Below are 144,179 nucleotides of genomic sequence, written 5' to 3'. Positions count from 1 at the left end.
ACTGCAATGCAGAGCAGCCAGAGTCATTCCCTGCTCTGCATTGCTGGCTGCTGTAGGGGGCAGTGTGGTGTGTGATTCAGTGCATCACACCCCCTTTTTTTGTTTTGAATAAACTTTATGCTAAATGTACAAAATGTACAAGTCATTCACTGTAATGAAAGGCAGTGCGATGGGCTTCACTGTCTTACATTGCAGTACGATTCGGTGTGCTACAATAAAGTGCAGCATGTCCTATCAGCTTGTATCTATCTCATACACATGGGGTCTGAGCACCCATGAAGGTGCACTGACCCTAATTTGAGATAAGGATAAGTTCACCTTTAAAAAGGAAAATAAATACACAATTTTTTGCAGGTAAAAATGTGCATTTATTATTTTTTCCTAAGGAGCCTGCAAAGCATTGCAATGCAGTGTCATGCTCCAGCAGACTGTCAGTGTAGCTGTCTCTCCGGACCTCCGATACTGGCAGGCAGTTACTTCAGTCCAGGAAGAATCAATGGACTACGAGGATGCTCACCAGCCCCCTCATAGCTCATTGAGAACTATAAAGCATAGGCTGTTGGTATTTGTAGTCTATTCATTCACAGAACTCTGTGAATGGATGACACAGATGTGTGGGCGGAGCCCCGCAGAGCCACGCTCTTTTTTGTCACAGTAGGTACGGGGAGAGCTGCAGGAGCAGGCACATGTTACATGTTCCACCCTAAAAACAAGTGGAACATGTAACATGTCCTTGAAGCAGAACTTATCCTTTAATTCATTAGGCTTGGTCTTTATAGGACCATTCATAAAAGAATTCACACCATCTATTAAAATTTACATATACTCAGATGGTAACAGTGTTATGTTAAAGCTGAACTCCAGGCACAAAAACTTTAAGCATACTGTATTAAAGGTATAAATCTTCTTTGTGTGCTCCAAATGCTCTTACAAATCCAGATATTACCTTGTAAAAGTGAAAAGTGACATCATCACTGTTTCTGAGCTTGAGGTTAAAAGAGAAGTGTGGGAATTAAAAAAAAAATCACTTATACAAACAAACTGCTGATCGCTCAGTTCTCAGTCAAGCAGTAAGCAGAGAGCTGTTGACTGTCACTAGGGGGTGGGAACGATTGGTTCATGCTCTCAGCCGTGTACTGACAGGAAGAGCCAGTTGTCGGTCAAGCATCTGTGGGATCCCTCCAGAGTCTGGACTGGCTGAGTGACGTCAGCCAATAGTGGACTTTAGCCCGCTGTCAGCTGAATATGGGTCAAAATACTGCAGAACTAAGTGCCCTCCTGTGACCAACAAGAGAAGTATAGCCAAAAGAGCTTTGGGCCTACTTCTCCTTTAATAAATCAGTGAGCACGATGGAGGTTCTTCTCTTTTGTTGAGCTTGAGGTTAAAAGCCTATGTGAACCAGTGATCATGAAGAGGTGCTTTTGGCAGTGTGGCCAGGTGCCAAGTCCTGCTGGAAAATGAAGTCAGCATCCCCATAAAGCTTGTCTGAGGAAGGAAGCATGAAGTGCTCCAAAATCTCCTGGTAGACTGTCAGGAATGGACTCACCATTAGTAGTGGGACTCATCTGCCGTGTGGGCTGCAGTACCAGGGCTGGCCAGCAGATGCTCTCAGCAACCAGAAGCTCACTCCTGCAGTCAGCCATCACCTGAGGCTGATTGCAGGAGGTGTATTTAAGGAATGGCCAGACCTGCAGTCAGTGCCTTGGTGTATGTTTCCCATGAGCCCCTGTACCTGCATCCTGTCTGCTTCCTGCCTGATCCTGACTCTGCTTTGATCCTGACTCTGAACAAACTCCGCCTGTTTCTGACCACTCTTCCGCTTGCTCCTGGTACCCTGTTTGCCCGTTTGCTACCGACCCGGCCTGCCCGACTACGTTTGATTTGTATATATGGTTATCTGTTGGAGTTTGGGTTGTTTGCACTGTGTTATGTTTACCGTGCACTGCGTTTGTGTTGTTTAGTCTTTTAATAAATTGTATTGTTTATACTATACCTGAAGCCTGCGTTTCCCTGTGTCAGTCCACACACCTCTGGTCCTACCCGGAGCCCTGACATAGACGGCTGCGTTGAACCTGGACTTAATGAAGCACAGTGGACCAACACCAAGCAGATGACGTGGCTCCCCAAATCAACACAGACTGTGGAAACTTCACACTGGACTTCAAGCATCTTGCAATGTGTGCCTCTCCATTCTTCCTCCATACTCTGGGTCTTTGGTTTCCAAATGAGATGCAAAAGTTGCTCTCATTAGAAAAGAGGACTTTGGACCACTGAGCAACATACCAGGTTTGTTTTTCTTTAGCCCAGGTAAGACCCTTCTGACGTTGTTTGTTGTTCAGGAGCAGCTTGACAAGAGGAATATGACATTTTAAGCCCTTTTCCAGGATCCGCCTGTATGTGGTGGCTCTTGATGCACTCACTCCAGTCTCAGTCCACTCCTTGTGAAAGTCCCTAACACTTTTGAATGGCCTTTTCCTGACAATCCTCTCCAGGCTACGGCCATCCCTGCTGCTTGTGCACATTTTTCTTCCACACTTTTCCCTTCCACATAACTTTCTATTAATGCGCTTTGATACAGCACTTTGGGAACATCCAACTTCTTTTGCAATTACCTTTTTGAGGCATTCCCTCCTTATGGAGGGTGTCAATGATGGTTTTCTGCACAACTGTCAGGTCAGCAGTCTTTCCCATGATTGTGATTCCTACTGGACCAGACTGAGAGACCATTTAAAGGCTCAGGAACCAATTGCAGGTGTTATAGCTTAATTAGCTGATTAGAGTGGGACACTTTGAGCCTAGAATATTGTACCTTTTCACAATATTCTAATTTTCTGAGATTGTGGATTTGGGGTTTTCATGAGCTGTAAGCCATAATCATCACAATTATGACAAATCACGGCTTGAACTATCTTGCTTTGCATGTAATGAGTCTATCTCATATATTAGTTTCACCTTTTAAGTTGCATTACTGAAATAAATTAACTTTTGCACGATATTCTAATTTTTTGAGTTTCACCTGTATATATATATATACTTTAATTTAATTACACTTTTTTCCATTTGCATTTTATCCTTGTACATTTGGGTTGTTGTGTATGGGTATACCTTTTTTGGTAGCTGCTAAGGGGTTTATAATTTAATATTCACCCAGGAAATATAGGTGCAGGCATTTTCTCTTATCATATTTTTTTTTAAAGTGGAAGCCTTAGAAAATTAAATGATGGGTGTTGCAATTTTTAATGGCACATGGTATTTGGACCGCAGTTTTTATTTTTTTGGGAAAAAATACACTTCAATTAATTTTAATGCATAAAAATACAATATAATACCTAACTGGTAAAATATAAAAGATGTTACAATGAGTAAATAGATACTAAACATGCTATCACAAGAGATGGACAATATCCCCTGTGGTAGGACAGGCAGTGACAGATACTCTTTGCTGAGAGATCTGGGGTCTATTAGATCCCAGATTTCTGCTCTACCCTTAAAAGCATTGGATCAAACTAAGATCAGTTTGATCCGATGCTTTTCCCAAACCAGTAATTGTTTGCAAACAAGAAAACCGGAAATGACTAAATACTTGTCGCTTCTGGTTTCTTACACCGCAGAGATGATCATATATCCACTGAAGCTGTGGCGGGGGCATAGATAAGGGGGGAGGGTCAGGGGGGTTCAACCCCCCCCCCCAGAGCAATTTCCCAAAGTGAGGAAGCTAAGCTAGTGTAGCCTTTCAGCAGCAGGAGTAGCATGGCAGCCTGTCTCCTACACGCACTGATATACAGTACAGAGAAATAGCATACTTGGCAGCTGTCCCTCTGCACCCGACTTATATCCCATGATCCGAGCTGTGGGGACAGCAGTAATGTCCCCTGTGCTCCGAAGAACAGCAGAGTGTGCAGCAACATGCCGGGCACTGGAGCACTCTCTGCCTTCCAGCATCTGGCAATGAAAGGAACACTGTAATGTGGAGTTATATCCTGGAAGGAGAGAGAGCAGCACATGAACCTCTGATCAGGAAAGTGAACAACAACGGGGATATGGAGGAGGCTGGAATTGAGCGGTATTAAAATTTTATCCATCCCCTATGACCACCAATGCAGGGGGGAGGTGAGTTAACTCACTGGATGACCACAAATGAAAAAGAGAGGGGGGTGGAAAAATGTCACTGCCATGACTACCAATGCAGGATGGGGGTTTACTTTCACTGCCATTGCCACCCCCCCCCCCCCGATTGGTGGTCAATGGGAGTAAAATTTAACCCCTCATCACCCACTAAGCATTGGTGGTCATATCAGTGAAATTTTTACCCACCATCCCCCCATTTCTGCAATTTTGGTCATAAAGCGAGTTAACCCACCTCCCTCCTGCATTGTTGGTCATAGAGGGGGGTTGGCAGGTAAATTGCAACTTCACTGGAGGCTAATAGTACTGATACCTATGTTAAGGGTTATGACTGCATCCACTAACACCAGTACTGAGGGTTATTATTGTGTTCACTGACACCAGAGCCGGGGGTTATTTTTGCATCCAGTGACATCAATTACTAAGTGCTACATGAAAGTCTGTATTCTGTGTTACCCAGATTTGGCAGAAAAATTTAAAGTCCCAGCATGCATGTAGTTCCATAAAGCTGGTTTCTTCCAGCCATTCTGTCTCTACAGTATATATAATCATGATCAAGTTTTTGTGTTGCGAGAATGAGAAAATGGAATGGAGATCCACGTGGACTTTAAACCAGGACTCCTGGTTTCCTTTCACCTTAAATAGATGGAGCCAGTTTGGCTCAGTCATATTATTTTCATGGCAGAAGAAACTGGGGATGCTGTAAAAGACTGTAACTGCAGTAACTGCTGATTTCTTCCTTCATGATTACAAGTAACTTCCCCTCTGCTGCCAAAAAGAGTGCTCCTACTACATCTCCATTATTCAGATGCAGCCTTGTAATTTTTAAATGAATACAAGTGTAGCGCTATTCCAATAGGAGCCGCAGGAATACTGTCCAGGTCTTCCCCAAAAGCTTTGCCCCACAGCCAGGTACATACAGTAAGCTCACTCACACATTTCTTCAAGCAGTCTAGGGGTGTTTGTTGGTTTTATTTTTGGAGAACTTGGACAGGGTTGAGGGAATTAGTTGGGATACTCCAAAAACAGAAACTACTGTGTGTACTGTGTTGAGGACTTTAGGTATTCTTTCGGATAAGCTATGACAAAGTCCGTGCTTGAAGCAAACAGTAGACTTCAGCTTTAAGGCAGCAGTAGTAATAGTAGTAGCAAGTTTGAGCAGAGTCCCTTGTAGTAGGAGGTTAAATGGACACAGCTCTTTGGAACACCAGCCAAGGTCCCCTTTAGCTAGACCCACAGCTGACTCCCTAGCTCCAGAGGGGGGGTTAAGGAGCACACAGTCTCTAAGATCCTTTAACGGTGTGCAGCTGGACGCCTTTCTCCATGATACCAGACCGGGTCTTCAGTAGACGGCCCCTCTGTCAGCTTTAGTAGAATCCGGGTCTCAGCATTCAGGTTCTCAGGTCACCCACCTAAGGCCACATGGCAGTAGTTGGCTGGGAAAGTAACGTGCCCTCTCCCAGGCTGGAACAATTCTATGCAGGAAAGACCCAGAACCCAGTGTGCTCACTGAATATATAAAGTTACCCAGCATGCCATCAGAGCCAGTCTCTCTGGGATAGGCCGGGTTTTTATCAATATTCATGCTGCCATGTGCATAGATCCAAACCTATCATCCAGAAACTTATCAAGCTTTCTGGATGCATAGGGAGCTATCAGGCTGGCAGCAGTTGAGCACACTGAGCAGACCTAACTAGCAGAACACCAGCAACACTGATTACAGTGTTCAAGTTATAATTTTACCTAGCAACAATTACATCCACACTGTCTACAGTGTGACAACTAAATTTACCTCTCAAAATACAAACTACATCTATCTAAACCTAGCACCTATCTAGGAGAGTGCTACAGAAGTGTTTTTATGATTGGCCAAGATGGAGAGTCAGTGATTGGGCAGATTACAAGACCTGTCCCAATCACAGTTATTGCCTGGAAGATAACAGAATGTATCCTTTATGTATCTTTGTTCCCCCTCCCTTTCCCTTTATTGAATTACATACAGTGCGTTGAAAAAGTATTCATACCCCTTGAAATTTTCCACATTTTCTCAGGTTACAACCAAAAACGTAAATGTATTTTATTGGGATTTTATGTGATAGACAAACACAAAGTGGCACATAATTGTGAAGTGGAAGGGAAATGATAAATGTTTTTCAAAATGTTTAACAAATAAATATCTGAAAAGTGTCCACCTGTGTGTAATTTACTCTCAGTATAAATACAGCTGTTCAGTAAATCCCTCAGAGGTTTGTTAGAGAACATTAGTGAACAAACAGCATCTTGAAGGCCAATGAACACACCGGACAGGTCAGAGATAAATTTGTGGAGAAGTTTAAAGCAGGGTCCATTATAAAAATATATCCCGAGCTTTGAACATCTCACGGAGCACTGTTCAATCCATCATCAGAAAATGGAAAGGAGGGCATGGAGAGCATTAATCAGAGAAGCAGCCAAGAGGTCCATGGTAACTCTGAAGGAGCTGCAGAGATCCACAGCTCAGGCTGGAGAATCTGTCCACAGGACAACTATTAGTCGCACACTCCACAAATATGCCCTTTATGGAAGAGTGGCAAGAAGAAAGCCATTGTTGAAAGAAAGGCATAAGAAGTCCCTTTTGCAGTTTGTGAGAAGCCATGTGGGGGACACAGCAAACATGTGGAAGAAGGTGCTCTGGTCAGATGAGACCAAAATTGAACTTTTTGGCCTAAAAGCAACACTACATGTGGCGGAAAACTAACACTGCACATCACCCTGAACACACCATCCCCACCGTGAAACATGGTGGTGGCAGCATCATGTTGTAGGAATGCTTTTCTTCAGCAGGGACAGGGAAGCTGGTCAGAGTTGATGGAAAGTTGGATGGAGCCAAATACAGGGCAATCTTAGAAGAAAACCTGTTAGAGACTGCAAATTACTTGAGACTGGGGTTCACCTTCCAGCAGGACAATCACCCTAAACATACAGACAGAGCTACAATGGAATGGTTAGATCAAAGCATATTCATGTGTAAAAATGGCCCAGGTAAAGTCCAGACCCAAATCCAATTGAGAATCTGTGGCAAGACTTGAAAATTGCTGTTCACAGACGCTCTCCATTTAATCTGACAGAGCTTGAGTTATTTTGCAAGAAGAATGGGCAAAAAGTTTACTCTGTAGATGTGCAAAGCTGGTAGAGACATCCCCAAGAAGACTTGCAGCTGTAATTGCAGCTAAAGGTGGATCTACACAGTATTGATGCAGGGGGGCTGAATACAAATACACACCACACTTTTCAGATATTTATTTGTGAAATAATTTTGAAAACCATTTTCCTTCCACTTCACAATTATGTGTCACTTTGTGTTGGTCTATCACGTAAAATGCCAATAAAATACATTTACGTTTTTGGTTGTAACATGACAAAATGTGGAACATTTCAAGGTATATGAATACTTTTTCAAGGCACCTTTAGGCACAGTCAGTAAAAGGTCCTGTTTGTGCCCCCACTGGTAGATTGGATTTCCAGTAGCCCCAGGTATCAATAGAGATAGTATTATTCTACTAAATATACCGGTTTATACTGTATGTTATAATTGATTCATGAAATTAGACCATCACAAAGCTAAAGCAAGATTTTTTAGCTACCAAGTATTGCATCAGTTGTAAAAATATCAAAGGAACATTGTACACACTTATGACTGGTTGGTATTTAATGCCTGTTCGAATACCCACCCACTAGATCTTAGTGCTAAATATCTGCAGTGCAGTACAGTAAAAAGCTGTCTATATGTTTCCCTTTTGTCTGCAGATATTGGCTTAACAATCATTTAGGTATTAGTGTCATACTCTGAAAAAGAAACACCCTGCCATAAAACTGAACTTCTGTAGCAACAGGAAACCACAACATTTCATAACAGATTAAACCATCTCACACTTAAACCGTGATTATCCAATGTAAAACTAGGTGGGGCTGAGGAGAATGTTTTCCAAGTTTCTTCTGAAGGTACCCATGGGATGAAGAGCATCCATAAACAATTCATCAATCGTGTCCTAATCATGACACCATACCTGGAAAAAATTGCCTTTCAAGTCATTCAGCATAACCATATACATTCAACATTGACCCACTTTCTCTACATGATGTATTAAAAATAAAGCGAGGAACACAACACAGCTGCAAACTAAGGACAATATCTTTTTTTGACATATTGTTGACTTATAATGCTGGAGAAAATAAAATAAAAACAAAGTTGGAGTTGCTGCTGATAGCTACCAACCAGAATTCAGCGCAAAGTGACAGTGCCTTTGCAAAGGCCCCATCCCACGTAACAGTTATACTCACCTTACCAGCACTTTATCACCACTCCTGTCTGGTGTATGGCAACTAGTGTTGGGCATTATGTTTGAGTCGAATATAAGTTCAACATGAACATTGGTGTCAGGGATCCTGTCGCTGTGCAGCGGTGCGACGGCGGCGGGTCCCCTCGAGTTGCGGCGGTGCGAGTGCGCAGGCGTGGGAGCGTGCGGCCGCACATGCGCAGTAAGCGCACACGTCACGTTAGGTGGGCTATTTAAACCTGCTTAGTAGTAAAATCATTGCTTTCTGGTCTACTACGTTCCTGCACATATTCCTGATCCTGATACCTGTATTCTGCCTTACCTGACAAAGAAAGAACTCCGCCTGCACTGACCCCGGCTATCCCTGACCATTCGCTTGCCTGCTCCTTTTGTACTTTATCTGCCCGCTTGATACTGACCCGGCTTGTCTGATCCTGTTACATTATCTTGCCTGCACCTGTACCTGACCTGCATATTGTCGGCTACCATACTAACCTGCCGCTGCACCCATGGTTCTGCATCTGGCCTGCATCCGGATCACCGCCATACCTGTCTGCTACTGCATCCACGCACCGGTGCCCGGTCCCAAATCCGCATCCTGACTGCCGCCACACCTGCTTGCTGCTGCACCTACGTTCCTGCACCCACACCTGGCTTGTGTCCGGATCTCCTGGGTCCCCAGCTACCTGCCGTCAGCTTCAGATCTACACGGCACTCCTGCCACTCCTGGCTCTGCGCCCTCTGTTCCCACTATCAGGGGCTCCAAGCAGGAGTTGTAAGAGGACGCCCTCTCTCCACGTCAGGCTCCCCAACCAGGTACGTGACAATCGGCCACTAGTGTTTTAGACGGACACACGAATGGTGAGGGCGTTCGGCGGGATATTCGCCCTCCGTGTCCCACAATGCACTGCGCCCTGACAGTGCATTGTGATTGGCCAAAGCAATGCTCCTGACCACAGGTCAGGTGCAATGCTTTAGCCAATCACAGCACATGATGACGTGACAAGGGGCGGGGTGACCCCACCCGCTTTTGACATCATCGCAGTATTTAAGAACTGTCATCCCGGTGCAGCTGTCAGACGGCGGGAGCCAGCGTTGAGAGTGGAGTGTTTTATTTTTTTCTTTTTTCGGGACAGCGATGGCATTGTGATTGACGTTGGATCTACTTTGGCGAACATTTTTATCATTTTTGTTTTTAATAAAAGACTTGTCAAAGACTAACATAAAATAAGTGCAGCGCTAAAAGTAGTGATAATACAGATATAAGTCCACTGAAAGTCTTGGTCATATGTACGTGTCCAGTGACAAATGAGGATTCAGAATTGGTGATCCGTGTGGAAACGGCTGAAAAACGCACTCACCAGAAGTAAGACACATAAACGCAGTGTGCATCTAGAGCTCATGGATCCTCAATCCAGAAGGGGATAAAGCTGGTCCGGTTACAGGAATGGTGGATCCCTCCTCTGTGGATGCAGCAACAGATCCTATATTTTTTTCAGTATGTGCTTGCTCCTACTCAGCATGTTGTAGATGAGCAATTCTTAGATGTGGTGGTTGCATTAGTTTCATTTTTAGGCTTTTTTCCATTATTTTCACTTGGTGATCCAGGCAGTAAGTATTTTATTTTTTTATTTTTTAAAGCCTTTAACCAGTGGACACTGATAGAAGTCATCAGACTGCTCTAACTGCTTATGAGAAAAGACAGCTTGGTCTGTTAAAGGAAGTTGAAAAATAAAATACTTACTGCCTGGATCACCAAGTGAAAATAATGGAAAAAAGCACAGACCCGAAGGGCTTGGTATAAATTGGGGGGGGGGGAACCTCACGCATTTATTTTTTTTTTTAATTGCTGGGTAACGTTGGCAATTCTTTTTGCATTCAGAATGTTTTTAGTAACTGTGCGGTATCTTGCCGTATACTCAGATGCGGTAAGATACAACTTGGTGAATTGTCCCCTCTGTTCAAAGTTCGTGGTTGAACTTTTGTGAGGTTTAAATGTTCCACCATGAACTGAACAGGGGGTTGTTCGACCCAACACTAAATGGTATCACTAACCGATGCACTATGGTAGTGAACAGAGCCGCTGATAAATCAGTACAGTCAGCCCTCCTGTACTGGGTACGGAACCCATCAGTTCAAAAGGCTGGCCCGGACATCTACCAAGCTGGAGGGCCCTTCCTCTGGCTGAATTGCAGGGGGATCAGTTCTAGCATACACACACCTATTCCCCTGCTGTCCAAGCCCCCCTGTGTGCCCCCCCTCCCTTATAGCACTACCAGCTTCTGCCCTCTCCTCTCCCTGCTCTTTTCTCCCCCTGCATACAGGGGGATGTTTCAGGATGGAGAGTGAGGGGGCAGTAAATTTGTCATATTTACTAGCCCCTTCCTTTCCTGAACAATTACAGTAAATGATCAGCACCAATCTTTCCTGTGTCCATTCATCGTTAAAGCATAGTAAACTATGTTTACTATGCTTCAGTTTGTGAATGAAAAGGAAGCCTCAGAGTGATTCCTATTAATTCACCTGTGCAGCCGAGGCTGCAGAGAAAGGGACTGAGGAATCTCTGTCCTCAACACCTTTCTCAGTCTCCAATGTGAGACATCAGAATGTGAGACATTCTCCTGAAGAGTTTATATTCTAAAAACACTCACTCCTCTGAGGCTGCTCATTCCACTAGTGAACTTCAAGCCATTGATCACTTGATCTCACTCTTGGAGGAAAGTGAATCAACTGATCTTATTGACACATTGGACATTGAGGCGTTATTGGATAACGTGTTATATCTCTCTCCTTCCAACACCTCCAAAATTACAGTTACAAACCTCAAAAGAAAATCTGATAAATATCCTTCTCCCAGCTCCAACCACAATGTGGTAGCTTTTCTCAAACTAGTATGTAGAGAGGTCTGTGCTCTTAGACCACGTGCCAACTCTTGTAGCAATCTCAGCGTGGGTGAAATAGCAGCCCTGAATTCCCTTATGGCCAACAATACCATAACCATCAAGCCCTCAGACAAAGGAGGCAACGTTGCCCTTATGAACAACGATAATTATGTTCAGATGTGCAATACCATTCTGACCAACAATAATTGATACTGTCCCATCTGCACATCGCTAATTGATAAATTTAACCAAGAATTCTATCTTTTGGTGGACCAGGCCTATTATAATAATATTATTCCCAAACACATATGGGAATTTATTTGAATGGATTTTCCCATAGTTGCCATTTTTTATGCTCTCCCAAAGTCCACAAATGTGTCTCTAATCTTCCTGGTAGACCGATTATCTCGGGTAGCAGAGCACCAATGGAGAATCTTAGCTGGTTTGTTGACTCCCACCTGAGACCATTTGTCACCAGTTTACCTTCGTACATATGGGACACAATCAACTTATTGACTATTTTAGACGGTATACAGATCTCCTCTTCTTCACAATTGATGTAGAGGCCCTATACAGTTCTATACCTGACGACAGGGGACTTTCTGTGATACAACATTTTCTATCACAGAAGAGTCAGTCTTCACATCCTCTTAATGATTTCATTCTAACATCTCTTGATTTCATATTAAAACACAATGTTTTTTCCTTCAATGGCTCCATTTCCTCCAGTTGCAAGGTGTGGCTATAGGGATGTGCTGTGCACCCTCATATGCTAACTTGTGCCTGGGGGAGTGGGAGTGATTATTACTTATGGATGGTGGCTTCTCAAGTTTTACTTACTACATTCTTATGTGGTAACGCTATATCGACAACATTTTTTTCCTGTGGAAGGGCTCCGCTGATCTGCTGAAGGAATGTGTCATGGCCATGAACACTAATGAATTTAGCTTTGTTGCCAAAGGGGGTAGTGGTTGGTGGACGGTAAAAGAACAGTTCAGCCATGGGGTTTTTACCACCCCCAACCTTGTTGAATGAATGGATGAATTAATCAGTCAATTAGAGTAACTTATTTTAAAACTTTGTCTAAATCTTTCTACACATGCTCTTTTTCCAAAAGGATTACTTTCGTGTTAAACTAACATACCCATGCAACGCTGCTAAACAATCGTACAAAGATTCAATTTGATTTCTTCTTATAATGGTGTTTAGTCAAGGTCTTTTATCATTGTTTGAATACCATATAGATGTTTAATGACTATCTATTTATTTTCTTTTTTGAGTACCTTAAAGCAGAACTGGGCCCCAGGGACACTTGCAATATGTGCAAGTATGCACAGCATACCTGCACATTATGACAAACTCACCTCAAAGTTTGTGCTCTTCCAAATATGAGAAGCCCACACTTTCTGTAGCTGAATTTTCTTAGATTCTTCTTCTGAATCTGCATCTTTGGTGTTGGAATTATATTATTCAGGGACTTTGCTGAGCTCTGCATAGAAACCAATCAGATTACAGGTTCTATTGTCGACGCTTAATTGAACAAGCTGAAGTTAGAATATATACTCATTCATAATCACTGGAGTCACAGAATTCACTTAATTATTTATTCATCTATTTATGGACTTTGGAAATATTATATATTGGTTTGCAGCCATTTATGTCACTTTGCACTTTAAAAAGTCATCTTTAAGATGTTTTCCGCACATTTATATAATTGAGCGCTCGACAGCGCATTTTTTTGTTTTTTTATGTTGCATATTATTTCCTTTTATAGAATTTCAGTGCTGCCTTAATTAATTAGTTGTGTACTGAAGGTCCAGAGGTTTTGCCTTTTATGCCAGCTCCTTATAATTATATTGATCTAGCTCTCGTATACCCATTTTTATCTTCTGAAGTTAGAAGCTGATTGGCTAGCATGCACAGCTGTGCCAGGTTATGAATGCTCCAGGTTTAGTAAATCTCCATCAGTGAGTGCTGCAGGTGCTGTAAATTTTAAAAAAATGCTAGCAAACAGGTGAAGCTGATTTTTAACAGAACAGGCATGCAAAGTTTTCTATTTTTAAGTTCAGTTCTGCTTTAATGGCACCCACAGACAAAGCTTACCTAATCTATTTGGTCAAGATGAAAGTTCATTACAAACCTGTAGGGGGCAGTACTGGAGGCTACTCTCAGCACTCTCTCTCCCCTTGGTGTAATTTCCATTAGGCGTTCACCAATGTGATACACCACTCCATGTTGATAACTAACAGACAGGACATGACAGAGCTTTTGAATTTCAGATGAGATACACAGTATCAACTTTATAAGAAGAAGAAACAGCCTGACCTCCTTCAAGAAATGTCTGAAAAGCACTATGTACTGCTATACAATTGTACTGCTATACATTTATTGCCCAATATCACTGGAGCCATGAGGGAATCACCTGTGTCAGGGCAGACAAGATCCACAAACTCCACAGGAAGAACATCCTTGTTTTCTAAATCTGGAACAGTCACAATTGCTTGCAAACTTCCATCAACAGGATATGACTCAGTGTTCAGGCTCCACAATTTCATTTTCCCAGTAGACTGAATAGGCATGCTGCTCAAATACTTCTGGTAGAATCAACAGTAAACATGGGTAACTTGGGAGCTTGTGTCAAATCTAGCTAGGGTTATATGCCCATTGAGAGTGACATTAACTATAGACTTAGAGCCTATGAGGGGTCCTCTTCCCTTTGGCCTGAAGCCTCCACATCTACATCTTCACATCTGTATGGGGAATGCTACATTTAGCACTGTTCCCCCAGAGTCTTCATGACACTGTTTTGCAAAACGGACAGTGTGACCCGCTCTTAACCACCTTTTATAATCTCTCCCCCTCTGTGAAAGCCTCCGGCGGCAGAATACAATAGCGCTGTGGGAGGAATTCCTTCATCGACACTGACTGTGTTAATTAGGGAATCAAGCAGTTTGGTGGAAGGAAAGAAAATTGCACAATATATGGTCTGCTTAAGAATGGGGATTCTCTTTTGGAACAATTTTTACCTTCTTATAGGTACAAAGAGGTACAAAGAAGGTGAAAAGTGCTCCACAAAATACATGGACCCAATTTAAAGGAAGATATGGTATTAGCCTGTAACGTGTTCTTGAACATTGGGCTCTACTAAATGTGTATTCCTAGACACTTGTGGTGTTAGCCACAGGGGGCTTTACAGGTCCAGGGCCATGGTGCACCTGCTGGTGGAAGTCTGTCCCTAAAGATCCCCTACAGAGTATTTTTGCCGCAGGAAGAAAGTGTGTCTAGTATGCGCTTGATGCCCTGTAGACTACCACTGGTGAGTAGCAGAGCTTGTCCCTGCTTTTTTAGAGGCTGGCACCCTTCTGAGTGTGTTCTCTCCCCCTTCATGGGTTACGTTGTGTGCTGCGTCACATTATTATTATTATTATTATTATTATTATTATTATTAATAACAGGATTTATATAGCGCCAACAATTTGCTCAGCGCTATACAATATAACGGGAGATAATACAGCAACAATACAGTTCAATACTTGGAGCTTACAATCTATAATTTGTACCGCAGACACTCCACTGGTGTGGACTTACTTTTTTTGGCTTCTACAACATAGCTTCAACAACAAACTGAATAGGTTTATCTTCAGGTCCAAGGATTCTCTAGCCTTTGCAGTGATAGCCCTGGTAACTCTGTATTATCAGTTCAACCTAATTTATGCCTTTCCTCCTCTGAAACTCCTGCCTTGCCATCTCCACAGGATCAAGATTGAGGATATTGTGATTCGTATCGCATTGAACTAACCCAGGGTGACATTGTACTTGGACCTCACTCAGCTCCTGGAAGACTCTGTGGGCCCTTACAGATCATCCAGATCTTCTGCTTCAAGGACCAGTTTACCACCATGCTTTTTGGTCACTGGCTTTAATGGTCTGGCTGTTAAAGTCCAGGGTCTATAGGATATGGGCCTGCCTGATTCAGTTATCCCTTTCTGCAAGGTGAGTTTCTCAATTGGTGACCTTATTCTGTACAGAATCCTTTCTTGTGTTACACAGTGACAAAGGTTTTCTTGAGACCTCAATCCTCTTTTGTTCCAAAGGTGGTCTCTTCCTTTCACCTTAAACAGAACATTGTTTTCAAACCTCTATGTCCTGCTCCATATGATCATAAGGAGATTTCTCTCCACTCCATGGATGTTGTATGTGTTATATGAGTGTACCTCTCTGTTACAACTTCTTTTAGATTGACTGACTCTCTTTTTGTCACTTCTGGGGTTCCCCACGGGGAAACCTGTCTCTTGTTGCAGGTAAATTTGAAAGCTCCTCATTCTAGCTTATGGAATTAGGGACAAAGTCCTACCTTTCCCTGTCAAAGTGCACTTCACTGAATAAGTTAGTGCTTTCTGGGCATTTCATCATCATACATTTGTTTTTTTAGATTTGCAAGGCCACTACCCGGTCTTCTGTTCATGGATTCATCATGTTTTGCTAAGTGGATTTTTGAGTCTCATCTGATGCCAGCTTCACACGTAAGGTTCTTCAGGTGGCTCTATGAGCTCTTTTGTTAACCTGTTGTTAATGTGAGGCTGTTAGCATTTGTTCTCTGTGTTGTTTCCTGCTCACTCAGTTGGACTGCTTTTAGACATCCCAATGTACCTGCACCTATGCCTGTGTCAAATAATGTGTGATTAGGAAAAGTAGGATATCTTTTTTTGGATTACATTAAGGAACATAGGTCCCTTCCCCCTGTTTTTATAACCCACTGCTACATTTGCTTGCTACAAAATTTAGGCATCCTGGAAGCGGAAGGGGTTATTCTGAGTTGTCTTACAGCTCTGTTTACCAGTGTCCAATCTGCTGGAGGCAGCTGCATAACAAAATACACCTGAATGCTCCTGTGTCCCTAAATGTACTCCAACAAAAGGATTTTAAAGGTTAGACAAAATCCTCTATTCTACCTGTGGATGTGCAGGTATAAACATCATCTGGGGATAAAACAATATTAAAAATATAATTGTACATACAATATGCCTATTTTGCACAAATATGAATGCGTGGGCACAAATTTCTGGCACAGAAACATGGTAAGGGTGGTCCAATTACATACGTGGAATGTAGTCTTGCTTTAGAAGAAAGACAGCAGGGATGAGATAGGATTTGTCTTTTTTCTCCAGTTTTTCTGATGATTGCTGTTATTTGCACTCCTTGACATCTCTCCAACTCCCCTTTTCCTCTTTCAGATCAAAATTCTATCCCTCCAACCAGAAAACAGATACCCACAGCAAGGGGCAACATAAGGTGGAGTCAGACTAGGTGAAGCAGGAAAAACATCTGGGTATATCAAAAGCCAATTGGCAACCCACATTAGAGATTAAACAAGCAGGCATATAAACATATCTGTGGTGGTTGTAGAAGACTGTCTCAAGGGTCTCTGGAGGGTCCCAAGATGTTTGATGCTCTTGTGCTCAGTGTGTCTTTGGATGGACAGTGGAATGCCAGCTGGGGATGGATGTAACCATCGTGGTACGCGGAGACCGCCAAAAGTGATGTCACTGGGAGGCCAGGAGAACCAGACCTCCCAGCTTTTAATAAACCCTGTTATTTTATCTGTTACTAGGGGCACACTGACCATTTGGAAACTCGGGCACTGCTCGAGGGCCCGGGGTCAGTAGGGGGCCCCATGAGATGCCCCTGGTACCTTTTTCATAGGCTTTTTTGAGTTTGGGCAAGGACACAGGGGCCCCATGATCCCCTATTGCCCAGGGGCCCCATGAGTTGTCAGTCTGCCCCTGTATGCTATAGTTATTCTGGGGCCACAGTGTGTCCCCCTTTTGCTTTCTACAGAGCTTGCTTCACATTTTGGGGAGCTGCCGCAGATGTTGCACAAATAATATTCCCAGATGAATTTATGGTCTTACAATTTATGGACCTTTATTAACCACTAGCCTACAGGGCACTTATACCCGCTTCCTGCCCAGGCCAATTTCCAGCTTTCAGCGCTGTCACATTTGGAATGACAATTGCGCGGTCATGCAACACTGTACCCATATGAAATTTTTATCTTTTTTTTTTAGACAGATAGAGCTTTCTTTTGGTGGTATTTAATCACCTTTGGGATTTTTATTTTTCTTAAACAAATCAAAAACCACTGAAAATTTAAAAAAAAATGTTTTTTCTTAGTTTTTGTTATACAATTTTGTAAATAAGTGATTTTTCTCCTTCACTGATGTGCGCTAATGAGGCTGCAGTGATGGGCACTGATAGGCTGCACTGATGGACACTGATAGGTGGCACTGATGGGCACTGATGAGGAGGCACTGGTAGGTTGCACTGATGGGCATTGACAGGCATCACTGATGGGCACTGAAAGGCAGCACTGATACATGACACTGATACATGACACTGATATATGGCACTGATAGGCGGCACTGACTGGCACTGATAGGCGGCACTGACTGGCACTGATAGGCGGCACTGATGCGCACTGATAGGCGACACTGACTGGCACTGATAGGTGGCACTGATTGGCAGCACTGATAGGTGGCACTGCTTGGCATTGATAGGTGGCACAGACTAGCACTGATGGGTGACATTGAAAGGCAGCTCAGATGGGTACTGATATGTGGCATTGATGTGCACTGGTATGCACTGATATGTGGCATTGATGTGGCACTGATGGGCACTGGCACATGGCACTGATGAGCACTGACAGGTTGCACTTCTGGGGCCACACTGATCATCAGTGCCCTGATGATCAGTGTACATGTCTCCTCTCGAGCTGTCAGCATGACAGCTCAAGAGGAGAGAAATGCCGATAACCGGCATTTCCATGTTTACATGTGATCAGCTGTGATTGGACACAGCTGATCACATGACCGAGCCAACATCTTCCGAGGGACACAGCACACCAGCGATCGCCGCACTGCACGCTCCCTGAGCCGCGCATGCGCAGTGAGAATGGTAGGACGTTATATGATGTCCTATCAAAATGAGAGAACCACCTTGCGCCTGTCATTGTACTATAGGGCGGGCGGAAGGTGGTTAAAGACAGTTTAACATTAAGACATATCTGTCTCTTCAGCAGGCCCGTATCTAGCCTATCTGATCTGGGGGTGCAGTATAAAAAGTCGGGGAGTATAACGTCAAAAGTGTGAAACAGATGCATGAAACCAGTATTCCTTGTTCACTTCCAGGCAACAACCTGGAAATAACGTTTGACAGGTAGTGCAGAGGCGTTGCAGGAATGAACAAGGAACGCTAATATCTATTAGGCTGTCATTAGATTAGGATGATTAAACAAAACCTGTGCTTCCATATATCAAGTGTCTCTATCAGATTCCCCCCTTAAACTCATCAGAGTACCTCTTTACATCAGCTGTCTACATCAGAGTTCCTCTTATATCAAATGTCCCCATCAGAGCAACCCCTTACATCTCTTGTCAACATCAGAGTCCCCCTTGCATCAGTTCTCCTCATCAGAGTGCCTCCTTACCTCAATTGTCCCCATCAGAGTCCCCCTTACATCAACTTTCCCCATCAGTGTGCTCCCTTACATCAAAGTCCCCCTTTACATCAATTGTCCCCATCAGAGTGTTCCCTTATATCAATTGTCCCCATCAAGGTCCCCCTTACATCAACTGTCCCCATCAGAGTGCCCGTCACATCAATTGTCCCCATCGGAGTGCCTCCTTACTTCAACTGTCTCCATCAAAGTCCCCCTTACATCAATTGTCCCCATCAGAGTGACTGTTACATCAATTGTCCCCTTCACAGCGCCCCCTTGCATCAACTGTCCCCATCACAGTGCCCCCGTGCATCAACTGTCCCCATTAGCATGCCCCCTTACATCAACAGTCCCCATCTGCATGCCCCCTTATATCAACTATCCCCATTAAAGTTCCCCCTAATCAATGTTCCCTATCAGCATGCCCCCTTACATCAACTGTCCCCATCAGCAGGGCCATAGATAAGGGGGAACCACCAGTCCTCCTGTAGGGGGCCCAGGCCAGCAGGGGGCCCAGGCAGCTGGATGAATCAGATGTATGCAGGAAGGTTGATCGGAACAGCGGAGGGGTGATTACTGGAACCAATCCCCTGTATGGCTCTTTCTGCAGCAGCTGACTTCTTCTCTCCCTTCCATCGGCTTTCAGAGAGAGAGAGAGAGACAAACAGGGTGTCGGTTTCAGTAATTACCCCACATCGCACTCCTTGTGCACCATATGTTTCCCCCTGCTGCCCAGGCCCCCCTGTGCGCCCCCACCCCCACAGTGCTGCCAGCTTCCCTCCTTTCCACTGGCAGCTGCAGGCACTAGGACAATAGGATCCTTCAGGATGGAGAGTGGGGGAAGTTTCCAGTAAATATGTCCCATTTACCAGCCCTTTCCTGTCACGGATCTAACCCACATGCACACGCCCACAGTGACTAGCTAACCGAGGTGCGCATGTCTGGCCGTGACTTTGGGTAAGAAGGAATATAGGGGACTTAACCTGAATATATATATAAGACCGGCCGTGATATACTTTCACAGCCTGCACTACCTCTGGCCACCACTAGAGGGAGACTCCAATCCAGCTGGCTGACCACACACACAGGCAGATACGAATCTTATATACAATCTAGTGCACACTAAGGGTTGAAGAGCAGCCTAGCAATCGGCACACCCTTCTAGGATTCTTCCAGCTATCCTACAAGCTAGAACCCCGGTGTTAATCACTCTTCCACTGTCCACACACCCTCACACCAGACACACCACAAATGGTAGCTTGCCACCACCCAACAGTTTTATCCTCAAACTGGTCTGATGGGCCCCTACACAAACACAGATCTCCGTCTGGCAGATCTGTTACCTTTACAATCTGCATGCAATCTGCCAACACGCAGTGCAATTGCATACAGATAGGCAATGAACTTGACCGAGCATATAAAGACACTGCAATACAATACAATCTCTCTGGAGATATGAGCCCGAGCTTAAGTACCCAGAAGTCACTTATTAATTTTATGATTTAATATCCCGAAAGTGGGCAGTGCATAAAATATGTACAAAGTATAAAAAGTTACAGAAAATACAAAAAATACAAGAAGACACACAATTGGCTATTGACTATAAAATAAAAGGGAATAAAAACAGAAATAAAACTTTTACCAAGAGTTATCCTGCGACTGGAGCAAGTCAGAGAAAGTCCGTGATCCACCAGTCAATAGATCCGGCTCCAAAGGAATCACACCGTCCATATCCCAGGTCCTCAATTTATAGGAATATGGACGTAGGCTGGACATTAGCCCTTGGCCAATCGACTCTGGGCGGTGTTCCTGTACCAGCCCACAGGACGTTCTGGGTACTGAAATGCCCAAAGTCAATTGGACCAGGGACGGGTTGAATCACCAAGTCAGGGATTGAATTTCCGACACCAGCGCATCAGTCCGATCACAACAGTACCAATCACTGTACAGCTGTCGCAATCAGGCGCCATATAACCATTTTCTGCATTTCTCTGGGATTCTACATAGGCTACCAATACAGTTTTACATGCAGATGTAGCCTACAGTGTGTCCAATCAGAAGGAAGTATTTTCATCTCTCTGCAACTAATATTTTAGCTTTTATGAGAGATGAAATATATTCCTTTGATCTGTGTATATACGTCAAAGCTCCTAGACACATCGGAACCACCTCTGGTCTCCCGCTGTGTCATGAAGTCAAACTGTCTAGAGCCTTTTCCTTCCAGATTTCCAGAAGGTGACAAATCTTATTGGCATCCAGGTGTCACCTCCAGTCTAGAGGATGCTCTGTCTCTTCAGATGCTAATTGGTGACCATATGTCTCTGACTTAATTCTGAACACATCTTATATTATTATAACATGGAATGAAGCTAAACCTACATTGTCATATTTCTACAGATCACATCTCAGATACTCAAATCTTACATGTACGTTACACTTCCTTTCCTGAATGAACACAGTGAGCAATCAGTACTGATCACTCGCTGCATTCATTCATAACTGCAGTATAGTAAGCTTTGTTTTTTTTTGGGGGGGGGGGCATGTCAGGTTGGCTGTATGGGGCCATCGTGGTTTCTTATAGCAGCCCTGCCCATCAACGTGCCCCTTTACATCAACTAAAAAAAAAACAAAAAAAACAAAGAAGCTATACCTGTGCTCAAATTCCAATAACTAGTACATGCATTTATCCATCGGGTGCTAAAGGGGTGTAACCACATATTAACACTAGAAATTCTGAAGGACCCTTTGCAATAAATAGGGATATTTGGTTCACACATATTGCAATACATGTTTAAGCTGCCCAACTGCATCAAAGTAATCCCTCTATGGCCAGTCCTACTCTGCTCTGCCTACGCAAATGCTACTATGGACACAATGCCAATATAGGGGAAAAGACAAAGTGAGGGATAGCTACCAGATCTAGGTCTGGCTACTGACCCAGAATACAACAAACAAGATACACCTGTGCTCAAATACCAATAGCTAGTACATGCATTTATCCATCAGGTGCTAAATGCTACTGTCCACAGTAGCATTTGCGTAAAAAAGGAAAAAACTTCCTTATGTATGTGATTGTAAATCTAGGTATGTTTTCACACATTGCGCTTGCAGTGTAAAAACGTCTGCTTGCAGCATCTTTGAGGCATGTGTGGTGAGTTAAAAAAAAAAACGCCCTAAAAACACCTCTTCCCATTGAAGTCAATGGAAAACGCCTGAAAAGCACCTCTGAGAAGCGTTTTTGGTGCAGTTTTTAAATCACGTGTCTTTTTAAAAACGCTCATGTGTTTTTGCAGTGTTTTTGCAGCAGATCAGTGTGAAAGTAGCCTTAGAATCCTCCCTAAATCAATTTTCCCTAATAGAGTGCTCCTTAAATCAAGTATCCCCATCAAAGTCCCCCTTACATCAATTGTCCCCATAAGATTGACTGTTACATCAATTGTCCCCATCAGTGTGCCCCCTTACATCAACTGTCCCGATCAAATTTCCCCTTACATCAAATGTTCCCATCAAAGTCCCCCTTACATTCACTGTCCCCATTGGACATATGTAAAATGAAAAAATGTGTTTTGTTTCATTTCATTTCGACAAAATTTTCACAGTGCCTTTGTTGATAACTACTCAAAAGGTGAAAAAAAGCACAGTGTATCGAAACATTTCATAGATCACCATAATAGAGATTTTAGTGAACTGAAATTTTGGGCTATAGAGCAGGTTCCCAAACACTGGAAGGGTGGTCACTATATTAGGCAGATGAGTTGTCGTGAATTGTACTGGATTTATAAACAAAGTTTTACACCCAGGAGGTTTAAATATTGATTTTGAGCTCAACTGTTTATCAGTGATGCATGACAATTTATGTTCTTTGATCCTATAAAGGATCGGTGGGGTTCTGTTACTTTATGACCTTTTAATGTATGTTCATTTTATATGAAAAGTGTGATATTTTTGCTTTTATTACATTGTAACCTATTATGTGTTTAATAATATGCAGCTTTATCAACCAAGTGGCAGGATTGTTTTGGATGATTATTAGAGTTTAAAAGTGATTGTTTACAGCTCATGTGCAATATATTGTGCTTGTACTGGTTTATGTGAAGTCACTGGAGACTGGAGTTTTTTCAGGGGTTTTTGTGTGATTTTTATCACTTTTTGTTGTCTGTAGGAGCAGGAAGTGGCTGTATTTCTGTTGCTGTGGTTAGATTTAGTTAGATCTACCTTTGCAGTGTAATGTCTGGTTACATGAGGCCCATGCAGTGGGATTTCCTGTTACATGAATCTCCTGTGGTTTCACTTTTGTTTCAGTAGCTGGCCACGATGTCACTTCCGGTTCACTGGTGGTTGCTGTGGGAGCAGCTTGGAGGCTATATAAGAATGTCCTTCTGGCCTGCTCCAGTCCTACTGAGGAAGCCTGTTGATTGGGCATAACACGTATGTGAGTGGAGCGTGGTCAGTCGGCAGCCATCTTGATGTCGGCCATTGAGGTGGTGAAACAGAGAGCTGCCTGTGTTTAATATGCGCACTGTGTGTGCAGATTTGTGAGCGTCATTTTAAATATTGAATAATTTTTATTTTTGGTACAGAGAGCACTATCAGTCCCTATTCTTCTTTCATGAATTAATTAACACTTCTTATGTGAGTGGAGGATCCGTGAAACAGTGGGATCTTTGATAGAGTGAATTTGGGGCCATCCTGTTTGCAGCCCATGAAGGGGGCAAAAGCGCATGTGACTCTTGACTAGCCATCGGAGTCTAGTCTGGAGGTGAACATATATTGTTCACAGGAGGTGTATGCATGAGTAGCACTGGTGATCAGCTACAGAAGATATTGGTGCATTAGTGATATTGGGATGTGTGGATAATTTGATGGTACACGTGGATAATTTGGTCGATGATATTACTACTTTGGACTTGATTATTATTTTATAGTGAAGATGTCACGTACCTGATTGGAGACTGAAATGACGAGGTCGGTTTCACTTGTGTCACTAGCCCTGACCCCACTGGAAGTGGAACAAAGGGTGTCTAGGGACCAGGGGGGACAAGAGAGCCAGCAGATGTTGTTTGCAGCTCTTGCAGCTGGAGACTTTGGAAGACTGATGAACCTCCGATTCAGGAACAGTAGTGATATGCAGAGCTGGTATGGTAGGTTGCCAGGTGTGCACCAGAGCAAGGCAGGAAGCAGGGATGGGAGATGGGAGCAATGTCATAGGAATAGCCGGGGTCATCAACGGGCGGACAGCGAGGTACCAAATCATAAGCAAGCCAAAGTCAGGAGCAGAGCCGAAGTCAGGAACAAGTATCAAGCAGGAGAGTAATCAGAGTCAGGTCAGGAACAAGCAAGGTCAGCAACAAGGAAATCACACAGGAACGAGCAGGAAACGGGGAACAGCTGAAGACCAGTCAGCACTCAGCACAGGCAGAGGCACCTTTTAAATAGTCCGTCTGACACCAATCTTCACCGTGCGTGTGCACGTGCGCGATCGCGCATTTCTGTGCGCATGCGCACTTCCATTCGCCAATTGTGTCACCGGGATTCCCTTACATTAGGCTTGTGGATTGTGAAGCATCTTTTGCTGCATTACCTCCTCATACCTATCTCAACTCACCTTCATTGTCACCTACAACTCTGCCTCCTCCTCTCTTCTTCTTCTTTCATAAGCAGTCCCCCAAGGCTCTGTTCTCACACCCCATCTATTCTTTATCTATAGCTCCTTCTTTAGTTAGCTGATAGCCTCTCATGGAATTTAATACCTTTCTATAGTCTCTCTACCCCTCAGTTCACCACTTCATTCTCCTCATGCATCACTAAGTTATTAACTGACATATCAGTATGGATGTAGCATTACTTCCTCAAATTCATTCTTTCCAAAACTGAACTCATCATGTTTTCTTAAACCTCAGACCTCAACCCAGACTTTTCCATTAAGATCAATAGCAAAATTATCAGTCCCTCCTACTCACGTAAGGGTGCTAGTTGTAATCCTAGATTCTGGCTTCTCCTTTAGGCCCCAGATCCAATCACAGTCCAAATCTTGCCAACTTTTCTGCCATCCCCTTTACTGGCTTCGGCCAAACAAATATTCAAAATACTAACAACAACATACTAACCCAGGGGTCCTCAAACTATGGCCCGCAAGCCGGATACAGCCCGCCAAAGACGTTTATCCAGCCCGTCGGGCCAGCCGGAAAAAGAAAAAAAAATTAAAAATTGAATAAACGCCCCCCCCGTGCTGGCCGGCAAATAGCTAGGCTGCTCGCTGGGTCCTCAGCCATGAGGACCCAGCGAGCCGCAGCATGGAAGCTCAGGATTTCACCTGCTGCAGCCAGAGGAGCAACAGGAGAGGAGGAGCGCGCACCAGGTACAGTGCATTGCGGTGTCAGTGTACAGTGTGTTAGAGTACAGTGCATTGCGATGTCCAGTGTGTCAGTGTACAGTGCGTTACAGAGTACAGTACATATTGGTGTCCAGTGAGTTACAGAGTACAGTGCATTGCAGTGTCCAGTGCGGTACAGTGCATTGCGGTGTCCAGTGCGTTACAGTGTACAGTGCATTTTGGTGTCCAGTACGTTACAGTGTAGAGTGCATTGTTGTGTCCAGTGCATTATACTGTCTAGTGCCTTACAGAGTACAGTGCATTGTGGTGTCCAGTGCATTGCAATGTCCAGTGCGTTACAGAGTACAGTGCATTGCAGTGTCCAGTGCATTACAGTGTACAGTGCATTTTAAATATTGTATTGTTTTTTCCTGTTTTTTGAAATACAAATAAGATATGTGCGGGGTGCATAGGAATTTGTTCATATTTTTTTCAAACTATAGTCCGGCCCCCTAACAGTATGAAGGTCCGTGAATTGGCCCCGTTTAAAAAGTTTGAGGACTCCTCTACTAACCCATCCACATCTCTGCCCCAAACTATATCACAAACCTTGTCTCAAAATGCCACCCAAACCATTATCTCTGCTCATATCCAAGACCTCCTGCTCTCTAGCTCCCTTGTCACCTCCCATGCAGGCCTTCAGGTTTTCTCCAAAGCCTCTCACATTATTATTATTTTACAGGATTTATATATCACCAACAGTTTGCTCAGCCCTGTACTTCCTCTGGAACTCCCTACCACAATCGTTTTGGCTATCTCCTGCTCAATCTGCCTTTAGGCAATTCCTATAAATGCTAACTTCTTAATGAAAAATCTATCCCACCGCCAAATAAAAATGGTACTTTTTCTTCCTTGATCAGCTCATCCAGAATGGTTATTAGTAGAACTTGCCCATCCCTTTCTGATTGTAAGTTCTTACAAGCAGGGCTTTCCTAACTCTCTTGTTCTGATCTGTATTGTAACTGTACTGTCTCCATTTACCCAGTGTTACACAAATTGTTGGTGATATATAAATCCCGTATAATAACATAATGATAATGATAGTAGACTGTACAGCTGTCCCTCTGGCAACTGTTTCTCATCCTTACCACATTTGTGTACAAGGATGTAAGTGAACCTTGTACAATACTTTATTTCATAAGCTCCTGGTATTTGGAAAATTAAACTCATGGGCTTTTTCAGTAAAGCTAGCAACAAATGTGCAGATGTCTACTCCATGAACTATGAGTGCACAGATATCTTCTGATTATCTGTGACAACATAACCCAATATTTCTTGTGTAACTGGTCCGACAAGAATACGTGATGAATTTGCAGTTGAATACGTCCTTTCTTCACTGAGAGGAGGATAGGCCTAGTTGCACAGAAATGTTCCAACAAGTTGAAGAACCTCTGTGAGCAATAACAGGGACTTCCCAACAGTCAGAAGAACTTTTATTGTCTTCTAGAACACTCCATTAGACGTGTGTTTCGTTACGAAAATTAGATTTTTGGAGATTCAGACATATATGAATCTCCGAATGGACATATTAAGGAATGTCAAGGAAGCTGAAGAAAATTATAACGAAATTAACAAATGCATTTGTTTTATTTGTTTTGTTCAGATGACGTCACATAATTCGACAGTAGTTCGGGACCATGGGGAAATTAATTAAATGTTCAAATTTGTTTGATAATTTGTAATTTAAATTGAATTTGTAATTCTCACAGTCAGTTCAGTTACACAGTCTAATGCAATTCTTAGGTTTGAAAAATTAGGGTTGCCAAATTTTGCATTATATTTATTCAGTTGCATCGAAAAATATTTAATAGTTTCGATATATGAATAATGAATCCACCCGAATTATCAAAACTGTAAACAAATATATAATATAGCAATCTAAAAAAAAAAACTGCTAAGTTTTTTTAATCCCCCTGGACCAATGAATACATGAACTGGATGCCGAATATACTAAATTAATTCCTAAAACGAATCAGTTCAACATAACGAATATGACAACATTAAATTCTTCAATGAATGGATGCATCCGAAACAAAACAGAAATTTCAGGCTTCCATATGTCTACTCTCCATGATTGTTTATTTCAATCATTGCACAAGCTTTAAATCATAAGTGCTATTAAATGCATACGGAATGCATGAAGGTAAAAAAAACTTCTGCTTTTACAATCACTTTAACAGGGAAAGGCATTTTCACAAATTTTTCAGGTGCTCCCATTGAAGTCTACTGTTGCCAAAAATGCTTGAAGCTTAAAGAAGCTTATGTACTTTTCCAATTAACAAACTTCAAGAGACACTATGCTCAGATGTGAACAGACAGAATGAAAACCATGGGATTTTGGATGTTGAGCATTTTGGAGCGTCAAGCTACAAAATGATTAGGTGTGAATGGGACCAAAGGGAAAGGTGAAAATGGAAAACCAGCGATGTGTTAGAAGAGAACTCAGCGGTACCGGTCTTTTTTTTACAATGGTGCTGCCAACATTACCCTTGTCATCTGCAGCATCTGTTTCCAGTGGATAAAGTGCAGCAAGAGTGGCATGCCCTTTGATACTTCCTGCATATGAAACCACATAAAGTTCCTCCACAGAGACCAGTGGGAGCAGAAAATGTTTGGGAGAGCTCAACAGCAGCAGAAATTCCATCCTTCCACACTTGCCACATCTTCCACCCACCAGACAGTCCCCTGGCACACCAGTAAATAACCCATCCAGTGAGAGGGAGGCAAGTTTGGTAGGGGCTGAGAGCTGTTTCTTTTTCTACAACAGCAAAAAGGGTAAGGAAGCCAAACAGAGAACCGTAAAGTGTAGGATAGAACCCCAGGCTTTCCAACACCCACCCCACCATCTGTGGTAAAAACCCTAACCCTCAAGCCTTTCCTTCCCCAGGTACTATTTTAGAAAATAATAAAAATCCCTTAACTACCCCCACCTCAAGCATCTGAACATGAACTTGGTCATGTATATCACCATATATCATTAAAACAGCCCCCTCCCATCATTTCCTGACCTGTACAGCCCTGCAGTGAAAGATACCCAGTCACCATTCATTTTCTTAGATGGTTGTTCCTGCCCTTCACAATCACATGGAGTAAACATGTCCTTGTTGTACCATATAAGATGTATTAATACATTTAATAAACTTTGGAACAATTGGTTGGAGAATTCCTGGTTGGCTCCAACTCAGCTAATCCTTGATAGACTTTTAAGCCCAGTACACCCAATGAGAATATCGCATAAGCGTGTTCAACATGGTCAATGCCCATTATTGTGACCCAAAATAAGAAAACAACTGCTGCAAAAGTGACTGCAGAGCTCAATTTCAGTCCTGTGAAGAGTGAGATTGAGCTCTGCAGTCACTTTTGCAGCAGTTGTTTCCTTATTCCAAGTCACAATCCTGCACAATGTCCTTTTGTCTCTTTCGGATAGTTGGCTATGTAAACTGCACTTATGCTTACCAGATGTCTTTTTCCTGGAAACTGTATATGCCGTCATAACCTTTGATACCGTACCTCCTGACACAACAAATAAATTGCCAACTTCAGTCACAGAGGTACCAGTTAAGTAGGCACCAGTAATTTGCCCTCTTTTAAACTCAGTGAGCTCTGACATGACTCCTTATTGCTAGCAGTACATGCAGTGAATGAGGAAAGTGAGGTTTCCCACCTGTTAGCTAAGTGTCTCATCATACAGTGGAAGCAAAAGAATGTTACATCACTTCCACATTCAATGTGAAACATTAGTCCGTAGGGTTCAATATTGAGTTGGCCCACCTTTTGCAGCTATAGCAGCTTCAACTGTTTGGGAAGGCTATCCACAAGGTTTAGGAGTGTGTCTATGGGAATGATTGATCATTCACCTAGAAGCACATTTGTGAGGTCAGGCACTGATGTCGGATGAGAAGGCCTGGCTTGCAGTCTCTGCTCTAATTCATCCCCAAGGTGTTCTATCAGGTTGAGGTCAAGACTCTGTGCAGGCCAGTCAAGTTCCTCCACCCCAAACTTGCTCATCCATGTCTTTATGGACCATGCTTTGTACACTGGTGCGTAGTCATGTAGGAAAAGGAAGGGGCCATCCCCAAAGTTGGGAGCATAAAATTGTCCAAAATGTCTTGGTATGCTGATGCCTTTAAGAGTTCCCTTCACTGGAACTAAGGGGCCAAGCCCAACCTCTGAAAAACAGCCCTACACCATAATTCCCAATCCACCAAATTTTACACTTGGCACAATGCAGTCAGGCAAATACCGTTCTCCTGGCAACTGCCAAACCCAGACACATCCATCAGATATCCAGTGGCAGCATGTTTTACATCACTGCATCCGATGCTTTACATTGCACTTGGTGATGTAAGGCTTGGGTGAAGATGCTCAGCCATGGAAACCCATTCCATGAAGCTCTTTAAGCATTGTTGGTTGCTAATCTGAAGGCCACACAAAGTTTGGAGGTCTTTAGCTATTGACTCTGCAGACAGCTGGCGACTTCTGTGCACTGTGCGCTTCAGCATGCGCTGACCTTGCACTGTCATTTTACTTGGCCTACCATTTTGTTGCTGAGTTGCTGTTGCTCCCAGTTGTTTCCAGTTTGTTAGAATACCACAAACAGTTGACCGTGGAATATTTAGTAGCAAGGAAATTTCACAGATGGACTTATTGCACAGATGGCAACCGATCATGGTACCACATTTGAATCCACTGAGCTCATGAGAGCGACCTATTTTTTAAAAAATGTTTGTAGAAGCAGTCTGCATGGCTAGGTGCTTGATTTTATACACCTGTAGCCATGGAGGTGATTGGAACACCTGAATCCAATGATTTGGAGGGGTGTCCCAATACTTTTGGCAATATAGTATGTATATATATATATATATATATATATACACACACACATACACAGTGGGGCAAAAAGGTATTTAGTCAGCCACCAATTGTTCAAGTTCTCCCACTTAAAAAGATGAGAGAGGCCTGTAATTGGCATCATAGGTAGACCTCAACTGTGAGAGACAAAATGATTTGGAAATAATTTATTTGCAAATTATGGTGGAAAATAAGTATTTGGTCACCTACAAACAAGCAAGATTTCTGGCTCTCACAGATCTGTACCTTCTTCTTTAAGAGGCTCCTCTGTCCTGCACTCATTACCTGTATCAATGGCACCTGTTTGAACTTGTTATCAGTATAAAAGACACCTGTCCACAACCTCAAACAGTCACACTCCAAACTCCACTATGGTGAAGACCAAAGAGCTGTCGAAGGACACCAGAAACAAAATGGTAGACCTGCACCAGGCTGGGAAGACTGAATCTGCAATAGGCAAGCAGCTTGGTGTGAACAAATAAACTGTGGGAGCAATAATTAGAAAATGGAAAACATACAAGACCACTGATAATCTCCCTCGATCTGGGGCTCCACGCAAGATCTCACCCCGTGGGGTCAAAATGATCACAAGAACAGTGAGCAAAAATTCCAGGACCACACGGGGGGACCTAGTGAATGACCTGCAGAGAGCTGGGACCAACATAACAAAGGCTACCATCAGGAACACACTACGCCGCCAGGGACTCAGATCCTGCAGTGCCAGACGTGTCCCTCTGCTTAAGCCAGTACATGTCCGGGCCGGTCTGAAGCTTGCTAGAGAGCATTTGGATGATCCAGAAGAGGATTGGGAGAATGTCATATGGTCAGATGAAACCAAAATAGAACTGTTTGGTAGAAACACAACTCGTTGTGTTTGGAGGAGAGAGAATGCAGAGTTGCATCCAAAGAACACCATACCTACTGTGAAGCATGGGGGTGGTAACATCATGCTTTGGTGCTGTTTCTCCGCAAAGGGACCAGGACGACTGATCCATGTACAGGACAGAATGAATGGGGCCATGTATTGTGAGATTTTGAGTGCAAACCTCCTTCCATCAGCAAGGGCATTGAAGATGATCATTGTCATGTTGGCTGGGTCTTCCAACATGACAATGATCCCAAACATACCGCCCGGGCAACGAAGGAGAAACAGCCCCAAAGCATGATGTTGCCACCCCCATGGCCCTGGAGTGGCCTAGCCAGTCTCCAGATCTCAACCCCATAGAAAACCTTTGGAGGGAGTTGAAAGTCCGTGTTGCCCAGCGACAGCACCAAAACATCACTGCTCTAGAGGAGATCTGCATGGAGGAATGGGCCAACATACCAGCAACAGTGTGTGCCAACCTTGCAAAGACTTACAGGAAACGTTTGACCTCTGTCATTGCCAGCAAAGGATATATAACAAAGTATTGAGATGAACTTTTGATATTGACCAAATACTTATTTTCCAGCATAATTTGCAAATAAATTTTTTCCAAATCAGCCAATGTGATTGTCTTGATTTTTTTTTCTCATTTTGTCTCTCATAGTTGAGGTCTACCTATGATGCCAATTACAGGCCTCTCTCATCTTTTTAAGTGGGAGAACTTGCACAATTGGTGGCTGACTAAATACTTTTTTGCCCCACTGTATATATATATATATATATATATATATATATACACAGTGGGGATCGAAAGTTTGGGCACCCCAGCTAAACATTTGTATTAATGTGCATAAAGAAGCCAAGGAAAGATGGAAAAATCTCCAAAAGGCATCAAATTACAGATTAGACATTCTTATATGTCAACAAAAGTTAGATTTTATTTCCATCATTTACACTTTCAAAATAACAGAAAACAAGAAAATGGCATCTGCAAAAGTTTTGGCACCCTGCAGAATTTATAGCATGCACTGCCCCCTTTGCAAAGCTGGGACCTGCCAGTGTCATGGATTGTTCTCAATCATCGTCTGGGAAGACCAGATGATGTCAATCTCAAAGGTTTTAAATGCCCAGACTCATCTGACCTTGCCCCAACAATCAGCACCATGGGTTCTTCTAAGCAGTTGTCTAGAAAACTGAAACTGAAAATAGTTGACGCTCACAAAGCTGGAGAAGGCTATAAGAAGATAGCAAAGCGTTTTCAGATGTCAGTATCCTCTGTTCGGAATGTAATTAAGAAATGGCAGTCATCAGGAACAGTGGAAGTTAAAGCAAGATCTGGAAGACCAAGAAAAATATCAGACAGAACAGCTCGCAGGATTGTGAGAAAAACAATTCAAAACCCACGTTTGACTGCACGATCCCTCCAGAAAGATCTGGCAGACACGGGAGTTGTGGTACACTATTCCACTATAAAGAGATACTTGTACAAATATGGTCTTCATGGAAGAGTCATCAGAAGAAAACTCTTCTACGTCCTCACCACAAAAATCATCGTTTGAACTTTGCAAATGAACATATAGACAAGCCTGATGCATTTTGGAAACAAGTTCTGTGGACCGATGAGGTTAAAATTGAACTTTTTGGCCGGAATGAGCAAAGGTACGTTTGGAGAACAAGGGGCACAGAATTGAATGAAAAGAACCTCTGTCCAACTGTTAAGCATGGGGTTGGATCAATCATGCTTTGGGGTTGTGTTGCAGCCAGTGGCACAGGGAACATCTCACGAGTAGAAGGAAAAATTGATTCAATAAGATGTCAGCAAATTTTGGATGGTAACTTGATGCCATCTGTGAAAAAGCTGAAGATCAAGAGAGGATGACTTCTACAAATGGATAATGATCCTAAACACACCTCGAAATCCACGGGGGATTACATCAAGAGGCGTAAACTGAAGGTTTTGCCATGGCCTTCACAATCTCCTGACCTCAACATAATTGAAAATCTATGGATAGACCTTAAAAGAGCAGTGCGTGACAGACAGCCCAGAAATCTCAAAGAACTGGAAGACTTTTGTAAGGAAGAATGGGCAAAGATACCTCAAACAAGAATTGAAAGACTCTTGGCTGGCTACAAAAAGCGTTTACAAGCTGTGATACTTGCCAAAGGGGGCAGTGCATGCTATAAATTCTGCAGGGTGCCCAAACTTTTGCAGACGCCATTTTTTTGTTTTCTGTTATTTTGAAAGTGTAAATGATGGAAATAAAATATAACTTTTGTTGACATATTATAAGAATGTCTAATCTGTAATTTGATGCCTTTTGGAGATTTTTCCATCTTTCCTTGGCTTCTTTATGCACATTAATACACATTTTTAGCTGGGGTGCCCAAACTTTCGATCCCCACTGTATATATATATATATATATATATATATACACACATACATACACACAAATGTTTTGCATTTCATTTCTATTTTACAGTTACATGGTAAAGGTTTACATACTGTATACTTTAAAAAGAAACTCATCATAACTTACAGAGGGAAACAGCCTGTACAATAGTCTACTAAAGGTCCGACCTTTGCTGAATAACAATTCCACTTGGCAATGCTTCACACAACCACAGTTTGTAGACCATACCATAGTTTTGGAGATCTCTTATCAAATGGCTCCTGCACTTACAGCCCACAAAGTAGTCAAAGTTGTTCTATGATATGCAGAAAAGATCACTTCCATAATCCTTCTGCTTTTGGAACCTTGGAGGCTCTAAGCCCCTAATTCAGGTCACCCAATAGAACTAGAAGATTACTAGAACTTCTGAAATCCTTAGTGAGTTCTAATCTCTCACAAGGACTGGTTTAATAATTACTCCATCTTTTACAATGAACAACAATGGATCTATACATGACAGGGTTTGCAAGTCTCCTATCCCCCTAACACATGTAATGGCTTATAGTAACACCATCTTTAACATCAAGAATTTTGTAGAACACCCCCAGATAGGCTCAAAATGAATAATGAGTCAGAGCATACAAAAGTAGACTTATATCACAGGGTGCAATAGTCTTTTTTTTTTTTTTTTTTTAAAGAAGATTTATTGGGTTTTGTTGTTTACATATTAGCGACCAACAGACAACATGCGAAAACATATCATGGCAACATAACAGTGCAATTAATCACAATTCACATGATGTGAGAAGCATGAGATATGACACCAAAGTGAATGATGGCGAAATGACCCCGAGAATGGGGTAGATAGAGACTAATACCTTATACTCGAGCCACAAAAAAGCAGTGATGAATGCTAGGTGTTTCATTAGTTGAAAGCAAGTATGGTGGGAATGATATGATTATAAAGTATGCAATAGTATAAATAATGTTTCTGGATGTTGAAAGTGTAACGATATGTTGACCAATATCCACTATAGAAGTTGTAGGTAGCAATCATGTATGTATGATGAAGGAGAGAAAGGAAAAACAATAAAAACAGATAAACTGTGAAAAAAAAGAAAAAGGAAAGCTAGTCAAGAAAGGAGAAGGGGAATTGAAAAGGGAAAATGCGCATGAGTAAAGAATAGAAGAGTAAGGAAAGGGAGGAGGAGGGATAAACAGTACCTCCCCGAGGAACCATTTAGCTGATGTAGACTCAAAGATGCCAAAACCAGTATCAAAATTTGAGTTATTTTTGTGTTGGTATTTGTGAGAAACAATATGGTGGTGAAGTGTAACGTTATGTGTCGGTATTTATGTTAGATAACATAGAGCCATTGCCAACTAGTTGTTAGGCACTCTGTATAGTATCATGTTAAGGACATGTTACTGCCAAAAATTCTAAAATAATGCATGCAACCATGATTTGCTGGCGAAAAGAGGAGAGGAGACAAGATGAAGAAAGAGGAAGTCAAAAACTTGGTAGAGGTGTATCAGCTGTCAGACACAACATGAATAGTATATCTCAAATATGCATACAATAAGCAAAATGTCAATACATCAATAGAAAGATTTAAGGACATGGCTCGAGTCTTGAAGGAAAAAGTGTTGTTCCGATATGGAAAATGATCCAGAGATGTAAAGCTTCCACTTACGGTTATAGTAATCTGCTCTGTGATTATTGGGTGAGGATAATAGATTGAGTCTATCTAGTCGGAGAAGAAATTTAAGATCCTGCTTGACATCTGCTATGCTCGGTGGATAGCTCGAGACCCATTTTTTTAATATAGCTCTTCTCGTTACCAATAGGCAAGTGGAAAGCCATGGTTTGTTATTCCTGAGGGTTGCGAGCTGTGTAGAGGAAGTTCCTTAAGCAGGTTGTTCCAAGTTGCCGAAGAGGAGGAGTAATGGGTCCTTGGACAATTGAAGATTGGTGATAAATGTTATAAAGCTAAGCACTTGGTTCCAGAAGATAGATATTGGTGGGGGGCAAAGCCAAAATCTGTGCTGTAATGAAGGTTTGTAACATAAACAAAGCAGGCAGGTAGATATGGAAGGATTGAGCTTCAAGTAGAGACAAGGCATATATGCACGATGCATGATCTTAAATTGGTGCTCACGCCAAAACTCATTTGAGTTAAATACACATGTGGTGTTAAAATCTGTTAGTAATTGATCTACAGTGAAGGCATTGTCAGAGTCTTTAACCCATGAGTTCACAGATGTGGAAGTTTCTAGAGGTTTCATATAATGCAGATTTAATGGACCATATATGTTGGATATTTAGTATTTTTGATTTTTGACTAGTACGTCTATTAACGATGTGCAGAATCTGGTAGATTTGATGGAGCCATTGAGTTTACAAAGTTCCGCACTTGTAAAATGTACAGAAAGTGATGAGAAGGTGGATTGAAGGATTTCAGGATGTGGTGAAAAGGCAAGGGAGAGCCAGAGGAGATGTTAAACTGTTGTCATACAAATATAAGATCATGTGTATTCCACATTTCATAAGCTGCATGTTGTTGTGGGAGAGAGAAAGAAGGGTTATGATGAATAGGAAGAAAGCGAGACAGCCAAGGAGAAACCCCTAGTTTACGTCTGACCTCTTTCCATGTTATAGGAGTATCACATATGAGTGAGTAATGTTTTAGATGGGGTGGGAGCGAGTTGGTTTGAATATAGAAGGGCCGTGAGATTAAATGGATGGACCATAGCGGATTGAAGTTGATAGAGTATTTGGATGACTGGGTCAGCCAGTCCAGGCAAACACGTAATAAACAAGAAAGATTACAAATTTGTATATTAGGAAGTCCAGACCCCCCCCCCCCCCTCACTCCTTGGAAGAAATAACTTGTGTAGTGCAATGCGTGGGTGTCGCCCCTTCCACAGAAAGCTGGATATCGCCTTGTTTAGTTTAGTTATATCGCTATGCCTAAGCAGGAGGGGTATAGTTTGAAGAGGATACAAGAGTTTCGGGAAGCTCACCAACTTGAAGAGGTGAGACCTCCCCAGAAGCAATAAAGACAGGTCTTTCCACATCTCCAACTCTCCTATAATTTTTTTGATTGTTGGCGAATAATTAAGCATGTATAAAGACGAGGCAAGTTTCCCTATTTTGATGCAAAGATTTGTGATATGACTTGTAGCAATTCTGAAAAGAGGATTTTGGGCCCACGTAGGTAAACGAGCGTGATATAGAGGTAGAATTTTGCTTTTTGTGAAATTTATGCAAATACCTGAGAAATCTGAGAACGTATTGTGAATATAAGGCAGATCTAGGGTCGGGTTGGATGCAAAGATTATTATATCATCTGCAAATAACGCTAAACGCAAATCTTGCTGGGCAATTTGGATTCGTGAAGATGAGAGTTAAACAATAAAAAGTGAGCTAATGGTTCCAATGCTAGGTTGAAAAGTAAGGGGGATAAAGGACATCCCTACCTTGTTCCTTTATGAAGCTGTATGGGATTGGATATGCGGCCTGCAGCTATTACTTGTGCCGTTGGCGCCGAGTACATTGCTTGGATCAAATGCGTTAAAGGACCCGAAAAACCGAATTTCTGCAACACTAGGTAAAAAGCCATGTGAAACTGACATTGTCAAAAGCTTTTTTGGCATCGACAGAGATAATCGCTAGATCCTGGAGTGCGTTATTTTTGGCTTGATTTAGGGCTGTTAAGACTTTACGTATATTTGAGGTGGCCAAGTGTCCCTGTATAAAGCCAGCTTGTGAAGGGTGAATAAGGGAAGGTAAGATAACGGCTAATCGGTTTGCTATGATTTTAGAGAATATTTTTGCATCTAGGTTCAAAAGGGATATCGGCAGATACAAACCTGGTTCAGTGGAGTCTTTGTCTTTTTTTGCTATTAATGTAATATGGGCTTGGAAAGCTAACGGGAGGTATACCCCTCCTTCCTTAATTGATTGGAAAACTGACTGTAAAGTTGGGGTGACCGTTTTGGCTATGAGCTTATAAAACTCTGTTGTGTAATCCATCAGGTCCAGGTGCTTTGCCATTTGCTATGGATTGTATAGCCAAGAGAATGTCTGATTGTGATATCGGGGCATTCAGAGGTTGAATCGCTATAGGATCTATTTGAGGAAGTTTAATGAGTTCCAAAAATGAGTTGGCTTGGGATATATTTATAGGGTCCGGGACGTATAGTTTTGCAATTTGTTTAGATAGGTGAGCCACATTTGTGACTTTGAAATCTAGCCATGTTTTGTGAAGTTGCTGAAATAACTCTTGATTGTCTGCTAGAAATGAAGGGAATCGCCATATTCTCAGGTGTTGAATAGGGTTTAGGTAATTTAGAGTGATGGAGATTGGAGAGTGATCTGAAAAAGCAATGTCGTGTATGGTGGAATTTGTAATGTGTTGCAATAAAGTGGAATTGCAGAAAAGATAGTCAATTCTAGATAAAGTGTGGTGAACAGGGGAATAAAAGGTGTGTTCCCTGCCATCTGGGTGAGCCAGGCGCCATACATCCGTAAGTTGCAGAGCTTCCACAAAATTACAGAGCATCGTGGGTGCCAAGTATGAAGCATTGGGGAGCTGTCAAAAGTGGTTGATTTTTTTTTTTGTCCTCCTGTTCATTCATGTAGCAATTAAAATCGCCTCCTATAACAAGAGGAAGATGGATATATTTCGATAACATCGAGGACATCTTTTGAAAAATTTATTTAGATGGCGAATTTGGGGCATATATGGTAATGAGGACTAGAGAGCAAGAGCCCAACTTAATATGAGCAGCCATGAAGCGTCCAGCATTGTCTGAATCTATGGAGATGATTTCAGGGGTAATTCGTTTATGTATGAGTATGAGCACTCCTGCTTTGTTTTTGAGTGAAGGGGAGTCTATGACTTGACCCACCCATAGTTTTTTCATATTGGCGAAATCGGATTGAGTCAGGTGGGTTTCTTGAAGTAACGCTACATCCGCATTCAGCCGTCTAAGATGGCGGAGTATGGTCATGCATTTATGGGGTGATCTCAGACCCTTAACATTCCATGAGAATATGCGTGTCATAATGTCGGGATTTTTGCGACGTGCATAAAGGTGAAATATTCATAGTTATGTAGTATAGGCCTGTCTGACTCTACGTTACCATCCAACCTCATGTGTAGTGGACCTGGCGTCTGAGGAAGTTGGAGTTCTCCGGGGAAGTATAGAAAAGTGAAAGGAAAGAAGAATAGAGAAAAGAGAACTGCAAAAGCCCAACGGGGTCTGTCAGATTACCAAAATAAACAGTAAACTGTACCATCAAACTGGACTTCACATTAATCTGCATACTACTCCTATACTACGACCAGTGTAACCGGAGATGACAGGAAGTGAACCTGCATCGGGGGGGTGTGTTAGAATTGATGAGAAGGATCCCTCCTGTTAGCAAAAGAGGCCAAGTGGGGAAGAACTCAGCAATCCCAACACCAGCAGCGTTATGATGATCGGAGTATGGCGCTCATAGCAACAACAAAGACAATTGCATAAATGTAATAACAGGCATAACAATATGATATAATGTATGACAACAAATAACGGTAATGTGGCGTCTAAGACGCCTTGCATAACATCTCTGGACAAGCCAGAGTAAGAAGGTTTGTAAACTGAAGGCCTAGTGGTGGGACAGTCAGATCTGACTGAAGGTGAGGTTAGCTTGACTACTAGGTGCAAGCCCTATCAGGGCGATCGTAGCTTAGTAGAAGAGAGGTTGACACATTGCCACTTAGGAGGGTCTTTGCGGGGACTCCGTTGATCTCTGGGGCCTGAGACTCGGATGGAATGCTGAGAAGACGACGTGCCATTAGCATCAATCAGGTTAGCCTGTATATATTGTAAGGCTTCCTCTGGATGAACGAATGACTTTGAATCTCCTGAAAGCGTGGTGAACCTTAGTACAGTCGGGTACGCTAAGGTAAATTTAACCCCTCTTTGGTATAAAGTGGCACATATTTGCTGGAATGCTTTTTGCTTACACGATACTTCTTGTGAGTAGTCAGCAAATAATAGCAATTTATGACCCTCTATTTGCAACGAGCGGGAATTGCGAAAAGAGTTAAGGATAGCCACTCGGTCAGCATAATTAAGGTATTTAACAATTATGGAGTGCGGCGTGCGTCAATCATTGGAAGGTGTCCCTAGGCGGTGTGCTCTTTCCACCTGACACGGTGTGGTTAAGCCCACAGCTGTGGGAATACGCATAGAGCAAAGTTCTGGAAGAGCACCTGAGTTGTAGGATTCTGGGAGGCCTACGATGCACAAATTATTTCTGTGCGCACGATTCTCCAGATCGTCAAAAAACCCAGCAAAGCATTATTCAATTTGCTCTTGCAGGGAAAAAATTCCTTCCTAATCCCCCGAGAGGCAATCGGATATTCCCTGGATCAATTTTACCTATAAATGTTAATATCCAATTATATTATGTGTATCCAAGAAAGAATCCAAGCCTTTTTTAAATCAATCCACCAAGCTGGCCAAAACCAACTCTTGAGATTCCTATTCCTCATTTTCACAGCTCTTATTGTGAAGAAAGCTTTCTCTGTTTGGAGGTTACATTTATTTTTCTCCAGACATAAAGAGTGCACCCTTGTCCTCTGTGATGACCTCAGGGTGAATAACTCTACACCGAGTTCACTATATAAATCACTGATGTATTTATACACAATGATAATATCCCCCACTAATCTCTTCTTCTCAAGAGAGAATAAATTCAGTTCCTTTAATCTTTCCTCATAGCTGCGCTCCTCCATGCCTTTTTATCAGTTTGGTTGCCCTTCTCTGTACTTTCTCCAGTTCCCCAATGTTCATTTTGTGAACTGGTGCCCAAAACTGAACTGCATATTCCAGATGAGGTCTTACTAATGATTTGTACAGGGTTAACAGGGGCGGACTGACCATTTGGAAACTCAGGCACTGCCCGGGGTCAGTAGCGGGCCTTATGAGATGCCCCTGGTACCTTTTTCATAGGCTTTTTTTGCGTTTGGGCAAGGACCCAGGGGCCCCATGATCCCCTATTGCCCGGGGGCCCCATGAGTTGTCAGTCCGCCCCTGAGGGTTAAAATATCTCTCTCTCTGGAGTCTAGACCTCTTTTAATACAAGAGAGGATTTTGCTCGCTTTAGAAACCGCAGCTTGGCATTGCATGCCATTATTAAGCTTGTGATCTACCAGAACTCCCAGATCCTTCTCCACTATTGATTCCCCCAGTTGTACTCCCCCTAGTATGTATGATGTATGCATATTCTTAGCCCCCAAGTGCATAACCTTACATTTATCAACATTAAACCTCATTTGCCACTCAATTGCCCAATTGCACAGTGCATTGAGGTCAGCTTGTAAATTGGAGACATTCTGTAAGGACGTTATTCCACTGCACAGTTTGGTGTCATCTGCAAAGACTGAAATGGTATTTTTAATCCCAGACCCTAAATCGTTTATATTAAAAAGTAAGGGTCCCAACACTGAACCTTGGGGTACACCACTGACAACCCTAGACCATTCAGAGTATGAAGCAATAACCACTACTCTCTGAATATGATCTTTTAGCCAGTTTTCTATCCATTTACATATGGATTTTTCCAAGCCTGTAGACTTTACCTTACACATTAGCCATGTGTGGGGAACTGTGTCAAATGCTTTTGCAAAATCCAAGTATACCACGTCCACCGCCACCCCTCTGTCCAAGGTTTTGCTCACCTCCTCATAAAAAGAAATCAGATTTGTTTGACAACTTCTGTCTTTCATGAATCCATGCTGTCTGTTGCTTAAAATATTTTTTTCCAGCAAGAACTCATCTATGTGGTCTTTTATTAAACTCTCCAGTATCTTCCCAACTATAGAAGTTAAACTAACCGGTCTATAATTACTTGGTAAAGATTTTGATCCCTTTTTAAATATAGCAACCATATTGGCCTTACGCCAATCCAGTGGTACTATGTCAGTCATTAAAGAGTCCCTAAAAATTAGAAACAATGGCATTGAAATGACAGAGCTCAATGCTTTAAGGACCCATGAGTGTATGCCATCCGGTCCAGGTTCTTTATTCACCTTTATTCTGTCTAAATATTTTTGGATCATATCAATTCTGAGCCAATTTGGATCATCTGGAGTCAATACTATGCCCATTATGGACAAGAGCTCCCCCATGCTCCTTTGTATACACAGAGCTGAAGAAGGTATTTAATAAATTTGCAGTCTCTTTGTCCCCAATCACCCACTCTAGATTATTTTGTAAAGAGCCTACATGCTCGGACCGGACCTTTTTACTATTAACATATCTGAAGAATTTTTTTGGGTTTGTCCTGCTATCTTTTGCAATCTGTCATTCCTTTTAAATTTTTGCAGCCTTGATCTCCTTTTTTTACGTATTCTGTTTTATTCTTTGTAATTTTTATACGATGATAGCGTTCCTTCATTTTTATATTTTGTAAAATCTCTTTTCTTATTATTTATAATTTTTTTAACTTTGGCCGTAAGCCACATAGGTTTGATTTTTAGCCTTTTAAACTTGTTGCCCATGGGAATATATTTTGCAGTGAGATCAAATAAAGTCTTTTAGGTTGGAGAGGTGGGAAGGGGGGTTATTGTTGAGGGTGGAGAGGGGGTTATCGTTGAGGGTGGATAGGTGGATTATTGTTGAGGGTGCAGAGGTGGATTATTGTTGAGGGTGGAGAGGTGAATAATTTATTTTTGTGAATTATATCTACCATTGAATTTTCTAAATATATAAAAAAATTACATTACAAAACCATCATAAACCCTTATTACATCATACACATTCCCTTAAAACCCATCCCTCCCCCAAAACCACCCTCACCCACACAAAATTACCCTGTCCAATTTCATACTTATCCTCTTTTTCCCCTCCTATTGATCTATTATCTAGATCATTTTAGCACTTTAAGTTCTCCTATTCTACTACCGGGGAACCCGTTAATTTTTAATTATTTTTCTGATGTTTTAAACTCGTTCCATCTACCCCAAATCTTTCTAAATGTTTCCATTTCATCTTTCTCCATGAAACAAAGTTCCTCCATCCTGTTAACATGTTCTATTCTATCCAGTCCTTCATTGTTGGTGGATCCTGGGCTTACCAAAACTTGGGGATTAAACCTTTAGCTGCACTAATCAGATGGTATACTAAGCTGTTTTTATATTGTTTTACTGACATCTCTGTTTTAAAGAAGAGACACACCCACGGGTCCTTTTGTATAGGCGTTCCCCCAATTTCCTGTATATAATGTATTATCTCCTGCCAAAATAACTGAATTTTTGGGCATTCCCACCATATATGAGCCATTGTCCCTATTGTCCCACACCCTCTCCAAAATAAAGGTGATACCTCTTCTTGCCGATTATGTGCCACACTCGGTGTACAATACCATCTAGATAAACATTTATAGTTCATCTCAACTATATTTGTGTTCATCAGCCCATGCATTAACTTAAACATTTTCCTCTTCTGGTGATCATTCATTTTCTTTCTCAATTCTCTTCCCCAACCCTCCAAGAACGACGGGGATCCAGCTCCTTCCAATTCAACCAAGATCTTATAAACCTTAGAGACTATGGGGTTTATTTACTAAAGCTGGAGAGTCCAAAATCAGACTCCCTTCTGCATAGAAACCAATCAGCTTCCAGGTTTCATTGCCAAAGCTTCATTGAACAAGCTGAGGTTAGAAGCCGATTGGTTTCTATGCAGAAAGGAGTCTGATTCTGGACTCTCCAGCTTTAGTAAATAAACCCCTATGTGTCCACCTCCCTTCTTTTTTCGAATGGGAGCATGTCCCGTCCCGTCCTCAGAGGCTGAGGGAGCGTTGAGAAAAAGTGTCTCAATTGGCAATATCTCAATTCATCTAAAACAAAAAACTATTCTCTTTTATTCTTTAATTCTTGAAAAGTACATAACTTCACTTTTTCTACTATATCTCCCAATCGTGAATTTCTATCTTTAAACCATTTTCCCAACATGTTTCTCTTCCCCAGGGGAAAAAATTCTGTGTCTACCAACGGCATCTGTAGTGAATTATATTTCCATCCTGTAGACTTGTGTAGACCATCACAAACTCTCAATACAACCCGTGTCAATGTGCTACTATTTTTGTCTAATGCCCGAAACTCTCATGGGATCTATATGATCCTTTCTGTGTTTTACCTAGTATGCCTTCAATTTTAACCCAACTTTTTTCTTGTGAATTATGTGTCCAATCCACCACTCGTGATAATAACACCGACAAATAACACTTCCTCATATTTGGCAAGTTTAGTCCTCCATTCTCTTTATGATAACATAAGGTTTAATACCTAATTCTTGGTTTCTTGTTAACCCAAATAAACCTTGATATCAATTTTTTTATTATCCTAAAAAAGGATTCAGGTAAATTTATAGGGAGCATCTGAAAATTATATAGGATTTTTGGGACGATTACCAGGTTTATCCGCACAATCCATGAAACCCACCTCCTGCGAGTATCTTCAATTTCTATATAGTTTCATTTACTAGTGGGATATAATTAGCCTGGTATAGGTCCTTTGTTGCAGGGGTTAATTTTATTCCCAAATACTTTAAATCTATTTCCCTCCATGCAAATGGGAACTGTTCTTGTAAGATCTTCCTTTCCACCTTCGACACATTAATATTCAGAATCTTGGATTTTGTAGGGTTTATTTTTAAAATTAAATAGTTCTCCATACTGTTTCAACAGTTCCATTAAGTTAGGCAATGCCATTCTAGCATTCACTATATAAAACAACATGTCATCTGCGTATGCGGCTACCTTATATTCTTCCTCTCCTAATTCTTGTGATAGCTATATTTTTTCTTACTGCTGCCAAAAGAGGTTCCAAAGATAACACAAACAATAACGGGGATAGAGGGCACCCCTGTCTAGTTCCATTATACATTCCAAAAGTCCCCAACAGGGTCCCATTAACTTTCACTGCTGCTGTAGGGCCATTATAAAGCTCTTTTATCCATTTCAACATTTTTTTCCCCTACTCCCAGAGCCTCCAGCGTATTAAACATAAACCCCCAATCTACCCTGTCAAAGGCCTTTTCTGCATCTATCGACAACATTATTGTCGACTGATTTCCTCTCTTTGCTTTCTGTAGGAGAAATAATGTCCTCAAACCGTTATCTCGTCCTTCCCTTCCTGGAACAAACCCTACCTGATCTAAGTGTACCCATTCCTGCATCACCTCCTTCAACCCATTGGCTAGTACGTTTGCAAACAATTTGGTATCCATGTTTAGTAAAGAAATAGGTCTTTAACTATTACATTGTGAGCTATCTTTGCCTTCCTTAAGAATAATTGTTATATGTGCGTGCAATAATTCTCCTCTCATTCCTGTTCCTTCTCCAAATGTATTCATATATCTACATAATTTAGGAATCAATATCTCTTTAAACTTTTTAAAGTATCCCACTGTATACCCATCCGGACATGGGCTCTTTCCCCCCACCGTGTTCATCATAGTTATCCTGATTTCATCCTGGGATATAACTCGTTCTAAACATATTAAATTCTCTTTTGCAATTTTTGGTAAGTCTGCTTCACTCAAAAATTATTGCCTTCTCTTTCTCCTCTCTTCTTCTGTAGTTTTTAAATTTATGAGGTTCACCTAATACAACTTACTATAGAACTTTTGAAACACATTTGTGATACCCGTGGTGGTATATACCAGCTTTAAATTTTCATCTTTAATTTTTTTCTATATAATTTTTTTATTTCTTTTCCTTCAATCTCCTCATCATAAATTTTCCTGGCCTATTCCCCCACTATTATCTTTCTTTTGAGATTCTATTGAAAACTTTCCTCATTTCCTGTTCCATTAAATCCTTCAGTTCTTCTCTTTTAAGTAAGATCTTCCCATATAAATCCGAGTCATGCTTTCTTTTATGTGCCATTTCTAATTTATGTAATTCTTCAATTACCCCCTTCAACTTCCTCTCACGCTCTCTCTCTTTTTTTTTGTTCCTGCTGCTATCAATATTCCTCTCATATAGACCTTATGAGCCTCCCGTATAGTTGCCTCTGATAATTCCTTTGTTTCATTCATAAGAAAAAATTGTTCCAACTCTTCCCTAAGCCTCTTTTCTATATCAGGATCCTGTAAAAGTGTCTCAATTAATTTCCACAAGGCCCTCTCGTTTCCCTCTCCTCCCATTTGTAGTCCAACCGTGACAGGAGCATGGTCAGATATAGACATAACCCCAATGTTACATTTCACCAAACATTCCAAATGTCTGTGCTCTATTATACATAATCCATTCTTGAATATGATCTGTGTGCAGAAAAAAAAAAAAAGGTATAGTCATTTTCTCTAGGGTGTTTTACTCTCCAAAAATCTATTAATTGGTTTTGAGATAATTCTTTTTTCAATGTTCTTAGTTTTTTCCCTCCTTCCTTCTGCACACCCGACGACGCATCCATCCGTGGGTCTAAACAACAGTTAAAATCTCCTGCCACGATTAGACTACCTCTCTTAAAATCCATGATTTTCCCCGAGAGATTTATAAGTCCTCAGGCTTCTTATTTGGGCAATAAATATTTACCAATGTATATCTTTGCCCCTGAAGTTTCCCTCTTAATCCTATGTACTGACCCTCTGGATCCACCAATTTTTCCTCAACCTCAAAATTTAAATTTTTTGCAAATCCTATTGCCACTCCTTTGGCCCCCTTTATAGGTGAGTCTGCATAAAACCAGGTTGGGTAGTACCTTGAGTATAACGTAATGTTTGCGTCATATGAAAAATGTATCTCCTGTAGGAAGGCCACATCTATAGAGTGTTGATGCACTTTCCTCAGTATCTTGTGTCTTTTAACCGGAGAATTGAGGCTTTTCACATTGTATGTCAAAATATTGATCTTACTCATATCTAATATCTAGTTCTCGCTTAGATCTTCTTTTCCACTTATAGGTGGGGAAACCATATATACTTAACTCATGGACAGTTTCCCCCCCCAACCTCCCCAATCTCATATCCCCTCCATCCCTTTCCCATCCCTCCCCTCTTGGCCTATGTATTGCCCTAGAATCTGGCTTGGGACCCTCCATTAACAATTCTCTTTTTGTTGGGGTATGACTCTGAGCATGTACACCATTTTTGGTCCCATATTCCCACAATAGGGAATTTCCTTTCTTTTCGGCTATATCGAGGCCCACAGGCGCTCCAGATGCCCTCTACTGATACAATTCTCTTACTTCTTCTCTAAGTTCTGATGGAAGATCCCAGGAATGACCAGCAAGCGGGGTTAAGAGAGCGGAGGAAGAGAGAGAGAGAGGGAAAAAAAAAACAAAACCCCAAAAACTCTCCCCATTCCACCTTCCTCCACTCCCCAAACCCCACTACTTTTTCCTTCTATTAACGTGCTGCCAATTCTCACTTCTAACAGACCTCTCATTCGTCCCTTCTGACCACCCTACTATATCCACATGCTGCTGTTCTAATTTTTCACAGAAGACTCTTAAGTCCTCCGGAAATCACAATCTTGCCGTTTTCCCATTTCTCCCCCAAACAGGCCGGGAACCCCCAATTATACCGAACTCCCTTCTCTTTCATCTGATCCAGCAATGGCCTCAACACTCTTATTCTAGATAGAGTCTCAGGGGCTATATCCGCAAAAATTTGCAAATTCGTTTCTCCAATCTTTATTTAATCAGTTTCACGTAACTTTTTCCATATTCTCACTCTTTCTTCAAAATTATGAAAACACACAATAGCATCTCTTGGGGTTTCTAACAATTTTCCCGGCGGGCGTCTAATTCTATGTACTCTCTCCATTTTTAGGGGGTCAGTGCCTGTTCTTCCCAAAAGGGGGTTTAGTACACTTTTTATTTGTCCCAGCAAGTCCTCTTCTCCTATTTCCTCTGGTAATCGCTGGATCCTCACATTGTTTCTCCTTTATTCTCTTGATCTTCCAATTTATATAACTTCTTCTGTTCTTTTTCCCATCTCTTCTACTCTCTTTTCCAAATTTTTAATTTCCTGCCCCTGGGTCTCTGTTTTCCCCTCTATTTCTTCAACTCTAGATAACATTTGACCCAAGTCCTTATGAATCACAGCCATTTCCTTTTTTATAAAGCATTCTAATTTTGCGAACATTTCTTCCATCTCTTTTTTTCGTAGGCATTTGAGATATAACTCCCTTTTGTTCCATCGTACTTTGTTCTATTATACTCTCATTTATTATAGATTCATCTTGTTGTTCTCCAACTCGCACTCCGAATGACATTCTAGGAGTTTTCTCCCTCCGACTTTCTCTTTGTCTCCTTTTGAATCTCAGGACCTTGTCTCTCAGGGCTCTTTTCTTGTATTGGCATATATCTCTTAATGGTACTCGAATAATTATTTGATTGTGGGGTCTTTACCCCTCCTCCTTTAGTAGCTCTATTCCTCATAATAAATGGAATTATTTGCACCAATTATAGAGAGAGTTTAGTCCGAATCATATATGCAGATTTAAATGTATTCACGTGGAAATAGGGTATAATCACATTCTCCTGCTTCTATGGCTTGCACTTGACCTGCTGAGACACCCGACACCTTCTTTTACCCGCCCAGTCCACCTCACCAATGTCCAAGTTCCCACAATTACAATCAGGCACAATATATATATTAAACCATTGTCCATGGCAACTCACCCAGTCCTTGTAGGCTATTTTTCTGCCTCCTTATAGATGTATTGATGTTCTGGGCGGGAAGTCGGTCAATTCCAAGTCCCTTTATCAGGTGTCTCAGGTCTTTCCTCTTTATGCCCAGATCTCCTAGATTGTAAGCTCGAAAGAGCAGGGCCCTCTATCCCCTCATGTTTTGCATTGTATTGGTATTGTATTGTCACATGTTCTGTCCCCCTTTGTAATGTACAGCAAACCACTGGCGCTTTATAAATACTGTATAATAATAATAATCTTTACACTGCAATTTGTCACAAGTTTTTCACATTAGTTTCCTCCTGTGTCTACAGGGATCAACCCTCTGCTCCTGGACAGCAAGGCCGAGAGCTACAGCCACTCCCACTGTCACTCTGCAGTGACTCATCGGTGACTTCCCCTGTCACTCCTCAGCCTGTCCTACACACAGGCAGCCTCGGCATTCCATCCCCAGTACTACAAGAGGACCTCCCCGGGATTCCCCCATGCCTGTCACGTGGGTTCCTTCCAGCTCCCTCCACCCCTGCTCCACCTCGGGAGAAGACCGACTCCTCTCTCCCCTTTCACAGCTCTCCGATCCGGATCCAGGACCGATACCCAGCCAACAGGTAAGGTCTGAGTGATATCCTTCTTAGAGGCAGCAGCTGATCCTCTCCTTGGCGTCCGGAGCTCCTCAGCCTCGTGGGCTCACGGCAACATACTCAGGCCCCTCCCCCCTCTGGACCATGGTTAGCCTGAGTCAGTACCCAGTACCGTGAGGTGAGTTGCTGTTTAGCGTGGAAAGATGGGGAGGGGGTTATTGTTGAGGGTGGAGAGGTAGGTTATTGTTGAGGGTGGAGAGGTGGGGAGGAGGAGTTATCATCGAGGGTGGATAGGTGGGTTAATGTTTAGGGTGGATGGGTGGATTATTGTTAAGAGTGGAGGAGTGGGGAGATGGGCTATTGTTGAGGGTGGAAAGGTGGGTTATTGTTTAGAGTGGAAAGGTGGGGAGGGGGGTTATTGTTGAGGGTGGAGAGGTGGGAGGGGGGTTATCATTTAAGGTGGAGAAGTGGGTTATCATTTAGGGTGGAGAGGTGGGGATTATTCTTGAGGGTGGAGAGATGGGGAAGGGGGTTATCATTTAGGGTGGGGAGGTGGGGTATTGTGGAGGGTGGGGAGGGGGTAATCGTTTAGGGTGGAGAGGTGGGGTTATCATTTAGGGTGGAGACATGGGTTATCACGTACCTGGTGTTAGAGGCCAATGGAGAGAGGGCTTCCCTTGCAGCTAAGTTCCAGACTCCCCTGAGAGTGGGACAGCAGGAGTCAGGCCCAAAGTGGCACAGGTTGCCTGTAGGAGTGCTCGTTGGTGGTCCACCCAGGAGCACAGCTGATGCACTGAGATGAGGTCTGCAGACAGATGGTGCCTGTGCGAGGTATGCAAGCCTTCTGGGAAACAGAGGATTACAGGATAGCCAGTTCAAAGCCGAGGTCCGGTACCAGGTGGGAATCAGAGCAGACATAGTCAGATGGGATAGCCGAGGTCATACACAGAGCAGCAAAGAGGGAATATTCGTTAGTCAAGCCGAGGTCAGATCAGGGGTTAAGCAGAGAAGACAGGTCCAAGAGCAAGCCGAGTTGGCATCAGGAAATCACAGATCACAATAGCACAGGAAACAGGAACAAGGTACTGGGAAGCCAGAGATCAACCAGCACCTGAGAGTAGGGCACGGCTTCCTTATAAAGGCCGTTTGGAGCCAAATTTAAGCCGATGTGAACTTCTGCGGCCATGCAAGGTACTGGCGGGGATGCCAGGTCTCCTAACACCTCTACCAAGGACAGAGCCCTGACAGTTGTTGAGGGTGGAGAAGTGGCGGACGGTCAATCCTGGTTGTCAGGAGACTTCACAAGCTCTGCTCCTTCATATTCTGCTATGAAATAATGGCTGGAAAATGCAGGAAGGGATGAGGGGGTATTTGGGGTTTGGCAACCCCAAAGCTGCCAATTACTGTCCCACACTACTACACACAGCAGCCCCGCCCTCCCCCCTCTGTAGCAAAGTTCTTAGAGATGGAGGGTAGGGGGAGCCAGGCTCAGGAAAGGACACATAAGCATCGAGGGACACACACACCACTCACCTGGCACAGGAGAGTCACCCATCAGCCGCACACAGAAGAGCCCAGGGAGGGGAAGGAGTGCAGCACATCTCCGGAGAAAAGACTCTGGCAAGGGTCAAAAATGATAGCCAAATGTACTTGCTCTTAAATGCGTGGGCTCAACGGGCAGCTGCTTTGGGCCCCACAACAATGACTGGGTCCAGGGTAGCCGCCCCTTTTGCTCCACGTTAAAGACGGCCCTGCCACCAACATAAAACTCTACCAAGCTGCTGGTGATGAAGTCACTGCCATACCACTCCTAACAGAGAATACTTGTCCAACACTCACTCTGAAAAACTGTCACTTGCTTGTCCATACTATAGGACTGAATGGATTTCCAATCAGGTCCACCTGAAAAACTGACAACAGCCTGAGTCTTTAGATGTTTTCAGAATGTGATCCTCAATGGCAGTATTTGTATTGCTCACAGTGCTTGTTCACAGCAGTCTGCAGCGCTTTACTGTGTGGGCTGATATCCGTTGTGTAGCAGCAGTGGGGGGGGGGTGCACTTTTTCAGCGCACTACACTGTTTTTACATTTTTCTTTTAAGGGCCCTTTCACACTGATGTGTTTTTCCTGTGCTTTTACTTTGCAAGAAAGACGTTTCTCTTTAAATCTTATGGGACCCTTCATACTACTGCACTGCTGTTGTGGTGCGTTTTGAAAAGTCCTGCATGTTGCATCTTTGGTGTGGTTTTGAAAACCGCACAAAAAACGCAGCTCCTCATTGAAATAAATGGAAAACATGGCAATAATGCATCAAAATCATGCTGCATTTTGCATTTTTGAGTCAGATGTCCATTTTTCACAGATGCAGACAGCCAGAAAATGCATATAAAAACACAGCAAAATCAGAGCAAAAAGGTATATGAGTTTTTACTGCGATTTTGCTACAGAGCAGTGTGAAAGTATCCTTTCATGAAAATTACACTCATGAAAGCTTATACAACTCAGCTGAACTGTGATGTGCAATTCTCCGCACCCCACATCACCACTGTGTTGTGGTGTGAAAGTGCATCTGTCAGTATCCAATTATCTCTGAGTCTGTCTAGGTCCAAGAAAAACTTAAAAGTATGAGTCCTTTTCTGACATAAACATGATTGGAGGTAGTCAGATGGATCTGCCTGCGCATAGATTGAGCATGGGTCCATTAACCACTTGCCTAATGGGCACTTTCACCCCCTTCCTGTCCAGGCCAATTTTCAGCTTTCAGCGCTGTGACACTGACAATTGCACGGTCATGCACCACTGTACTCATATGAAATTTTTATAATTGTTTTGAGACAGCGCTTTCTTTTGGTGGTATTAAATCACCTCTGGGTTTTTTATTTTTTGTTAAACAAAAACAACTGGAAATTTTGAAGAAAAAAACGTTTTTTCTTAGTTTCTGTCATAAAACTTTCTAAATAAGTAATTTTTCTCCTTCACTGATGTGCGCTGAGGCTGCACTGATGAGCACTGATACGCTGCACAGATGGGCAGCACTGATAGGTGGCATTGATGGGCATTGACAGGCATCACTCATATATGGCACTGATAGGCGGCACTGACTAGCACTGATAGGTGGCACTAAAAGGCAGCTCAGATGAGCACTGATATGTGGCATTGATGTGCACTGGTAGGCACTATGTGGTATTGATGGGCACTGGCAGGTGGCATTGATGGGCACTGGCAGGTGGCACTAATGGGGCTACTCTGATCATCAGTACCTTGATCAGTGTACATGTCCCCTCTGAGCAATGCAGCTTATCAGTTCTCCTCTCCTCATGTGCGGTCAGCGTTTGCATGTGATCAGCTGTGATTGGACACAGCTGATCACATGGTAGAGCCTACATCATTGCATCATCGGGTGTGTACTGCGATCGGTGATTCTAGTGTCCTAGGGACACAGTGCTCTACCCCCTGGGGGCGCACATACGCAGCTAGAGTGGGAGGATGTCGTATGACATCCTCCCAGAACAAGACAGCTCCCGCCCATCCGTCATTTCCCCAGACAGCGGGCGGGAGGCGGTTAAATAAATGCTGATCCCCCCAAACCTGGTGCCCAAAGGGAACTTGCCCATGGTGTAGAACATCCCTCTCCTCTCGTCACGAGCTGTCAGCGTGACAGCTCATGTGGAGAGGAATGCCGATAACTGGCATTTTCTTATTTACATGTGATCATCTGTGATTGGACAGAGCTGATCACATGACAGAGCCGACGTCCTCAGCTCTTTCTGCTGATCCGCTGTGTACCAGGGACGCAGTGCACCACCGATCGCCGCACTCCATGCCCCCCGGGGCGCGCACGCGTGGTTAAAGTGGGAAGACGTCTTATGACGTCCTCCCAGAATGAGAGAACCGCAACCCGCCTGTCATTTCCTTATATGGCAGGCAGGAGGAAGTTATTATTATAATACAGGATTTATATAGCACCAAACAGTTTGCTCAGCGCTTTGGAAGTTAAAGAAGAATTTCAAGTATGGCATTTTTTTTACATAATTACATAGTTACATAGTTAGTCTGGCTGAAAAAGACAAAAGTCCATCCAGTTCAACCATAAAAGAAAAAAGTTATAATCCTACAACCACAGTTGATCCAGAGAAAGGAAAAAAACTCAGCAAAGCATGATCCAATGTGCTCCTGCAGGGGAAAAAATTCCTTCCTGTCCCCCCGAGAGGCAATCGGATATTCTCTGGACCAACTGTACCTATAAATGTTAACCATTTGAATACCAGGCAATTTTACACCTTCCTGCCCAGGCCATTTTTCAGATTTCAGCGCTCTCACACTTTGAATGACAATTGCGCGGTCATACAACATTGTACCCAAACTAAAATTTTATCATTTTCTTCACACAACTAGAGCTTTCTTTTGGTGGTATTTAATCACCGCCGGGGTTTTTATTTTTTGCTAAATCAAAAAAAGACTGAAAATTTTGAAAAAAAAAAAACACGTTTTTCTTTGTTTCTGTTATAAAAGTTTGCAAATAAATAATTGTTCTTCATAAATTTAGGCCAAGATGTATTTTGCTACATGTCTTTGGTGAAAATAACCCAAATTAGGATGTATTTTTTAGTTTGTAGGAAAGTTATAGAGTTCACAAACTATGGTATAGATCTGAATATTGATCAATCCTGAAGCACTGACAGCCAATCTCATTTCTTGAGGTCCAAGAATGTCAGAACAGTACAGATATCCCCCAAATGACCCCTTTTTGCAGAGTAGACAGTCCGACGTACTTCATAAGAGGCATGGCGAGTTTTTTGAAGTTGTATTTTTTTTGTCAAAATTTAAAAAAATGCAAAAAATTATTTTCACTATTTTTTTTTTTTTTACATACTGTCACCAGAGCAGTACAGCGTCTTCATATAACTGGCATGGCGGTGATCAGGGACACTGACTGGTGACAGTATGAAAAAAATATATATATATTTTTAATTTTTTATTACTTTTTTTTTTTTTAAGATTTTTTTTTCATATTTTACTATGTTCAAAGTAGTACAATGTTACCATAGTAACATTGTACTACTTTGGGGAAGTGATCAGTATATATATATTTTTTTTTTTTACACAATTTGCTTATAGCAAAGAATTACTTTGCTATAAGCAAGCATTTACCTGAATGACATCGATTCATTCAGGGTTTTTTTTTTCTTTTGTGCTTAGCTGTGATTTGGCCACAGCTAATCACATGACATGTGCATGTGATTAGCTGTGACCATTCACAGCTAGACAGTAGTATACAATGGATGGCATGAATGAAGCCATCCATTGTATACAACTGTCAAGTGACCTGCTGTGATTGGTCACAGCAGGTCACATGGTACCGGCAACCGGGCCGATACTCAGATCTGTCATCGGCCGTGTCCGAGGCACCAGGCCGGTGATAGATCACGCTGCTGTGCGGCTCTGTAGGAGCGCAAACTGCACATGTGCGGGAGGACGCCATTCAGCGTACAACCCGGAAATGCAGTACATTTTGCCGGCCGCCTTTTGGCTATTGGCCGGGTGTGTACTAGTTAATATCCAGTTATATTCTGTGTATCCAAGAAAGAATCCAGGCCTTTTTTAAAGCAATCCACTGAGCTGGCCAGAACCAACTCTTGAGGGAGTCTATTCACATTTTCACAGCTCTTACTGTGAAGAAACCTTTCTGTGTTTGGAGATTAAATTTCTTTTCCTCCAGACGTAAAGAGTGCCCCCTTGTCCTCTGTGATGACCTCTGGGTGAATAACTCTACACCGAGTTCACTATATGAACCACTGATGTATTTATACATGTTGATCATATCCTCCCTCAATCTCCTCTTCTCAAGAGAGAATAAATTCAGTTCCTCTAATCTTTCCTCATAGCTGAGCTCCTCCATGCCTCTTATCAGTTTGGTTGCCCTTCTGTCCAGCTTGGACCAATATAACTATGTATTTTCCATACTCATGGGATCCCTCTAGAAGCAGGACCTCACTGAACTAGACACTGCTACTCCAGTAATCTCCATTTGCTTCTGGGTCTCATGTCAAGCGGCTGCCCCACCCTTCCACAGGAGTTTTCCACTTACCATGGGCTCCATTCAGAGAATGCTTTGCATGTTTTCAGTGAATGCAAAGCATTCTCTGATTGGACAAGACAGAGTGTGATGTCACTGCCTCATCTCTCCACACTGTGCAATCAGAGAATGCTTTGTATTCATTGAGAAAACGCAAAGCATTCTCTTAATGGTGCCCCTGCTGAGTGGCTGACCAGCTATGTTCACAATGCAAAGGACCTGGAAACTAGTAGAGACCATTGTAGAAGTGATGCTTACTACAGTGATTTCCAGATTCTAGAAGGATCCCATGTGTATGGTATACATAGTTACATTGATCCACGCTGAACCAATGTAACTATGTAAAAAACGCCATACCTAAAATTCAGCTTTAAAGTGGTAGCAAATTAGTTTAAATAAAAAAGTTTCCTGTTGCAAGGTAATATCATAATGTGCTAGTAAGCATGAAATTATGAAAGACTTACCTTAGAATAAAGCCCTCCAGTGCACATTATCACCGCTGCAGAGGTTTCCACCTTCACCTGGTCTTCCTTCCAGGTTCGCTGGCTACGGCTGCTTGAATGGCTGAGCCGCAGATGGTCACTCCTGCGCATGTGCCCGAGAGTCTTGGTCACGACACACAGCCCTGAAGGAACGACACAGGCATGCCATTCCTTCAGAGCGCATGTGCTGGTGATGTCACTGACTGAGGCTCTGTAAAATATCTCCTAAGTGGTGAATGTTTCGGAGATATTCATTTTACCTACAAGTAAGCTTTATATATTTATGTATTATAACCTTATCTGTAGGTGAAAATTAAAAGTGACTTTACTTCCACTTTAACCTCTTGGCGCCGGCCACACGCAAATGTGCAATGTCCCGGTGTCTGGGCCTGGACGCCGAACAGCCGCACATTTGCATGCAATTAAGAAAAACATATATGCTTAGAGCAGGCGCCCTGCACGCTCCCAGCACACATGTCCGGTACTCCCGGAAAGGTCCCGATCTCCTTTTGCGATTGGGACCTTTCCCGATCATGTGACTGCGAATCGCAGCGGTCACATGACCCTAAAGCCCCGCCTCTTGAAACCCTTAAAGGGCCAGGAGGCGCCGGTGCCAAGGGGTTAAGCTCCAGGAGGGCAAAATTCATAAGGATAAGGATGTCACAAACGACCACAGTATGTACACACTCCCATCTGGCTGAATGGGAGCAATAAAAACGTGGCTCCAACCCCTGTTTTTATCCCCCCAACAACTGCAAGTTTAAATGAACCTTAAAGTGTAAATTCACCTTTTCAGATAAAATGAAAACAGGTCCTTGTTGCACTTACCTCCATGTGATGAGCTGTCAGTGCCCACACAACTGGTGTAGTGGTCTGGGGATTTGATGTTCTTGCTCTTCTTCTTCCTGCAGGGCTTCTGGGGTTGGATCAGAGTGATTTTGATTGGTCAGCACCAGCGCTAGGGAAACACGATCTTGGAAGCCCTGCAGAAAGAAGAGCAGGAATATCAAATCCCTGGACAGCCAGCTGAATGGGCTCTTGACAGTTCATCACCCATGGAGGTAAGTCCCGGGGGAGTGGATGTTATTAGGTCACCTTTATGATTTTTGGTAAAGGTGAACTCACACTTTCTATGAATGCTTGTTAGTCTGTAGACATTGCTACAACCTGCCGCATCCATTGAAGTAAACTGCAATGCAATGGGCGTGTTTAACCCATTCAGCGAGCGTTTACATTCATCCATAACACACATGCGTTTTTGCTGCATTTGTATTGTTTGCATTGTGTTGTTTTGTAATATGTGACTTGTGCACATTTTTGATACACTTTCCATTCATTTCAATAGGGAGGGGAGTTTTTGCTGCATTTTTCTTTACCACACAAAAAAATACAGCAAGCTGGATTATAAAAACGCAGCAGACCCGCAACAGATCACAGTTCCATAGGATTACATGGTGACATGTTTTCCTTGCGCTTTTTTAATGCAAAAGCAGAGAGGAAAAAAAAAAAGGAGAAAGCAGCCTTATTGGCACGACTTACACCGACAGAGGCATGATGGGACTTGTAGTTCTGCCACTGCAGTTGCCCACCCTTACCTCTAAGGCCATGAGAGAGGCCTTCCCCCAATAGCTCAGGCATAGAACAATAGTCCACTGATACCATCACATTACTACAGCAGGTGTGCAGAAAACACTCCTCATGAGGAACCCTGACATAAACATGGGATCTTATAAAGAAAACGTCCAGAAATTTCTATCATCTCTTCCTAGAGCTGCCAGCGCTGATGCTCTCCACCATGTGACAATTCAGCTGACCCCTCCCGTCGCCGCGCCTCAACAACCAATCAAATGCCGAGGCCCGTGTCGGGCACGCTGGTGTGAGGTGAACTCCGCGCGGCGACCTGAATTCGAGCGTCTCCCCGCCAATCAGACTTGAGGAAAGCATCCTGGGCGTGGACATGCAAATCCAGTTTGAAAAAGACGGCGGGAAATCTGAGTTTCGCGGGAGGACCTTCGCGCGTAAACCGCATCCCTTCATTCATTGTCAGCTTCCTGGAGCCATTTTTCAGCCGCGGCGGTGGCAGGGAGGTCGAAGCGGGGCCCTATCACTTCCAGCCGTACAATCCGCCTGCATCTGCCCCCTCCGGTGCCTGATCGCCCTCCGATAAGCTCACATTAGGCACCGAGGGGGTCCCTGCTAACGGCATCGGTGACTATTTCCAGCCTACGGGGCCCGGACCAGACGGATTCCAGGGGTCGGAAGGAGGAAGCCGAGTGAGCCCGGGATCGGAGAGCGGGAGGAGGCTGCCCGAGCCAGCATGAGGAAAGCAATCCACTCCGGGCACGACAAGCTGCTGGTGACCGGCCTGCAGGGCTCGGAGAAAGGCTCCGGGGGGTTTGTGGCCGGGGGAGGCGCCGCCGCTCTGGTGGGGACAGGAGTGGGAGGGGGCTACCTGCAGATCCTGTCCTCACCCGGCCCGGTCCACCACCACCCCCAGCACGGACTGTGTGTGCCCGCCGATCAGCAGCACCAGGCGGCCGCCAGCTTCATCTACTCCACCCCGCATGGACCCGCCGCCAGAGCCGGCCTACTGCAACCCACACTGGGGCGCCCTCCGGTAATCAGGGGGACACCCCCACCACCACCCATCCCCCCACACTGCACCACACTATGGGATCGCTGCGTCTGTGTATAGGGGGGGCGCCTGCCATGCACTGGGGGGGGGCGCACTAGGCTTTCTATGCAGGTTCCCGCCCCGGATGGAGGGGGTAGGGGAAAGGTCACCTGTGTATTAGCTGTTTATACATCTGTCACTGGGGGGCTGTCATGTCATAGCCGATCCACACCGATTTGTACCTTTATCTGCTCAATGATCCCTTCTTTGGGGCGATCAGTCATTAGGTGTTCTTTAATAAAGGGGGGGGGGGGGGCAGAGTTATGGTGGCCATATGCTATCACATATCATCAATTTTCTTTTATCATCAACACTATCAGACAGTCAATCCATAGTCAACTGATGCGATTGACATGATTAAACATGGGAAAGTGGAGTATGATCGATAGTTCAAAGTATGACTAAGTGATCGATCGCATCGGCTTTCACCATGCAATCTTATCTGATCGCTCAAAATACAAAGGTTCTCAGGCTACTTTCACACTGATCTGTGGCCAATACATGCGTTTTTGCTGCTTGTTTACCGCCATTGCAGTTTTTTTGTACTGAAAAATGCAATGCGAGTGCGTATTCATTTCAATGGGGGTGTGCGTTTTTTTTTTTTTTTTTTTTTACTGCAGCAAGCAGGATTTTAAACATTGGACCGGACCCACAATGGATCAGTGGGAAGAGTTCTATAGGAATACATGATCACGCAGTTTTTTTTCTAAGGTAAAAGAAAAGTGGATCAGTGTGAGAGTAGTCTTACCCCTCAGTTTGCATCTGTGTGGTTGGTTCCCCTGTAGGAACCGCACAAATACCTGCAGCTGCACCACCCACACAGAGGAACGTGGGGGCCATAAATTCTGACACGCTGCCACTAGAAATTGCAACTGTGCTGGGAACCTCAGTTCCCGTGTGGGCTGCGATTTCCGAAGTAGTGTAGGGACTTCTTCCCTGCGAGTCCCGGGGTACGGAAGTCCATTCAAATGAATGGGCTCTCGTGCCTGCGCAAATCGTGGTCCAGAGGACCACACAGATGCGAACCAGGACTTAAACAGGCCATACTTATTTCTGTTTACCACAGGTCGAAGGAAAGGCTTGATTCCCCCCATCAATGCACAGTATTGATATCGGAATCCCTCCCACTGTGCTGTTGTGTTTTGACAGCGGGAGGTTTCTCAGCTGTTACAATGTAATGATCACTGCTGGTGGCTACACCGCCAGCAAATGATTAAATGGAAGAAATAAACCAAGGGTGGTTGGTTTGAAGTCAGTCACCTTCAGTACAACCAGCCTATTGGGTTTTCTTTTTTTGTTCAGTCCCTGCCAATGGTATAGCCACCAGCAGTGATCATGGATGGATTGAAATCCGTTCAGTTCCTTCTGAATTTCATTTGTCTGTCTATGGCCAGCTTAAGGGAAGATTTTAGACTCCCTGGTTGTCTGAAGAGTGATCTACGTTTGATTTGCTTTTCAGAGATGGGTAAAGTAACTGCTGATTTACAGTATTTTTTGCTGACTAGTGCACCTCGGCTGTTGCTTGCAAAGCTTCCCCTTTAACCCGAATGGGTTGCATTGGTGGGCTTGTCACCTGGCGATTGCTGCATGTTGGGTATTTTTGGATGTGAAGCATGGCGACTTATCATGTAACTGCCCATCTGCGACTTGTTACAGCTTAAGGGGGACAGTAAAAATACATTTTTACCACCCCCTCAAAAGCTTGTCTAAATGAGGCCTCAATATTAATTGATCGATGCAACACAATTGCTTAATTCTGCGTCCAGGCTGATCCGCTTAGGTGGATTCGATCTGCTCTAAATCGATTAGAAGGGTTAGTTGTGTGTTCAAAGATTTACAGATTTGTGTTGAAATATTTGCTACTTGTTTTGATCGAGTTACACTTTAATCACACAGTAAAATCGAAGCGTGTGTGCTCACCATTATGGGAGTGCATCTTCACATGCCTGTGTGGGGTGTGTGTGGGTGGGTGTTTTTTTTTTCTCTTCCAATATCTGACTAGGAATTTTAGACATCAAGCCAGCTTTCCTTGATTTACCAGCAGTTTAGCATTTGGCCTTGTTATTACTCCCAACAATTGTATCTAGCCATGTCTGTTTTTCTTTTCTGGTAAGCTGGATCTCTCACCTCCCATCCTCCATGGCTTTGGTATGGAAATGAAATGAGGTGGCTTGTTGTATAATTAGGCCTGTAGTGTGGCTCTTAGGAGCTTCTCTAAGGCCTGCTGGAAATTGGCTGTACAATTGTCGGAGACCAGCAGTTCCCACTTCAGAATTGTCCAGTTAGAATTGAGGGTTGATGGCAGGCAAAGTGGACCTTTCACCCTTCATTGTCCTTTCACTCATTCCATCTTCTCTATTATGAAATGTTTTGGGGCCTGTACACTTTTTTTTTTTTTTTTTTGCTACATGCCTCCCCATGCATTATAGCAACCTCGGTACACTGTCATATCTTCAAATTTTGGAAAAGAATGTTTACCTTTTCAGTTGTGCTGTCTGTTGCTCTCCCCTCTCCATCCTTTAGATCAGGGTCTCCAAACTTTCTAGACAAAGGGTCAGTTTACTGTCCTTCAGACTTTAGGGGGGCCGGACTGTGACCTTTGAGAGTAGAAAAGGTCCCAATGTCAGTGGCGCAAAAACCATGCTTCATCTTTGGTGTCAGTGGGAAGAATTGTGCCACATCGTTGGTGTCCATGAGAGGAATTGGGCCCCATTGTTGGTGTCGTTGGGAGAAATTGTGACCCATTGTTGGCATTACTGGGAGGAATTGTGCCCCATAATTGGTGTCAGACGAATAGCGTCCCATCATTTGTCAGTAGGGGGAATTATGCCCCTTCATTTGTGTCAGTGGGCCCTATCATTGGTGTGTCTGGGAGAAATGGTGCCCCATCGTTGGTGTCAATGGGATAAATACTGCCCCAAGGGCCAGATAAAAAGCAAGCAAAGGGCTGCAGTTTGGAGACCACTGCTTTGAATATAATGTTCTGAGCATTGGATGCACAGCCCTGGAAACTCACAAATGAGCACTTGGATTTGTTCCTACCCATGCATGTGCAGTCAGCGCTCTCTGGCAGTCCATTGTTCTGTGAATGTGGACTGCATGTGGGTGGGGAATGAAGCCACATTCTTGTTTGTGAGTTCCTGGGGCTGCACATTCAATGCTCAGGGACGGGTGATGGAATGAGCTACTGAAAAGGTAAGTATTCTGTTACCAAATTGAGTACTGCGTGTTGTATTAGGGATGCTGCAATGATGAGGGAGGGTTGTGGCAAAAGTCAGTAAGGCTGAGATCACAAATCTAGCCCCTCCATCTTTCCACTTCATTTCTCCTGGTGAAATGCCTTCTGCCTCCTAGGATATTCACATCAAACATCCTAAAATGCTTCAGGGTGGTAAGGCCCTGTTCACACAGGCTGGATCTGTTTTTCTTGGCAGGGGGATCTGTTTGGTCCCCTGCTGAGCTGGGCAGATGACAGGTCCATGTCCAATCCACTTATGTAGATTAGGCACAGCGCACTTTGCTGTATGGGCAGTCGGATGTAACCATACCGGCTGTCCACTTACAGCTGGCTGCCCACCGATGCGGCCAGATGGAGGGGGACAGATCCCCTTCTTTTTGTGTTTAGATTGGAGGTAGGTGGTTGTAAACTGACACAAGTCCAGTTATATCTGCCGCTCCATAGAGGAGAATGGAGTGTCCAATTGAACTGCTCATGTGAAAGAGGCCTAAGTGCCAAACTATCCTGAGATTCTCCTCTTCATGGCTGACTATGCAGGCGGGAGATTTTGTGATACTTTGGCACCTACCGACCTGCAACTTTTTGAGATTCACTGACCTGAATATCCCAATAGACTGAGTGGCATGTTGCTCTCGCCTAGGCGAGAAGTGGGGAATGGTCAGGGTGCTGGGTCAAAATGAAATCCTATAAAATCACAGAACATAAATATATTTGCCAATGTGCAATGGAGAGGAAGGATATAACCAAAACTGCAGAGAAATGTATGTTTTAACTACTTATGACCTTTAAAGCAATCTATACTGTAACGTGATTGTTGCAGAGTAGATTGCCTGGTCCTGCTGGGAAGTAGGGGGGAGATCTACAATATAAGGCGTGATATTGCAGCACATAACCATAGGCCAGTGGGGGGATGGGCAGGCTTACAACTCCCCTTGTTGGTATGTATCTGTTACTAAGATGTTGTCATGCTTAAACATATGGCATATTCTGAGCATGTTGGGTTTGAGATGGCGTATTCTGAGCATGTTGGGTTTGAGATGGCGTATTCTGAGCATGTTGGGTTTGAGATGGCGTATTCTGAGCATGTTGGGTTTGAGATGGCGTATTCTGAGCATGTTGGGTTTGAGATGGCGTATTCTGAGCATGTTGGGTTTGAGATGGCGTATTCTGAGCATGTTGGGTTTGAGATGGCGTATTCTGAGCATGTTGGGTTTGAGATGGCGTATTCTGTGCATGTTGGGTTTGAGATGTTCTTAAAGTGCTTGTTGATAAATTATATCTACATTGTTGTCATTTTAGGAATAGCTCATGCCTGATGGATTTAAGTGATTTACTACCTCTTTCTTATTCCAAAATATTTGGCAGGAATCTGAAGAAGGGTTTTTTTTTTTTTTATATAGCTCCAGTAGCAACAGAGATTGGGCATGTTTTTCAATCCTATTGAGTTGGATGGTCCCCCAAAAGCAAATGGCAAAGGTACACTTTGCTGTTGGCAGACCAAAGCTTTTCCCTATCTAGCTAATATAAAATGGATTGGTTAGCCATAAGGTGTTGGCTCAAAGGGAAGATTGAGGTTAGAAAAGAACCATTATTGGTTTTGTTTAAATGTGTTGTGGCCTACTGAGAGTACAGTAGTAGCCTTGATGGCTCAGTGGATTAAGATCGCTTATATATGTTGATTTATCTAGGTATTAGTATTTTAGTGCTTAGATGGCGGTGGTTTGATTCTAGTGTTTTTGGAAGGGAAAATGGTCTCATAAGTCTTTCCAAACTTTTCTAAGTTCCTTTTGTTCCCCAGATTGCAAAGTACCATATTTTTTCGCTCCATAAGACGCACCTAGGTTTTAGAGGCGGAAAACGAGAAAAAAAATTGGTCTGAACCAATGGACTGCGGGCACAGTCCAGGAGATGACCCAGAGACTGCGGGCACAGTCCAGGAGATGACCCAGAGACTGCGGACCTTTGGGGAGGGGGTACCTGAATTTGACAGGTACCCGCTCCCACTTCCGCAGAGTTGTCCTCCCTTTAGTGTGGGCACTTGGCTGTGACAGCTGGATGCCCACAGCATATGCGTGAGAAGTGCTGCGCTTTGTGAATGGTCCAGCGTTTTGTGGGACCTGTTGTGTCCGAGAAGACTCCAGACCATTCACAAAGCACAGCGCTTCTTGCGCATGGGCAGTGGGCACCCAGCTGTCACAGCCGGTTGCCCACACTAAAGATGCCTGCGCCGGAAGACTATACAGCGGTGGACCGAGAAACAGGTAAGGTTCTGCTGCAGGGAAGAGCAGAGAGGCCGGCCCGGTGTAATGACACGTTAGCGGGAATACCAGACCGGCTGCTCCATAAGACTCACAATTCCCTCCCCTTTTTTGGTGGGGGGGGGGGGGGGGAAGTGCTTCTTATGGAGTGAAAAATACGGTATGTTTTGACCCCCAGATTATAAAGTGCATTGTTTTCTTCTATGTTAATTGATGGACTTAGCTGCTTCCTCTTGACCGTAGTATTTATTGCACCACCAATAGTAGGACACTAGGCAGAAAAACCCTGTCATAAACCCCCCAACCCTCCCCCCCCCCCCCCCCCCCCCCCGCTGTAAGCAAACTAGGTATTTATGCCTAGTGTCTTTAAGAGTGAGGATCTAGTTCCCTGCCAAGCCTTGTGGTTCCCTATCCATCCTGTGCTTTTTTTTTTTCTTCAGTGAAACTCAATCAGTGCTTGGGCGACAGGCTGGAAAATCTAGATACAGCAGTCACCCCAGTCTGGCCAGCGGGTGGATGCAGACCTTTAGCTATGCACTGGGTTGGTTGCAAAAGCCCCCTTTTGGGCTGGGGCAGCCAGCAATTTGAATATTTTGAAGGGGCGCATATGACTGGGCTCATGATGTCCATCATGTCATAGCAGTACAGTGGCAACCTCCCCCCCCCCCCCCCCCCCCCCCCATACCTTTTTAGTGCGGCAAATCGGTCTGTAGAGTGTCACCTGCATGGGACTGGCTGGTAAGTAGTGGGTCAACAAACACCATTTTGACTGGCTACAAAATAAAAATGAATTCCTTTCCACCAGAGGTGTTCAATCTTTGCCTCTCCTGCAGGTCCTCTACAGAGCGGTGCAGGATCTGCTGCTCCAGAGGGTGATTTTCCCTGGATCTGGAGAAATTTGGTGATTTTACTCCAACCTGTTTATTTACCAAAGAAGGAAAGGTTTGTCTGATGCTGAACCTCACGGCCTTGAATTGCTTCATGCGCGTACAGAAGTTCAAGATGGAATCTTTCTGTTCAGTGGTGCCCTTCTGCAGGGTGGTTTCCTGGCCTCCGTTGATATCAAGGATGCGTATCTGCAAGTTCCCATCTGTGCTAGACATCCTGTTTTGGAGATGCACATTACCAGTTTTTTTTGCCTGTTAGCCTGACCTTTGAGTTTTTATGAAGGTACTGGCTCTGGTTGTGGCCTTGCTTAGACTAAATTGCTGTGATTGGCTATCTGGATGACCACCTCCTGCAGTGGAGATTCACTCTGCATTGTCAAGTCAATGTGGCAATCACAATTATCACTCTACAGGAGATTGGTGGGAACCTGAATGTCCAGGATCCTGGTTTAATTCTTCGCTTTGCACAGGCCAAGTGTTTCTTCTGTTAAAGAAGCTTCAGTCTGCGATTTGGCCACTGCTATCCTGCAAGCAGTCTTCCCTGCAATCTTGCATGCAGGTTCTGGGGCTCATGGTGTCCACCTTCAAAGTAGTCCTATATGTCCAGTTCCACATGAGGGTCCTGCAGAAGGAAATCTTGTCTAATTGGGGCAAATCCCCTGCCTCCCTTGATGTCCTTATTTGCCTAGGTCCAGAAGGCCAGAGTCGCTCTGATTTGGTGGCTCTGTGTCTTTTCCCTTTTGGCTGGGAAGTAGTTTCTTCTACGCTATGTTCCTGGAACTATGGGCAATTAGGCTATGTCTAGAACAGTGGACAAAGCTTCTTAAGAGGTGCCTGGTCAGGATCCAGTTGGACAATATCATGGTGGTGGACTATGTTGACCACCAAGGCGGTACAAGGAGTGGGGCTGGAGGTGTCAAGCATTCTTCAATGGGCAGAACTTCACATGTTGGCTCTCTACCCTGCACATTCCTGGTGGCCTCTGGATCAGGCTGACGATGGTTCTGGCTTATTACCATTAACCTCCCTGGCGGTATGATTATTTCAGATTTTTGGTGCTGAAAGCGGTACCATTTTTTTGCATGGAAATATGTATTTTTTTTATTGTAGGCTGTAATTTTTAGGAAAAACTCACTGAAATCTGTCCGAACAAGAGTCTAGTAAACATCCCGGGTATGATAAAATTTGAAACACAAAATCATAAATTATAATTTAATAAATAATCATAAAAATAATATAAAAATAATAAAAAATTTAATTCAATAATATAATCAAACCAAAAACACTGAAATGTGAAATAGAGCGCCAAGTTCGCACATTGCTGAGCTCAGTCGCAAAATCGTTTTCAGTTTCTGATGACGAATTTCCCCCACGAATCATTATCACTCAATTCTGTAAGTGGTTCTGATTTACTATCGCTGTTCTCTAGCTGATCTAAACCCGCTTTTGACCTAAAGGGACACTTTTTGGACGCCATGGACATTTCTCAGTTTCCAGGCAGAAAGAATAGACAAAATGCAGGCAGGGCGCAGGACAAAGCACTAGGGACAATATGTATGTGAAATAGGTTGAAACAGCAATGTTTTACTGTGTAAAATGTAAAAAAAAAAAAATGACATTTTTTAAAATTTTTAAATTTCCCGCCGGCGGCGGCGCCCGTACGTCCCGACGTCACAGGGACAGGACACAGAAGCCGGATGCCGGCATCGGCCGGAGGAGATGGCCGGGGACGCTGCAGGGGACACATCGTGGGAGCGCAGGGTAAGGTAAGTGAAGACAACTTGCCGGAGCAGTGCCGCAGGGTAAGCCCGAGTGTAGCTCGGGGTTACCGCTTTTGGTACTGAAATGTTACCCCGAGCTACACTCGGGAATACCGTCAGGGAGGTTAAGGGTCAGTTTCCTTCTTTCCCCGTTACAGCACATTATACCAGGGTGAATAGTGTCTCCTTGGCATTCTGACATTGGGTTGTCTGTTTCCAAGTCTGTAAAGTGGCTACTTGGTTGTCTGTGCACACCTTTACAAATTATTTTTTTTTTGTGAAGGGTGATGGTTTTGCATTATTTTGGCCGCAAACTTGCGGGTGGCTGTTTGTTGATCTCCATACAGAATATACAGTGACCTGTAGACCCTTTCTGAGTATGGTAAATTCTGTTAATCCAATGGAATGGTGTTCAGGAGTCAAAACCTGCATCTGTTTTTCAAGGCCACCTTGTGGAACTTGAAGGTTTTTGTGCGTGTTTTTTTTTTTTTTTTTTTTTTTTTTTTTTTTTTTGTTCCAGTTTTTTGGCTGTAAAAAGATGGCAGTGTATGAATTGTCTTGGTGCTGCTCTGAAGCTGGGTTATCAATAGTCGCCTCACCTGCATGTGTAGGGCGGCGGTGTACACATCAAAGTCCAGTAACTTGCGTTTAGGAGGGGAAGAAAGGACAACTCTGACCACCTTTGTAATCTTGTGTATAGAGGATGGCCTCAGCCATCACGCCACCCACACCTTTTGACACGTTTCGCCCGTCTACCGGGGCTTGATCACAGTCCCTGATGGGCTGGGTCCATGTGGCTGAGACCATCCTCTATACGCAGGGTTACATGGACGGTCAGAGCGGTGTCCTTTCTTCTCTTCCTAATAACAAGATGGCAAGATGTTGCATGTCTAAAGCCCCCATTTAGAATCTATAAACGCAGACTGCATACAGTGCCCACCTAACCGATGTGTCCTTTCTGGAACTAGTTTTGCTTTAGTGGAAGTTTTATTTCAGGGCAATCCCTTCTAGCTAACATTCTCCTGTTAAGTGTGCTTTAAAGTGGTTGTAAACCCTTATGTATACTCAGTGAAGTGACTAGCCTCAGGTGTTAGAGATTAATCCTCCTATATAGGTTGTACCCATTTATCTGCAGTCTCTACATCCATTCAAAGTGCAGATTTTATATAGTCTGATATTTTTAGAAAAAAAGGGGACCGAGTTGAAGTTATACTGCAGAGCTCTGAGAGCTGATTGGAGGGAAGAGACTTGTGCCCTGGATTGAGACAAGTACACACTATAGAGGAGTATGCTTTGTTCTTATTTCATGTCTGATGTTTACAACCACTTTAAGAGACTGAGTGAACATAATTTTATAGGCATAGAGAAGAGTTTTGTGGCACCCAAAGGTAATGGTGGACATTTTACTTTTCACTGTATTTAGGGGTTGTGGCTGACGGGTCTCGAAGTCTTACATTTCAGTAGTTGGACCATGACCTTCATTTTTCAGTTCTGTCAAGTTGCTGTGGCTATTAAAAGGGGTTCTGCACCTTTTGAATTTTTACCTATTTTTATAGTCTAGAGCAGGAGTCTGCAAACTTTTTTTTTTTTTTTTTTTTTTTTTTTTTTTTTTTTTGAAGCAAAGGGCCATTTTACTACTTTTCAAACTTTAGGGTGGCTGGACTGAGGCTAGCGCCATAGGATTGGTGGTCAGTGGGAGGAATAGTGTCCCATCATGGTGTCACTTGGAAGAATGGTGCCCCATCACTGTCGAGGAGGAATAGTGTCCCATCACTGGTATCGGTGGGAGGAATAGTGTCCCATCACTGGTATCGGTGGGAGGAATAGTGTCCCATCACTGGTATCGGTGGGAGGAATAGTGTCCCATCACTGGTATCGGTGGGAGGAATAGATCCCCATTGTTTGTCAAAGGGAGGAATAGTACCCTATCCTCCATGTTCAGTTGGAGGAATAGTGCCTCATCTGTGTCAGTGAGGAGAATAGTGCAGCAAGAGCTGGATTAAGGCTAGGAAAGGGCCACATCCAGCCTGCGGGCCGCAGTTTTGAAACGCCTGGTATAGAGAATGCGGCACTGTGGACAGCAACAGATCAGGAAACTGCAGGGAAATATTTCTGCTGGTGCCTCCAAGCTGTGAGAAGCCAGCAGGTAACTCTGCCTGCCACACTAGCTCTAATAAAATGAAGCTCCTTAAAGACAAAAACTTCACTATTTTTACTAGTAAAGCTACATGGTTAGATTACATTTCTGTGGATTACACAATTCTGATAGTTTTGTTCAGATGTTAAATTCTGCCACCTAGTGGAATCTGCCATTTATGGAATGTCTATCCATACCACCTATATATCTTCTTCTTTTTAGTAGGTACAATGGCTAAGATTTTGTCTCTGATCAGCCAGTAAAGGATGTCTTGGGTCCTTCTGTGAAAAAAGTTCAAAAACAACCTATTTTTATGTTGTAAAATAGCAAGTATATATGAATTTATTGGGCAGGGGCACTAAAGATGATTTGCTTGCCTGAAGGTGCTCATTGGGTTTTGGTGGCCTGTATGTAGCTAGGCTGCCAAAGTCTCTTGCATGTGGTATCCCCATACTCTGGAGAAGTAGCAGAATGTGTTTCTGTAATTGACTAGATTTCTAGTTTTCTATGGGCAATACCCAGCTTTGTTAGAAACCATAGAGAGAAGATAGCCTTTCGTACAAAAAATAGCCACTGCCCCAGTCTATAACTGGCCTTTGCTGCAAGGAGCATATGGAAGGGTGATGCATGTCAAACAACAAAAAAGAAAAATTCCAACTAGCCAGCCTGCATACAAACTGAATTAACCTTTCTAACAGTATGCATTTAAAAGTGGGTTTAGTTAGCACACATTTGCAAATACATGCGTAAGCTTCAGAGCCTCGTCACGGCACCCCTGTATTCTGTAGTTCTGAACTCTCCAATTTTAAGAGCCCCCATAGTAGAGGCACATGTATTGAATGGATAGACCTCAGGGACCTGTAGCTTATGCATTTATTTGAAAATGTGTGCTAACTAAACCCCTGTTTTTAACGCATTCTGTTAGACAGGTTAATTTGGATTGTTTGCAGGCTGGCTGGCAAGTTAGAGCTGGGAATTTTTCTTTTGTTTTCACGAGCAGATATTCTTTCCCCTGCAATGTCCAAATGTGGTGTGATGTAACTTGCACATGTAGTGAATTGGCAGGCTTAGAGGCCTTATCGGTGTTAAGGGTTAAGTTTTGTAGCAGGCTCTGTCAGCCAACTGTTTCTACTTGTCAAAGGTAAAATGCAGAGCAAGGATATCTGCAGAAGAAACGTGAGGAATTGTGCTTTCTCAGTCATACCTTTGACTGGGCATTTTGTTTTAATAGTGGTGTTCTAAGATGACACTTTATCCCTCGTTCACACTTGGCATCCATGTAACCAGGCAATCTAAAGGCATTTTTGCACGTTTTGTGTGTGTCTTGATTTATAAGAACAGTTGTGTGTTTTTGACCCAATAAACTTTTAAGTGGGATTACAAGAAGAGTTTTTGGGGTTTTTTTGTTTTGTTTTTTTTCCCCCTCTGCCATTTAAGGCCAGTAGGGTCAATAATGTGCAATTCCCAAAACTTGCACTTCACAAAACAGATGATGCAACACTAAGGTGTAAGCAGGCCTTTTAATAATTGCACGATTCTCCATCCTGAGCATTGTCACACTTCAAGAATATTGAGCCTAACATTGGAAGGAGGCTTAAACCAGGACTTGGGAAAAATTTGCTTTTAATCTAGGAGCCAGCTAAAAGTTAAAAACCAGATATTTGAAAGGGTGAATGAAAAGAGAGGAGACACCAAGACTGGTTCGAGGATTTCAGGGAAATCTCCACCCCCTCTAGACGCATGTGATCAGAGCAAGAGAAACCGTGTGGCAAATCTCCACCCCCTCTAGACGCATGTGATCAGAGCAAGAGAAACCGTGTGGCACCCCCCCCCCCCCATAGGTATAATACAGGGGGCCCATATAAGATCAGTGAGGCCCCCTGTCAGACGTGCTCAGACAGTGGTCTCCCCTCCCACAGCAGAGTCCCAATCACCTTGGCTGGTGCCTTATTCTTCCGCTCACTGCTGTCTACTATGGAGTCTAGGACCACAGGGTGCCATCAGCCAAACCCATCCCCAAAGCTGCCAGCACTTTCTGCCAGACAGAGGGCAGTGCCAGGGAGAGGGTGGCACTGCAGTGCTTCACACACGGCACTGGCCAGAGAGGACAAGGCTGGAGCACTTCACACAAAGTGCCAGACAGGGATAGGACAGAGGGGAGGAGAAGGCTGCGCCTGCTGCCCTGTGTTATCCATGAGCTGTGATTGGCTGGAGGAGGAGCTAGGAGATTAAGCTGTGGGGATTTCCTTAAGAGCGGCATCCCAGTGCCTGCCAGCAGATGGCTGACAAACATCAGGCACCAGTATGCAATTTCTAGTCACCATGGTGCCTGGGATTTGTTGAGCCCTGGTCTAAACTATCGGTCTGTATTTGCGTAGCACTATGCCTTTTGTGATTATCCTAGTAGGACAAACATTTTTGCGGCCATTCTCTAATGGCTAACTTAATGCATCTTTTATTAGAACATCATAAGAACTTGGGGTTATAACTTTGCTAGTGTAGGACCATGTAATTGTTGAATGTCTTTTGTTAGTTTCTAAAATCCATTCCCTTGAACTACACTGAATCGTAGGGCCTATGCTGCTCTGCGCTTTGATTGGTCTGGCAGTCTTCTGGGACCTGTGAAGGTTCCCAGGAGACTGCAGGAGAAATGAAGGGGCTGAACTGAGCCGGAAGTGGGAGCAGGTACCTGTCAAAACCAGGTACCTGCTCCCATCTCCCCCCCCCCCCCCCCCCAAAGGTGCCCAATATGGAAGTGGAGGGGGGAAGGCAAACAAGTGGAGCTTCCACTTTTGAGTGGAACTTCACTTTAAAGTTCTGCATGAGACAAGGTGTTGGTCACTTTGCTAGCGGGAAAACACTGCATCCCTAACTTCCTTTGCTAACTCCCTCAAGGGACATAATTAAACAGCAAGGGATGCTCTTTAGATCATTAAGCAGTATGTTGATCTACAGTTTGAAATGTACTTATCACTGTTCTGAATCTATTCTTTATCTGGTTTTTGCAGGCCAAGCGGCGGCTGGAACTTGGAGATGGAAGTCAACAGTATCTTTCTGAAGGGCTAAAAACACCAAAAGGCAAGGGAAGGGCAGCTGTGCTTTGTCCAGATAGCCCAAAAAGTAAGCTGTTCTTAAATCTTCAGCTCATTGTAGGTATATTGGTGGTCTATATAGTACTTTAAGCCTAAGCATTGATTTTACGTTTCTGTATTACTCTGATAATCAGTGAATGCCCAGTCACGTACAGTGTTTTGAAAGTATTCATACCCCTTGAAATTTTTCTAATTTTGTCATGTTACAACCAAAAATGTAATTGTATTTTATTGGGATTTTATGTGATAGACCAACACAAAGTGGCACATAATTGTGAAGTGGAAGGAAAATGATAAATGGTTTTCAAAATTTTTTTACAAATATCTGAAAAGTGTGGCGTGCATTTGTATTCAACCCCAAGTCAATACTTTGTAGAACCACGTTGCAATTACAGCTGCAAATCTTTTTGGGGATGTCTCTACTAGCTTTGCACATTCTTCTTGCAAAATAGCTCAAGCTCTGTCAGATTGGATGGAGAGCGTCTGTGAACAGCAATTTTCAAGTCTTGTCACAGATTCTCAATTGGATTTGGGTCTGGACTTTGGGCCATTTTTACACATGAATATGGTTTGATCTAAACCATTCCATTGTAGCTCTGGCTGTATGTTTAGGGTCGTTGTCCTGCTGGAAGGTGACCCTCCACCCCAGTCTCAAGTCTTTTGCAGACTCTAACAGGTTTTCTTCTAAGATTGCCCTGTATTTGGCTCCATCCATCAACTCTGACCAGCTTTCCTGTCCCTGCTGAAGAAAAGCATCCAATGTGATGCTGCCACCACCATGTTTCATGGTGGGGATGGTGTGTTCAGGGTGATGTGCAGTGTTAGTTTTCTGCCACACAGTGTTTTTTGCTTTTAGGCCAAAAAGTTAAATTTTTGTCTCATCTGACTAGAGCACCTACTTCCATATGTTTGCTGTGTCCCTCACACGTGGCTTCTCGCAAACTGCAAACGGGACTTCTTATGGCTTTCTTCTTACCATTCTTCAATAAAGGTCAGATTTGTGGAGTGAATGACATAGTCATGTGGACAGATTCTCCCACTTGAGCTGTGGATCTGTGCAGCTCCTCCAGAGTTACCATGGGCCTCTTGGCTGTGTCTGATTAATGCTCTCCTTGCTCGACCTCTCAGTTTAGGTGGACGGCCATGTCTTGGTAGGTTTGAGGTTGTGCCATACTCTTTCCATTTTTGGATGATGGATTGAAAAGTGCTCTGTGAGATATTCAAAGCTTGAGATGTTTTTTTTTATTTTTTTTTTATAACTTTACCTTGCTTTAAATTTCTCCACAACTTTAACCCTGACCTGTTTGGTGTTCCTTGGCCTTCATGATACTGTTTGTTCACTAATGTTCTCTAACAAACTTGAGAGCTTCATAGAACATCTGTGGTTATACTGAGTTTCAATTACACAGATGTGGACTCTATTTACACATTATTTGACTTCTGAAGGCAGTTGATTCCACTAGATTTTAGTTAGGGGTATCAGAGTAAAGTGGTCTGAATACAAATGCATGCCACACTTTTCAGATATTTATTTGTAAAATCATTTTCCTTCCACTTCGCAATTATGTGCTGCTTTGTGTTGATTTATCGCATAAAAAATACATTTCTGTTTTTGGTTAGAACATGACCTAATGTGGATAATTTCAAGTGGTATGAATACTTTTTCACGGCACTGTAGCTGAAGTGAATAGTACCTTGTCTTTTTTTTCTCAGGGTGTTCATTTGACACCTAAAATCAGGGCTTGACAAATCCCTGGCGCCAGGTCACCATGGTGGCTAGGAACTGGGTCCTAGCGCCTGGGCTTCCAACTGTCCTGGGATTTGATGTAAGTCTTGGAGTAGAGCCGAGTGGCAGAACAGGTTCCAGTAACTTAATTGGCAGGGGTGCGCTAGCATGGGCACTGGTTGCCTTTGCCCTGCTGTTTGTGCAGGGTGTGTGTGTGTTGGTAATCCAGCCTCTGTGTTGCAGTCAACATTTTACTGCCTGTCACAGTAAGTTACTGTGACAAGCAGCCAGTGGGGAGCTATTTGCTGCAAAAGAGACTGTGTGTATTATTACACCCTGCACAAGCAGCAGGGCAGAGGCAACCAGTGACCATGAAACCCATTGCCCATAATAGGACTGAAGCCACTTCCTCCTCAGCTCTGATGTTTTCCTGTACACAGGTGGAGCTGGGGAGGAGAAACCATATTCTACTTGTCCTGTGGGGTGGGAGCAGAACATAACTTGGGAGGGTAGTGGACTTTTGCTCGGGAGTCGGATATGTACTGGGGGGGGGGGGTGCTTTGGGAAGGGAGAGGAACTCCCCAGCACTTACCTGATCCCCACATTCTATCACCTCCTTTACTTCCCATAGCAACCTCCTAGCTGTACTTGAAGCATGGCTTCTTGTTTACCCATGCCCCTAAAGACCCTCCCAGTGTAAAGTTTGGCAACACACATGAAAAACTAACTTTTTTTTTTTTTTTTTTTTTTTTTTTTTTTTTTCGTAGCTGGCTCCTAGATTTACAGCAAATTTTTCAAGCCCTGCCTAAAATATTTACTCTTCTATGTTTGGTCTAGCTCCAAAGTCTCCTTTGGAAAAGACTCGTTATGACACTTCACTTGGGCTGTTGACAAAGAAGTTCATTCAGCTGCTCAGCCAGTCCTCGGATGGAGTTGTGGACCTTAACAGAGCTGCGGAAGTCCTTAAAGTGCAGAAAAGAAGAATTTATGACATTACAAATGTATTAGAAGGCATTCATCTCATAAAGAAGAAATCAAAGAACAATATTCAGTGGATGTAAGTATTCGTGGTAATGCAGTCTGAAAATAAGACAAGTTTGCGTTCCATTCTCCTATAACAGCTTAAGGGCTGCTTCACACAAACAGCTGTGCTGATTGCATGACAGCCAGAGTCTTTGAAGCCCCTATTTGGGGCCTTCATCCTACATTTACAGGCCTGTTCCTAACACCCCTATCTGGGCAGAATGTGTCCTGGAGAGGTAGTAGAGAACCTGAAGACCCTGTGGGGTGTGCCCGCTGTGATAGGTGACATTTGGGCCTTCTAGGTCCTGTAGCGTTGACTGGTATGCATCTGTTGGGAGCCATCCCTCCCACCCTCTGTAATTCCTTTTGTGGTGGCTGAGAGAACAGGATGGCATCAGGACATGTATTTTCCCCTTATGACTGTATCAGTGTTTAAAAGGGGCTGGTCAGTCAGCCATTTTGTGTCCCACTTACTTTAAAAGGGACTTCTGCCCACCCTGCTCGACAGCTTTCACAACCACTAACCGAGCTGACTTCTGTCAGGGCAGGTGTATTTTTGGGGGGGGGTTGCCACTTTAGTGTTTTGGCATAGGCCAACACTCCTCTTAGCTGTGTGGCCGCTTCCCGCATGGTTACAGGCCTATAATCCCATAGCAAGCCATGGTCTCTTGTGAGGTGTTGGGGTAACATTGTGGGCTCTGAGATTGCTGCATCAGGTAGGGAGGTTCCCCTGCAAAGTTTGCCTTGTAGTGGAGCCCCCCTGGGAACTATAAGGAGAGCACCTTGAGAGACTGCCCTTTTGAGGATGGACACTTATTTGGAACAACCTTGGATGTCTACATTCAGAAGAGGAAGAGAGCTGTTGCCTCATGGAAGCAAAAAGTTAAAGATCTGAATCCAGTAATGCCTTCAGATTCTGAGGAGTTCTTTCTGTGAAGCAACCCAATATCACAACTGGAAACCCAAACCCTCCAGTCCTCAAGGAAAGTCCTTTCTTCATTGCTTAAGGGCCTTTGTGACCACCTGGTGTCTTGCGTGTACAAGCTGGAATTTCTCCTTTTATGCTATGCATTGTATTGGTCAGATATTCTTCCTTTATGGTCACTTTAACAGTTGGGCTATTGAAGCCCAGGTCCTGAGAGACTGGGAGTTTACACGTTGATTCCTACCCTTAGAGCTAGAAAGTACCTTACAGAAAGTGTACCATTGTACTTGGAAGGCTTATTTCATTTGCACTTTCAGCTGTAGTTTGTGTGGCAAATTCAATCTTTTTTTTCTTGTCTGGTCTGAAGATGTCCTTGGCTTTGAGTACCATTTTTAAGGGACAAATCTCAGACTTGTCTATGGTTTTTGTTTTTTTCCCTCTTCAGAGACCTATTACATCTCATTCTGTGGTCAAAGCTTTTGTTTAGGTATCGCTTAGATTGTTGTTCCTGTGTGACTCCCCCCTCAATCTCCATGGTACCTTAACTTGGTTGTCTGTTTTGCGTGGTTCTACCTGTTAGATAACCGTGCCATTTTTTTTTACTCACAGGATTGCCTTTTTGATGGCCATTATCTTGCAGGGTATAGGAGTTGGCTATGCTTTTCTGCAAGGTGCTTTTGCTGGCTCTCTACATTTTTGACTAATGCCTTCATTTCACCTGGATTGGGACATTGTGTTGCCATTTCCCCCCCCCCCCCCCCCCCCCCCCCCCCCCCCCCCCACACTTGTAAATGTCCAAAAGAGGTGGTACTTCACACTTTGGATGTGTGGGTTGTTCATTTATCTGAGGTCTACAGCTTTGTTTCGACAAAAAGGTCCTACCTGATCCTTAGGTCCCTAAAGGACCTTGTAAGGATCAGGAAGCTTTGTTTGTCTTGGGGTTTGTGTCTTTTCTCAGGGCTATGGGAAGAAGCTGCTCTCCTTTCTTGGGGAAAGGCTCATTCCACTAGGAGTGTCAGTGCTTCCTAGACCATTAAGCTTTGCTCAAGTTTGTGAGGCTGCTACTTGGTCTTCCCTTCACATGTTTATGAAGTTTTACGAGGTTGGTGATTTTTGCATCTGCAGATGCTGGTTTTGGACAAATGGTCATGCATGCGGCTTTATAAGCAGTTTCCTCTCTTCCATTGGGAATTTGGGCTGCTTGTGTTGTCTCCCCTCAGGCTGATTTTTCCTTTAGGATCTTCATGTAGCAGTGCATATTAACTCCTCTGTCTTATGTACTTCTAAGAAATTAGGATTTTTGGTTTACCTGTAAAATTCTTGAGATGCTTGGGGTACATCATGCTAAGAAAGTGAGGCTTAGCTTTCTCCCAAACCTTTTTTTTTTTTTTTTTTTTTTTTTTTTGACTTCTTATAGTCTGTGCCAGTAGTCAAGCAGATGGCGTTAAAGAATGAAGATGCTGGGTATTGGTTTGGTAGAGGTAAAAATGTAACTGTTCTTATGGAATTGTACTTTTTAGGGCTGCACTCTGCCTGACGATGGATGCAACATGGCACGGTGTCAAGGACTATCCAAGGAACTGTCGGAACTGAGTCAGGAAGAGGCTAAACTAGATGAGTTAATAAAGAGCTGTACCCTAGACTTGAAACTTCTAACTGAGGATTCAGAGAACCAAAGATATCCTTTTGTGTGTGTGGTTTTTTTTTCCTGGGGTGTGTTGTGTGGTTTTTTTGTTTGTTTTTTTGTTTTTTTCCCCCCACCCCGACTTGTGCGGTAATTGCAAATGTTCTAAACTAGCGCTGAAGTAACATGTAAATCTTATGTAGTGTGACTTTACCTGTTGAAATGTTGCCCAGAGTTGACTAGTCTTGCATCTGTTCTTTGGGATAAACCATGTCTGTCAATATTGGCAATAAAGCTGTATTAAACCCAAAAGCAAACCTTACATCATGACTGAATAATTTTTTTTGGCAGTAGAAATGCTTAATGCTAGGTGCGTCAGCCACTTGAGCGTTTATTCGTTTCAGTGGCCAGAGTTCTTGCCAATGCAGTGAGTTAATGCCCAAGTGCTTGACTCCTCTAAATGTGTTTTCCATGTGTCCAGTGTTGGCAAAATCATGGCTGACATGAGGAAAGATATTTTTAGGTGAGGTTAACGAACGCTTTGTGTGCATGGGGCCTTGGGCTTTCTCTTTTGATTGGGTTATTCTGATTCTACCAGTAAGTCTGTTTTTCAGCAGAACAAGTTGTCCCGCAGATGTAGCAGAGGGGTGAGACAAATCATTTAGCACTCGGGAGCTTTCAATGGTCAGCTTTTATGTAAAACCATTATCCCAGGTGTGTTTTAAATTTTTTCAAAAACTACTTGTCCAAGGGACTAAATCTGTGTCCCAGTCTACTTGTCCCTCATGACAATCTACTTGTCCAGATTAAAAAAAAAATTATATAAAATTTAACCAAAACCGTATTTTAATTTGGAGGTGAAGATTCCACAAAACCCCCCAAGCATATTTTCTGAAATCAGAGACCCTAGAGAATAAAAGTGGTAGTTCCAATTTTTTATGTCTCGTGATATTAACGCAAAATTTCAGATAAAAATAAGTTCATTTTAGGCCACAAAAAAAGCAACAAATTGCCCTATTTATTGGGAAAATATAAAAGACGAGGTTGTACCTAGTAAATAGTTATCCAACATGTCAAATCTTAAATTTACGTGTGCTCATGAAATGGCGACGAACTTCAGCACCCTATATTTTTCTATAGGTGATGCTTTAAAAGCCCTTTCTAGGTAATCAGTATAGTGTTACAGTGGAGGTCTGATGGTAGAATTATTGCTCTCATTCTGGCGTGCGTGGCGATATGTAACGTGTATTGCAATCGACCTTTTCATGCGTAGGTGCCCTACCATGTGCTTTTATGTTGGCACAAGCGTATATTGGGGGGGGGGGGTAGAGATGTGCTTTGGTGTGACTTTCATTTTATTGTAATTAAAAAAAAAAAAAAAAATCACATAGGGAACAATGTCCCCATGTGTGATTTTTTTTTTTTTTTTTTTTTTTTTTTTTTTTTTTTTTTTTTTTTTTTTTTGACAGGTTCTCGGAGATCTCCAAGGTCTAAAAGACCCTGGATGTCTCCCCTCTGCTCTCCTTAATGTAATGCAGTGCACATCACACTGCATTACGTTTCTTTCCCGGTCTCAATGTCCGGGAATCTCTCAGCGGGGACCGGAAGTGACATCAAGTCACTTCCGGATCCGGACAAAAATGGGAGCGGAGCGGACATGTCCATTCCCCTCCCTCTCCTCTAGTCAACGGTGGTGAGCTGGTCCTGGGCCCGCAGATGGGCAAGCAGAGCCCAGGAAACACTGGGTGGGTACTGTGACGCATTCAGGCAGTAGCACTGCTGCCTGAATACTACCACCTGACAGGTGAGCACTGCTGCTTGCCCCCAGCAGGGCTGAAGATTAAAAAAAAAAATAAAAACGACCTGCCTGGCACCCGGATCTGCATGTCCTGGACGTTGGCCGATAGAAATTCAAAATCCCTGTATCCCAGAAGGAGAAAAAACTTGTAACTGTAAAATGTTTGTATTTAATTTGTTAGTGTATTTTACGTTATCTGCTAGCACATCCAACACTCCCCTCTCAGAGAATAATGTCGCTGTCCAAAGGTGTCTTTGGGCTCCTTCAACCGGAGCAGGGGTCTCACATTTCTAAACAAAGGGCCAGTTTACAGTCCAGACTTTAAAGGTGCCGGACTGTGGCCAGTAGGAATAAATCCTTCTGGCATCAGTGGGAGTAAACCGTGCCTCATATTTAGTATCTTGAGGAGGTATAGTGCCCCATTGCTGATGTCAGTGGCAAGAATTATGTCCTATTGTCGGTGGGCGGAATAGTGTCTCGTTTCAGTGGGATGAATAGTGCCCCAAGGGCTGGATAAAGGAAAGTAAAACTCACATCTTGGCCCCTGGGCTGCAATTTGGAGACCACTGATCCAGAGTGCAGGCATTCATAAGTGGGCAACACAGTGGCTAAATGGTTAGCACTTCCTCCTGGCAGCACTAGGGTCATCTGTTCCAAGCCCAACAATGGCACTACTTGCACAGTTTGTATGTTCTCCCTGTTCCTGTGTAGGTTTCCTCTGGTTACTGAGTTTCCTCCCATACTCCAAACCGTTTAATTGGCTCCTGTCTTAACTGGCCATAGTATGTGTATATATGAAAGGGAGTTGGATCTTAAATTGTAAGCCCCTTGAGGGCAAGGACTGATGTGAATGTACAATGCATATATAAAGTGCTGTGTAAATTGATGGCACTTTACAAGTATCTGGAAAAAAAAAAAAAACAGGTGGTTACTGAGGATTGGCCCTGGGATTGGCACTAGAGCACTGGTTTACTGCACTAACAGAAGGTGGGATCTCAAAGCTGAGACTGCTGGCCACAAGGTTGGACAGACAGAACTGGAATTCCTTTTTGCAGATAAACTTTTTTTCTAATGTATGTATTGCAGATGTATATTTAACTGTGGTTCAGATTTGATGTAATCCATATTTAGTGCAGTTTATTTAATTTTTTTTTTTTTTACACATTTGCATGAAGGAAATCCATGGCCATAAAGTACACTTTCATTTTATAACATCAGCATTGTAAGAGTAATACAAACCAGTTACAAGTTAATGACAATCCAATACAAGATATGCAAAATCTTCTTTTGTGTTAAGTGCTGCCTGTCTGCTGGCCATCTGTTTCCACTACTTCCTGGATTCTCTGCATTTTTTGCTGCTTCTTTAGTTTACTTTCACTTATGGACTACATATCCCATGGTACCTTGCTGCCTGTAAGAAAATGTCCTGTATGGACTCCACCTCCTGAAATTCCTCTTAAGCCCCTCTGTAGTTCAAAAGGCAGGCTCTGTGTATTCTGTGACACAAGTGTCTACTTGCAGTGAATAGTTTAAAAGGAGCAAGCTAGAAATGAAGTACTATGTGGAAACAAGTGTGGTTTGTGATTTTGAGCATTTACTGTTTTCCTTAACCTATTTTTACGTTGGCCTATGTAACCTATCAAGATATAAGGAAAATTAGTGGCCTTAAGGATCAAACCGTTATTGTTGTCAGAGCTCCCCTGAAACTAGACTTGAAGTGCCTGATCCTGTTGAGGTAAGTGTCACCTAGATGCATCAGTGATTAATGGAATGGTTATCTGAAAATGTATCCCTGTGTATAGGAGAAACTTATTGTGATTTTTATTTTTTAAGGCTCATTTTATTTATAAAAAAAAAAAAGCGAACATGTCGTCATGCTTACCTGCTCCGTGGAATGGTTTTGCACAGAACAGTCCTGATCCTCCTGTTGTGGGATCCCCCACTGGCACTCCAGCCCCTACTCCAGGGACAAGTTTTCTTGCTGCCAAATATATCCCACTGACTTTCATATGCCATTATAACAAGATATTTTATCTCAGTATTGAACATACTGATATTTTTTTTTCTAAAATATACTGAAATGAGTAATTGTTTCCCAAAAGTCATCCAAGAGTTTCAGATACAGCAGTAAAGTGGAAACTGTTATGGTGGAAATAAGGGGCTGTTATTGCTGACCTCACTTTAAATGCTATTTGACTAGAGCTACAAATGGTGACATGACAGGTCCCAGAAGACGCCGGGCCATTCACAAAGCACAGCACTTCTCGTGCATGCGCAGTGGGCACACGACTGTCAGCCGGGTGCCCACACTAAAGTGAGGACAACTCCGCAGAAGTGGGAGCAGGTACCTGCTTTCCCTCCCTCCCAAAAGGTCCGCAGTCTGGTCATCTCCTGTACTGGGTCTGCAGGCTCTTGGTCATCTCCTGTACTGGGTCTGCAGGCTCTTGGTCATCTCCTGTACTGGGTCTGCAGGCTCTTGGTCATCTCCTGTACTGGGTCTGCAGGCTCTTGGTCATCTCCTGTACTGGGTCTGCAGGCTCTTGGTCATCTCCTGTACTGGGTCTGCAGGCTCTTGGTCATCTCCTGTACTGGGTCTGCAGGCTCTTGGTCATCTCCTGTACTGGGTCTGCAGGCTCTTGGTCATCTCCTGTACTGGGTCTGCAGGCTCTTGGTCATCTCCTGTACTGGGTCTGCAGGCTCTTGGTCATCTCCTGTACTGGGTCTGCAGGCTCTTGGTCATCTCCTGTACTGGGTCTGCAGGCTCTTGGTCATCTCCTGTACTGGGTCTGCAGGCTCTTGGTCATCTCCTGTACTGGGTCTGCAGGCTCTTGGTCATCTCCTGTACTGGGTCTGCAGGCTCTTGGTCATCTCCTGTACTGGGTCTGCAGGCTCTTCACTGGCTGTGTCCTGGAAAAAACAAGTACTGGAAGTCAAGTTAACGGGAACACAGGAAACTTGAAAAAAAATATTTTATTTTTTTATTTTATTGTCTTGGTCCCAAAGTTTCACTCAATTGGTACATTCCATTAGAGCAGTGGTTCTCAACCTTTCTAATGCCGCGACCCCTTAATACAGTTCCTCATGTTGTGGTGACCCCCAACCATAAAATTATTTTCATTGCTACTTCATAACTGTAATTTTGCAGTGGGAGGAGTAGTGCCATGTCATTGGTGTCAGTGGAAGGAGTAGTGCCCCATCACTGATGTCAGTGGGAGGAATAGTGCCCCATCGTTGGTATCAGTGGGATGAATAGTGCCCCATCGTTGGTATCAGTGGGAGGAATAGTGCCCCATCGTTGGTATCAGTGGGAGGAATAGTGCCCCATTACTGATGTCAGTGGGATGCATAGTGCCCCATCGTTGGTATCAGTGGGAGGAATAGTGCCCCATCACTGGTGTCAGTGGGAGGAATAGTGCCCCATCACTGGTGTCAGTGGGAGGAATAGTGCCCCATCGTTGGTATCAGTGGGAGGAGTAGTGCCCCATCGTTGGTGTCAGTGGGAGGAGTAGTGCCCCATCGTTGGTGTCAGTGGGAGGAGTAGTGCCCCATCACTGGTGTCAGTGGGGGGGAGTAGTGCCCCATCACTGGTGTCAGTGGGGGGGAGTAGTGCCCCATCACTGGTGTCAGTGGGGGGGAGTAGTGCCCCATCACTGGTGTCAGTGGGGGGGAGTAGTGCCCCATCACTGGTGTCAGTGGGGGGAGTAGTGCCCCATCACTGGTGTCGGTGGGGGGGAGTAGTGCCCCATCACTGGTGTCGGTGGGGGGGAGTAGTGCCCCATCACTGGTGTCGGTGGGGGGGAGTAGTGCCCCATCACTGGTGTCGGTGGGGGGGAGTAGTGCCCCATCACTGGTGTCGGTGGGGGGGAGTAGTGCCCCATCACTGGTGTCGGTGGGGGGGAGTAGTGCCCCATCACTGGTGTCGGTGGGGGGAGTAGTGCCCCATCACTGGTGTCGGTGGGGGGAGTAGTGCCCCATCGCTGGTGTCGGTGGGGGGAGTAGTGCCCCATCGCTGGTGTCGGTGGGGGGAGTAGTGCCCCATCGCTGGTGTCGGTGGGGGGAGGAATAGTGCCCCATCGTTGGTGTCGGTGGGGGGAGGAATAGTGCCCCATCGTTGGTGTCGGTGGGGGGAGGAATAGTGCCCCATCGTTGGTGTCGGTGGGGGGAGGAATAGTGCCCCATCGTTGGTGTCGGTGGGGGAGGAATAGTGCCCCATCGTTGGTGTCGGTGGGGGGAGGAATAGTGCCCCATCGTTGGTGTCGGTGGGGGGAGGAATAGTGCCCCATCGTTGGTGTCGGTGGGGGGAGGAATAGTGCCCCATCGTTGGTGTCGGTGGGGGGAGGAATAGTGCCCCATCGTTGGTGTCGGTGGGGGGAGGAATAGTGCCCCATCGTTGGTGTCGGTGGGGGGAGGAATAGTGCCCCATCGTTGGTGTCGGTGGGGGGAGGAATAGTGCCCCATCGTTGGTGTCGGTGGGGGGAGGAATAGTGCCCCATCGTTGGTGTCGGTGGGGGGAGGAATAGTGCCCCATCGTTGGTGTCGGTGGGGGGAGGAATAGTGCCCCATCGTTGGTGTCGGTGGGGGGAGGAATAGTGCCCCATCGTTGGTGTCGGTGGGGGGAGGAATAGTGCCCCATCGTTGGTGTCGGTGGGGGGAGGAATAGTGCCCCATCGTTGGTGTCGGTGGGGGGAGGAATAGTGCCCCATCGTTGGTGTCGGTGGGGGGAGGAATAGTGCCCCATCGTTGGTGTCGGTGGGGGGAGGAATAGTGCCCCATCGTTGGTGTCGGTGGGGGGAGGAATAGTGCCCCATCGTTGGTGTCGGTGGGGGGAGGAATGGTGCCCCATCGTTGGTGTCGGTGGGGGGAGGAATGGTGCCCCATCGTTGGTGTCGGTGGGGGGAGGAATGGTGCCCCATCGTTGGTGTCGGTGGGGGGAGGAATGGTGCCCCATCGTTGGTGTCGGTGGGGGGAGGAATGGTGCCCCATCGTTGGTGTCGGTGGGGGGAGGAATGGTGCCCCATCGTTGGTGTCGGTGGGGGGAGGAATGGTGCCCCATCGTTGGTGTCGGTGGGGGGAGGAATGGTGCCCCATCGTTGGTGTCGGTGGGGGGAGGAATGGTGCCCCATCGTTGGTGTCGGTGGGGGGAGGAATGGTGCCCCATCGTTGGTGTCGGTGGGGGGAGGAATGGTGCCCCATCGTTGGTGTCGGTGGGGGAGGAATGGTGCCCCATCGTTGGTGTCGGTGGGGGGAGGAATGGTGCCCCATCGTTGGTGTCGGTGGGGGGAGGAATGGTGCCCCATCGTTGGTGTCGGTGGGGGGAGGAATGGTGCCCCATCGTTGGTGTCGGTGGGGGGAGGAATGGTGCCCCATCGTTGGTGTCGGTGGGGGGAGGAATGGTGCCCCATCGTTGGTGTCGGTGGGGGAGGAATGGTGCCCCATCGTTGGTGTCGGTGGGGGGAGGAATGGTGCCCCATCGTTGGTGTCGGTGGGGGGAGGAATGGTGCCCCATCGTTGGTGTCGGTGGGGGGAGGAATGGTGCCCCATCGTTGGTGTCGGTGGGGGGAGGAATGGTGCCCCATCGTTGGTGTCGGTGGGGGGAGGAATGGTGCCCCATCGTTGGTGTCGGTGGGGGGAGGAATGGTGCCCCATCGTTGGTGTCGGTGGGGGGAGGAATAGTGCCCCATCGTTGGTGTCAGTGACACAAATGATGGGGCACTATTTCTCCCACTGACACCAATGATACTTACTTTGCTGACCCCTGCTCCAGCCTGGGCTCGCTCTCTCACTTACCTGTCAGCTGTCTTCCTTCTCTGGCCGCTCTCCTCTTCACTCGCTCCGGCAGCTCCCTCGGTCTTCTTTGATGTACGCGCGCTGCCGCTCGGCTCCTCCTCTCCAAGCTCCACCTCCTCGCCGGTGATTGGCCGCCTGTGTGCCTCTCCTGAGCTACAGTTCCGGTGGCCAATCAGCGGCGAGGAGGCGGAGCTGCTGAGCGATCCCGGAGGTGTGGCCAGGTGACAGCAGCGTATCATCCCGCCCACACATCGCCGGAGACTGCAGCGGTGTCTCGGTTCCTAAGACCATCGGAAATATGTGTTTTCCGATGGTCTTAGGTGACCCCTGGGAAATGGTCGTTCGACCCCCAAAGGGGTCGCGACCCCCAGGTTGAGAACCGCTGCATTAGAGGAACACTTAGTAAAGACATCAGATCTCAATGGGGAAAAATATGCTGGATATTTATACTGATTTGAACTGGGTAATGTGTTGGGAACAGAAGGATGCTTCATTGTTTGATGGAAATGAGAATTCTCAACCTACAAGGACTGAATTCAGACACCCCGAAAATCAAAGCAAAAAAATTATGCAGCAGGCTAGTCCATTTTGCTGAAATTTCATTGCAGCAACTCAAAATGGTACTCAGTAGTTTGTATGGCCCCCACGTGCTTGTATGCATGCCGGACAATGGGGCATGCTCCTAATGGGATGGTATCCTGGGGTATTTCCTCCCAGATCTGGACCAGGGCATCACTGAGTGCTTGGACAGTCTGAGGTGCAACCTGGCTGCGTCAGATGGACCGAAACATTATATCCCAGAGGTGTTTTATTGGATTTAGGTCAGGTGTGTGTGGGGACCATTCAATGGTATAAATTCCTTCATCCTCCAGGAACTGCCTGCTTATTCTTGTCACATGAGGCTGGGCATTGTCGTGTACCAGGAGGAACCCAGGACACACTGCACCAGTGTAGGGTCTGACAATGGGTCCAGGGATTTCATCCACTATACCTAATGGCAGTCAGGGTACCGTTGTCTAGCCCATAGAGGTCTGTGTCCCTCCATGGATATGCCTCCCCAGACCATCACTGACCCACCACCAAAAGCGGTCATGCTGAACGATTGTACAGGCAGTATAACATTCTCCATACCCTTTCATATCCGTCACATATGTTCAGGGTGAACCTCCATCTGTGATAAGCACGGGGTGCCAGTGGCGGACCTTCCAAGTCTGGTGTTCAATGGCAAATGACAATTGAGCTCTGTTGCTAGGCAGTGAGCACAGATCCCACTAAAGGATGTCGGGCATTAAGGCCACCCTCATGAAGTCTGTTTCTTATTTGGTCAGAGACATTCACACCATTGGCCTGCTGGAGGTCATTTCGTAGGGCTCTGGCAGTGCTCATCTTGTTCCTCCCTGCACAAAAGAGCAGATACTGTTCCTTTTGAAGGGTTAAGGACCACCTACTGCCCTGTCCAGCTCTCCTAGAGTAACTGCCTGTCTCTTGGAATATCCTTTATGCTCTTGACTGTGTTGGGAGCAAACCTGGCAATGGCAAGTATTGATGTGTCATCCTGGAGGAGTTGGACTACCTGTGCAACCTCTGTAGGGTCCACCTCTGCAGAGCAGTGTGCAGGAGAGATCTGTTTTTATACACCGGTCTTTCCCCCATCCGAGATACTTGGCTATCACCGGGTGCTGATGAGAGAAATCACCGGCCAGGATGTGGTGATTGACAGCCGAGTCCACAAATGGCGGCACTGGTAGGGTGCATGTGCCCCCTACCTGGAAATGTCAAACTACTGTACTAGTGCTAGAATTTACTGCTCTTCTTAAGTCTCGCATGTAGTTTGAACACCGTTTACATGTGGCCATGGCCTGCGTATGCATTCACCACTACGTGTCAGTACAGGGGCACTTTACTGGAGGCTGTCTTTCCTTTACCAATCTCTATGCCCAGCGCCAGGATCGTTCGATGGTCTCTCAGGTAAGGCTGAGAACTACTGAGGGGTGGCAAGGGGGCAGGGTTTTCGGCACCTGTTTCGGTGCTTTCCCCCCCATATCAGCCGATAGGGGTGTTTTCGCCCACCGAGTTCCCGGTACACCCCTAACTGAATGATCCTGGTGCTGGGCATAGACATAAGTGAAGGAAAGATGGCCTCCACTCGTCTCTATGCCCTGGACTGGAGCGATGTCACTTCCGGTTTCGGCGCCTTGTAAACGAGCTGGTTTTTTTTTTTTTTTTTTTTTTTTTTTTTAATCTGATGCTTTACATTGTAGAGGAGAGATGTGGGGTCTTATTGACCCCATAATCTTTCCGTAAAGAGGACCTGTCATTATTTAATTATTTCTATCACAAGGGTTGCATGCATTCCTTGTGATGGGAATAAAAGTGATTTTTTTTTTTTTTTTTCTAGCGCTAGACCTCTAACTTTACACTGGTAACCTGTAGAAGTTTTTAAAGAGTCACTCATGGAGACTAAGTACAGTAGTTTGACGCCATTCAATGAGCGTGTGCAATTTTAAAGCATGACATGTTTGGTATCTATTTACGTCTTTCATATTTTACTAAGGTGTTTTGGTTTTTTTTGGTTTTTTTAAAGTATATTACAAAAAATATATTCATTTCTAAAAACTGACCATTTCAGTTTTCGGCCAAGTGCATCCTGAATTTTTGGTTTAGGTGCACCACTAGTTGCATCACTTTAACACCTGCGTAACATGTTGTCCCTTTCATACCTGCATATCATGTAGTGTTTCCATATTTTTTTCCAACCCCTGGATGTTTGTTTTTTTGTTTGTTTTTGTCAGATGACTATTATGACTAACGATACCTAATTTTTGAAAAAATTGTCATTTTGTGTTTTTTACCTTAGAGTTTACAAATACACTTGTCCAGCACCCAAGGAGCAATTGAAGTGTATTTATGCCCTGAAGAAAGTGAATCAAATAGTCCAGTGAAGCAAAGCCATCCGGATCTAAATGGGAATATCTCAAAACCAAACTCCAAAGGTATGTGTATTATCTTCTGTTGGGATGTTTGAGGCTGCCATGTAGCTGTAACTGTCTGGTACTAATTTTTTTTTTTTTTTTTTTTTTCTTCTCCCCTTTCCCTCCAGAATTACTATCACCGAACATAGAAAACTGCACAATGGAAGTGATTTCTCCTTTGACCTCTCCATCAAACCTTCTGCAGCAAACAGAAGATCAAATACCTTTAAGCCTTGACAACCCTTTTGTGAACTTGCTCCCTCCCCTTATGCACGAGGATTATTTACTAAGTCTTGGAGAAGAGGAGGGCATCAGTGATCTTTTTGATGCATATGAGCTAGAAAAACTTCCATCTCTTGAAGACTTCATGTGCAGTTGATTCGTATGATCCCAAGGCCATGGTTTTGTTCTGTATGAAGTTCAAATGGAATCCTATCAACTTGCTGGCGTTGTCTACTTGACACCTTATAAGCCTGTGTCTTTAAAGAAGGCATGAATTTAATGCAGCAATTGCTGCAAAAAGTGCAGTTATTTCATTCCATACTACTTGAGGCTATGCAAATTCACTGCATTAGAATGGTCTGCTGGGATTGCTAAAGGCACAAATGAGCAACTTGAATGGGTTTAGCTTTCTCAGTTCTTTTCCATTAATCGTACAGGGCCTTGGTGAAATCAGTCTGTGCCTTCCTGTACGATACCTTCTCCCCAATTCTTGTGGAGAAACTCCACAATAAATATGAACTGTAATTTTGCATATATATTGTGTGCATTTTTATTTGTGGTTGTATGTGAGCATTCTAAAACTGCCCAAAGTTGAATTACATGTTGCATGTTACACAAATGTGCATTTTATCTTGTACACTTCTTTCTTCCGTTCTCAAGCCACACGAGTTGTCATCTTGCCTTATAACCTACTTTGCTTGCTCAGAACCTGGAGAATTGAAGTGCCTGTGAAACCTTCTGCGCATGCAGGATTTCTCAACATACACACTTAAGTCTTTTTAAACATCCTTTGTTTTAGGATGGGTGTTCTAACTTGAGTAACTGTTTCTGTACATTTTTATGCTGAGACTCTCATGCATTTTGTTTTAACATAAGCCTTTCACTGCTAAATAATATGAGTGACCCTGCAAAAGAGAAATGCTTCTATAGCAGGTGCTGATTCCTAAATTCACTCTCTCGCTTGGCCATCAGAGCCTTTTTAGCATCAAACACCTTCAGGTGTGATGACTGGTTTGACAGAGTTCTTATCTTGGTGGGGATAGATTAGGCATCTTTACACCTGGAAGTGTGTGCAAAAATGCTGAGGTCTGCAAGTGTTTAGATGGGTGTTCCTGACTGTAGGAATAATATGTATCAGATTTTGTAGAGTGCATTTTTAAAGATTGTGTTGCTCATAACCTTACCTGTTGATTTCTTTTAGTTAAGAGTCTCAGGACCTTGCAAACAAGGAATTTATAACCCTTGTTCTGGGTCTTTTGCCAGCTATCCTTAAAGTGGAGCTCCACCCAAAGGGGGTCATTCTGCTTTTAGTACTGGTCCTCTGCTCCTGGTGAGGAATTGGCACCTTTTGGGGAGCGGGTACCACGTTTTGACAGGTACCCACTTCCATTGCGATAGCCTAGGCAATTGGGAGCAGAACTTGTCCTCCCCAAATCCCATCCCTCCCCCTAGTCTTCTGAGACACGTGACAGGTCCCAGAAGACCAGGGGCCATTCACAAGGTGCAGCGCACTTGCACATGTGCAGTGGGCACCCAGCTATTTAGCTGCACGCAGGGTGGTCACACTTAGGATGCTGGGGAGCAAGGATTGCTGGTGAAGGGGACTTCGGTGAGTACACTGCCTGATCGTGGGACAGGTCAGTGGCTTTTTTTTTTTTTTTTTGTAGTTTCTGACTTACATTTTGTAGGTTTGACTGGAGCTCTGCTTTAGTAATTTGCACCATCTAAGTCCCTGTGTATATGGGTGTCAATACTGGGAGCCTGGCTTCTTATCTTGCTGCCTGCCAAGTATCTCCTGGGTCGAGAGGCTAAATACACATTAGTGCTATGGTGGAGCATCTGCTTTAAGTAATATGTGGGCTGTAGTGTTTTTTTACTAAGGCGCTGTCTGCCATGTTTCATGCCAAAGCCTGAGTTGACATGGAAAATATAAACATAACTCTGAACCAGGTGCCCTGTCATGCTATAGCTATGTATTGCACTTTTGTTGAATGCTTCCTCCAAGCTCAGTAAAAGCAGAGATGACATTTCTCCTATCAGGGCTCATGTTAGATTTGGGCTCTCCCTTCCAGTGTGGTCTTGTGTAAGTCAAGAGTTGATAGGACAAGTAAAATGCCTTTCCGTATTTAGACTGTTCAATTAACATCTGCAGGCTCTAGTGAATGCCCTACTGTTTAAATCCAGCAAAGTGAATTTAACAGAATAAAGATTTTTCATAAAGCGGTTTTAAAACTGTAAAACTTGAACAAAACTTTTCTTGCCACGCTTGTTTAGGAGCACTGCAGCATATCTGTGCATGAAGTTAATTGCAAGTACCATCAAGGCTAGTGTCTCCTTCAAACTACCCAACCTAACCATACTTGCCTACAGTGCCTGGTAAAGTGTGTTGGTATGAGAATAAAGGTGCCAAAGGTTTACATTTCACAAGGAGGTAGTTTTTAGAGAGGGTGATTCTTGTATTTGATATATCAGTGCCCTCTACCATTTTTTTTTTTTTTTTTTTTTGTTTCAGATCCATCTATTTGGTTGCTTTGAATTGGTTGCTAATTTTGTATTTGTTTATACAAGTCTTGGATGTTAAATTAACTCAATGCTTATCTGCTAATGGAGTTTGGCTCTAAATGTTTCCCCTTTAAGAATATGTAAAGCTTTTATGTATGTGGGGAAATCCACCATGGTACAGGCTATCTTCTTGAAGTATTTATTATAAGTCTGATACCATTCAAGCTGCTACCTGGTCTTTTTATGGGAAAAAACTTGCATTAATTGGCAGTTATTTTTTTCAAAATATAGTGGAGTGTTAACAGTGTTAAGTGTGTGCGTTTAAATGTGTGGGCGTTTTAATTATTATAACCTTGTACTTTCAAGTCTGTTTTGGACTGGAAATCTACATAAGACTAGAAAAAGCTTTTGGTTTTGTTCATTTTTTTTTAAATTAAGTTTAATGTTATTTAACATGGTTTGTGTGAGCTTGTGACTTTTTGTTTTTATTATTATTATTCCCTTTTTGGTGAGGGTATTTGTGTCCATTCTTATGCCTTTTTAGACCTTTTGTGAGACTTTCCCCTAAAAGTATGAATCATTGGAATATAAAATGATTGTGCTTTTGTGGTTTGTAGACTGTAAAGTAATGTAAAAAAAACTATTAAATGCTATTTGTAAATAGAAAATACAGGATAACCTGTAATTTAGCATTTTTGCCCTTAAAGTACATTTTGTAAAGTAATCAATAAATGATTTTTCTAATATTTGTAAGCTGTGTAACTGGTGGTAATGTGGTGGGTGTTTATAATGTGTGTAGTCTTCAGTACAGGTGAGTTTATTTTTTTTTTTTTTGTACATAGTTATTCCTTTTATTTCAGTACATTATCATTTTGCTTACCAAGCCAAAGTGCTTGCTGACATTTTGTACAGCAAACCATGGCACACTGGCATGTTGAAGCCCCTGCTTAAACAGTTTCGTTCGTGTGTCCATATTGAGATTTTTCCCACTTCTCTTATGATCTATTTAAAGGTTCACAAACCTAAGGGGAGTGATCCTGCGGGCCTTTCCAGTTCACAATCCACAAACCACTTCGTGTCCCTCCTAAAGATTTTTATGCTGATAGGCCTGTCCTTGTTAGAATCCTTCCCCCCCCCCCCCCCCCCACCAAAGCTGGCCATTCGTGGATCGAAATTTGATCTATTGAACAACTTCTGGACTATTCTGCTGGAATGTTTTCACTCGGTCAGTGTTCCTACATCCTCTTTTTCTCTGATTTGACTTCACCACTCAACTGACTGCAATCTGTCTATTATTTTTTTTTTTTTTGAGGAATTTAATATTTTGTTGACCTGTTTTTCCCATGTTTAACTACTTACAGACCGGACACTTTTACCCCCTTCCTGTCCAGGCCAGTTTTCATCTTTCAGTGCTATCACATTTTGAATGATAATTGCGCGGTCATGCAACACTGTACCCATATGAATTTTTTAGCGTTTTTGTGAGACAGATAAAGCTTTATTTTGGGGGTATTTATTCACCATTGGGACTTAAATTTTTTTTGCTATGTAAATTAAGTCCAAAAATTTTGAAAAGTGTTTTTCTTATAAAATTTTGCAAATAGTATTTCATCATAAATCTTGGCCAAAATTTATTCCGTTATATTTTTAGTAAAAAAAAAACCAAATTCGTTTAACCAAAAATTATAATTTGTAAACACTTTTTTTTTTTTTTTTTTTTTTTTTTACACTGATTGCTTTTACACCCATAAAGGATGTAAAAGCAATCATTTCTCCTTCTCTCTGACTGCATTCTTGCAGCCATTGAGAAATACTGAGTGAACTGTGATTGGTCACAGCTTGTCACATGGTACAAGGCTGTTGTGAATAGCCTTGTATCATGTGACCTCTGTGATCATTCACGGATTTCACACGTAGTAAGCAATGATGTCTGACGTGACATCTTGCTTACTGCTCTGCATGTGATCACTGATTGGCCAATCAGTAATCACATGATTGGGACCTTGTACAGAGGTCCCATCTGACGATCGGTGTTCCACTGTGTCCGGAGGACTCCGGATCGTGGTGCTGTGCGCTCCCAGGGGGCACGCACAAGCAGGGTGCCGGGAGGCAGTTTATAAATGGCCACCCGACCCTGCACTGCCACCGTCTGGCCGTTTATATACAACGGCCGGACGGGAGGTGGTTAAGAATACCATTTTGGTCCTTATTGACATTGTGCGCACATGTCTTTGAGCAGGCTATGTCAGTGTTTTCCAAGGTTAACAGCTTGGGTTCCATTATGGTTCTTCAACCTGTAAAGAGCCCATTTTTGTGCAGGGACTCTTAATTCTGGCAAGCAATTACTTTTCCCAAGGGTTTTGTTCAGCAATACCCCATCAGAGTTTGAGGCGAGCCATTACATTTTGCGGAACCAGCTATTTCTTGCCTTAAGTGATACTATTGGTTCCTGTCGAGGACATCTGTGTTTAAAGAGGAACTTCACCCATAAAAACTCAAGGTGCTACATTTCTCTACATTGGATGACTTAATTTTCATTTTTACTTTCTGAAACACTGCGTAGAATACTCATTCTCTTTTTAAACATTTTTGTAAACTTCCCAGAATGCATCTGGGTGGCCCTGGTTACATTATCAATGTCTCAGCCATGAAGTGGGAAAACTAATTGTAATAGAAGCAAAAAATGCATAATGTAAGATTTCATATTGCATTCAGAGCTGTATGCTGATTTGATTTTTGGAAACAGATGGGGGTAAGGTCTACATAAAGGACCCTGTGGATAAAAGCCTGCAGTTACTTTCACTACACCTGCTTTTTAAAGGTCTTCCTGCATGAGGATTGGACACTCTGGCACTCCTACAAATCCTTGCTAGATCTGTTTGGGAAGAATTTGGTCAAAGGCATGTCAAACGGGTCAAACCCCTGCTGTGGGTTCTTTAGTAGCCCAGCTTAACCACTTCAGGTCCGGACACTTTCACCCCCTTCCTGCCCAGGCCAATTTTCAGCCTTCAGTGCGATCACACTTTGACACTTGCGCTGTCATGCAACACTGTACCCATATGAATTTTTTAGCATTTTTTTGACAACTTTTTTTGGTGGTATTCTCCACTGGGATTTTTATATATTTTTTTTTTTTTTTTTTTTTTTTTGTTTTGCTATATAAATGAAGTCTGAACATTTTGAAAAGTGTTTTTCTTATAACAGTTTGCAAATAGTCTTCATAAATCTCAGCCAAAATTTCAGTTATCTTTTTAGTAAAAAAAAATACCCCAAATTAGTTTAGCCAAAAATGTAAAAATTAAAAAAAGGTAAAAAAATTTTTTTTTTTATTTAACATGCTGTCACCCTAGCAGTACAGTGTCACCATAGTGACACTACTACTTGTGGGGGGGTGATGAAGACTTTTTTTTTTTTTTTTTTTTTTTAACACTGATTGCTTTTACACCCATAAAGGCTGTAAAAGCAATTTCTCCTCTGGCTGCATTCTGTCAGCCATTGAGAAATACTGAGAGCTGTGATTGGTCACAGCTTGTCTCATGGTAAAAGGCTGTTGTGAATAGCCTTGTACCATGTAACCTCTGTGATCATTTTACAGATTTCACTAGTAAGCAATGTCAGAAGTGACATCTTACTAGTCATGTGATCATTGATTGACCAATCTGTGATCACATGATCAGGACCTCACAGAGGGTCCCATACAGCAATCTGTGTTCCGCTGTGTCCTCCGGATCACGGTGCCACGCGCTCCTAGGGAGTGCACACAGGCAGGGAAGCGGGAGGACGTTTATAAGCTGCCACCCACTCCTGCACTGCTCCCGTCCGGCCATTTATGTACATGGGCCGGACGGGAAGTGGCTGAAGTGAATGTGAACCTTTTGAGAGATATAGAGAGATATAGATATATATAAAAAATTTTAACACGACAAAACATGTTATACTTGCATTCTTTGTGCAATGGTTTTGCACAGAGCAGTCTTGATCCCCCTCTTAGGTACCCTGCCCATGCTCCTGGCTCCTCTTTTTGGTGTGCCACCTTAGGAAACTGTGTGCCTCTCCCAAGCTGGCCCTGTCTATAACTAAAAGACAGTGTGGCTCAGCACTGTTCCCTTCTCACTGCTGAGATTGACGGCAGCAGGAGCCAGTGGCTGCTTTCTTGTGCACATTGCTGGATTGAGATCGGGTTCAGGTAAGTATAAGGGCGGCTGGGGATTTTTTATTTTTTTTTTAAAACCTTCATGAATAGAATCCATGAAAATTTTAAATTAAAAAAAAAATGCCTTTTTATATACAGGGACACGCTCACTAGAATATGGTCTCGTTTAAGACCCTACCATTGAGCAGTTTGAATCTGTTTTAGAACTCACTGGTGTGCTCTGACCTTTGCCCCATACTTGCTATGACTTGGTAATTGCCTAGCAAAATGGTCATATTCCCTTTTAAAAAGCCTCTCCACTGGGGCAGTTCTGTGGGTCCTAAATCAAAGAGGTACGTGACTGCATGGTCAGGGGGGGAATCTCTGGTGGGCTCTTGAAGTCACTGAAGGAAAAGGCACCCATCTGCCTCAGTGCAAGGTCTGCCAAATTTTCTTTTCTTGATTCCTGGAGTATACAGATCCAGGCCCCTCCAACTTTATTCTCTGCCCACCTGTAATGTCGGGTAAAAATCAATCAACCTTTTTAAGGTGTGCGTTTTTGACTTTTGTGGGCATCCAGCTCGTTTGCTGCTTAGATGCAGGGAGTGATCTTTCAGGGGTACAAACTGGACTTTTTTGTATTGTGCTGCTTCTTTCCAGCCTTCTTGTTCCACCATACAAATTAGCTGATCTCCATCTAATGCCTTAAGGTGTTCTATACCAGGGTGTCATTACTCCTGCCACGTTCACATAGGAAAAACAAGAGATTTCTTGAAATGAATACAGGGCCCTCAAATGCATCTTGTATCGAACTGTATTGTTACTGTATTGTCTCCCACTATAATGTAAAGCGCTGAGCAAACCGTTGGTGCTATATAAATACTGTATAATAGTTTAGTCCTTAGTCTTAACTTACCGTTTCTACTCCATGTTTACCTCCCTTGTGGACAGGTTCCCTTAGCTAGTTGTAGCTGAACCCTGGGGTGACCATTCCATATACCAGAGTTGTTTCCAGGGCCTGTATTGCAGGCAAAGGATGTAGAATGTTGACCTCTTGATTATCGTTCAGCTACATGCTGAAAATGTTTGTTTCCAGGAATCTTCTAAAAGTAGCAGTGGATGCTCTGGTGTCTCTAGAATCTATACTGTACATCCAGATCAAGACCCTTTCTCTAACACTTCCTCGCCTGCTTTTCAGTCTTGAGATGGAGGGACCAATTGATCCTCTTCACTTGGAATTGAATCAAGAAAACTGACTTGTGATTAATCGCCCCCTTGGTGATCTTTATTGCATTACAACCTGGAATTTAAAAATGTTTTAATTTTTTTGTAGGCTTTATAGCGTGTGATGTAAACAACATCCCGAAGACTTTTGAAGGGGCAAAATATATTTGACAAAAACTTGAATATGCATAAGTGTAGACTTTTTTCAAATTACTGCGAGATAGGATTAGCAGGTTATGTTGGGAGATATCAGTCTGTTAGACCCCCAAAGTCTCCCCTGCAGCTATTTGCACAGACTGATTAGCTGCTTACCTGGCTACAGTAGCTGGGTAAAGACTGCTCTGAGCCTGGAAGTAATGTAATACATGTCACTTCCTACTTCATGCATTGCAGAGGAGGTTAGGGACTGGATGGTTCTTGATCACCTCCTGTACAATGTGTTGGTTGGGTACAGTATTTATCATATTCCCAGAGGAATGGAAGGACCTAGGAAACACTGGACTGCACTGGGGGGGGGGGGTTGTACTGTGCAGCTGTCTATCATTTTTGCAAGAAGGCAATTGCCTGGTTTAAAGAGAAAATATAATTTTTTTTTTGGAGTCCATTGAGAGGCACAGATCCCAACACTATGCATCTGCTCACACTCAGAACTGCTTTGCTACAGAATTGAGGTATTGATAGTAAGGATTACCCTTGGCTGGCCAGTCTTCCTGTAGGTGGCAGCAGAGCTGTGGACAAGGGGGTTCCACCAGTCATCCTATTCAGGGCCCAGGCAGCTGTGTGAATCGAATGTGGGCAGGGAGAGGTGATCACGGGGGGGGGGTGCAATTACTGGAACAGATCCCCTGTATGGCTCTCCATACAGCAGTTGAAAGCTGGCTTCTCACAACTGGCTTTGAGCTGCTGCAGAGGATCCGTTTCAGTAATTGCCCGCCTCACCCATCACCCTCCCTGTGCACCATAAGTTTCCCCCTGCTGCCCAGGTTCCCCTGTGTGCCCACCCTCTCATTACATAGCTGCTGCCCAGCTCATCCTGTGTGGGGGGGATGCCCCTTCAGGTTGGCTAGATGGGGCCCTGTGGTTTCTAACAGCAGCCCTGGGTTGCAGTGTACATTGAAGGATGAAGACTTTGTCCCTCACTGGATTCCAAGTAAAGGACTTTACAGCAAGTACAAAAGTATGGAGCCCTCTTATGCTGGTGACCATCTGTATAATTGTGTGAACTGATGTAGGGTCCTGTTCTTGCGAGTAAATGGTGGCAAGCGTTTTAGGAAATCCTTCACTGCCAATGGCTTCCTTGTAAACCTTAAAAACTTCCATCATAATTACAAAATGTCCTGTATATCAATCCTTATTAGGACATACACCTACTACATTCCCCCCCCCCCCCCCCCCACCACCACCTAAAACTCAAGTTCAATGGTTGTTGTAGACAAGGCACAGCTTCCGTGCAGTACCCCTATATTCCCTATGCTTCCTGGATTGCCAGTGCAACAGAGGTCTAGTTCCTTGGAATTTTCTGGCCTCTGCACTGTATGCAAAGTAGAAATTCAGTCGATTTTTCATTGGTTGGAATAATTCCCGGTGAGTGGCTTTAATACAGTGGCTGGATCTGTCAAGCTGGGAAAGGGCTTTTTCACTAGAGAAGTTGGCAATGACCGCTGTCAATATTACTATGTTTTCTTTTAAAGCTCCTTCACACTGTTAGAAAACAAAAGGTTTTCTTTTGTGCCCAATTCATAGAAAACTTAGATGTGCAGTGTGGATAAATACAGACTTGCTGTGTTCCTCTGCAGCACATTGGATGACCGCATGTTCCTGGTAACATACATGACGTGTCACTCTGCACTTTTTTTTTTTTGTGTTTTTTTTTTTTTTTTTTTTTTAACTACAGGAAAATATAGCCAGCTGAGCTGATGCTGAAATAGTGTGTATGGGGAGTGTGAACAAGTTCTTAATTCTGCTGAGGTAGCTTCTCTAAGACTGCATAGAAAAAAGCTGCAGTTGCTGCTACTTTTTTTTTATAATTTTTTTTATAATTTTTTTATTTTTTTTTTATAATTTTTTTTTTTTGTGCAACTCATCTACTGACCATGTAGACAGCCCCAGCTTTTTTTTTAATTTTTCTTACAAATTTGAAGGCGAACCTTTCCAAAAATTATTGCAGTACGGGTCAATGGGTTTCTTTTCCCCCAGCCAGGAGTTTCACTTTTAATAACCTTAAATAGCTATACATATGTTCTTGAGGTGTCATACGTTTGGTGCTCCCTTGGATCATAAACATAGTATGGCAGATCTATTGAGTTCAGATTTAAGTGTAATCTTACTGTAGATGTGGTAACATTTTAGTGTTTTTTTTTTTTTTTTTTTCCCCCAGGCTAGAAACATTTTCAGCAAGAAATGCTAATTTCTGGTCACTTCCTGTGAGCTTTTAGTATTTCTACTTGCAGTCAGATTTGAGATTTCCTAAATATTATACAGTATTTATATAGTGCCAACAGTTCGCTCAGCGCTGTACATTACAATGGGAGACAATACATGAGACAGTACAATAACAATACAGTGCGATACACAAGGGGTACGAGGGCACTGTTCCTTGGAGCTTACAATCTAGGAGCGAGGGGTTAGTGGTACGGGAGGAAAAGCTGTGGGGGATGGAGTGGTAGGAAGAGTAGAAGAGGTCGGTAATTAGCAGGGGGTGGGGTAGGCTTCCTTGAAGAGGTGGGTTTTTAGGGTGCGCTGAAAGGGGAGGAGAGTGGGCGATAGTCTGATGGATTGGGGTAGGGAGTTCCAGAGGATGGGTGATGTCCTGGAGGCGGGCATAGGAGGAGATCAGAGAACTAGAGAGAAGGAGGTCTTGTGAAGAGCGGAGAGTGCGTTTTGGGTGGTATTTGGATATTAGGTTGGTGATGTAGTCTGGGGCAGAATTATGGACCGCTTTGTACGTCAGTGTTGGCAGTTTGAATTTAATCCGTTGGGCAATCGGAAGCCAGTGGAGGGATTGGCAAAGGGGGGGTGGTGGAAACGGAGCGGTTGGTAAGGTGGGTGAGTCTGGCTGCCGTATTTAGGATCGACTGAAGTGGGGATAGCCTGCGGTGAGGCAGGCCAGTGAGGAGGGAGTTGCAGTAATCGAGTTGTGATATGAGGGAGTGGATGAGCTGCTTAGTAGTTTCTGGGGTTGGGAATGGGCGTATTTTGGCGATGTTGCAGAGGTGGAGTCTGCACGAGTTTGTTAGTGATTGGATTTGGGGCTGGAAGGATAGATTGGAGTCTAGTATGACACCAAGTACTCTGGCTTGCGGGGTGGGCTTGATGGTGGCATGGTTGGACGTGATGGAGAAGTCGCTAGGGGGGAAGGCTAGGAGCTCTGTTTTGGAGAGGTTTAGTTTAAGGAAGTGGAGTGACATCCAATCTGATATGTCGTTCAGTAGGCTGGTGATTCGGGCGGAGACTGAAGGGGTGAATATTTTTTGTAATAACATTCACACAGCACAAAAAAACAAAACACCTGTTGGGTGATTTTAAGGTGAAGGTGTCATGGCTGGTTCTGGAAATTTCTGGACAGCATTTGTTTCTATACGCCCTCTGTACCTCATAATGCAGGAGGGTGGTTTCTCATTTGATCCTGTTAGCAGCTGTACGTTAGATTTGAAGATGGTCTGTCCTAAGGAAGAAATGCTAAAATGATCCAGATAGGGTTAAGTGTTATAGTAGTTAGGTTGAAAAAAAGCACAAGTCTATCTAGTTCAACCAATATAAAAAAAAAAACCCCAGTAAACTACACAAATTTTTCTAAGCACAGCTGATCCAGGGGAAGGCAAAAAAAAAAACACCTTTCAAAATCTTTCTCTGCCATTTGAAGGCAGATATTTCCTGGCTCAATCCTTGGTGTAAGTACTGATAGTTATTTCCATTTATGCATGTTCATTTTAGAATGCATCTAGTGCTGGTTTTTTTATTTTAATTTTGTCCCGATTCACACAAGTGTGTTCCAGGTGTCAAGGTTTGGTTTCAGGGCCGATTGTAGTCTACTTGTGCGTCAGTTCAGGACTGGTTTTTGTAAACAGGCACAATAGGAAGCAATGTTATAATCGCATGTCGTGGATTACATGTGGTTCAAGCCTTATCCAGTCTGCATATTTGTGCACTGGCAGTTAGTCTGATTTTATTTAATGTTTTATGAGATGTACATTTAAAAAAAGAAATTGTCATGCTGGGCAGTTAGGAAAACAAGTGACTATTGGTACAGCGTATTACAGACCTAATGTATATCAGTCTTGGATGATTATATCATTATTGAAACCTAAAATTTATTGCTGTAACAGGTTCTACAAAAACAGGTTTAACTAGATATATTGGGCACATTGTCTGGCTGGAGAATCCTAATGAATGCAAATTTCCGTGTGCCATTTTACAAGTATATCTCTCCATACCTATGCATCAAACTTTAACTGCCTGCCATATAAGGTAATGATAGGTTCAAGGTGGTTCTCTCCTTCTGGGAGGACGTTGTATGACATTCTCCTACTCTAACTGTGCATGCATGCCTGGGGGAGCACAGCCTGGTGGTGTGCTGTCCCTGGGACATAGCGGATCACCAATCAATGGATAGAGCTCATGATGTTGGCTCTGTCATGTGATCAGCTGTGTCCAATACAGCTGCTGCATGTAAATACGGAAATGCTGGTTATTGGCCTTCCTCTCCTCACAAGCTGTCATGCTGACAGCTAGTGAGGAGAGCTGTTAATTGGCAATACTCAGAGGGGATATGTACACTGATCATTGGGGCACTGATGATCAGTGTGCCATATCAATGCCACGTATCAGTGCCCAGCACTACAGCCTCACTGGCGCATATCAGTGAAGGATAAAAATCACTTATTTACAAACTTTTATAACAAACTAAGAAAACTTTTTTTTTTGCTAAATTTTCAGTTTTTGGTTTGTTTAGCAAAAAATAAACCCAGAGGTGATTAAATACCACCAAAAGCAAGCTCTATCTCAAAAAAAATTATAAACCTTTCATATGGGTACAGTGTTGCATGACCGTGGCATTGTCATTCAAAGTGCGACAGCACTGAGAGCTGAAAATTGGCCTGGGCAGGAAGGGGGTATAAGTGCCCTGGAGGCAAGTGGTAAAAAAAAAAAAAAAATACTGAGCTGGCCTGATCCAGCTCTTGAGGAAGCCTATTCCACAGCTCTTACTTTAAATAACCCTTTCGGAAGGTGGTTAACTCTTCAAATAGCCCGAGCTCTCTTGTTTGTGAGGACATTAAAATGAATAATACATGGTGAGCATATTCTCTATTATTTGCCTCCTAGAGTGAAATTTAGTTCTGTTAGTATTGGCTGATAGTTTAGGTCCTCCATGCCTCTTGTCAGTTTGGTTGCCCTTCTCTACACTTTTTCCAGTTCTCTAATATGCTTCTTGTGAACTGGTGCCCACAACTGAACTGCATAGCCTAGATGAAGTCTTAGGGCGGGGTCACAAACATGCAAATTTGTGTTTCAACGGTTGGCTTTCAGTTTCAACCGTTTTCTCCCCTCTCTTCCTCATTGGAGCACCTAGCAAAGAATCCTGTCCTGCCGTCTGTCTGAAATGCAGCCAAACCATTCCTGAACTGTTAAAACCACTCAGCAAACACTATGTAGTGTGCACTCATACTGGATCTTCCACTATGCGCTGCCCCTGTGTGAATCCAACCTTATTAATGCTTTGGGCAAAATGTCTTTCCCTCTGGAGTCTATACCTCCTTTTAATACAAAGTATTTTGTTTGCTTTTAAAAACTTCCGCTTGATATTACATGCCATTTTTAAGTCTGATCTATCAGAACCCCCAGATCTTACTTCGCCATTGATTCCCCCAGCTGTTCTAAAATGTATGATGCAGATTTTTAGCCTCCAAGAGCCTAACTTACATTTATTAATATTAAAACACCAATGCCAGTCTGCCAATTAACCACTTCCCTTCCAGCCCATGTACATAAACGGCTGGACGGGAGCAGTGCCTGAAGTGGGTGGCCAGTTTATAAACTGGCCCTGCATTCACTGCCTATACATGCTCCCTGGGAGCGCACAGCACCACGATCAGGTGCCCGCTGTGTTCTCCGCACACAGCGGAAAACTGACCTCTGTGAGGTCCCGATTCATGTGATCACTGACTGGCCAATCAGTGATCACATGACTAATAGTAAACAAGATGTCACTTCCTGACATAATTGCTTACTACTTGTGAAATCTGCGAATGATCACAGAGGTCACATGGTACAGGGCCATTCACAACAGCCTTGTACCATGTGACAAGCTGTGACCAATCACAGCTCTCAGTGTTTCTCAATGGCTTCAGGAATGCAGCCAGAGATGAAAAATTATTGCTTTTACAGCCGTTATGGGTGTAAAAGCAATCAGTGTTAAAAAAAAGAAGAAAATTCTCCATCACCCCCCACAAGTAGTACAGTGTTTTTATGGTGACACTGTACTGCTAGGGTGATGGTATGTAAAAAAAAAAAAACATAATATTAAATAAGCTTTATTTATTTGCAAAATGTTATAAGAATAACACTTTTTCCCTAGTCGTCTTCCCAGACACCTTCACATGAGAGGTTCCTCCCAGGAAACACCCTATCTATCTTCTTTTCCATAAATAGCCTCTCTCCCTAGGGGCCCTTCAGTATTTGTGTTTCCTCCGGACCAGGAACTGCTCCCGTGGGGGTTTTGTTTGTCTTTTGTTTTTGGCATGGCTGTCTGGCGGGGTACACAAGCCTCCTGGATGGGGCTACCCCTTCCTTCTCTCAGGGGTAGCCCCATCTTGTGAAGTGGCCTCACCAGTGTTCCCTAAACAGCCCCCCTTTTTGTGGGGTTGGGGGTGACAGCACCCTCTTTACGGTCCTGAGGGGCTCTCCAGGGGTGATAGAGCCCTCTACGCTGACCTGTTAGAAAGGGACCGCTACCCTATGGGGTAAAACAGCCTACCTTCCTCTGCTGCACACCGACATCTCCGGCGAAGAGGCACGGGTGAATAACGTCATGGCCGGGATTGTCATTTTCAGTGCTCGAGGAACAGGAAGAGGCCTGCAGCCATCTTGGACATGGGCGGAGGGCTGCAAGTTTGCTCCATGCCACGGTCACTTCATCCACTACGGCCGTGAGGGGATGTCTGCGCACCCGGACTCAAGGTGGGGGCAGAGCCCCGCTATCCTTCAAATATAGCAGCGCCAAGGGGGGGAAAGCGGCAAGAATGGAGGCAGATCTGTCCAAGCTGGGGGAGGCGAGCAGCAAGGTAGGAGTCTTGTGCTCTGATCTGAATCTTGAGGAGGAGGTACAAGGCCCTTCTCCCCCCCCCTGCCCCTCTTCTCTCCAGCACCTTGGGGTTTTTGTTTTTTTTAACGGGCTGCCAGTGGGTGCATGTTAGTGGGTGTCTCTTAGGGCCCTCGCCTTACAGGAGGCCTATACCTTGTATCTCATTGTCTTTTAGATGGGCCCACAGGAGGAGGAGAGAAGGGACAAGGAGGTCCTCTGTAAAACTAAGAGGGAAAGCGCTACCTTCAAGAAGAGACTCACTAGCCCCTGGAAAAAGCAACTCTGCCAGGAGTGCATTGAGAAGCTGATTAAGAGAGTTGGGGTCCTTCTTCAAAGATTTTCTACAAAATATAACACAGGAGATGTCCAAAACCTTTCAAAATTTTAGGGAACAAATGCAGGAACCAGGCCTGGACAAGCCCCAACCAGGCACCTCAGGCATTTCCCTACCAGCTAAGAAGAGACAGGACCTGGGCGCTGTCACAGTTCAAGAAGAGGAACCTTCTGGCACTTCTGACTCAGGAAGGCGAGACAGAAGACCAGAACCACAGGTCGCAGAGATTTCTTTTTCCATTAGAGGATACAGAAGGTCTCCTGAAGGTTATCTACGATACCCTGGACATAGAGGAACAACGGGATCTCTCTCTGCACAACCAGCTTTATGCGGGGCTACAAAAGAAAAGCGGCTGCACATTCCCCGTCCATTCCACCTTATAGTCTACAATAAAGAGGGAATGGGAAGAGCTGGAAAGGAAAGCTTTTTTTTTTCCAAAAAACCTGAACTGGCGATGTCCGTTTTTAAAGACGAAGATGTGTCTATGTGGAAGTCCTGCCCGAAACCTGATGTCCCCCTTTCGAAGATCTCGAAATACACTAATCCGTCTATTGAAGACGGAGGTTCCTTTAAAGGACCCAATGAACCACAAGGTCGACACATTTCTTAGAGCATGGGAAGCGTCCGCGGTAAACTTTAAACCAGCAATAGCAACAACCTGCATTTCCAGAACCCTAGACGTATGGCTGGGCCAGCTCCGCTCTCACCTTGAACAAGGTACTCCGGCTGAGAAAATCCTCAAATCATTACCAGTCTTGGAAAAAGCAGTGGCCGTCATTGCAGACACATTGGCTGAAACCATCAAATATGCAACGAGATCAACTGCGCTCATAAACTCAGCCCCGAAGAGCCATTTCGTTAAAATCCTCACTTTTTTTTTTTCTAAGGAAGACGTCTGGAAAATGCAGAATGATACTCAACCTAAAGAAGGTGAACAAATTTGTTAAACCTAAAAAATTCTGCATGGAGACTATCTTCGTGATAAAAGAACTCCTTCCGCCTGGGGCATTTATGGAATCAATAGACCTAAAGGACTCATACCTTCACATTCTGATAAGAATCAAGGAAGTTCCTAAGGCTCGTGCTAAAGGGCAAGAACAGAACGATCTTGTTCCAATTCAATGCACTCCCTTTCGATCTATCTTCAGCACCAAGGATATTTACAAAGATCCTAGCGGAATGTGGCTAGAAGGGATAAACCTCATCCCCAACTTGGACGACTTACTCTTGTTCAGACATGGAAAGAGCTCTGAAATGCCACGTGGAGCATACAATATCCTTCCTGGAAAACCTAGGGTGGTTAATAAATACGGAGAAATCAGTTAGTCCCTTCCAACAGAAGCACATATTGGCTACATTGTGGATTCCACATATACCTCACTCCAGAAAAAGCACTCAAACTACAACAAGACACAAGGACCCTCTGGGGGCTAGGGACTTGCGCAATCAGGAACGCTATGAAGTGGTGGTACACCCACACCCGGAAAAGCTGTTTCTGACAGCATGGCTTCTGAGTGGAGCAGGTTAGCTAAAAAAGGTTTATCAGAGAGAGTAGTCGCCACCATCTTGGACGGGTGGAAAAAGTCTACAACTGCCATATATGACAAAATCTGGATCAAGTTTTCCTTCTGGAGACGCAGGAACGAGTCATTAGGAGTCCCTATCCTAAATACAGTACTCTAATTCCTTCAAGCCGGAGCAGACAAGAACTTGGCTGCCAATACACTCAAAGTGCAAGTAGCTGCTTTGTCTAATTTTTTGGAGCTGAAACTAGCAGAGGATCTCCTGGTGGTCAGATTCCTGAGAACTATCTCCAGACACAGAGTCCTGCGCATGCCAAAATATCCTCTATGGGAGCTGGGCACAGTTCTAAAAGGTTTCAGCAGGAGCCTTTCGAACGCCTGGGGAAATGTTCTCTCAGGCACTTGACCCTCAAAACCACCCTCCTGATAACCCTGGTCTCCGCTCGCAGAGTTAGCAAACTGCAAGCTCTGTCCGTAATGGAGCCTTACTGCACAATCCTGGTGGACAGAATTATTCTCCATATGGACCTGGCATTCCTACCAAAGGTCGCATCACATTTCCATATATCACAAGAAATAGTAATACCATCCTTTCTGTGGGAGCCCGAGCAATGCCAAAGAAGGAGACTACAACAAAATTGATGTAAGAAGATGCCTATTTGCGTACATCGAGCGCACTAAAGCATGGAGATGCTCATCCAGTCTCCATTTTTTTTCCAATGCCCAAGGAAGGGATACAATACCTCTAAAAGCACCATTGCAAAAAGGATAAGAGAAGCCATATGAGAGGGTACAAAACTGTGTCACTGGCACCTCCACCTGGCTTGAAAGCGCACTTGACCAGGGCCACCGCAGCTACATGGGCAGAGAGAGATGGCGCCTCCCCTGGACAGATATGCAGGGCCGCAACATGGTCCAGCTTCAGCACCTTCACCAGGCACTAGCAGTTGGACCTGATCAGCAACAAAGATCAGGCGTTTGGCAGGAAGGTTTTGCAAGCGACAGCCCCAACCTAATTCAATCCTCTCATGTGAAGCTGGCCTGGAAGATGACTAGGGAAAATGCAGTTATTTACCAATTAACTATTTCCAGGAATCTTCCAGGCCAGCGTAGCTCCCTCCTGATTACTGTATAGTTATATGCTGGTGTTCCGTCATTCAATGGACTGGTCATATATTGTTCCTACTGTTATCTTTATGCTTTATCATAGGCCTTCGGTCATATTTCTGTACTGAGGGTCCCCTAGGGAGAGAGGCTATTTATGGAAAAGGTGGATCGGGTGTTACCTGGGCGGAGCCTATCTCTCATGTGAAGCTGTCCTGGAAATACAGTTAACAGGTACATAACTGTTTTTTTTTTGTTTTTTTTTCCAAAATGTTTTGACTTTTTCATTTTTATATAGCAAAAAATAAAAATCCCAGTGGTGAATAAATACCACCTCAATAACGTTTTCTGTCTAAAAAAAAAATAAAAAAAAATGCTAAATTCATATGGGTACAGTGTTGCATGACCGTGTAATTGTCATTTAAAGTGTGATAGCACTGAAAGCTGAAAATTGGCCTGGACAGGAAGGGGGTGAAAGTGTTCGGACTTGAAATGGTTAAACAATGCCTTAAGGTCTCCTTGTAAGGTGGAGACATCCTGTAAGGCTGTTATTCCACTACACAGCTAGGTGTCATCTGCAAACACTGAAAATGGTACTTTTAACTCAAACTCCCAATCTTTTTATAAATGGATTAAAAAGTAAGGGTCCTAACACTGAATCTTGGGGTACATCACTAATAGCTAGAGTCTCTTCAGAATCTGAATCCCTAATCACTACTACCAGTTTTCTATCCATTTACAGACTGAATTTTCTAAGCGTATAGACTTTAGTTTACACATTAGCCATATTTGGAACTGTGTCAAATGCTTTAGCATAGTCCAAATATATTATATCCTCAGCTACTCCTTTTTTCAGTGTCCTTGGTGTTTTCTGTGCTTCAGAGTAATGGCATTAGCCAACAATTGGGAGAGGGGACATCGTGGCTACTGGATACAGCCAGGCCAGGTGAGAGATTTGTGGCGCTGTACTATGGTCATTTGGGAAGAAGTTATCTGATGAAGTTCTTGAGCTTCACAAGCATGACCTACCCACTTTTTGACTTTATTATGGACAAGCTGCATCCACAGCTGCAACAAATAAATACTAATATGAGAAGATGTACACGTACAGAAGTGTGACTTTTACTGACTCTGAGGCAAGTAAACCTATTAAGGTAGGCATGCTTTGTGGGGAAAAAATGGATTCTATTTTCCACACATGCGAGGTGGATGGAGGAATTTACCTGCTGTGACATTTTTATTTGGATAGTGTATTCTTTGAGAATACAATGATCAGCAGCTGCAGCTGTCAAATCCATAAACATTTTCCATACCCATTTCTTTACTTTAGCACTGGGATTTTTTTCTTTTAATATGTCAAATTATGTCTGCATAGCAAGGGTAACTTTTTTTTTTTTTTTTTTCTTTGTCACGTAAGGGAGTAGTTTTAGTTTTGGGTTGCTAAACTGTGACCCAAAGGGCTCCACTAATATTAATAACTCTCGCCCTCATCTAAGCCTAACTTTGGTTTTTCCCTTTTTGATCTGTAAAATATAGCATAAACTGTTTTTGTTTTTTTTTTGTTTTTTTCCCTCTAAGCTGTCAAATTAGATCTTGCCAGGAATCTTTTAAGAGTATAAATTCCTGTATACTACACCTCAGCAGAGTTTACGACTTTATATCTCTTTCTATTACATAATATTACCCCCCCCCCCCCGATGTTACGGAGGAAAGTAGGAGGTTTCTTATAGTCCTAAACCCTTCCTATGCTAAAGGTGATAGGGTTTTATCCATATTGGAGCAGCACTATGACTGTTATTAGCAGGATCACTAGGTGAAAATAAAGGAAAAAAAATCTAAATGCCAAACTTAACCCTAACTCAAATAATAATTTTAAATACCGCTGTGAAAATTCAATTCTTCCTGCAGACAAAGGTACGGTATGCAATAAAATAAGCTTGTAAAAATCAGTTCAATACAGAGAGATAATTTAACGCGTGCTTTATTGAGAGCACTTTTCTCGTGAATTGCTTGGTAAAAATAATGCATATTTTGAACATAATGCGGTCTTTATGGATTGTGTCCATTGCCATAGTTATGGAACCGCTATGTTGTAAAGCAGTCCATACATAAATCATTTTTGTTTTTTTCAATCAACAAGCAGCTTGAAGAAAAAAAAAAACTGACTCCATTCCCTCATCAACACTTTTGAGATGGATTGGGGAATCTTCTGAACTGAGCTATTGTAGTCTGACCGTGTGGAGACTTCCTTGCTGTAAAAAATACACTGAGTGCCGCCAGCTATAGCAGACCAAGCGGCAAAAATTCAACAGGGCGGTTGTACAGAGGTCGACTGGTGGATCAACATCTGTATAAACAACCCACTCATACATAAATTCCTGCTGAACTGGACAATTTTTGATTCATGTATGGCCAGCTTAAATGAGTTTCCAAAACTTCTCTTACTTTCTTTTTATAGGTTTCTGGCAACTGGGAGGACATACACATCTCTGAACCATTATTTAATGCTTGAAATTTCAACCATTTTGGAGATTATTCACTACATATGTAAAGCTAAATAGGAGGAGCTTTGTCCATAGGCGATGCCAGTTCCTGATGAGCATATGTAGCATGTAGTACCAGAAGGATTTTGGAGATGGTCCAACTTTCTTAACTGCATTGGAGTCCTTGATGGAAACCATCTTTGCATCCAGAGTTCTCCTGCCTTTGTATCTAGTCATTTTAATAATTTTTTTCTTTTTGCTGATTCTAATGGCCATCTGCAATAGGAATTATAAATTCATTGCCGTGCACATTGGGGCCTATGGAAGCACAGCAGACTCAAGAATTTTCCAGCAGTTTGCAATGGGGACAAGACTGTTGGGATAGCTGCAACATACCATTGACAAACCACTGCCTGGAACAAAAAGACCTGATTTGCCTCACGTACTGGTTGCTGATGACACATGTACTTTTAAGGCACCTACTAAGGCCCTATGCCAAACATAAACTGAATCCAGAAGAAAAAAATTTTCAACTGCTGCCTGACTTGTGCAAGATGCCTATTAGAATATGTATTTGGAATCTTGGCAAGCAAACTGCACATATTCCAAAGAATATTACAACTTGGCCTGGAGAATGCAGTTAGCCATCCTGGCTTGCTGTGTTCTCCAGAACATTGTTTGTGACAAGGAGGGCATAAATGTGGAAGAAGAGTTCATCCTGGCCTCTGTACTTTAATGCAGTGTGTGATCAAACCGCTCATATATTGCCATGTGTGATAGATTTGCTTACTATATCCTATCACCAGAAGAAGAGGTTCCCTGGCAGTATGACAATCCTGTAAAAAAAACAAAAAAAAAGTCCTAATTTCGGTTTGCCTATTGATTTTCTAATCAAAGAAAGCAATGCCTGTACTTTTTATATGTGAAAATTTAGTTTTTATTCCACTATATTTCTATAAAGCGGTTTTGATAGAATAAACAGAAAAAAAATACAAGCGCTTATCAACTTCAAATCTGTTTTTGTTTTCCTTTATTTTGAAATATGGCATTCAAATGCATATAGTTGAATGGAAATTAAACTTGTTTTTTTAACATAAAATACAGTTTTCTGGCTTTTTACAGATCTTAATAGAAAGGGGTAGGAGATGGGTAAATCTGTGAAGGAGAAGGCTGTGCCCATAGCTGGACTGGGGGAGTTGGAGTAACTGCTCTGCTAAAAAAAAAAAAAATTAAAAGAACACTTTGAAAACACCAGATCTCAATGGGGAAAAATATCATGCTGGATTTCTATACTGATGTGGACTGGGTAATGTGTTAGGAACATAAGGATGCCGCATCGCTTGATGGAAATTAAATTTATCATCCTACAGAGGACTGATTTCAAGAATAGCTTGAAAATCTAAGTGAAAAAATGATGTCCATTTTGCTGAAATTTCATTGCAGCAACTCAAAAAGTAGTTTGTATGGCCCTCACATGCTTGTATGCATGCCTGACAATGTCGGGGCATGCTCCTAATGAGATGACGGATAGTGTCCTGGGGTATTTCCTCCCAGACCTGGATCAGGGCGTCACTGAGCTTGTCAGGGATCACTGCGACGCACGAGTCTGCACATGCGTAGGTGTCCGACAGGACATGCAGGCAGGCGGGCACTAGGAACCAGGCGCGCCTGTCACCTATGACGGCGCTGGCAGGCACTAGGACCCAGGCGCACCTGTCAGCGCCAGGCGGGCTATTTAAACTAGCCCTGCATAGACACAAGTTGCCGTTTGGTCTTATTATCCTGTTCCTGTATTCTGATCCTGTGAAGCTTCCTGTTGCCTGAAGGGAAATGTATGTCTTTTAGGTCTGTCATTTTGTTTTTCCCACTCCATTTTATATTCCATGTTGATTAATTGTTTTCTATTATAACCAGAATGAGTTAATGAAAATATGCTATGTCAGTTATGTATTACAGAACTATACTCACAAAATTCTTCTATCTTTTATCTTAGCTTAGCCTTGGTAGAGACGGTGAAAGTATCCAACTATTTCTTTGTATTAACAAGCACCTGTTTCTGTTATGATACAATTAAATGTCAAATATTTCTGTCCCATGAGAAAATAATTGTTTGTTACTTATAACTAATTACAATGCCTGAGAAAGATCATGTTCACAGCCTTGAAAAGTATCTAGCCAGATTCTATTGTATGTAGCAGATAAGTTTTTATGTAATATTATAGACATTCCTTATTCCTGGGAAAGTTAAATTTTGTTTCTCATCATTATTCAGGATTGACATAAATGCTTGTATTTGTATTCAGCCAATCAATTACTGAGAATTAAGTTTTTCCCAGATACTCTGTGCCCCCCACCTTTCTTTTTTGTTATATTAATCCTCTTCCCGCTAATAAAAAATGTAGATTAATTCCACCTACACTGTGTGCACTTGTCTATTACTTAGGTGAAGTTAGTCTTCTGGACGTCCATACCTTCAAACAGACTGATCAAGACAGATAGCCAGGGGCTAGCGACAACCTTTCAATTGGAGGTCCCACCGAGATCGGGAGGTCAACCCGTTTGCGGTCACCCGGTAAGATAAACAAAATCTGTCTGTCTGTCCGGCTGTCCGTGGGCTCTGACTAAACTCTCGATCTCTGAACTGACAGGAGTATTCTGGGAATACTCCATTGAGTCTCAGGGAGACTCAGATAAGGAAAGGTGATTTCTGTAGACGGGGTCTACATTTAAAATACCTAGACAGGGTCTAGGTATAATTACAGAGTCTTAACGAGTCTGTTGAGGGTAACCAACTTTCTTTTCTTTGCTTCTATTATCAAATGCATAGCGTATAAGATAATTTGTTTATGCAAATAAGTGAACCCGGTTGGTAAGTGAACGGGTCGAAGTTATTGAAATAGAGTCAATATTTAAGTTCTTACTGTCTATCCTTTGTTGAGAGTGATAAGTGGTCACGTGTCACTCGACCCGCTCCATACTGTCAGCACGGCTGAAGTACCACTGTGACTAGCTCACGTTTATGGAAGGCGCACCAAAGTGAAAACTGCGGTGGCAGCTGAGCACTGTGAGCATTCCACTAGATCTCGCATATGTGTGGTGTATTGATCCAACATACCGGGGTAGATGTAGGAGAACACATAATCAGACACATTTCCGTTGACCCTTACAACATACACCAAGCGTCTCCTACCATAGATAATCCAAAACAGTACTGTAAAAGACAGTACCTTTTATAAACATAATTTTTCCTTTTTAATACATAACGATTTTATTGGGCGAACTTTAGGAGATTTACGATTTTTTATCAAGTCATTTAACAATTTTGTAGGACCAATATGGGAGGTGGTAAATCTAAATCAATTTCCCACCCCCCTCCTCAAGCTGAAGAGACATGCAAGGACTACATAGCTCGTGTCTGTGGCACGGACTATTTCCTCATTAACCCTTTTGTATTTAATCTTTCTGGGTGGACTGAGTCCATGGGAAGTTGTAGTCCTTTCCCTAGGAACGGGGCAAATGATTCCTTCCATATGGATATGGTAAAGGGGCTGTGTTTAGGAGATGAGGAGGCATGGCCATATTTTGGTCCCGACCCTCAATGGGACCATAACTATATGGAAGAAGGAGGACTAAATTGGTTAACATATGCTCCACACTGGTATGAGACAACTGATAAGGGACAGAAAGTGAAAAACAAAAATAGTCAGGTTAAGTTTCACGAACTACAAAATAAATTGACAGCAAATATTAAGCCCAACAAACCTCCTCCATATAAACACATCTATCCCTCTTTATCACAAAAGGACATAGATGAACTTATGATGACTAGTGCCACCCTATTACCCCCACCACCCACTGTTCCCACGGTGCCTGACCAAAGACAAGACGTTCCCGGAGCAGACGGTTCACCCGTCATAGCAGACACAACAACTCATGACCACCCAGAACAGGAATCTGATGAGGAGGAAGGTCCTCCTCCCTCGAGACATGAGACACAACCTGACTCCACGCAGTCCAAAGCCACCCCAAGACGGTCCGTTTTAAAGATAGAATTACCACGATGGACTGGTAGGAATACTAGCAAGAGTAATGAAGCAACACACCTGCCGTTTATGACGGTTGGGGAGCAACTCTTAAAGAAACCAATCGAAATCGAGGACATTAATAAAATAGTGAAACACTGTCCCAAACCAAACACGGCACCACAGGGCACCATTACTTATTTAAAGAAAGCATGTAGGGGGAGAAATTACACTCAGGAGGACATGCGTTTAATCATAGACGGAGTTGTAGGGACACACTCTGGATGGGATTGGACAAAGGTACCCTCCATTAACAACATTCAAACGGGTGACCCCAATGCTAATCCCATTGTTCCCTATCCCACAGCCTCTACCTATGCCCTTAACACCCCAGAGGGACAAGAAACCATGTGGAGGAGATTATTGACCATATGACGGAGATCTTTAAAACCAGATCCTCCCTTTCCACTGCTATAGCCTGTAAACAGAAGGGCTCTGAGACCCTTACTGAATTCTGGAGGAGATTTGATGCCTGTTGGACTCAGGAAGCGGGACTGGAGAAGACTAATAATGCCAGCCTCCTGATTTCAACATGGATCAGTAATACCCTGCCACATTTGACGGTCCCAATCAGGCAAATGATTCCCTCATGGACATCCGATACACTAGATGATTTTCAGAAACAACTTTATGATAGAGAAGCTGCAGGATGCTTTGACATCAAGAAAACAACGCCCTCTACACATAACTACGACAATATCCTCGCACCACAGAGAGGAAACCATCCCCGTGGAAGAGGTAGAAGGGGAGGACAGACAGGTAGAAGCGCCCCTAATAAATACCAACAACCCCAAACTCACCGCAACTTAGATTTCTCACCGGTCCAAGACCCACAGGTTTGCTATAACTGTGGCAGGCCAGGACATTGGGCCAGAAACTGTCCACAACCCAATAAGAAACAACAACCTAGGAATGAAAGCGCAACAATCACACAAAAGCGAGCACCACCCCAGTTCCCCATAGATTGGAATAACCACCAAACCTCACGTTTCTGAAGGGGCCCGGAGGCTGGTATCCCGACTTTTCCTCAGATCACTGACAGTTGGAGGGAGGCTCCCTTGATTGTTCTCAACATCAATGGATCCTCCATTCCATTTCTCGTTGATTCTGGGGCAACCACTAGTGTGATATCTGAAGAACACTATGATGGTCCTAGAGGAAAGTCGGAGCCTTCTGTGGGTATAAATGGGATACCAACAAAAACTTACTGCACAAGACCACTCATCATTACAACAGATGCAGGAGATGTGGTAACCAAACATGTGTTCAGGATCATACCAGGGTGTCCTGTAAATCTACTAGGGAGAGACCTCTTTGACAAATTAAGTCTTTCCATTTCAGTCTCCCCACATGGTGGGGGATTACAGGCAGAATCTCCACTGTTACCCATCTCAATCCCCAGAGGCAAACATCAGCAAGCCCCACCCGAGATCTTGGCTTTCCAGGATCTCCCAGAAGAATTTTGGGCTACAGAAGAGTTTGACACGGGTCTAATCTCCTGTACCCCATACAGGGTCACCTTAAAACCAAATGTGACCCCAGTGTTTCAAAAACAATATTCCCTGTCACAAGAGAAAATTGAAGGTATCACCCCAATGGTTGAGAGGTTCTTACAGGAAGGTATTCTAGAAGAGATTATCTCTCCCTATAATACCCCTGTGAACCCGGTAAAGAAACCCAATGGTACATACCGATTTGTACAAGATCTGAGAGCGGTTAATGACCTGGTGCAGCCTATAGCCCCCATAGTACCAGATCTAAATGCCCTTCTCACTCGCATACCACATGACGCAGCAGTATTTACTGTAATTGATCTTAAAAACGCCTTTTTCAGTGTCCCAGTTGACAAGGAGACAAGACCCATTTTTGCTTTTTCCCTTGATGGGCGGCGCCAACTGACCTGGTGCAGAATTCCACAAGGCTTTGTGGACAGTCCCGTGGTATATAGCATTGTTTTACAGTCCACTCTAAGGCCCTGGCAACCCCCCCAAGGTTCGGTAGTACTACAGTACGTCGATGACTTGATGGTCTGTAGTAAGTCATGGGAGTCCTGCCAATCAGATGGTGAATCACTGATGTTATGGTTATGGAAGTGTGGTCACAAAGTGTCTAAGCAAAAGTTGCAGTGGTGTAAGGGACAAGTACAGTATTTGGGCTGTGTCTTCACAAAAGGTCAAAGGAGAATCAGTCCTGAGCGCATCCATGCCATCTTGGGCCTGGTCACCCCACAAACTAAGAAGGAAATGCTGTCCTTTCTTGGAATGATAAACTACTGTAGGCAGTGGATCGCTGACTGCTCCTATTATGACAACATTTTAAGACAAGCCACCCTGAAAGATGCCCCAGACACCATACACTGGTCTAATGAAATGTTACAAGCTTTTCAAACTTTAAAAAGGTCTATGATTGTCAGTCCAGGTTTAGGACTCCCAGACTACAAACTTGTATTTCATGTGTATGCTAGAGAAAATTGTAAAACCATGGCGGACGTGCTGGCACAAGAACACGGTGGCAAGCTACGGCCTGTAGCTTATTTTTCAAAGGTCATGCCTCGCCAAGTCCAGGGACTCCCCTCATGTTTGCGGGCGTTAGCGACATGTGCTATGATGGTGGAAATGTCAACTGTTCTCACATTAGGCCACCCCACCGAACTTCATACTTACTCTTCTTAAGGGTATACACACACAACACATGTCTGCCCAACGACTCAGCGGATATGAGGTCATTTTGATGAGCAACCCCATGTTGCATATCAAGTATAGCGCAAACAACTCAGGTCCAGCAATGATCCTAAACGCACTGTTGGGTCTCAAATCGTCAAACGATCTGGAACCCGAGGCTCATGACTGCCTCAAATCCATTGAGGCTAATACTTCACCCAGACTGGATTTATCAAAGTTTCCAATCCCAAATGCTGATGTTGTTTTCGTAGATGGCTCCTGCACTAGGCCCAACGATAACACTTACCATGCTGGCTATGCTGTAGTTAAACTCCCTAACACCGTTATAGAAGCAAAACCAATCACTTTTCAATCAGCCCAGGCTGCTGAATTGATTGCTCTCACTAGAGCATGTGAACTGTACAAAGACCAGTCTGTCACTATTTACACGGATTCCAAATATGCCTATGGAACAGTATATGACCATGGTGTATTATGGTCTCTCAGAGGCTACATAGAAGCTGATGGGAAAAAGATTGCCCATTCCCAACTAATAGCCAATTTACTCAAGGCTCTCACACTTCCCAAGGAACTTGCTGTCATACACTGCAGAGCACATACCAAAGGGGACGATGATATAACAAAAGGTAACGCTCTAGCAGATTATGAAGCAAAAAAGGCGGCTCAACAGCAACTTGCTTTACTACAGATGCCCACTCTATGCCCCATCCTCCCAGATGATTCCCAATTGATCACAACCTTGCAGCAGTCAGCTTCCACAGAGGAGCTCAAAGACTGGTGCTATCCTATTTTACAGAAGAATCCAAAGACTGGATTAATCTGCAAAGAGGGGAAACCATGCATCCCACGCTGTAGCGCCCCGATATACATTGCACAATACCATGGGATAGGACATATAGGATGGAAGGCAACCCTAAAACAACTCCAAAAAGATTTTTATATCACAGAAGTGGCGGAGTTAGTACAAGATTATGTGAAAAGATGCATCACATGTATCAGGAGTAACCCAAACAACCCAAATAAAGCCATGCATCAACACCTGCCTTACCCCACAACACCTTTTACACATCTTCAAATTGACTTTACACACATACCCCAACCAAAGGGAGGACAACAACCAGCTTGTGTGGTCACAGATGTGTTTTCCCGATGGCCAGAAATGTACCCCACAAAAAGAGAAGATGCCAAAACCGTGGCTAGATTGCTCACACGGGAAATAATACCTAGATGGGGAGTGGCATTACAGATCAATTCAGATCAGGGTCCAGCTTTCACCTCCCAGATCTGCAAGGAGCTGGCCAGATCTTTGCGGATTGAGTGGAAATTTCACATCCCATATCACCCACAGAGTTCAGGGATAGTGGAAAGGATGAATAGGACTATCAAGGATAAGTTAAGGAAGGCAACAGGAGGCACATATGACTGGAAAAGGTATCTCCCAGCTATATTGGCAGAAATTAGGATGACACCAAACAAGACTACAGGATACTCACCTTTTGAAATCCTTATGGGAAGACCATTCCCTACCCCCTGGGCCAGGGATATATTCATGACAGGAGACAACTATGATAATATCAGAGATGAATATGTAAGGAAGCTTATTGAAATATTGCTAAAAACTGAGAACGATGTTATCCGCAAGCTCCCGTCTTTTCCACAGGAAAATACCCACCCGTTCCAGGCCGGAGATCGTATTGTCGTAAAACAACTGACGAGAAACAAGAAACAGCAGGATTTCGCCTATGGACCAGAAACTACGGTCGTAGCAGTAACCAGAACAGCAGTCCTCACTGAACATAGCCCCACCTGGATCCATGCTTCCAGAGCAAAGCTGGTCGAGAGAGGCCCAGGACCAGACCCAAGGGAAACGGGACAGGAGGTACTAACGGGGGCAGAAAGCCCTGACCTCGAACAGGACAATCAAGGAAAGGAGGTACTAACGGGGGCAGAAAGCCCTGACCTCGAACAGGACAAGGTGCTGTTTATTAAAGGAGGTGAAGCAGGTGATACAAATCCTCGAAGAGTGAGTGAAGCCGGTAACAAAGTCTCTGAAAATCAAGATGAGCATTCTATTAGCCAAGGACTCTGGCAAACTATGGATTCTGCTGGGACTGATTTACATTTTTAGTGTTTACCCCAATATGGACAGTGACTAACTGTATATACTCCCCAGAGGATTTGGGTGCTGTTCAGGTTATATGTGGTCACAACAACAATGATAAAAACACCTCAGAAAAACACACATTTGATAAAAACACCTCAGAAAACGCACACCCAATACACACTAGGACCAAAAGAGAAACCAATGTACCAGCACAGAAACCAAAGGTTGCTATAACCAGAGAGGGGAAGATTATTACATTGTGGTTTGACTCTTCTAATACCTATGTTGCTACCTTTTCTTTCACCTATGACGACCTAACAGAAAAAGGGGATGAAGAGAGTAGCAGGAAAAGGGCGCATAAGAGGGAGGGAATAGGTTACATTTGTGTAACTGATGATTATTGGGGGAGTAACTGTGATTATTGGGGAGCAGTGGGATGGAACATAGGAACTGACTGGGGATACAAACCTGACACAGCCATAAATAAGAAGGACAAAAACGGAAAATCCCTCATAAACAGAATGACTCTTACCAAGCCCAAAGCCAAATATATGCTTACCATAGAAAATCCCAGCCCTAGTGATTCGGGAATGTATGTATTTGGGTTATACTGGGGAGGAGGTATATCAGGCACAAGGGGAAAATTTAGGATACAAGATATGCATAATAACAATGATTACAATCCCCTGAAGCCACGTATCAGTACTATTAGGGATATGATTGCCATTGCTGATCCTTCTTTCGAAGATACCGTAGCAGCGGAGACGGGATTTTCAGATGTAAATCTTTGGTTAGAATGGATGAGGTACAGTGCCCTGCAGTACAACAAGTCTAATTGTTATGTCTGTGGAGCAGCCAGACCCCATGTGGGAACAGTGCCACTAAACCTTCCTGAAGATGTTGAAGAATGTTTTCTAAGTCTTTTTACAGGAACACATGACAAGAATGCTTCCTGTGAAACCTGGAAAGCAAAGTATCCCATAGTTACAAAAAACCCCAAACCAGGCGAAGGTTTGCAAATTTACCCAGGGAATTATACCTGCTATAGAGGAGTGGCAAGAAAAAGAAGTTTTGGAAATTTTACAAAAGGTTTTTGTCACACATACAGCAACATTTCATCTAGGCTTTTACAGAATCAGATACAATCTTTAGGCGATATCTACTGGATTTGTGGTGATGGTAAGATCAGGTCTAGACTGGAGAAGGAGTGGTCTGGTGAGTGTGCTTTGGCCAAAGCTATTATGCCCCTGCATATTTTTAGTGAAATTCCTTCTGAGATCCCTGAAGATGTAACAGGAGGTACTCAGAGGTACAAGGGGGAGGCCCCGATGGGTAGTTTTGACCCACATGTGTATATAGACGCCATAGGGGTTCCAAGAGGGGTCCCAGATGAGTTTAAGGCCAGGGACCAGGTCAAAGCAGGTTTTGAGTCAATCATTCCAATCATCACCGTTAACAAGAATGTTGATTGGATAAATTATATATATTACAATCAGCAGAGGTTTGTCAACTACACCAGGGATGCATTGAAGGGGATAACGGAGCAGTTGCAGGCTGATTCCACCATGACCTTTCAAAATCGTATGGTCTTAGATATGATGCTTACAGAAAAGGGTGGTGTGTGTGCAATGATAAAAGGAACAGGTACTTGTTGTACCTACATCCCAGACAACACTGGGCCAAATGGCAAGGTCACTATGGCTATAAAAAAAACTGTCTGATCTGTCGGAAGAGTTGAAAAGGAATTCAGGGATCACTGATCCATGGGATCAATATTTTGGATGGCTCAAGGGATGGAAGCAGATGCTAGCACAAATAGGAGTGATTATTGTAGTCACCCTGATACTTATAGCCCTGATAGTGTGCTGTGTGATTCCCTGTATAAAGAAGCTTATGAACAAAGGTATAGATATGACTATGTACGAAGAAGAAATCCAAGAACAAACTGCCCCACTGAACCCAAAACCCAAAGAGTACAATAGTTATCTAGCCAAATACAGAGAGAAGCAGAAAAAGAACTATGTTGTATAAGGGGAAGTTAAAATCATATATGTAAATAATGATTATAAGAGGGGATTGAAGGGAAATGTATGTCTTTTAGGTCTGTCATTTTGTTTTTCCCACTCCATTTTATATTCCATGTTGATTAATTGTTTTGTATTATAACCAGAATGAGTTAATGAAAATATGCTATGTCAGTTATGTATTACAGAACTATACTCACAAAATTCTTCTATCTTTTATCTTAGCTTAGCCTTGGTAGAGACGGTGAAAGTATCCAACTATTTCTTTGTATTAACAAGCACCTGTTTCTGTTATGATACAATTAAATGTCAAATATTTCTGTCCCATGAGAAAATAATTGTTTGTTACTTATAACTAATTACAATGCCTGAGAAAGATCATGTTCACAGCCTTGAAAAGTATCTAGCCAGATTCTATTGTATGTAGCAGATAAGTTTTTATGTAATATTATAGACATTCCTTATTCCTGGGAAAGTTAAATTTTGTTTCTCATCATTATTCAAGATTGACGTAAATGCTTGTATTTGTATTCAGCCAATCAATTACTGAGAATTAAGTTTTTCCCAGATACTCTGTGCCCCCCACCTTTCTTTTTTGTTATATTAATCCTCTTCCCGCTAATAAAAAATGTAGATTAATTTCACCTACACTGTGTGCACTTGTCTATTACTTAGGTGAAGTTAGTCTTCTGGACGTCCATACCTTCAAACAGACTGATCAAGACAGATAGCCAGGGGCTAGCGACAACCTTTCATTGCCGACCTCTGCATTTGATCTTGACCCTGCTGATTGTCTCCTGCTTGACCCCTGACTTGACCCGACCATTCTTCTGCCTCTGTACCACGCTGCCTGTTAGTTGCTGAACCCGGCTTGTGACCCTGACCATTCTCTGCCTGCTCCTCTGGTACCTCGCTGCCTGCACGTTGCTGACCTGGCCTGCCTGACTACTCCTTATGCTACCCTGACAATCCATCCATCCATCCCGCACAGATCTGTCCCTGTTACCAGGCCTGCCAGCCTCTTCACATCAGGCTCTATTTCCCACACACCCCTGACGGTGCTCTCTACCACTGCCGGACGTACTCAGGGGTTGCGACCTGGTCTCCGTCTGCTCCAAGTCCATCCCCACCATCAGGGGCCCTGGTGAATAAGCAGATTGGGACTTAGACCCTGCGCCCTGAGGAACCCCGTGCTCTGGGTTGCTAGAGACTCCGCCAGGCGGTGCATGACAGAGCTCCTGGACAGTCTTAGGTAAACCATTTAGCGTCAGATGGACTGAAACATGATATCCCAGAGATGTTCTATTGGATTTAGTCAATTGAACATGGGGGCCATTCAAAGGTATCAATTCCTTCATCCTCTAGATACTGCCTGCATACTCTCACCACATGAGGCCGGGCTTTGTCATGCACCAAGAGGAACCCAGGACCCACTTCACCAGTGTAGGGTCTGACAATGGGTCCAAGGATTTCATCTCCATACCTAATGGCAGTCGGGGTGCCATTGTCTAACCTGTAGAGGTTTGTGCGTCCCTCCATGGATATGCCTCCCCAGACCATCACTGACCCAGACCCATCACCAAAACAGTCATGCTGAATGATGTTACAGGCAGCATAATGTTCACGACTTCTCCAGACCCTTTCATGTCTGTCACATGTGCCCAGGGTGAATCTGCTCTCATCTGTGAAAATCACAGGGCCCCAGTAGCGGACCTGCCAATTCTGGTGTTCAATGGCAAATGCCAGTCGAGCTCTATGGTGCCAGGCAGTAAGCACAGGGCCCACTAGAGTACGTCGGGCCCTCAGACCACCCTCATGAAGTCCATTTGTTTCTGATTGGTCAGAGACAGTCACACCAGTGGCCAGCTGGAGATCATTTTGTAGGGCTCTGGCAGTGCTCATCCTGTTCCTCCTTGCACAAAAGAGTACATACCGGTCCTGCTGATGGGTTAAGGACCTTCTATGGCCCTGTATAGCTCTTTTAGAGTAACTGCCTGTCTCCTGGAATCTCCTCCATGCTCTTGAGACTGCTGGGAGACACAGCAAACCTTCTGGCAATGGCACATATCAACGTGCCATCCTGTAGGAGTTGGACTGCCTGTGCAACCTCTGTAGGGTCCAGGTATCGCCTCATGCTACCAGTAGTAACACTGAACCTAGCTAAATGCAAAACTAGTTAAACATTCAGAAAAGATGAGTAGGGAAGAAAATATCAGTGGCCTCCACCTGTAAAACCATTCCTGTTTTATGGTTGTCTCATTGTTGCCCATCTAGTGCACCTGTTGTTACTAACACCAAAGCAGCTGAAACTGATTACCAACCCCCCTCTGCTACTTAACTGACCAGATCAATATCCCAGGAGTTTAATTGACTTGATGCTATACGCTGATTAAAAAGTGTTCCTTTAATTGTTTAAGCAGTGTATAATAAGTGTCATGAGAGGACTGCCTTGGAGAAGAGGCTACACTACTAGAAGGCCACTGTGGATGATGTAGGGTGCTCTGTTGATGGAAATGGGGCTGTATGTTGGGTCAGTGATAAGATGCGGTTGGCATAGGTGGTGCATCATATTGGAATTAGCGATATGGCCTTTTTGGGGGATCCCCTGGGAGATTACTTGACAAAGGATGTCATGCAATGGCAGCTCTTACACAGGCGCCTGTAAAGTTAAATATTGTCACTGGTACCGCTACTTGCCTCTCGATAGTATATGTTTTGGAGTTATGCAGCATTGGCGGTTAAGATCATTAAATGGATTTCTCCTCTCTGCATGAGGTTCCTTCATGAAGGACAACATGGCTGTGCCCATCTCCTGAGTTTCAGGCCCTCTTCCCTGGCAAAAAGATCTGGATGTACTGGGTCTTTGAGGATGAAACTAGAATATAATAATATTTAACACATATGTCAATTTCCTAGCCCTACATATTTTAACAATTGTGTTCACGTGTTGTGTTATTTGGATCTTTCAATACAGTATGTGTTATATGTGTATGTGTGTGCTATCTGGAACAAAGGGCCAGTTATATTTTTCATAATGTTATATACATAGTGCTATGAGATTGATTCTGCTCACTGTAAGGATGCCTTTGTTTACATGTGAAAATGGTACTTATGTATAACATACTTACATGCACATATTGTCCTTCAATTCTTGAGCTCTGTGAACCCCCAGGACGTAGCGACTGTCCTTCTCCCTCCTGTGCGAGTGATTAACCACCTTCCTCCTCTCCCCTCTGTGATGATGGCTATTGTACTATAAGAACGAATGGCATATGGTGGTTGCTCATATGGTAAATTAAGTTGATCATAGATGGATTAAGATTTGGTCATTTGAGGAAGGACCAGCTGAATTTAGATCAAGGTGTGCTTGATTTTTACGTATGAAACTTATAATCTTGGGTCCATGACGCCTTGTAAGAAACTGAGCATCTCAAAGTACACATTTCTTCTAAGAAGCAGCTCTTGCACCACTCTGACTCTCCAAAGCCTCCTCTTTTAAATCTCTCTGGAAGTGGTCCCTTAGAGAGCACCATCTTGTGTTCACATCTTTTCCTGTAAGACACAATGCACAGAAATGATTCTATTCTATAATCTAAAAGATGAGGTTATGGTGACTAAATAGATATCCAACATATTAAGACTTAAAATGTTAGCCACAAATAGATGGCAAAAAATACAGTTCCCCAAATTAATAGGTGACACTTTAAAAGCTCATACAGGTCATTAGTTTAGAGTTATATTTAAATGATGGGCCTATAATTATTGATCTCACATTTGCATGCGAGCATATTGCAATCAAATTTTTTAGGACTTGTTGCCCCCTTTGTTTATACTGTTCACACACAAACTTGGGCTTCTGGGTTGAGAGAAGGGATGAGAGAGTTATATTATATTTAACCCTAACCCTCTTAGAGGGACAATTGAAGAGTGTGTAGTGGAGCCCTAAGGGTTAGGGTTTAACCCTAACCTAACCGTAAGGGCTCTACCACACTCCTTCTTCCAATTGTCCTTCTAAGGGGAGTTATGGCAATTTCACACTACTGTGGTGCAGCTTTCCAGCACCATGGCTGCAGTGCAACTTATCCATGTGTTGCTTGAATCTGGTTAGCTGCATCTTCCTAAAGTATTATAGTGTGTCTCCTGCATGCTGCATCTTTGGTGCACTCTCAGAAAGCGTACCAAATGTGAGACACATTATAGCCCTATGGGAAAGAACAGATAACCCTCTCTAAATATGCAGATAAGCTGCACTGTGGGAAAACTACACCCCAGGATTATGACCGCAGGCGTAGGGTTAAGGCTAACTCAAATGTCTTGGTTCATGTTTGGACCAATGAAAGAATACATGGAAAATGGATGACCACTAAGAATCAATTTTAAAAAAACCTAGGCTGAAAATTTAAAGTGAACTCCAAGCTAATATTCTCTGTAATATTACCTGTGCCATGTACAACACAGGAAAGACACAGCTGATCACATGATAGAGCTTGTGTCATCGACTCTTTACTGTGATTGGTGATCTGCTGTGTCCACAGTGGGGAGTAGGGGTGTAGTTTGTAATTCCCTGGGACACCCTAAACATGTGATTTCTTTGATGATTTTACAAACAACTGTTGCAGACTGATAATCTGTTTCATTGGTGGACATCGATACTCCCTAAGTAAGAGATTCCTCTTATCTTGGTCTGGACTGTATGCTCATGTTCTTTTCCACTGGCCTCCTGCAAAGTCTTTGATGTCATTTTGGGTAAATGTCAAATCAAGAGTGTTAGATTCAATATTATAACTTTCAATGCTGGTCTATTTTGTATAATTTCAGAGTTTTTAAACTTTTTCTCCATGAAGAAGCAGGCTGTATCCCGCAAAACACGTTGGAGAATATGTCAAGCATCTACTTGTAATAACTATGCCAGTTATGGAGAATAATAGTAAAGCATTTTCTTGTACCAATTATGCTAGTTATGCTAATTATAAGCTATCCAAAGCCTCATTTTGTACTAATGTATATCTATTGTGCTTCTTACCAACCTTACAAGCTTTTTAAGAATAATGCACTATGCACTCAGCTTTTTTATTACCACATCAGTGATTTGAATTTTATTAATAAAGTTGTATTTACAATATAGTTTGAAATTGTATTTTGTGGTATGGTGCCTTTAAAACCCCATTAGTTTTTTCAGTTAGGGATGGTATCTTTTTACTATATTAATGGTTAGTATGGATTCACAAAAGACTGAAGCTGTCACAAAAATCTGCTTTTTTTATGAGAAGATAAGCAAAAACCTAGAAAATAGAGTGGCTGTGGAGCTAGTATACTCTGACTTTGCAAAAGCGTTTGACTCATTTTCCCACACAGCTAAAGTACAAAATATACAATTCCATACAATTAGAAAATTCAATTTCTAAATGGGTAGAAAAATAGCTAAATTACTGTATTCAGAGAGTAGGAATTTATGCTTCATTCTCGTGATGGTTTATGGGTATTGGTGGTGCATCCTTACTTTTGGGACCATTCATTTTTAAAGTGGTTGTAAACCTTCGACAAGAAATATGAAGAAAGCATATTCCTCTATAGCAGGGGTATTGAATTAAAATTCAAGGAGGTCCGGTCACTAAAATTTTCTTCTGGCCAAGGTCTGAATAGGATGTGCCTATCAGTGTGCCCCCTTACATTACGTGTTGCCATCAGAGTGCAACTTTACATCCTGTATTACCATCACATCAGGTGTGCCCATCAAAGTGCTCTTTTACATCAGTTTTCCCCATTAGAGTGCCCCTTTACATCAAGTATCCCCATCACATTGCCACCTTACATCAGGTATTCCCGTCAGAGTGCCCCCTTACACTCAAAGTACTCCTTTCTATCATATTTCCCCATCAGAGTGCCCCTTTACATCATATTCCCCATCAGAGTGCCCCTTTCTATCACATGTGCCCCTTTCCACAGTATGTGCTCTGTTGACATAAAATGGCCCCGTCAGAATGCCTCTTAACATAAAATGTGCCTATCAGAGTGCCCCTTAACATAAAATAAGAGGCATGCTGATGGGCACATTTTATGTTAAGGGGCACTCTGATGGATACATTTTATGTTAAGAGGCATTCTGATGGACACTTTCTATGTTGTGCCTATCAGAGTTTCCCTTAACATTCAATGTGCTCATCAGAGTGCCCCTGTAAGACTACACCCTACCTTGAGGGCAGACAGGAGCTTGCCGGGATCTTTGCTGGACGCTTGTGTACAGGCAGGGAGCGGTAGCCGGAGAGACTATAAGCTGGAGTCATGTTGCCATGACAACCGCCCTGCTCAGCAGCGGATCTGTCATTGCGGGCTGGTGGCAGTGCTGATGGGGCCATTCATGGACCGTGGTCTGCCATTTAGTGACCGCTGCTCTATAGTGTATGCTTGTCTTAATCCAGAGCACCAAGTGTCATTTCTGTCTGCTACTTTGTTCCTCTGCTATCAGCATAAGTCATAAATCAGTGGACCTGTCGGCGCAGCCCATCAGTAGACTTGTCAGTGTACCTGTCAGTGCAGCCCATCAGTGTAGCCCATCGGTGTACCTGTCACCACAGCCATCAGTATACTTGTCACAGAGTCGACAAAACTGCCGCCCATCAATAGTTTACCCCTCATACAGCAACAATCACCAGAGCCACAATGCCCAAAAAATATTTTACTAGTGAGGAGGCTCTCAAAATCCTCCGCATATTCGGAATACAAGCTAGTAGAAAGTAGTGTGTCAGTGACAGAATCGGAGGAGGAAGCAATCCCTCCTAAAAGGATGCGCCGCTCTGAAGAGCAGGCAATCACAAGCAGTGCCATACACCCCAACGGTCAATCAGCAGACACCAATGGCACTACAGGTGAAACTCGAAAAATTAAAATATCATGCAAAAGTTCATTTATTTCAATAATGCAACTTAAAAGGTGAAACTAATATATGAGATAGACTCATTACATGCAAAGCAAGATAGTTCAAGCCGTGATTTGTCATCATTGTGATGATTATGGCTTACAGCTCATGAAAACCCCAAATCCACAATCTCAGAAAATTAGAATATTACATGCAATCAATAAAACAAGGATTGTACATAGAACAATATCGGACCTCTGAAAAGTATAAGCATGCATATGTACTCAGTACTTGGTTTGGACCCCTTTTGCAGCAATTACTGCCTCAATGCGGCGTGGTATGGAAGCTATCAACCTGTGGCACTGCTGAGGTGTTATGGAAGACCAGGATGCCTTCAGCTCTTCTGCATTGTTCGGTCTCATGTCTCTCATCTTTCTCTTGGCAATGCTAAATAGATTATCTATGGGGTTCAGGTCAGGTAAGTTTGCTGGCCAATCAAGTATAGTAATCCTACGGTCATTGAACCAGGTTTTGGTGCTTTTGGCAGTGTGGGCAGGTGCCAAGTCCTGCTGAAAAAAGAAGTCAGCATCCCCATAAAGCTCGTCTGCGGAAGGAAGAATGAAGTGCTCCAAAATCTCCTGGTAGAGGGCTGCGTTGACCATGAACTTAATGAAGCACAGTGGACCAACACCAGCAGATGACATGGCTCCCCAAATTAACACAGACTGTGGAAACTTCTCACTGGACTTCAAGCATCTTGCAGTGTGTGCCTCTCCATTCTTCCTCCATACTCTGGGTCTTTGGTTTCCAAATGAGAAGCAAAAGTTGCTCTCATCAGAAAAGATGACTTTGGACCACTGAGCAACAGACCAGGTCTGTTTTTCTTTAGCCCAGGTAAGACGCTTCTGATGTTGTTTGTTGTTCAGGAGCTGCTTGACAAGTGGAATACGACATTTGAAGCCCATGTCCAGGATTTGTCTGTGTGTGGTGGCTCTTGATGCACTGACTCCAGCCTCAGTCCACTCCTTGTGAAAGTCCCCAACACTTTTGAATGGCCTTTTCCTGAAAATCCTCTCCAGGCTGCGGTCATCCCTGCTGCTTGTGCACCTTTTTCTTCCAAACTTTTCCCTTCCACATAACTTTCTTTTAATGTGCTTTGATACAGCACTTTGGGAACATCCAACCTCTTTTGCATTTATCTTTTGAGGCTTTCCCTCCTTATGGAGGGTGTCAATGATGGTTTTCTGCACAACTGTCAGGTCAGCAGTCTTTCCCATGATTGTGATTCCTACTGAATCAGACGGAGAGACCATTTAAAGGCTCAGGAACCAATTGCAGGTGTTATGGCTTAATTAGCTGATTAGAGTGGGACACTTTGAGCCTAGAATATTGCACCTTTTCACAATATTCTAATTTTCTGAGATTGTGGATTTGGGGTTTTCATGAGCTGTAAGCCATAATCATCACAATTATGACAAATCACAGCTTGAACTATCTTGCTTTGCATGTAATGAGTCTATCTCATATATTAGTTTCACCTTTTAAGTTGCATTACTGAAATAAATTAACTTTCGCAAATTTTTTGAGTTTCACCTGTACATCCCAGGATGAAAGGCCCAGTACCAGCACTGTAATATCCCACCAGACCCTAAAAATTAGGGTCCAAACATATTTTCCTGACGCCCTGGCAAACCCTTTATGGCTGCATTCCAGCTCAGGATCAGCTTCAATCCCCACTTTCACCGCACAGCCAGGTGTGCAGCCCATTACTGAAAATATTTCTGAAATTGATTTTTTAAATGTGCTCTTCCCTGCCGATTTACTTCAATACATTGTGGACCAGACAAACCCTTTGCTCAGTAATAGCCTCCAGCTCCAGCCTCCTGACGGCCCAACCTACATTGGCACAAGTGGCAAATTTGTCTGGGACCTGGCATTTCCACTGTTCCAAAAAGGTTATCATATCTACCTTGATAACTATTATACCAGTCTGGCCCTTTTCCAGTATCTGTACCATGAGAAAACTTTAGCCTGCGGTACCATCCAAAAAACAAAGGCCTTCCCACAAAGTTTAGTAACCACAAGGCTACAAAGGGGTGAAGTCTGAGAAATGAAAAAGTGTTGGCCATGAAGTGGAGGGATAAGAGAGATGATTGCGTCCTGTCCACCATCCACAATGACACCTTGGTGAAAATTCATAGAAGATGCGGTCCCATTCAAAAACCTGAATGTATCCACGATTGCAATCGGTTCATGGGGGAGGGAGGATTTAAAGGATCAGATGCTACAGCCCTATTTGTAAACAAGAAAGCCCCTCTTTGATGTAAAAACGTTGCAATTTATTTTTTTCCATTTGGCCATTTACATGCATTTGTCATCTATCAAAAGTCAACAGAAAGACCCACCACCTTCCTCAAATATATAGAAGAAATTATCACTGTCCTGATCTTCCAGCAAGGATCCCCCCCCCCCCAGGAAACATTCGCTCTAATTGTATGAGCAGACTTCACGAGCAACATTTTCCAGAAAACATTCCACGCACAGAATCAGGAAGAAGACGCCAAAAAAAATGTTGGGTATGTAGCAGAAGAGAAGTTAGAAGAGACACCAGTGTTCATTGTCCCCAATGTCCCTCCCAACCGGGCCTTTGCATTGGAGACTGCTTCTGATGTTATCACATGTCATTAAAATATTAGTTCTCCTTTTCATCCTGCCATTTCCCAGTTTCTAAAATATGTGCTGATCATTTGCCTGCTGCCTTGATTGACCATGCCTTTGCCTTTCACGTTAACTGACCGTGGCCTGTTTACTGATAATGCTTTTGCCTGCCATCTGGATTATTTCTAAACCACATTTCTGCCTTCCACCTGCACTGACTCGGCCTGCTAATCGACCTGCTGCTTGAACTGATATTTTTCCCTGCTACTGTAGTAGTGGGATTCAAGATAACACAGGGGTTTCTCATATGTGAGAAGCTTCAGTGTAGAGAAAAACAATTTTTGGTTTTCAACAGGTTTTGTAATTCACGGATCAGGGTCTGTTAGTCTTGAGGCTTCGAAAGGGATTGGGTGGCATGAAGCCTCTACCCCTGTAGCCAGGTCTTACTTGACCAAGGTTCCAAGTCTGATGTTCCTTTCTGCTGCCTGGACCAATACTGTGCTGACCATATCTCTGCCTGCTGCCTGTAATGACCCAGGACATTTAATGGACCATGTTCCTGCCTGCTACCTGGACCAGTACTTTGGCTGTGCTGACCATATCTCTGCCTGTAATGACCCAGGACTTTTTTTGGACTATGTTCCTGTCTGCTGCCTGGACTATTCGATTGGATATTGTTGACCACATATCTGCCTGCTTCCTGGACTACTGCTCTCCTCTGCAGACAACTTCTCTACTATAATCATAGGTAATCTTCTGTTTACCCTTTGTTTAGCTAGGCTGTGAAAAAGTCTCACATGTGTGGTATCACCATACTCAGGACAAGTAGCAGAATGTATTTTGGAGTGTAATTCTTGGTATGCACATGCTGTGTTTTTAGAAATATCTTATAAATTGACAACTTTGTGTGTGACAGATGTTTACAAAATGTCAATTTTCAAAATGATTATATTCTATGCAATAAAGAGATCAATGCTCTGTCTATGTAGATATACTATGGCTAGCTAAAAAGCTTTGCCGAGAGCAAATCCCACATGAGATGTCCATATTTGACTGCGGCTGCCTGCACTATCAGAACCAATGATGCTGCGTGCCTCGGGTGCTGAACATACACAGGGCTGTGTCCAGTATGGAAGTGGACCTTAGTGTGTAGGTGACATGACAGATGTCAAGACGGTACTCCAGTTCTGTCTAGACTCTTGGTAGCGTGTCCTCAGATATTGACTCCACTGCTTCTGTCATGCATCATTTCAGGTTGTTCAGGTTCTGTGGCATTGAGGGGACATACACTTGGTGTAACCCAACAGAAAGAGGTTGCAAGGTGTTAGGTCTGGCGATTGTGGAGGCCAGAACGACATTGGTGATTCATTCATTTTTTCAGGCATGGCAACAGTCCCTGGTCATGCAAAGTCCAACACACAAAAAGCCTTCTCTTGCTTCAATGTTGCCATCTTATGTACATAGCACTACAGTACGCCTCTGGTGATGATGACATGAATAAGCAAATAAACACACAATAACTTGATATCTGTAGCCTTCATAATTTTTAACAACTGGCTGTTTGCCATTGTTGTCATGGTGCAAAAGTAAAAACTTGTAGCGAGAGTGACAACAATAGTAAACGGCAATCATCTTTCGTGTCACCAAAGGGGCTCACATCAAACCTTTTTCAGTGCACAGGTAAAAGTTGGACAGGTCATGTGCCTTTTCATGTTAATACGGTTGTGTTAGGTTTATTCCATTATTACTTTAATTCCACCATTACTTTCACCCACGTGCTCACTTGCACCACAAAGACCGAGCTGTGAAAGACAGCTCTTGGTCCCCGTCTTGGTAGCTGGCGGGACTTGCTCCTCAACATGTGACCACTGTGATGGCCAACCACAGTGGTCAAATGATCGGCTAATCTTTCCCATCCCCCCGGTGATCAGAAATTTTTAAAGATATGGTGGACAGGAGGGAAAGGGTTAAGGGGAAGAAAGGTAAATACTTTAGCCCCAATTCGCACCTAAACATTTCTGCACCTAAGCCTAAGTGTGACAATGCTCAGCAATAGGAATCTGATTCAGACTATTCACATCCCTACACTCAGTTGCATAAAAAGGTATGAGCTTGTTTAAGATGTTTTAGAACTGTGCTGCTTGTTCTTGGCCCCATATACTTCAATGGAAGCGACTGTAAACATTCAACACAAGCCGTGTCACTTTTTTGTGCCTGAACAACTGTTCTCCTCTACTCTCCTCCCTCCCAGGAGTTTGCATACGTAAGTAAAAATGCTTGTAAAACACTTCAAGAAACACGTATAGACACATGCAAAAAAACCCCCACAAAACTGTAGCAGTACATAAGTGCTTACTAGGTGTGGAGGGAGACTTCATTTGCATTCACACCCATGTGCTTTACAATGAAATAAATGGAAATGCATCAAAACATATGTCATCAATGCACCATGTATTCATTTGCATTGTTGCATGATGCAATGCACTTTGTATTGAATGTCATTTCATGCATTTATGTGCCTCCATTTTCATGCGTTAATATTGATTTTAACATAAAATGCAAAAAGCAAAGGAGGTGCATCTAAGTGCGTTTGCTTTTTTAAGCGTTCTTGTGCGTCCTGTTTTAGGGCAGCCCATTCATTTTAGTGATGAATAAATTATAATCCTCCTGCACTTTGGTATTTATGTGCACCCCCCTCAACAGCTGAACACAAATATCCCCCTGGATATTAAAGTGTATATATTAAAACTGCGCAGCACTATCAAAAAGATGTGATTGTAAACTCTTCACAATTAAATCTAAAACCCATATAAATCTAAAACTGCTTCACAGATAGGATTATAGCTTTTTTTTTTATGGTTAAACTGGATGGACTTTTGTCTTTTTTCAGCCAGACTATGTAACTATGTAAGATCAAAAATATGCACATATTTTCCATGTTCCCAGAATGAATATTCAAATAAAACACACATATAATACAAATAATAATAATGTGATGTTTCCTATACCCCACAAACTATGTACAAAGCAAAAAATTAAAGTGTCACTAAAACTATTTTTATAGTTTTGAATAGAGGGGAGAGGAATTAGAACTCCTTTCAGGTTTTATTGCTGTTTGTTCCCTCTCTATTTGTCCTGTTTTGCGCTGTCATTGAAAGTTACCCTAGGTTCACAACTAAGCGTTTTCCGCAGCGTTTTGCAGAAACGCACTACAGTCCGTTTAATATGATTTCCTATGGGGCATGTTCACATTTCTGCATTTTCACCTGCTGCGTTTTTTGGAAAGGGACTTTTTTTGAACGCAAAAAGGTGCGATTTTGGTTCTATAGAACTCAATGGAAATGCTGCAGAAAAGCATGTATTGTGCTTTTGCTGCTTTTTGCATTTTAATCTACCTAGCAATAAGAAAAAAAAGAAAAAACACGTAAAAAATGCATGTGCAAAAATGCAAAAAGGACTGATGAAGTCACATGTGCCGTGATGCAACGCGTAGGTGACGTGGTGACGCAATATCCAGCGTGGATGCGATCTTAGTGCTCCAAACGAACCCATGCAACAATACACCTGTAGCATGAGGTTAAAAACGCCTGTATTCATCTGATAAAATGTGAGTGGAAAATTGGCTTGTTTTTGGATACTTTCACTTATTAAACAGTATTACATTATGGAGGCTCTCTCTTCCATGTCTTTATTATGAGTCCTGTGGGAGTTGGCTGTATCACTCATACCTAAAGGGGAACTTTGATGTGGTGTTATACTGCTACCTGAAGGAGCCTATTAAAAGGGAAATCACACTTGGAGGATCCAGGGGTGATCCAAAAGCTTTTTGGCCCATTGGGTCACGGTAAGCAGGTGAGGAGGCAATTCAGATATTTTTGGATTTAACACCAGTGGCTGTAGTGCACAACCACAGCACCATCTGCACGTTTAATATTGATGGAACACTGGGTTTACATGCACTGTTTATGTTGGACTTTTTTCAAGTGTTGTGATTTATATATCTACATTAGTTTTACTGCGTGATTAATTTATAATTTTGGGTATATTATTTTTGGGATGAGATTGTGGCATATATATATATTTTTTTTCTCTGATTTTTGAAGCACTGTTCAGTTTATTTATATGATTTATCCCCCAGTGCTGGGATCACCTGTTTGTTTTTCACTGATTTTGTATGATCAGTCACTGATTTATGATTTATCCCCCAGTGCTGGGATCACTGATCCTAATTAAGGATCGGGGTAGTTGTGAGCACATTTCTTGTATAAATATATCACATTTGGATATATTTTATGATCACTATTTTTGTTTCACTGTGTTTTGTCACTTTTAGATCCCAGATGGGATCAAGGCACTATTGAGAGATCACTCAGATTAATTGTGATTAGGTCATTATTTTTGTTATTATTGAGTTTTTATATAATTTTATATATGCATTATAATATTTATTTACTAATATTTATTTTTGATTTCTTGAGCTCTACACCATTTATTTAAAATCCTCCAATGGGGACACTGGTTCTGGTGACCCTGGTCTTTAGAGGGATTTTCTCTCACTGCATGTTTTGGCTATGGGACTGGAAGTGAAGGGAACTCTCTATGATAGAACACAGATGGCAAAAAAAAACAAAAACTGACGGGTTATTATGACCTTCTATTACTCTATCCAGAAATGAAAAGAAAAAGTTTTGCTTTTAGTGACACTTTAAACTTTTTCCTCAAAAATGCTAAAGTTGAGAAAAAAGTGCTTCAAAAACTTATTTTCTTCTCCAAAGTGCTAAAGTTCACAACAAATCAGTGCCCAATAACAGTTATGGTGATCAACAACTCCAATGCTCCCGCACCACCACTGGTGTGAACAAAGGCTAAGTCAAGCTTCAGAACCTGTTCACACCATCACAGTCATTTGTGCTTTGTCCCAATGTGGTGCCATGCATTTTGAATGGCACCCCACCTTCTTACAAATGGATGTGGGAGCAGCATACCACAATGCAAGTTAATGCTTTTTAGTGCAATGCATTACAAAAAATAGCACATGCACCTTTTTTGGTGCATTGGAGCCGTTCACACTGGTGCATTGTGGTAAAGCACTGAAAAATGTGTGTTTCTGGCAATGTGTATACCGCATATTAGTTTTATACAAGAATTATACTGGTGACAGTTTGAGCAGCACTTTACAAAATATAGGTAGATAGTACAGTTCCAATACAATTCAATTCAATACAAGAGGGTTAGGAATGCCCCTTACAATCTAAAGATTCATGTTGAATAGTACGATAATGCACTGAGGCCCATTCACAGCAGTGGGCATGTGTTATACTCTGTATAATGTGCGCACACTAATTTGTATGTTTGTAAGGATTGTGCCATGTGTTGTTACAATGCATCATACTGATCATTTTTTTTAACTCCATTGGAATGTCACAAAATAACATGTACTTCATCTGCATGTACCATAGTAGGCTGCGAGGTGGTGTAGTGTGTTGCAACACACTGCATAAATATGCAACCTTTCCTACTTTTTTTTTTTTGTAGTATACACCAACACAGCCCATTGATGTGAACTGAAACAAGAAATTGCCTTGTCTATGCATTGGTATTGAAACAAGGATGACGTTACCTGTGACGAAACACGTAGGGTGGAGCCACACACACACGCTACTGCGCATGCTCGAACAGCCGGTGGCCATTTTGGAAATTGGAAAATTTGGATTTTTTTGCCAATCAATGCCTAATGAAGTTTGCTTACATGTGAGTGCAACCATACTTTAAATAAATGTTGCGATTAAGGTTTTACACTATGTGGAGCGTTCTTTCTTTGCATGTTTTCCACTGAGTCCAAGCCTTATCCTGAATGGTCTAGCTACCCTAATTAAGGTCCATTGTTTGGAAGATCCATTATCTCCTGCGCTCAAGGACTCAGATCAAATAGGCGTTAGTGACAAGCAGCGTGTTGTGTATTCATCCACTGGTGATTAGAGGTTGTGCAGCTCTATCATGAAGCTGGGGACGCTTAATAAAACTGTAGAGGAAAATGAAAGAAAGAGCGCACAAACCTTGCGCATTACCTAACTAAACAGGCTGAATTGCTGTAATACTGACACTCAGTGGCTGAATATCTCCTTGCCATGGGAACTCTGCCATACTGAAGTTTCTATCTGCCAAACCCAGCTCTGATGAAGAAGGGAGCACCCTTCGAAACGCGTTAGCCTATACCCCCCCTTTTTGATTTGCCTGTAACCCTGTTTGGATTATGGTTACTTATGCCTGTTATACAATCATTTTGTGAGTATATTTCCTTATTAATAAAATTAGTCACTATTTATTGAGGTAATGCGCAAGGTTTGTGCGCTCTTTCTTTCATCTTCCATTGTTTGGAAGATCCTTATCTGCTGTTTTGCTGATCTGGAGGAGGATTCGAGTAACTGGCTTTCTAGATTGTTTAACAAAGCGTGATTGACCACTCTTAACAGGGGGTCATGCCTTTCTGGTAAGCCTTCTGTAGTAGTGGTTGGTGACAGGACAACTGTCCTTCACTTTCTTTTGTTTCATCACAGTCTCTGTGTCAGGGATCCCGGGTCCTCGGCGGCGCGCGCATGCGCAGACCGCCGATCCGTCCCAGCCGGCGAGCGCAGAGTCCTCGGCGATCGCGGCGGCCGCGCATGCGCAGTAGCGATCGCGGCCGCACCAATGGGAGAGCAGGGCGCTCTATTTAAAGCTGCCCTGTGCATCTCCAAGTTGCCGCAAGGTCTTGTTCCTGTCTTGTAAGTACGCTTCCTTGTTGCCAAACTCTGCCTGTTCTGTTTATGCTGACCTTCTCCTGCTCTGACCCCGGCTCGTCCCTGACCATCCTTCTGCCTGACCCTCTGTACCGCGCTGCCCGCTACCTGCTGAACCTGGCTTATGACCCCGACCATTCTCCGCTTACTCCCCCTGTACCACGCTGCCCGCACAATACCGACCCGGCTAGTCTGACCTCGCCTACTCCTGATAGTTGACCATCCATCCCGCTCGGATCGGGATCTGTCATCCCATCCATCCAGCTCGGATCGGGATCTGTCATCCCATCCATCCCGCTCGGATCGGGATCTGTCGTCCCCTTCACAGCAGGCTCAACCCGGGCACATACCCTCAGCGGGACCCCTCTGCCACCGCCGGGGGTGCCCAGGGACGCGACCTGGTTTCAGTCTTGCACCAAGTCCATCCCCACCATCAGGGGCCCTGGTGAAAGGCAGACTGGGACTTAGACTCCGCGTCCTGGGAAACCCCGTGCCGTGCACCACTAGAGATCCCGTTGGGCGGAGCCTGAGACTCTGGGACTTTTTTTTTTTTTCTTTTTGGATGGACTATTTTTTGACACATTTTTCACTGTTTTCTTATGATTATTTGTAACTTTTTAAACGCTGCACTTTTATGTATTTATTATGCATTGGTACTGCATGCTTATTCACAAAGGCGCAGAGGCCCATGCATCATATGATTTGCATATTTTTATGTGTCTGGGAGTGATACGTGTTTAGTGTCGTCACTGCCAGCAGCTGCTGCACAGATCTTTAGGCCTGGCCTGGTTCCCGATCACCTGATTTCTGTGAGCCTCTAATTGGCTATCACAGTGTTGACTCATTTTTCATCCCCCCTTTGCTTGTTTCTCATCTTGAATGAAGACAAAGATACATTGTTTCTTTTTCTCCTTGCTAGAGGAGAAAAATGTAAATAAAGAAGAACAGTGTGTGTAAAAAAACACAAACAAAAATAATACTAATAAAAAAATAAAGAAAAATAGGCTAGATCAGGGTTTTCATCTAGGTCAGGGCCAAAATGAGGGTCAAAAGTTGGGGTCAGTATATTTTAGCTTGGATTTAAAAAAAAACAAAAAAACATTTTTTAATCGCTTGCTGTCCGCCCTATAGCAGAAATACAAAGCAGCACGGGTGCACAAAATCAGGTATATATACATAATTTTGCAGTTCTGGGTAGGGGGCGAGCGCCCTACATGTGCCGTCATTCGCAGCCTCAGCTGTCAATTACCAGGTCCCGGACGGTGATTACTCTCTGGCAGCCGGTGATCGCCAAGTATTACCAACGGGTAGAGAGAACTGTATGTAAACAATACAGTTCTCTCCCCTGTCAGCTCCTGCACACTGCTGTATACGGCTCTGCATAGCAGAACCATACAATGCAATGTACTTACACACAGCACATAATGGGAAAAAGCACACAGTTAACCCTTTGATCTCCCCACATGTTAACCCCTTCCTTCCCAGTGCCATTAACACAGTGTCAGTGCTTTTTATTAGCACTGATCACTGTATTGGTGTCACAGAGGATGTCAGTGACACCAAGTCAGTTCCCCCCAGTGTCAGAATGCCCTCCACAGCCCCGCTAAAAGTCGCTGATCGCTGCTATTACTAGTAAAAAAAAAACAAATTTACATTCCACAATATATACTGCCATTTGTAAACGCTATAAATTTCACATAAACCAATTAATTTACACGTATTGGGATTTTTTTTTAGCAAAGACACGTAGCAGAATACATTTTTGCCTAAATTTATGATGAAATTTGATTTTTTAAATTTTTTTACTTAACATGTTTAATAGCAAAAAGTAAAAACAAATTTTCTCAAAATTGCCGGTCTTTTTTTTTTTTTTCATAGTGCAAAAAATAAATGCACAGGCGATCAAATACCACTGAAAGAAAGCTCTATTTGTGTTAGAAAAAGGGCATAAATTTCATTTGGGTGCAGTGTTGCATGACCGCACAATTGTCAGTTAAAATAATGCAGGGCCGTATTGCAAAAAATGGCCTGGTCAGGAAGGGGGGTAAATCCTCTGGAGGGCAAGTGGCTCAAATGAGCACCCATGTAATTTGATGTCAGTAGGATAAAAAAACCAAAATGTGTACTATTATTTCCTACTGTGGGTAAAAACAACAAATAACATACACATATAGGTTAATCTTTGGAAGCAAGTTATAGTAATAGAAAGAAAAATACAGCTAAGGTAAAAAAAATACTATTTTGGGCCAGTTTTCCTTTGATATTAAAAAATCTATATTTTTTAATAATATATCAATATTAAAAAAAAGATATCCGTTACTGTTTACCACTAAGTAAAATCCCACATTTTCCTGAAAGATCAAGGTATAATTCACCAGGGCACACTAAGTATTTGCTATATGTTTTTACCTACACATGTCAAAGTTGCAAAACTGTGTTCAGGTGTTAGGATTTGTTTTACGTTTGTTGTGAAGGGGATAAAAATAAGCACTGTCACTTTTGCTGATTTTTTTTAACATTTAACATAATTTAAGCTTTAAGGAAAGTGTAGTGTGATGGACTCCTGACACCCAAACTGGGTATTTCTACCAAGAAGCTGCTTCCCAAGCTCTGCAACACGAGCCAAGTGACTACAGCTGTAGCTGCCCTAAAGAACTAGGCACCACCAGTTTTTGGAGTATACAAGAACTGCTTTATTAGAGAGACACACTGAATTAATACCATCTGATAACATCTAATCACATTATCACAGACAATGCGCACCTCAGACAGTCCAGTGCCCAGATAGGAATACATTATAAAGCCATATGTTAGCCTGGGTTCACACTTGTGCGGTGCGGCATATCGCATGTAATTCGCACAGGAACCACACCGCGTTCCTGTGCAAATCACATGCAAATGCTGTGCGGCGCGATTTGAGCCATACATTTTGAATGACTCAAATCCCACCGCATCCGCACCTAAAAGGTGCAGGACCCTTTTCTTGATCTACACTACAATCAGATCGCATGGGTATTCACACCCATGAGATCAGATTCTGCACATCGCACTGCATTTTGTGAAACAATATTGGGGTGTTGTTAACATACACACCCGCAGTGGTTCACATGAATGGAGTGCGATTGTGATAAGGTGCGGAATTCCCACAGAAACTGCTGCGAATTCTGCACCGCAAAAAAACTGAAATATCATATGTACTGAAGTATTCAGACCCTTTACTCAGTACTTTGTTGAGCACACCTGGATTGGGGGATTTTCTGCCATTCTTCTTTGCAAATCCTCTCAATCTCTCAGTCAGGTTGGATGGGGACTGTGAGTGAACAGCCATTTTCAGGTCTTTCCAGAGATGAGATTGTTGTCATGTTGGAAGTGTGCTGTGGAACAGGTTTTCATTGATAATATCTCTGTACTTTGCTCCATTCTGTTTTCCCTCAACCCTCATGAATCTCCCAGTCCCTGCTGCTGAAAACCACCTCCACAGCATGATACTGCCACCACCATGCTTTACTGTTGAGATGGTTTTGGCCAGGTGATGAACGGTGCCTGGTTTCCTCCAGACATAACATTTAAAATACACCAGACAGTTAAGTCTTGGTTTCATCAAACCAGAGAATCTTTCTCATAAAATGAGAGTCCTTTTGCAAACTCCAAATGGACTTTCATGTGTGAGAGGCTTCTGTTTATCTACTCTGCCATAAAGCCCAGATCAATGGACGGCTGCAGTGATAGTTGTCCTGCTTGAAACTTTGTCCCATCTCCACACAGGATCTCTGGAGCTCAGTCAAAGTGACCAATCGTGTTCTTGGTCACCTTACTAAGGTCTTTCTCCCCCGACTGCTTAGTTTGGCTGGGCGACCAGCTCTTGGAAGAGTTCAGGTTGTGCTCAACCTCTTCATATATATATATATATATATATATATATATATATATAAAAATATATATAAATATACATACTATATTGCCAAAAGTATCGGGACATCTGCCTTTACGTGCAGATGAACTTTAATGACATCCCAGTCTCAGTCCGTAGGTTTCAATATTGAGCTGGCCCACCCTTTGCAGCTATAACAGCTTCAACTCTAATGGGAAGGCTGTCCACAAGGTTTAGGAGTTTGTCTATGGGAATGTTTGACCATTCTTCCAGAAGCGCATTTGTGAGGTCAGACACTGATGTCAAACCAGAAGGCTTGGCTCACAATCTCCGCTCTAATTCATCCCAAAGGTGTTCTATCGGGTTGAGGTCAGGACTCTGTGTAGGCCAGTCAAGTTCCCCCACCCCAAACTCGCTCATCCATGTCTTTATGGACCTTGCTTTGTGCACTGGTGTGCAGTCATGTTGGAACAGGAAGGGGCCGTCCCCGAACTGTTCCCACATAGTTGGGAGCATGAAATTGTCCAAAATGTCTTGGCATGCTGATGCCTTAAGAGTTCCCTTCACTGGAACTAAGGGGCCAAGCCCAACCCCTGAAAAGCAACCCCACACCATAATCTCCCCTCCACCAAACATTACACTTGGCACAATGCAGTCAGGCAAGTACCGTTCTCCTGGAAACTGTCCATCAGAATGCCAAGCAGAGAAGCGTGATTCATGACTGCAGAGAACACATCTCCACTGCTCTAGTGTCCAGTGGTGGCGTGCTTTACACCACTGCATCAAAGGCTTTGCATTGCGCTTGGTGATGTAAGGCTTGGATGCAGCTGCTTGGCCATGGAAACCCATTTCATGAAGCTCTCTATGCACTGTTGTTGAGCTAATCTGAAGGTCACACAAAGTTTGGGGGTCTTTAGCTATTGACTCTGCAGACATTTGGAGACTTCTGCAAACTGTGCGCTTCAGCATGCACTAACCCTGCTCTGTCATTTCACATGATCTACCACTTTGTGGCTGAGTTGCTGTTCCCAGTTGCTTCCACTTTGTTATAATACCACTAACAGTTGATTGTGGAATATTTAGTAGCAAGGAAATTTCACGGACGGACTTATTGCACAGGTGGCAACCTATCACAGTACCACTCTTGAATTCACTGAGCTCCTGAGAGTGATGCAGGCCATAGATGGGCCGATTTTTTGCCCGAAAATAAAATCGGACGATTTTCGGATCGTTAGTGGGCTAATTGTTCGGCCGTTTTTCGGTATTTTGGCAGATTTTTTTTCGGTAAAGTTGGAAAAAAATCGGCCGATTTTGCAGATCGGACGATTTTCGTGGCAATTATGGGCAAATCGGCCGATCTTTTTACCGATAAAAAAATCTGCGCATGAGCAGTGACCTGCAAGAGGAAGACAAAAAGAAGAAGAAAAGAAGAAGAGGATGAAGAAGAAGAAGAAGAGGCTGAAAAAGAAGAAGAGGATGAAGAAGAAGAGGAAGAAGAGGATGAAGAAGAGGAAGAAGAAGAGGACGAAGAAGAAGAGGATGAAGAAGAAGAGGATGAAGAAGAGGATGAAGAAGAAGAGGATGAAGAAGAGGATGAAGAAGCAGAAGAGGATGAAGAAGAGGAAGAAGAAGTAGAAGAGGATGAAGAAGAGGATGAAGAAGAAGAGGAAGAAGAAGAAGAGGAAGAAGAAGAGGAAGAAGAAGAAGAGGAAGAAGAAGAAGAAGAAGAGGATGAAGAAGAAGAAGAGGATGAAGAAGAAGATGATGAAGAAGAAGAGGAGGAGGAGGAGGAGGAGGAAGAGGATGAAGAAGAAGAAGAAGAGGATGAAGAAGAAGAAGAGGATGAAGAAGAAGAAGAAGAGGAAAATGAAGAAGAGGATGAAGAAGAAGAAGAAGAGGATGAAGAAGAGGATGAAGATGAAGAAGCAGAAGAAGATGAAGAAGAAGAGGATGAGGATGAAGAAGACGATGAGGATGAAGAAGAGGAAGATGAAGAAGAAGAAGAGGATGACGAAGAAGAAGAGGATGAAGATGAAGAAGAGGATGAAGAAGAACAAGAGGAAGAGGAAGAAGAGGAAGAGGAAGAAGAGGAAGAGGAAGAAGAAGAAGAGGAAGAGGAAGAAGAGGAAGAAGAGGAAGAGGAAGAGGAAGAAGAAGAAGAGGAAGAGGAACAAGAGGAAGAGGAAGAAGAGGAAGAGGAAGAAGAAGAGGAAGAAGAAGAGGAAGAAGAGGAAGAGGAAGAAGAAGAGGAAGAAGAAGAGGATGATGAAGAGGATGAAGAAGAGGATGAGGATGAAGAAGAGGATGAGGAAGAAGAAGAAGAGGAAGAAGAAGAAGAGGAAGAGGAGGAAGAGGAAGAGGAAGAAGAAGAAGAAGAAGAGGAAGAGGAAGAGGAAGAAGAAGAAGAAGAAGAATTCCAGTCCGGCAAAAAGTGTCCCTGCAGAGAGCTCCGCTATTTCTTTGACAGTTCCTTGACATTTATAGCAGTTGCAACAATGTATCTATTTGTTTCCAAATAAAAACATCTGTATCCTAAATGGATACAAATAGATCTTCTATACCACTGGTATAGAAACCCCCTGATGAAGCCACGTGATCAGTGGCGTAACGCGTAGGGGTGGGGCTGCAACGTCACTCGGAGAAAGCCGGATTGTTTGACAGACGGCGGGTGCATGACTCAACGGTCGGCGGAGGACTCGTTACATACAAATTGCCTTATATTGAAAACAGCAAATGTGAGTGAACCATTTGGAAGCAATAAAGCAGAAATTTTTAAAAAGGATAAAACACTATGTTTGGTAATTTGTCCCCACATATGGAGAAACGCATGGAGAGGAGAGCATAAGGGGATTGGAATTTTCGTAAGGAGTGATTAATCCCGGAAGGGTTAATCAATGGTAAAGGATATCCACATTCCATAATCTATAAAGGAGAAATCTCATCTAAGCAGGTTCCATAGGAGGTGAACCACAAGCGCATATAGCCTAATTGCAGGCAGATAAGGAGGTGAGCATACATCTGCACTAATTAGAGGATTCACAAAGAGTCACGGATTCATATACAGTCACGGATTCACAAAAAGTCACCGATTCAAGATTAAATCAAGCACAGAGTCACTGTATTATAAGGACATTATTATATATATTTTTCACACATTTATTAATTTGTAGTACACATATATATATATTTTTTTGATATTATATATATATATTTTTTATCATATATATTTTTTAAAATTTTTTTCTTCTTTTTTTTTCACTAATCATGGTGTATTATTGATTTGTTATCACGTTTATGCTATAACATCATGTACTTTTGAAGAGTGTATTAGTATTCACATTTAGTTATTTTTCATATAAGTGATTGTTATATTAAGATTTTTTGAGTAATTGTATACACATGTGCTTTTTCATATTTTTTATATATTTTTTTTGTTAATTAGACTATTTGATCATACATTATTAATTTTGGGTGCTATTAAGGGACCAGTGGTATAGAAGAGATACTTATTAATAGGAGCGCAACACAATATGGAAAATTAATTTTATGTACACAGTGGTAGTTGTGTGTTGGGTGTGTGCGATCCAGATATACTTGAGACATACTGTGTCCATATTGGCGTCTTGGGGGGTAGTTATTTGGTGGATACAACTTGGCTCGCAAGTCATATAGATATCGGCTCATAGTGATACAAATAGATACAATGTTGCAGCCGCTATAAATGTCAAAGAACTGTCAAAGAAATAGTGGAGCTCTCTGCAGGGACACTTTTTGCTGGCTGTAGACGGGATGAAAATCAGCCGATTTTTTTTACCGTTCCTAGTAACGTCGGCCGCTTGAACGACCGATTTTTCATTTTTTAAAGAAAAATCGGCCGATTTTCTACCCATCTATGGCCTGCATGACCCATTCTTTCACAAATGTTTGTAGAAGCAGTCTGCATGCCTAGGTGATGATTTTATACACCTGTGGCCAGGGAGGTGATTGGGACTCCTGAATCCAATGATTTGGAGGGGTGGCATAATACTTTTGGCAATATAGTGTCTGTGTATATATATATTTTTTTTATGTTTTTATTTTTTTTTAATACAATGTATGTAAAAAATGTGTCCCGCCCTAATGTCTGTCGTTAACATGGTTGTAGGAGTGAGGTGAGCGGAATCCCAGCCTTCTTTTCTCCTGTGTACTTCCCTTGTGCTAGAAGGAGAATACCCGATGATAGAAAACACTTCCCATTAGAAAGCCATGGCCCTTCACATCGCATCTATACATTGGTGTTTCGCATTTCCAGTCGGTGTGTCCGCAGGTCGCATACCGTAGAGAGGGAGGGGCGGAGTCTGGACACGTGGGTAAACTCGCATGGTGTCAGTGGTGGAAAGTTTGGAGCGAAGCCTGGCAGCTGTGTGCTGAGTCTGGATCGGAGGAATCGGTGCTGACCGGAAGAGCCGTAGATTAGTCGGGTGAGTGTGAGAGGAGGGTGGGTATGGCTGTGCAGAGCTGATGGCTGACACTTCCTGTTCCCGCCGTGTGGATGGCAGAGAGCCTGTGTGTCTTCTCTGCTACGTAGTTGTCATCAAAGTCCAGGTTACCCTGACAGCTCCCTTTAGGGGTTCTCCTGGTGAGCAGTACTGGTCAGGTGGTGAAGGGACATCTTCCTTCCCCTGTGGGGCTCATACACACAGGGGCCCATTTGTAGTAGTTGACGTCGAACCTCTATCTTCTAGAGCAGGGATTCTAGTCTGGGGGGGGCATCTCTTGCTGTCGGGGTTCCACCCCATGTCCTTTATTTTGCACAGCACCATGTGTTCTCTTGGTCCAGACCGGCTGCCATGGAAAGGTGTCTGTAATCATTAAAATACGGCATCTGTTGTGTATTGAGCTTTCATTCTGCCCACCACATAACATATTGTACTGTATTATGTCCGTGCTCACCAGACCCCATCACACTGTAATGTCACATAGCAACCAGCAAGACCATACACTGCATAACACCTTGTCACCTGGGAAACCGTTTCTGCTGTCAGGTGATTGTATGACCATTATTCAGCCATCCGCATTCGCTGTAATGTGAGCCCCTGCCCGCCCCCCTCATATTTTGTCTCCTGCATCCCCCATAATGTGAGGTTCCCTCATTCCATCACCAGCATCCCCCGTAATGTGTGGCCCCCCATATTCAGTCACCAGCATCCTCTGTAATGTGAGATTCCATCACCAGCATCCCCCATAATGTGTGGCCCCCCCATATTCAGTCACCAACATCCC

The 144,179-nt window shown here is 43.3% G+C and overlaps 2 protein-coding genes across 4 annotated transcripts in view; both read left to right on the top strand.

Moving 5' to 3' along the window:
* Positions 1 to 57,017: 57,017 nt before the first annotated feature.
* E2F3 (E2F transcription factor 3) lies at positions 57,018 to 90,510 on the top strand. The gene is given in 8 exon segments (XM_089682261.1): positions 57,018 to 57,754; positions 71,100 to 71,211; positions 73,747 to 73,967; positions 76,378 to 76,535; positions 79,901 to 79,974; positions 79,977 to 80,014; positions 86,924 to 87,059; positions 87,167 to 90,510. Coding segments are annotated over 8 exon segments (1,290 nt in total). The 5' UTR covers positions 57,018 to 57,454; the 3' UTR covers positions 87,418 to 90,510.
* Positions 90,511 to 143,229: 52,719 nt separating this feature from the next.
* CDKAL1 (CDKAL1 threonylcarbamoyladenosine tRNA methylthiotransferase) overlaps positions 143,230 to 144,179 on the top strand; it is a 951,890-nt gene continuing 950,940 nt past the window's right edge. For 2 of the 3 annotated variants that reach the window (XM_089682258.1, XM_089682260.1), the window contains exon 1: positions 143,230 to 143,377. The gene's annotated coding sequence lies outside the window, so the exon portion shown is untranslated. The remainder of the gene's footprint in view (positions 143,378 to 144,179) is intronic. The other variant, XM_089682259.1, reaches the window with a different exon arrangement.

The sequence above is a fragment of the Staurois parvus genome, unplaced genomic scaffold, assembly GCF_062004578.1.
Source record: "Staurois parvus isolate SC_StPar_1 unplaced genomic scaffold, SC_StPar_1.0 ptg000287l, whole genome shotgun sequence".
In the NCBI taxonomy this organism is placed as follows: domain Eukaryota; kingdom Metazoa; phylum Chordata; class Amphibia; order Anura; family Ranidae; genus Staurois; species Staurois parvus.
This window is presented reverse-complemented; position numbering and strand designations above follow the sequence as displayed.